The sequence below is a fragment of the Procambarus clarkii genome, chromosome 79 (assembly GCF_040958095.1).
Source record: "Procambarus clarkii isolate CNS0578487 chromosome 79, FALCON_Pclarkii_2.0, whole genome shotgun sequence".
NCBI lineage: Eukaryota > Metazoa > Arthropoda > Malacostraca > Decapoda > Cambaridae > Procambarus > Procambarus clarkii.
Genome location: NC_091228.1, coordinates 6,425,040 through 6,559,199, shown reverse-complemented (window position 1 = coordinate 6,559,199; position 134,160 = coordinate 6,425,040). Strand labels below are relative to the sequence as shown.

The 134,160-nt window shown below is 42.7% G+C and overlaps 3 protein-coding genes and 2 long non-coding RNA genes across 17 annotated transcripts in view; 3 read left to right on the top strand and 2 right to left on the bottom strand.

Annotated features, from left to right (window-relative positions):
* The first annotated feature begins 15,539 nt into the window (after window positions 1-15,539).
* Window positions 15,540-33,294, top strand: LOC123764492 (pancreatic triacylglycerol lipase). Of its 3 annotated transcripts, none has more exons than XM_069314499.1 (11): window positions 15,540-16,263; window positions 26,895-27,136; window positions 28,071-28,354; window positions 28,556-28,769; window positions 29,305-29,463; window positions 30,484-30,612; window positions 30,922-31,052; window positions 31,224-31,356; window positions 31,470-31,596; window positions 31,703-31,906; window positions 32,270-33,294. In XM_069314499.1, exons 2-11 carry the CDS (start codon window positions 26,920-26,922, stop codon window positions 32,484-32,486), a joined length of 1,815 nt encoding a protein of 604 aa, XP_069170600.1. In that variant the 5' UTR covers window positions 15,540-16,263; window positions 26,895-26,919; the 3' UTR covers window positions 32,487-33,294. The 3 variants fall into 3 exon arrangements, with proteins under 3 accessions (XP_069170600.1, XP_069170601.1, XP_069170599.1); XM_069314500.1 differs by having other exon boundaries at window positions 15,541-16,263; window positions 26,895-27,118; window positions 29,305-29,469; XM_069314498.1 differs by having other exon boundaries at window positions 15,541-16,263; window positions 29,305-29,469.
* Window positions 33,295-37,864: 4,570 nt separating this feature from the next.
* On the top strand, window positions 37,865-103,481 carry LOC123764491 (protein argonaute-2). The gene is made up of 16 exons (XM_045752368.2): window positions 37,865-38,022; window positions 39,386-39,578; window positions 44,014-44,146; window positions 44,979-45,122; window positions 46,095-46,287; window positions 50,322-50,461; window positions 51,379-51,603; window positions 54,309-54,494; window positions 57,288-57,463; window positions 68,039-68,229; window positions 74,344-74,510; window positions 79,582-79,766; window positions 83,992-84,192; window positions 89,407-89,524; window positions 95,354-95,526; window positions 96,077-103,481. Exons 1-16 carry the CDS (start codon window positions 37,986-37,988, stop codon window positions 96,222-96,224), a joined length of 2,610 nt encoding a protein of 869 aa, XP_045608324.2. The 5' UTR covers window positions 37,865-37,985; the 3' UTR covers window positions 96,225-103,481.
* Window positions 103,482-108,397: 4,916 nt separating this feature from the next.
* On the top strand, window positions 108,398-112,452 carry LOC138357576 (uncharacterized). The gene is made up of 6 exons (XR_011225066.1): window positions 108,398-109,082; window positions 110,138-110,358; window positions 110,841-110,894; window positions 111,322-111,383; window positions 111,695-111,753; window positions 112,313-112,452. It is a non-coding gene; the product is annotated as an uncharacterized lncRNA (long non-coding RNA).
* Window positions 112,284-126,862, bottom strand: LOC138357574 (uncharacterized). The gene is made up of 5 exons (XR_011225065.1): window positions 126,649-126,862; window positions 122,959-123,121; window positions 121,295-121,458; window positions 119,951-120,050; window positions 112,284-112,378 (listed from the first exon to the last, which is right to left on the bottom strand). It is a non-coding gene; the product is annotated as an uncharacterized lncRNA (long non-coding RNA).
* Window positions 126,863-130,142: 3,280 nt separating this feature from the next.
* The window catches only part of LOC123764490 (probable G-protein coupled receptor CG31760), a 170,056-nt gene continuing 166,038 nt past the window's right edge, over window positions 130,143-134,160 (bottom strand). For 6 of the 11 annotated variants that reach the window (XM_045752363.2, XM_069314509.1, XM_045752362.2 and 3 more), the window contains one exon: window positions 130,143-133,815. In XM_045752363.2, the coding sequence (XP_045608319.2) occupies window positions 133,564-133,815 (252 nt within the window). In that variant the 3' untranslated portion in view covers window positions 130,143-133,563. The remainder of the gene's footprint in view (window positions 133,816-134,160) is intronic. The other 5 variants (XM_069314508.1, XM_069314507.1, XM_069314506.1 and 2 more) reach the window with 1 other exon arrangement.

Sequence of the window (134,160 nt, the reverse complement as noted above, 5' to 3'; positions counted from 1 at the left end):
AGTTGACTTGTCACAGGTTTTCGTACTTGTCAGTTATGTCGGAATATAATTGTGTATAATGCTTCATATTTATTTGGTATCCTCACTTTTAGTGAACAAATAAAACCTAAACCATTATTTAAATAAATTATTTGGATATTTAACATTTATTTAACTTGACAGACTGTAAGCATATGCATTGTTAGGTTTTAAAGAGTGTACTTTTCTTTCCAGAAAGCCTTCTTGTCTGATGCTCTGAAGACAAGAAACGCGTATACAGCTACTTCGTAATGAGCGCCGACTGATAATATTTTTGGCAAGTTGTGGAACCGCTGGAAACAATTCTATTTTGAAGTAGGTCAAGCATTTTAGTTACTTTGTTTATATGTACTTTTACATAGCTAAGATGTTTTGACTAATCTTGGAAGGCTCCACTTCCACAAGTGCGTTATGTTTCTAGCTTCTCCCCAGTAGAGATTAATCTTCCTCACAAGGTTATCATTGGAATCGACCCCTTCCCTTCTGCCGTGCTTCACATCTAGCATGGGGGCACCTCAGCCTTTCTGGCTAGCCTACACCTCCACAGGACTATGGAGGGGGGGGGGCTCTAGCCTCCACCTAACCTCCCACTATGGGGGTGTAGCCTCCACCCCACAGGGCTATGGGGGGTTTAGCCTCCACCTTCACAGGACTATGGGGGCTTTAGCCTCCACCCCATTATGGGGGGCTGTAGCCTCCAACTCCATCCCATTATGGGGGGCTGTAGCCTTCAACTCCACCCCATTATGGGGGGCTCTAGCCTCCACCTTCACAAGACTATGGGGAGGGGTGGCTGTAGCCTCCACCTCTACTGGACTATGGGTGGCTGTAGCCTCCACCCCACTATGGGGGGCTGTAGCCTCCACCTCCACAGGACTATGGGGTGGCTCTAGCCTCCACCCCATTACCATGCTAGTTTTGGGGGGGGGCGGGGAGTGTCTACTGTAGCTTCCACTCCCACCCTTCCCTCCTCCACATCGCCAAGCTAGCCTTAGGTGCTACTCCAATAGCTGAGTGACCTTAAAGTACTTCCTTAAAATACATTACTCTTATAGCCAAGCTATGCGTTTAATCATTATATAATTTAGTCTAATCGTGTTTTAAATTTTCTAGCCTGTCTTACGTTCTTTATATGCATATTTTTGTTGTAATTACTATTATATTAATTATACCTTTTACAGCCTAATTGTTTTAATAATATAATTTTTTACATCCCAGTAGTTTTTTTTATATTTTAACATAATATTTTAATGTTTTATAGCCTAAGTGTTTTAAATATTCTTGTACAGCGTTATATCTTTAATATTCTCTTTTACAGCTTGTCTTATGTTCTTTATATGCATATTTTGTAATAAGTACTACATTATTATTATTATTAATGTATGCTTATAAATGCTTTATTAACTTTCTTTTACAGCATATTCATTTTATCCTACATTAATATCGTGTTTGTCATTTTATCATACAGTCTAATGGTGGTTTCACCAATGTTTTTTTTACAGTCTAATGATGGTTTCACCAATGTTCTTTTACAGTCTAATGATGGTTTCACCAATGTTCTTTTACAGCCTAATGGTGGTTTCACCAATGTTCTTTTACAGCTTAATGGTGGTTTCACCAATGTTTTTTTACAGCCTAATGGTGGTTTCACCAATTTTTTTACAGCTTAATGGTGGTTTCACCAATGTTCTTTTACAGCTTAATGGTTGTTTCACTAATGTTTTTTACAGCCTAATGGTGGTTTCACCAATTTTTTTACAGCTTAATGGTGGTTTCACCAATGTTCTTTTACAGCTTAATGGTTGTTTCACTAATGTTTTTTACAGCCTAATGGTGGTTTCACCAATGTTCTTTTACAGCCTAATGGTGGTTTCACCAATTTTTTTACAGCTTAATGGTGGTTTCACCAATGTTTTTTACAGCTTAATGGTGGTTTCACTAATGTTTTTTACAGCTTAATGGTGGTTTCACCAATTATTTTTACAGCTTAATGGTGGTTTCACCAATTATTTTTACAGCTTAATGGTGGTTTCACCAATTTTTTTATAGGTTAATGGTGTGTTTTACCAATGTTCTTTTACAGCACAATTTTAATATTAATAATAATATATTTTACAGCCCAAAAGTTTTTATATTTTTTTAACATATAATTATGTTAATAATCTTTTATAGCCTACGTGTTTAAATATTATTTTACACCCTAATTATAAAAATATTTTTTTTTTACAGCCCAGTTTTAACAATTTTTTTCAGCCTATTTGCTGTAATATTATTATTTTGTAACCTAACTTTTTAATAATTTTTTTACATCCAAAATTGTAATATTTTTCTTTTACAGCCTAATGATTATATTTTTTTCAGCCTATATATATATATAATATATATTACCATCTTATGTTTTGGCTCTACAGGTAATTATATATTATCGATGAGCAAATTTTTTTTTTAACTACAGTTCATCCTAATGGTCTCTATATTAGTAAGTACTATATACATTGTGCTTTGTACAAATTTGGCAAATAAAAAAAACACATTAAATTTAATGTAATATAAGTTTTGCTTAGGAGTTGTTTGCATATAATGACCTACAACAATTTACATATTTCGAGTTAAGTGTTAGTTAATACATATATATATTTATTCTCCTCAAATTATGTGTAAACTATGGGAAAACGTTTTAAATTAGGTAACACTTGCAAGTTTGGGAAATGTTTTAATAATATTACCACAGTTACAGACATGTCATCAATCAACTCTGTCTCTTGTCATCAATCAATTCAGTCTGTTGTCATCAACAATCAATTCAGTCTGTTGTCAACAATTAGTTCAGTGTGTTGTCATCAACAATCAACTCAGTCTGCCATACAGCCTTGTTTTGAACTGAATTCCTGGACAGGGCGAGACATTTGGGCACATTACTTTGCACCTGATGCCTCTGTTCACCTCACAGTAAATAGGTTGGCAGGAGTAAGTCGACTCTTGTGGGTTGTGTCCCATCTCAGGGAAAACCACTACTGAATCAGATGACTAAATGTAAGTACAGATATTTCAATCTATTCTCATATCACAGTATACAGAGTGGATACGAACTGGACTATGTGGTGGATGGTAACAGCCATGTGGTGGATGGTAACAGGGCCATGTGCTGGATGGTAACGGCCATGTGGTGGATAATAACAGGGCCATGTGGTGGACGGGAACAAGACCATGTAGTGGACGGGAACAGGGCCATGTGGTGGATAGTAACAGGCCCATGTGCTGGATGGTAACGGCCATGTGCTGGATGGTAATAGGGCCATGTGATGGATGGTAACAGGGCCATGTGCTGGATGGTAACAGGGCCATGTGCTGGATGGTAACAGGGCCATGTGCTGGATGGTAACAGGGCCATGTGATGGATGGTAACAGGGCCATGTGCTGGATGGTAACAGGGCCATGTGCTGGATGGTAACAGGGCCATGTGATGGACGGTAACAGGGCCATGTGATTGATGGTAACGGCTATGAGATGGACGGTAACAGGGCCATGTGCTGGATGGTAACAGGGCCATGTGCTGGATGGTAACAGGGCCATGTGCTGGATGGTAACAGGGCCATGTGATGGATGGTAACAGGGCCATGTGCTGGATGGTAACAGGGCCATGTGATGGATGGTAACAGGGCCATGTGCTGGATGGTAACAGGGCCATGTGATGGATGGTAACAGGGCCATGTGCTGGATGGTAACGGCCATGTGCTGGATGGTAACAGGGCCATGAGATGGACGGTAACAGGGCCATGTGATTGATGGTAACGGCTATGAGATGGACGGTAACAGGGCCATGTGATTGATGGTAACAGGGCTATGAGGTGGACGGTAACAGAGCCATGAGATGGACGGTAACAGGGCCATGTGATTGATGGTAACAGGGCTATGAGATGGACGGTAACAGGGCCATGAGATGGACGGTAACAGGGCCATGTGATTGATGGTAACAGGGCTATGAGATGGACGGTAACAGGGCCATGAGATGGACGGTAACAGGGCCATGTGATTGATGGTAACAGGGCTATGAGATGGACGGTAACAGGGCCATGTGATTGATGGTAACAGGGCTATGAGGTGGACGGTAACAGGGCCATGAGATGGACGGTAACAGGGCCATGTGGTGGATGGTAACAGAGCCATGTGCTGGATGGTAACAGAGCCATGTGCTGGATGGTAACAGAGCCATGTGCTGGATGGTAACAGGCCCATGTGCTGGATGGTAACAGGCTCATGTACTGGATGGTAACAGGCTCATATACTGGATGGTAACAGGGCCATGTACTGGATGGTAACAGGGCCATTAGGTGGATGGTAACAGGGCCATGAGGTGGATGGTAACAGGGCCATGAGGTGGATGGTAACAGGCTCATGTACTGGATGGTAACAGGGCCATGAGGTGGATGGTAACAGGCTCATGTACTGGATGGTAACAGGGCCATGTACTGGATGGTAACAGGGCCATGAGGTGGATGGTAACAGGGCCATGAGGTGGATGGTAACAGGGCCATGTGCTGGATGGTAACAGGGCCATGTGCTGGATGGTAACAGGGCCATGTGATGGATGGTAACAGGGCCATGAGGTGGATGGTAACAGGGCCATGTGCTGGATGGTAACAAGGCCATGTGCTGGATGGTAACGGCCATGTGCTGGATGGTAATAGGGCCATGTGATGGATGGTAACAGGGCCATGAGGTGGATGGTAACAGGGCCATGTGCTGGATGGTAACAAGGCCATGTGCTGGATGGTAACGGCCATGTGCTGGATGGTAATAGGGCCATGTGATGGATGGTAACAGGGCCATGAGGTGGATGGTAACAGGGCCATGAGGTGGATGGTAACGGCCATTAGGTCGATGGTAACAGGGCCATGTGCTGGATGGTAACAGGGTCATGTGCTGGATGGTAACAGAGCCATGTGCTGGATGGTAACAGGACCATGAGATGGACGGTAACAGGGCCATGAGGTGGACGGTAACAGGGCCATGTGCTGGATGGTAACAGGGCCATGTGCTGGATGGTAACAAGGTCATGTGCTGGATGGTAATAGGGCCATGTGCTGGATGGTAACAGGGCCATGTGCTGGATGGTAACAAGGCCATGTGCTGGATGGTAATAGGGCCATGTGATGGATGGTAACAGGGCCATGTGATGGATGGTAACAGGGCCATGTGATGGATGGTAACAGGGCCATGTGATGGATGGTAACAGGCCCATGTGATGGATGGTAACAGGGCCATGTGGTGGAGGGTAACAGGGCCATGTGGTGGATGGTTACAGGGCCATGCTGCCCATTCCATTGGAGCAGGGCTATGCAGTAGACAGAATCAAGACCATGCAGTGGAGGGGACCAGGGCTATGGGATGGACAATATCAGGGCCAAGTAGTGGAAACTACTAATTTCCATAGACTTTCCATGTGGCTGTGCTCCGTGACCTCGATGAGCAGGTCATGAAGCAGAGCAGGTGTTTTTAAGTAGAATTTCAGAGTAGAGGAAGAGTAGGGGAAAAAGGTGAGCAAGTAAGCCAAAAGGCGAAAGTGTAGTGCAATGGGATTACAGGTGATGGTTTAGAGTAAGAGATCTAATGGTGAACGTACATGGGAAATGGGTGACAGGTGAAGAAGTAAAGAGATCTAATGGTGAACGTACAGTGCAGGGCTGACCTCTTTGTTAAATAGAGTGTAGTGCATAAAGGCCTTGAAGCATTTCATTATGCTTCAAGGCAATCATGGCAAGACTTCATTGCTGGTGATAATAGAGTCTAGAGATACAGGTCAACGGTTTGCTATGCCTGGAGGTGCGTGCAGAACGAGGGATGTAAAAGTAGAGCAGAATTGCGATATAGAGGTCGACAGGTAAAAACCAAAACTACATCTAGGTGGGCTAGGACAAAATACGATCTAGCACAGCAAAGCTGCTTAAGTGGGCGGAATAAGGTATGTCCACAGCGACCTGAAGTACGTGAAAACATAATTGTTCATGCTTGACAAGAAGAGAGCCTAAGGGTTAATGTGTAAGGACAAATACCAGAATAGTGTCCAATGGGGTGACAGTTAAAAGGTAGCGTGTGGGTGACGAAACAAGCGAGTATTGTACGTCGATGGTTGGTAGGGAATATGGGCAGCATCTGCGTGTAATTGGTATTACGGTTGTGGGACTATGGGCTACAGGGAGCCGAGCGGACAGCACTCTGGACTTGTGATCCTGTGGTCCTGGGTTCGATCCCAGGCGCCGGCGAGAAACAATGGGCAGAGTTTCTTTCACCCTATGCCCCTGTTACCTAGCAGTAAAATAGGTACCTGGGTGTTAGTCAGCTGTCATGGGCTGCTTCCTGGGGGTGGAGGCCTGGTCGAGGACCGGGCCGCGGGGGACACTAAAAAGCCCCGAAATCATCTCAAGATAACCCTTATCATCCCAATCACACCCTGTGTCTACAGACAAAAACACAAGACATGTAATTTCCACTTGGTCAGGACGGTAGAGCGACTGTCTCACTTCATGCAGGTTGGCGTTCAATCCCCAACTGTCCAAGTGGATGGACACCATTGCCCTTCCCCCGTTCCATCCCAAATCCTAATCCCTTCCAAGTGCTAGTCATAATGGCTTAGCACTTTCTCCTAATAGTGTCCTTCCCTGGTGAGACTTTATTCGACGTGACTTTCTCTGACGAGACGTCCAGTGTGACTTTCTGATGAGACTTGTCCGATGTGACTTTCTCTAATGAGACTGTCCGATGTGACTATCTCATGAGACTTGTCCGAATGTGACTCTCTATGACGAGTCTGTCCAATGTAATATTGCTCATCAAACCTAACGATCCTGCTGTACACAATCCTACCCCCACATCATACTATATCCTGTAATAAACATTCATTAAGAGTTCATGAGAAGTAAGCCATGGTGTTCAGTGCAGTCATTTGACGACTGAATAGTCACGGGTTCGATTCCCGAGCAGGACGTGATGTTTGAGCAGATTTACTTTACAAATAATGCCTCGGTTCATCTAGCAACGAATAAGTACATGGAAATTAAGGCAATCAACTCAATCAGCCATATAGCCTTGGATTGAATTCCTGAACAGGACGTGACATTTGGGCACGTTTTCTTGCATCTGATGCTTCTGTACACCTCACGGTAAATAGGTTTGCAGGAAGTAAGTCGACTCGTGTGGGTTGTGTCACGGCAATGGGAACCCACTACTGAATCAGATGTCTAAACGTAAGTACAGATATTTCAATCTATTCTCATATAATATACAGAGCATTTGTATTACATCCTCTGTAAACATGGGAAGGAAATTGATTGGATATGCGTCTCTGTATTTTCCCTTTAAAGACTATACAGGAAGAATTAACTCCTTGTCCAAAGAAATTGAGAAATAAATCAACGATGGATGGTAACAGAGCCATGTGGTGGATGGTAACAGGGCCATGTGGTGGATGGTAACAGGCCCATGTGATGGAAGGTAACAGGGCCATGTGATGGATGGTAACAGAGCCATGTGATGGATGGTAACAGGGCCATGTGGTGGATGGTAACAGGCCCATGTGATGGAAGGTAACAGGGCCATGTGCTGGATGGTAACAGGGCCATGTGCTGGATGGTAACAGGGCCATGTGGTGGATGGTAACAGGCCCATGTGATGGAAGGTAACAGGGCCATGTGCTGGATGGTAACAGGGCCATGTGATGGATGGTAACAGCCCCATGTGATGGATGGTAACGGGATATGAGGTGGATGGTAACAGGGTTATGAAGAGGCTGGTAACAGGGCCATGTGCTGGATGGTAACAGCCCCATGTGATGGATGGTAACGGGCTATGAGGTGGATGGTAACAGGGTTATGAAGAGGCTGGTAACAGGGCCATGTGCTGGATGGTAACAGAGCCATGTGCTGGATGGTAACAGGACCATGAGATGGAAGGTAACAGGGCCATGTGGTGGACGGTAACAGGGCCATGTGGTGGACGGTAACAGGGCTATGAGGTGGATGGTAACGGCCATGTGGTGGATGGTAACAGGGCCATGTGGTGGACGGTAACAGGGCTATGAGGTGGATGGTAACGGCCATGTGGTGGACGGTAACAGGGCCATGTGGTGGACGGTAACAGGGCTATGAGGTGGATGGTAACAGAGCCATGGGATGGACAATATCAGGGCTAAGTGGTGGAAACTGCTAATTTCCATAGACTTTCCACGTGGCTGTGCTCCATGACCTCGATGAGCAGGTCATGAAGAGGAGGTGTTTTTAAGTAGAATTTCAGAGTAGAGGAAGAGTAGGGGAAAAAGGTGAGCAAGTAAGCCAAAAGGCGAAGGTGTAGAGCAAAGGAATAACAGGTGATAGTGTAGAGGAAGAGATCGAAAGGTGAACGTACATAGCAAATGGGTGACAGGTTGTGAAGTAAAGAGATCTAATGGTGAGCGTACAGTGCAGGGCTGACCTCTTTGTTGAATGGAGTGTAGTGCATAAATGCCTTGAAGCATTTCATTATGCTTCAAGGCAATCATGGCAAGACTTCATTGCTGGTGATAATAGAGTCTAGAGATACAGAAGGTCAATGGTTTGCTATGCCTGGAGGTGCGTGTAGAACAAGGAATGTAAAAGTAGTGGGGAATTGCGATGCAGAGGTCGACAGGTAAAGAAACAAACTACATAATGTGGGCTTGGACAATATACGATCTAGCACAGCAAAGCTGCTTAAGTGGGCGGACTAAGGAATGTCCATAGCGACCTGAAAGACGTTGAAACATAATTGTTCATGCTTGACAAGAAGAGAGCCTAAGGGGAGAAGGGAGCCGGTCGGCCGAGCGGACAGCACGCTGGACTTGTGATCCTGTGGTCCTGGGTTCGATCCCAGGCGCCGGCGAAAAACAATGGGCAGAGTTTCTTTCACCCTATCCCCCTGTTACCTAACATTAAAATAGGTACCTGGGTGTTAGTCAGCTGTCACGGGCTGCTTCCTGGGGGTGGAGGCCTGGTCGAGGACCGGGCCGCGGGGACACTAAAAAGCCCCGAAATCATCTCAAGATAACCCTTATCATCCCTATCACACCCTGTGTCTACAGACAAAAACACAAGACATGTAATTTCCACTTGGTCAGGACGGTAGAGCGACTGTCTCGCTTCATGCAGGTTGGCGTTCAATCCCCAACTGTCCAAGTGGATAGACACCATTGCCCCCCACCCCCCTGTTCCATCCCAAATCCTTATCCCTTCCAAGTGCTAGTCGTAATGGCTTAGCACTTTCTCCTAATAGTTTCCTTCTATGGTGAGACTTTATTCCATGTGACTTTCTCTGACAAGACGTCCGGTGTGACTTTCTGATGAGACTTGTCCGATGTGACTTTCTCTAATGAGACTGTCCGGTGTGACTTTCTGATGAGACTTGTCCGAATGCGACTTTCTATGACGAGACTGTCCAATGTAATATTGCTCATCAAACCTAACGATCCTGCTGTACACAATCCTACCCCACATACTATATCCTGTAATAAACATTCATTAAGAGTTCATGAGAAGTAAGACATGGTGAATGCCTTGTTTCTTGAAGAGTAAACACCTGTGAAGATCACTATGCTTATCTAGTGTTCAGTGCAGTCAGTTGACGACTGACTAGTCTCGGGTTCGATTCCCGAGCAGGACGTGATGTTTGAGCAGATTTGCTTTACAAATAATGCCTCGGTTCACCTAGCAGTGAAAAGGTACATGGAAGTTAAAGCAACTGTTGTTTCATCTAAGGAAAGGTCAGTGGTATCACAAGTGATACACAGTTATATCATGAGGAGGATTGTATAGAGGTGATGCAATTCAGGTTAGGAGTTGGTAAGTGGGCGCAACAGGCCCCCGATGGGCGTGGCTCACAGTGGCACAGAAGTATAAGGACGCGTTGTATATTGTGCAGAACATGTGCCCAAAAGATGGGAACTCGACATGGTGGAGCGATGAACAAAAAGTATTAAGTACTGAGCCGAAAGGCAGAGGTGCACAGAGCATGTGTAGAGGTATGGAGCAAGGGGTCTATCCCACACAGTATGTGTGTGGAAGATGCCCTCTATTTTTTTTTTTTAACATTTAACCCACTCCTTGTGGGTGGTCTTACCCTTATCCTTGCCACTCATTGTACGTGGCCTTAAATTTTACCTTGCCACTCCTTGTGGGTGGTCTTACCCTTATCCTTACCACTCCTTGTGGGTGGTCTTACCCTTATCCTTGCCACTCCTTGTGGGTGGTCTTACCCTTATCCTTGCCACTCCTTGTGGGTGGTCTTACCCTTATCCTTGCCACTCATTGTTCGTGGCCTTAACTTTTACCTTGCCACTCCTTGTGGGTGGTCCTCCCTTATCCTTGCCACTCCATGTACGTGGCCTTGAATGTCACCTTGGCACTCCTTGTGGGTGTCATTGGTATATCGCCAGCAGCTTGCTGTTGGCGAGCGATTTCTCGTGGTAACCTAGCTATCACGAGTAATCACAAAGTACCTCTGACAATACTAATGTATTTCTCTTAATGAGAAATGTGTAAGTATCGTCAGGTTCGTGGTTTAGGGTTCCACGCAACAAAGGATTTAAATTCTTATTGAAAAATTCCGCCACAATGGATTTTTTCATGTAGGATTTGCTTTGGACGACACCCCCTGGTCCGGCCCGTAGTCGCAGACCTCACCGTGGTGGGCCGGTGAACATGGAATAGTATAACTTTGTTTTTAATATCACTGGAATTAATCATTCGCAGATTTGTTTTATTGAACTAAATTTTTTTAATATAGAATTACTACACAACACGATTCAATATATTTATATTACAATTTAGAAGGGGTAAACAGCCTAAGCTGCACTATCCTTTTGAGATTTATATTACTATTTCCAGTAAACTTAAACATGAAATTAGTATTTACTGTACTACATAATTATCAGTCTAAATTTTTGAGCCTAGTTTTCCTTGTACATGAACAAGGTGCGAGTACTATTCCATGGCCAACATGCGACTAAGTTGTGTACATTATGGACGTTTATTATTCAGAGAATGACACATAAGTGTCTACAAGCGAAATGCATTTTTACCGTCGATCAAAGCATGTTTTTAGGTTTATTATTGAACTGAAATGGAATCTTATCATTTGTATGTGTCTACAAGTTGTAAAGAATATTGCCGTAAGAAACTTAATGCATTTTTCAGTTCTAAGTTAATTTTTCAGTTAAATGTGCAAAGGAACTTGAACATTTTCAATCTAATAAAACTTCAATTTATGCTGACTGCTCTAGATATCCTGTAACATATGACTTCAAGTTTAACAACTAATTACAGTGTGGATGGACTGTACATTATGTTATCTATTGTTGTATAATTATTTTCATGACAGTTAAAAAACTCTGTTAAGAAAATTATCCATTTGTCGCTCGGCTTTGTTATATAAAATATTTCTTTCCCCCTAATGAACTATTTGCCATAAAACAGTATATTTATTGTCATATTTATTATTTATTTTTGCCATAAAACAGTATACTGTATATTTATTTGCCATAAAACAGGTAGTATATTTTTTAGACTTTTTTATAGTTATCTGCCTACTTGACTTTCTCCTATAATATAATTATAGAAACTTAAAAACTTTCTGAAGTTTTAACTTTATAACTTCAAAATCTAATGCACTTATAATACCTCTTGGGGTTAAAAGCTATTATTTGCTTTATGGTGCATAATTCTTTATTGAACAATAAAATATTCTTCTATTGAGTGATAATTTGTGCATGAATTTTAAGTTAATCTAAACTTATAGCAAGCCTAAACGTTTTCTGTAATAGATTAATGAATTCAGGAATATTTGCTGTAAGATAAATAAAAAGGAACTTATTAATAACTGTAACTCTCTACCTTTACACAGTCATTTTAATAACTTACTCCGAAGAGAACTCCTCAGACTAAGCATCTAGACAAGAAACTACCCTGCAGTCATGGATGGTTCAGTATCCATAGTCACCCAGTCAATCCTCAACGGGGTTCAGTATGCATAATCACCCAGTGGATCGTCAGTTGTGGTTCAGTATACATAGCCACCCTGTGCATCATAGCCGTGGTTTAGTATACATAATCACCCAGGCTATCATGTCAGTTCAGTATTTAATCAAAATGACCTGTATTTTTCTTTTAATATATGTTTCTACCCATGAATTTTTTGTCTACCCTTAGCGCATTTCTAGTCAATAAAGGCATGAGTTGTTTTGTCTGGAGGAAAATGTCGAATAATATCACAGTGAAATAAATGCTAAAAATTTATTTGGGAGAAACTATGCAAAGTTAAAACGATGTTTTTAACATACAAATCGCAAGAATATTTAACTATTATTTCTCGAGAGTTCTGTACTTTTGTTTTTAATAATATCCTTAATTTTATTTTGTACTCAACTTATTGATGTTAAAAATATGACCATTACTCTTGAAGTAAAATCTGATTAAACAGGACATTAACATCTCATATACTCTGAAAAGGAATACAGAGATGCTCCCCGTTCCTCTGTACATGTACACTAAGAGTTTATTTTAGTCTTTGATAACGTTCAGAATTTTAAATATAATTGCTGATTTATCAGTAGTTCTGAATTATTTTTAAGATTAAAATGTACTTGTTGTTTCAGCTTATATTATCTTCCCGTGACCGACAATGCTTAAGCAGAAATTAAAAAAAAAACAAGCTAAATTAAAACTATCGAATCAGTAAATCATATACATGCTTCATGCTAAACAGTACTTAACATAATTTAACTTCCATTATTCTTTATTCCGTACCATTGTACCAGGTGGGGCCTGGGCCGGTCTCGCTCTCGCTCTCTCAGAAAAGTAATATTACGAAAATATGAAAACTGCTATTTCAGACTTCGTCACTGTAGGTGCCGATAGTTCTTCAAGGGGTGGAGGCCGTTTGACCGACTTCCGACCAGCCTGCGACAGTCGCATACCACCCATGTGTCATGTTGAAAAGTTGGGTGAAGGTAGACCCAAGGTAGACATTCTCTTTCATAGCTAAAGAATTGAGGTGGCGACCTAAGTTGATAAGTTTTTTTTATAGCATTGTGTGTCCTATTTAAATTAATATCCTTTTGTGTTGTCGATGAGTCACAATAACGTATCTGAAGATATGATGATCAAACAACACTTCAAAAAATGGAGAAACTACGACGTTTCGGTCGGATTTGGTTCAAGTAGTTTGGTCATACACACACAATGGTCCAGGACGGACCGAAACATCGTTTCTCCATCTTCTAATGAGTGGTTTGGTCATCATATTCTCTCGTGGTCCTGTGTTCATTAGTGCGACTCAATATATGATTGACAGCGTATTTTTTTGTTTAAGTTTTTTGGTATTGGACTTTGGGCCTATTGCATCCGCTTCCTGGATCATCGGCGCTTCTCAGTCAACAAGAACAACTGTTGGAGGTGTTTAAGACGTCCACTTGGGTTTGACACACTAATAAGTCTACCTTAGTCCTGAACAATGTTGATTACTAAAGTACTCTCTTGGTATACATCGAGAAGTAGGACACACTTCAAGATGTGTCAGAAGCTGTTTTTGCCTGTTACGTTTGGCCTAACAGGCAGCTGCTTCATCCGGCATATTTACCTGCCTCATTAGCACTCCGGTTATGGTCGGTGACCCTCACTGTGAGGTGTTAATGGCTCGTGGCTCTTAAAGGGACCGGTGATGAAGCTGGACACTAACGTGCTGAAGGCTCTTTGTACACCCCCTCACACGCACCTCCCCACACACACCTCCCCACACACACCTCCCCACACACACCTCCCCACACACACCTCCCCACACACACCTTCCCACACACCCCGCCTCACACACTCCGCCTCACGGCCCTTGCCTTTCTGGTGAAAGTTCGCAAACGTGTTTTATCATCTCTCCTGCAGATGTGATTACTTCCTCGGCGACTCCGCCCGCGTGGCGCTTCTCTTCCTCCTCACACCTCGCTGTCATGCTCTGTGTCTTGGCTTCTGTGTTCTCTGTGCTACGCCAGATGGCTAACAATTCTGGTAGTGGCTTCTTGTTATTTTAGATTCAGCTACTCTGAACAAAAGTCCCAAGCAGCACGGGCTATGGTGAGCCCGTAGTGGACTTGTAGTGGCTTTCCGGTGCTGCATAGGTTGATTCACGTGTAGTGCTTCATTGTTTGACTCCCACATGTAGTGCTTCATAGGTTGACTCAACAAGAGAGGGAGGGAGTGGCAGACAGAAAAACACACGCATATCTCTGGTACCCAGGTCGACCCGAGCACAGCAGGGTATCCCTCCTAGTAATAAATCTGATAAATTCACTTACTTTTGACTTATCTAAATGTGGTGATGGCCGCTTGACCTGACCTGATGTGACCTTTCCTGACTTGACCAGAGTGTTCCCATCAGAGGAGCCTAGTTTATTGTGCACACCATACTCATCCTGTGAGTTTATTTTTGTAGCGCAAAAGACTTCTACGGACTGCACAAAAGCCCTTCACAGATCGCAAGCTTTATGAAGAGGTCTAGCTGACCTTTGGCTGACCTTTGGCTGCAGGTTGTCCAGGGAGTATTGCAAGGTCTCTACTCATTTTATTTTATTTTATTGTTGCCGCTGGCGGCGGCTAGTTTATTGTGCACCCCATACTCATCCTGTGAGCGGTAGCGTAAAAAATTATTGCAGAAGGTCTATCAAATCTCAATAGAGATTATTACATTAACAATTCACGACTCGCAAACGGGAATTCAGAGGTCGAATCCCAGGTGCGGACAGATATGGTTGGGCGTGTTGCCTATCACCTAATGCATCTGCTTACCTAGCAGTATATAGGTACCCAGAAGTTTGTTGTGGGGTTGCATCCTTGGGAGTTTCAGTAATTCGACCCTGGGGGAGGGTTGAATTACTGACAAACCAAACGTGTATATATACAGTGGCTGCCTGTCCCCCGATAAAGTTAATTATATGTACACCTAATATATCTTTGTAAATACAGCACTGTAAAAGAGCCATTGCACTGCAACTGTTATATATATATAACAATGCAATATTGCATATTGGAGCTCACTCAAATAGAAAATAGATGACATTGAGATTGAATAATAGCAAACTTGGAATGGAAGAAGATCTAAGAGGTTCGTCTGCCGGCCTGGAGGAGACGGTGGTAAATAATTTTATTTTGTACAGCTGGACGGTCAAGGAGCACTATAGCCTGTCAATATGTCCCAGAGGTCCTGTACGCCTCCAGTCGGGTGATGGGGGAGGGTCAAGTGGGAGGCGTTGGGGGTGAGGGAGGGGGTGATGCAGTGAGAGATAGGGGGAGCGTGGTGTAGTGATTGGTAGAGGCGAGTGGTGGAGTGAGAGATAGAGAAGAGTGGTGGAGTGAGAGGTAGGGGAGAGTGGTAGTTCTTGGCATGGTTGAGTCGGTTTGTGAGGGGGCGTGACAGGGGGGAAAGGGGTTGAGGGTGGGGCGGGGGGTGGTGGTGAAGGGAGACTCCCAGGCAGTCGACAGTCAGTATAGCTGCCGTGGTGCTGAGGGCCCGACGAACAACAGCCTCGTTTCCTGGGCCGTGCACAACCGTTCTCATTCAAGAATATATATCATTCTGAGCTTTGAAACCAGTCAACGCTTTGTGTAAACGCTTGACAAAGAGACGTCAATAGTTATATATAAGATGGTTATGTCATGAATGACTTGTTGACTCCGTGTAAAGAGTCCAAGAGTGTGAAGGTCAGTTATCCGGTCATGACCTCGTAGAGTGGCATCCGCCTTGTCTGTTGCTTGTCATTGTAAACACAGCCACGTGGCTTCTCGCTACCTCGTAAGTTCCCTCACCAAGGGCATGCAACATGTCAACGACCCCATTGTTGTTGTCAATACATATCTTGTGAGACGGTAAGTGCATTCCTCGGTATTTACACACTCCAGAAAAAGACGACTGAAGAGGAATATTGCATAAGACTAACGGTATAGCTTTCACTCGAGATTTGTATATAAACAAGAAGTTTGATTATAGTGTTGTTGGAGTGACACTACACCTGTTTGCTATTAGTGCCGCGAGCTCCACTACTGACGACGAGAAACGACTGCCAGTTGTGTGTGTGTGGGGAAAAGCTCGCAGCCTTTGTTACACTGGTAGTTACTGCTTGATTTCGCGTGTGCCATCAGAAACGCCACTTGCACCACTCTCTTGCTCCACACCCAGCCTCCGGCGGCACACCTCACAGTGAGTACTTACGCCTTGTTAGTGTTTAGTTTTTTAAGATCGATGTTGGAGTTTTACCAGACCGCGTCGCATCCTGTGTGTTATTGCCGTCGTAGTGGTGACACCAGCCACTGATGAGGTCATTTCAGAGCCCATTATGCGCCTCGATAACCCTTGCCACCACCGTCCATGGGAAGGATATGGGGGGTGCATAAAAAGGCTAAAGTCCAGTGAGAAGAACGTCCAACGGGTTGTTGATCCTAATTACCTTGCCATACAGAGACCCGTGTAGCTAGCTATATGTGTCTGTATACAGAACCCGAGGACCACACAGCCCCACGTGAAGGGGCTGTGGGGTCAACAATCACAAACCACGTGGGGCCACGTGGTTTGTGATTGTTTTATCTAACCATATGACGTCGTGTCCTGAGAGACCTTCGTAGATCACATCACAACAGGAGGCGGGGGACAGTTATTGCACCCATTTAGGTCTAGCGGCCACACTTGAGTGGGCACACTATCCGAGAGTGGCTCTGGACCTTGATTCATAGTTATGTACGTGAATTCAACGTTGAAAAACGTTAATGACGTAGATTGTTAAATTGGCTTTGCTGTTAGTATTATTCCTATTCTGACCTATATTATTATAGGTCAGGAGCACTGGGGATGATTAGTGACTTTGCAAAAATAAAAATATTTATGAAATCGCTGAAAACTAGTCTCATAAGTATAAATATGGTTATAAATAATGGATTACGGTCAAATCCTCATATACAGAAAGGCGTTTCGACAAATTGTCTAGAGTAGGGTTTAAACCCCTTTGGCGAACCATCTTGGAGACAATGCAAGCTGCGACTTGTTTTATAGATACTAATTCGAGGCAGCCTTGGGTGTGGGAGTTGGGTAAGCAGTGACCATTGTTAGCAACTGTTTCAAGACAGTTATGGTGCATGGTCGTAAATGAGCAGCATAATTCTGCAATTTGTTGTGTTGAAATAGCAATGCTGTGCACTCCGCATAATGAATAAAAATGTTCACAAATATCTGCCAGCTAAAGTTTGACCTATTTCAGATGTTTACATAGGCCTACTAGACAAGTTCCTATAGCTGTTGCTGTAATTATTTAATGTTACTTAAATCAGTCCACTAGATTTAAGATATATGGGCGGCCTCGACCTAGGTAGGGCCTGCACTCGTGGGCGGCCTCGACCCACAGTTGACGACGACAGACCCCCTCCCCTCCCCTCCCCCTTCCCCCCGAGAGTGAAAACTAGTGTGACGTCACTGGCCAGGCAGAAACTTTCTCTGCACTGAAAGGTTAGTGGCTTACACGTATGTTGGGCCTGTGGAGTCTACCGTGGCGAGTGGGTGGAGGTAGTGTCAGTGGAAAGGAAAGATGTCAATGGGTAGAAGAGGTATATTAACGATCAAATAGTGCAAAATATGGTTGTGGGAAGCCGTACACGAGCAGTATTCTGGGAGTCCGCTAGCAGACACACAGGCGAACAGAGACTATTGTGTTGGAAGCTGGGTGATAGGCGGAACAGTTTTCTTTCCGCTGTTTGTTTCTGGTATACCGTTATCGGGGGGGGGGGGACAGGGCGGCTGTCCTGAATTATCCAGGTCCCGCTAGAGTGGTGGGCGAGGCTCTACGAGCGGTCACCCTTCCAGTGTTGGGCTTTAACTCGACTGAGAGACGCCGTCATGCACCTGCGTCACACCTGGTGTGTTGGTATAGCGTGTGTGTGGTGTTGGCTTAACCGGTAGTGTAGGTCCGGCCAGCTGGCGCGGGTGAGTCGCTTCAGACGGGCGGGTTCCACCCACTTTCATAGTGTATGAGAGCGCGCGAAAGCCCCTTTGAGGAGCACGAGGTGGAGGGAGAAGAGAGAGCCCTACGAGCGGTCGAGCGCCACACACTTTATAATGCGACTAAATCAGATAAACACGTTTGCATCCTTACACGCGTTCATATTTGTATGTTCGGGCGTGTACTTGCTTGATACCAGCTTGATGGGGTTCTGGAAGTTCTTCTACTCCCCAAGCCCGGCCCGAGGCCAGGCTCGACTTGTGAGAGTTTGGTCCACCAGGCTGTTGTTTGGAGCGGCCCGCAGGCCCACATATACCTGCTTGATGGGGTTCTGGGAGTTCTTCTACTCCCCAAGCCCGGCCCGCAGGCCCACATACCCACCACAGCCCGGCTGATCCGGAACTTCTCTTAGAAAACAGTCCAGTTTTTTCTTGAAGATGTCCACGGTTGTTCCGGCAATATTTCTAATAGTCGCTGGGAGGACGTTGAACAACCGCGGACCTCTGATGTTTATACAGTGTTCTCTGATTGTGCCTATGGCACCTCTGCTCTTCACTGGTTCAATCTTACATTTTCTTCCATATCGTTCACTCCAGTACGTTGTTATTTTACTGTGTAGATTTGGGACCTGTCCCTCCAGTATTTTCCCACGTGTATATTATTTTATATCTCTCTCGTCTCCTCTCTAGAGAGTACATTTGGAGAGCTTTGAGACGATCCCAATAATTTAGGTGTTTCATATCGTCTATGCGTGCCGTATATGTTCTCTGTATTCCCCCTATTTCAGCAATCTCTCCTGCTCTGAAGGGGGGAAGTGAGTACTGAGCAGTACTCAAGACGGGACAACACAAGTGACTTGAAGAGTACAACCATTGTGATGGGATCCCTGGACTTGAAAGTTCTCGTAATCCATTCTATCATTTTTCTGGCTGACGCAATATTTGCTTGTTTATGCTCCTTAAACGTTAGGTCGTCAGACATTATTTGTGTACTGTTCCTGTGTACACAGAGAAGTGTACACAGGAATGTACACAGAGGTGTACATCGGTCGATTGACAGTTGAGAGGCGGGACCAGAGAGCCGAAGCTCGACTCCCGCAAGCACAACTAGACGAGTACAACTGCCTAGCCTCGCCTTCTGAACGTTTTTAGATAAATGTTATCGTTAATTACCACGTTTTATCATGCGTTGCTTCCGAGGATCAGCGTCCCCGCGGCTCTGTCTCCGACCAGACCACCTTGTTGGTGGTCTGGTCAACTAGGCAACTCATTTGTTCTCGGCCTCGCGTATGAATCACAGTCTGGTTAATCAGATATCCTTTGGAGGTGTTTATTAAGTTCTCTCTTGAACACTGAGAGGTCAGCTAGTTATGCCCCTTGTGTGTATAGGGAGAGTGCTCAACAGTCTAAATTTAAATTTTGCCCAGAGGGGCGAGTTTATTCGGCAGCGTCACTCATCTTGAGTGGACACACCGCCATAGCAGCATGTACAACACTCCCCAATAGGAAGAAAACCCGCTGGGTTGTTCATCCTGTCACTTGTACCCAGACACAGCTGGGACTTGCTTAACTGTCTCAAGTGAACAGCTCCTCAAGCAAGAAGATTAACATCTATCAACCCTTAAAAGCTTACGTTATCTTGCGGGTGCAAAATGGGGAAATCTTTTAAGAAGAGTATCAATATTTGACAAATAGTGTTTTCCTAACTCAAACAATGTCTTAGACCACAATGTTGATAGTTCTCTCTCGGCGCATCTATTGCGCCTCTGCTTTTCAATCAGGCTATGTTGCACTTCCTGCCATGCCTCCTGGGCTCGCTTAGAATTATATCTGTGTACATATTTCAAATATCGCAACATTTCCATTACTGTTCACGTGTGTGGTGGAATATTAAAATACTAAACTGTAAATATTTAGCCGTTTTAGAGGAGGCATTTTATTATGGCCTCGTGTGGAAGTATATCAATGACCAGAGTGAGGAGGTCCCACGTGCCTACACGGGCTATGGCGAGACCAGTTTACGGGCTCACCATAGCCCGTGCTACATGGACATTTTGTTCAGAGTAGCTGAATCTAAAACAACAACAGCCTTCCAGCTGCCCAGGAAGCCAGGCTGTTGTTCTTGCAGCTGCTGCTGCCCAATACAACCCTGTCAACAACATATCACGCATTCTTGCGTTCGTAAATCGTCGCGTCCTTTTTTTTCACCCAAGTATAATTTGTTCGTGTGATCAGATGTTCTAGTGAACAGTCTAGCCTAGGTGCTGGACTGTTGGGAAAGTTTGTTCTGCTGCTAGTGGCGAGGTCACTGACTGTAGTGACTGTGTATAGTGCATGGCTGTTGTACATTCTCCAGTTGTTCGACTTCAAGGTGCCTATGAGGAATACAGTTGACTTCGTGTTCGCACAAGGGAGGGAGACGACTTCGTTGTTTCAAGAGAACAAAAAGTTACCTTGAAACATTTAAATCATTGCAAATCTGACTTCGAGTATATATGTATGTATTTGCATGTATTCAAAATAAAGTTGTGTAATTAGCTTCACAAGATTGTTATTTGCATGAACTATGGGGTTTAGTTCCTGAACCCATTATGTGTCTCTGTAACCCTTTCTCCCCCACCGCCCACGGGATGGGTATGGGGCGCATAATAGAGAAAACTAATGACTGCACCAAGTACATGACAGCACACGTATTCGTGTGCACCAGTGAAGACAAAAGAAAATAAGTTTCATGCATCCAAGATGCTGCGGGTTCCCCTTCTCTTTGACCTCCGTCTCCACCAGTCCCTTAAATCCCGGCCCTTCACTCACCATCCTCAGCTTCACCATCCTCAGCCTCACCATCCTCAGCTTCACCATCTTAGTCCGTCTGCGGCGCAGTCTTCAGGTTCCTGGTGGTGATTATACTCCAAGTGGCAGGTTCTCGTTCTGTGCTCGCCTCGCTGGCTGTAGCGCACCTTCATCGTGTAACAAAGACGTCTTTGCCTACTCAATGAGATTTTATCGGGAAAATCTGGCCAGGCGTTATTCCGGTGATGTGCGACTCTGGCGTCAAGTTTTGACGCCAGTGGCGTCAACACAGGATCGATCAGGCATTTACGTGTCCACTTACGAAGCTTCTAAATCTTTAATCAATCATGGCGATTTAGTTTCCTTTTAGTAAAGTGCTTGAGAATTAATGGGTTGTGCATAACAATAACAATGGGCCGAGAACAACCTCTCAACGGTTCAAATTAAATTATTGGTTAAATACAAAGTCGCTATGATCCAGGAAAGATATACAGGTTTTGCAAGTCGAGATACAAGTGCTTGATGAATCACGATCCAGATGTCTTAGTTGACCTGGTCTTGGACTCCTTGCGCCTCATCCTGTGGGATATAACTTCGCATATTCCAGGGTTGCATTCCTGGGCATGTGTCCTTAACTGTGCTTCATCCAGGGTCCCAGCTCTGTCCTATCTTGGGTAGGTGTGTGGGAAGCCCGCATGCGGGTGTGTGGAAGCCCGCATGCGGGTGTGTGGAAGCCCGCATGCGGGTGTGTGGGAAGCCCGCATGCGGGTGTGTGGGAAGCCCGCATGCGGGTGTGTGGGAAGCCCACATGCGGGTGTGTGGGAGCCCGCATGCGGGTGTGTGTGAGAGCGAGCGTGTCTCTGCAGGTTAGCGGCTTCCAGCTACCTTCACCTTGAAACCAAAATGCCGCCATCGGGACGGGGTGACGAAGCGGATACTGACCACTTTGTTTTTTTCGGTCACTCTAATCTAGAACTAAATATACTTGGCTTGTTGGTCAAGGTCACTGTGCAAAAATCTACTTTCATTTCACATGCCTGTTAAGGGGGGGGGGGGGGGGGGTGTTCGGTTAAGGGATTAAGGGCTATCAAGCCGTTGGGGTTATTAAGGCAGTCCGGTTTCGCGAGCGTTAACAGTATAAAGAAACTGTCTTGTACTAACGTGCCTTAACCTAACCAACCAGAGTACCCACGAACAGAAAACGAACAGCGCTCGGGGATCGTAGTCCTAAGAGCCCGGGTTCGATTCCCGGTCGAAGTGGAAACAAATGGGTAGACGATGAGTCACAATAACGTGGCTGACGTATGTTGACCAGACCACACACTAGAAGTTGAAGGGACGACGACGTTTCGGTCCGTCCTGGACCATTCTCAACTCGATTGGTGGAACCCGTTCTCGCAAATTTAATAAGTCAATATTGACTTATTAAATATGTGCATAGGTGACATACTTAACATAATAGATACCCTTAAAAAGATTCAAAGAAAACACCGACCTTACCTAGTTAGTATGTTAAGATAAGCATCTTATTGCTTCGTAATTACAATTATTACCTAACCTATAATAGGTATAGGTTAAGTAATAACTGTAATTACGAAGCAATAAGATGCTTATCTTAAGATACTAACAAGGTTAGGTAAGGTAGGTGTTTTCTATGAATCTTTTTAGGGGTATCTATTATGTTTAGTATATCACCTATGCACGTAGTTAATAAGTCAATATTGACTTTACGAATTTGCGAGAACGGGTTGGACGACACAATCGACTTGAGAATGGTCCAGGACGGACCGAAACGTCGTCGTCCCTTCAACTTCTAGTGTGTGGTCTGGTCAACAAATGGGTAGAGTTTCTTTCACACCTGATGCCCCCTGTTGACATAGCAGTAAATAGGTACTTGGGAGTTAAACAGCTACCACAGACTGCCTCCTTCCTTGGGATGCGTGTGTTGAAATATATAGCAAATATAATAGAGGAACAAAATAGAGTAGAAAGGCGGAGTCCAAGAGCTAATAGCTCGATGTTGCAGACACAAATAGTAAACATACATACTTGGCCTCCAATATTACAAAGAAATTGAAATAAATAGCATTACCTTTCGCGGGTTGTGGAATCCAGAGGGAGTTCATGTCGTCCCAAGCTGACGAAGGGAGGCACAAGCCTCACCCACACCGCCCTCAAGATGCAGGTGTGGGCCCTCCCAAGATGCAGGTGGGGGCCCTCCAAGATGCAGGTATGGGGCCTCCCAAGATGCAGGTGTGGCACAGGGTTGGTGGCACTAACTATCCTGTTATCTATCCCTGTATCTTAAGAACAAAGTAACTGCAGAAGGCCTATTGGCCCGTACGAGGCAATAACTGGTCCCTTTCCATAGCAAAGAAAATGGGAGACTTAATTTTAATATAAACGTCCAGTTTTCTATTTCCTTATTGTCAGCGCATTTGGTAAACAAAACAAAAATTGCGACGACAGATTGCGCATGAATCGTGGATTGCGATTAGTTTTTTTTCGCCTTTATTGGTTCTGAAACGCATCACTGCTGACTTCACACCTTTCACGTTAATCACTGACGTCATATCTGTCACGTCCTTCACTGCCGACGTCACAACTTATTAAGGGAGATGAGTGACGTCACACACTTCATATACATCACTTGTGAATTCACGTCACTAGTGACGTGATGTATTCCACTTACATAACGACTGTATTTTTTTCCATACATTGTTGGTAACTCCACTTGTGTACATGTACTTGACTTCACTTCATTCACATCATGTTAGTAGTGACTTCACATTCACGTGTGTACGGATCTGTCACACACCTGTCCTCACTCATGTCACTGAAAGATGTAGCACATATATAAGTAAGACTGTTGTAGTAATTAGCTCCCCCTCCAACACTCCTCCCCCCCTCCAACACTCCTCCCCCCCTCCAACACTCCTCCCCCCCTCCAACACTCCTCCCCCATCCAACACTCTCCCCCTCCAACACTCTCCCCCACAACTCTTCCTCCCCTTCCCTACTTGCCCCCCCCCCTCTCCAACACTCCTCCCCCTCCAACACTCCTCCCCCCCCCCAACACTGCCACACACTTCGTTTTCGTAATTGTGATTTGCTTGTTCTCCGCAATATATATACCCAAGACTGGTTGTTGTTGTCCCGGCGACAGTGTAGCAGCGGGCAGCGTCCCAGCCGCTACTGCCTGCGCTCACTAGAGCGCTATGTTGCTATTTGTCCACCTGCCAGTAGCTTCACTTTCCACCACAGAGGGTCAAGGTAACTAGCACCACGCGTAGCATCGCATCTTTTACACTCGAAGAGGGAACATATTGAGAAAAAAATCACGCAAATTTTTTCTCAATGTGTTCTATCTTCGCTTCCTAGTTGACTGAAGCTTCTCCGGGTACACACAGACGCGAGAGAAGTGGAGAGAGACTAACTCAAGCACTACATCGCCAAGACAATAAGTAGCATCGCCCAGACGTGAGGGTGGGAAGGGGGGAGGGGGTTAAGGTGAGCAAGTTTCTTTAATAACGATTCAGAGGTCAACATATCCACGGCTGTAAGCTCCTCCCACATTCCTAGCTGAAGTCAATCTTGCACAAGACAGCTTCGCCTGGTACGATACTGTAAGCCGTAGGCCGTTTTCTAAAGTTGTGACTGTTGTTATAGATTCAGCTACTCGGAACAGATTCCGAGTAGCACGGGCTATGGTGAGCCCGTAACTTACCTGGCACAGGAGCGGGGCAAGTAGCACGGGCTATGGTGAGCCCGTAACTTACCTGGCACAGGAGCGGGGCAAGTAGCACGGGCTATGGTGAGCCCGTAACTTACCTGGCACAGGAGCGGGGCGGGTAGCCCGGGCTATGGTGAGCCCGAAGTGCAAAAAAAGTTGTGACATGTACTACAAGGATATATGAGCACTTCACCAGGTGAAGTGCTCTGAAAATACAATTTACTTTTACAATTATACACTTGAGTCAACTACTACAACGCAATATTCATATTTATTTTGATCTTGTGAAATTTGTAATTGGATATTAAATACAATAAAATGTTTGTTGTCCCGGCAGTACAAAGGTTTCCACAGAGAGGCATTAATCAACTTGGATTCAAATTAATTGAAATGTATCGCTCCTTAGAGTCAAGATAAACAGTGCAGGAACAAACGGCAGCAGAGGCAGACTTGGGAGTTCATCACAACACTCGTGACTGTTGTTGTTGTTGAGCCAATCATCAGCCATACGTGTGGCTGCCTCGCTTTCTCCCCCACTAGTGGTCAGGGAGCTTACTGTTGAAGGCTCTCCCTCCATGGCCACCCTCACTACTAATGAGAATGTTATGCCACCATGTTGAGAGGGAGTCGCCATGCACTGCAGGTTTTGGGGCGCTCCAGAGGCCATGCACGCACTACAGGTCTCGGGGCGCTCCAGAGGCCATGCACGCACTGCAGGTCTCGGGGCGCTCCAGAGGCCATGCACGCACTACAGGTCTCGGGGCGCTCCAGAGGCCATGCACGCACTGCAGGTCTCAGGGCGCTCCAGAGGCCATGCACGCACTGCAGGTCTTGGGGCGCTCCAGAGGCCATGCACGCACTGCAGGTCTTGGGGCGCTCCAGAAGCCATGCACGCACTGCAGGTCTTGGGGCGCTCCAGAGGCCATGCACGCACTGCAGGTCTTGGGGCGCTCCAGAGGCCATGCACGCACTGCAGGTCTCGGGGCGCTCCAGAGGCCATGCACGCACTGCAGGTCTTGGGGCGCTCCAGAGGCCATGCACGCACTGCAGGTCTTGGGGCGCTCCAGAGGCCATGCACGCACTGCAGGTCTTGGGGCGCTCCAGAGGCCATGCACGCACTGCAGGTCTTGGGGCGCTCCAGAGGCCATGCACGCACTGCAGGTCTCGGGGCGCTCCAGAGGCCATGCACGCACTGCAGGTCTTGGGGCGCTCCAGAGGCCACGCACTTCAGGTCTCGGCGAGTCCGTCAGCCTCCTGAATATGCATTTCGTGTACAGGGAAAGGGACTTGAGAAACGCCCTAGAAAGCCTGTTCGTGCTGTGAATGCCAACCACGCTGTTAAACGCATCAATTATGGGAGTTAATACAGTGCTGAACGGCCTGCCATTTGCGCCTGGGACTGAAGTTAAGGAAAAAAACAACACTTTGGGACTGTGACTTCTCTTGGCCTAAAGTGACCACCTTTTACATGACGTCACGAAACTCCTGTGGAGGGGTCGGGTGACGCAGTGTTCGTGTTATAGCGAAGTTAAATGTATATAATGAGTTGTGTAAGTTATTTCTCATTACAAGTGAACATGCAGCTGAAAACACTACAGCATCTCGCTCGTGTTCAACACTTGGACCAATGATAATGTTCAATTGTTTCGAACAGTCATTTGGTACCCCAGTGTTTACGACTGTGAACACCGGGCACTACACACACACGTACACGTGTGTGTGTCACACTCGTACACACACATGTGTGTCACACTCGCTGTTTCTTTCTCACGTTTTCTATAAAGCTGCCGTGGCCAACACCAGATGGCAATTATTAACAATAGCAGAAAATGTCACAATAATGTGGGTGAAAATTCGACATTCAACCCACAGACCTGAAAGTAAAGGAACTGACGACTTGATAATAATAGTCCATGACGGAAAAGATTCCTCGTCAATTCTTTTATTTATTTATTTATTTATTTATTTATTTATTTATATATACACGTATATACATTCATTCCTGTACAGCCACTAGCACGCATATAGCGTTTCGAGCAAGTCCTTAATCCTAATTTTCACACGCACACCCCCCAGAAAGCAGCCCGTAGCAGCTGTCTAACTCCCAGGTACCTATTTACTGCTAGGTGAACAGGGGGGCATTGGTAATTCTTTTAAGATTTATGGGTTGGTGTGTCTTGGTAGCAATTTTACTCTATTAAATTCTTAATTATGTAAATTTAGTTTTTAGTTCTTAACTTAGAATCTTATAAAATAGAGTAATGCCTGTTGAATAGTTTCTGGTCAGAGCTGCGGGTCTTGACGCCAGTTCTTCCTCCTTCAGGACCAGCAGTAGGGACTGGCCAGCCATGATGGGGACCGTGGTGGTGGTCCTGGTGGCCGCTGTGGTCCTGGTGACGGGGCAGGAGCAAGAGAGCTCTCTGGGCTTCTTTGGCAACGTCATGTCCGGCCTGCGCGACCTACCTATTATCGGCAACGTCCTGCGGGCTGCTGTCCATCCCATCTACAGGCCGCTCGTCAGCCAGTTCCAGCCCAGGACCAACAGCAGTCAGTTGTACTCCTCAGGTTCAGTTTATGGTCTCGTACGCTGTGTTCAGACACTGGACTCGCATGCAAGGAACATGTCTTCCAGGTGTTCTTTAACATTATTTACTCTTAACCATCTTTACAGCCTCCTTCCCCACACACCTCTCAGCCCCCCACACACCTCTCAGCCCCCACACACCTCTCAGCCCCCACACACCTCTCAGCCCCCACACACCTCTCAGCCCCACACACCTCTCAGCCCCACACACCTCTCAGCCCCACACACCTCTCAGCCCCACACACCTCTCAGCCCCACACACCTCTCAGCCCCACACACCTCTCAGCCCCACACACCTCTCAGCCCCACACACCTCTCGGCCCCCACACACCTCTCGGCCCCACACACCTCATTCAATGTTAATTATTATAGCAGTGTGGGGGACTGAACTCTCCTCTCTGGACGCTCCTAAACTCCACACTTCCTCTCCTTACATTCATACACAATTTAGGAGAAAGAGAACTGGTTCTTTATTCATAACATGTGGAATTAATTGAACTAGAATTGAAACACTTAAATTAATATTAATTTGTTCTTGATGCATCAATAGCCCAAAGTTTAAAAAAACTGTCATAACTAAAATTAAATAAAATATATAATGTTTAGATAGCCGAGTGTGACTGATAAATATGTAAAATTAAACTGCACTAAATCTAAGGAGCACTAGATGTCTGGAAGACGAACAAGCAGACTACATCTTAAGGTGGGACACTTGATACTCGGTACTCGGGTTCCCTGAAGGGGACCTACCTTGCGGTGATTCCGGGGGTCAAGATCTCCGCGGCCCCGGTCTGTGACCAGGCCTCCTGGTTGATGGGCTGGTCAACCAGACTGTTGGACGAGGCTGCTTGCAGCCTGACGTATGAATCACAGCCTAGTTGATCAGGGAAGCAACATTTATTTTGTCAATTCCAGGAGAGGGCGAGGACGAGTTCAATGAACTCTGCTTCGAGGATCTGGGCTGCCTCTTTACCCACGAGGACTTCTTCCACCCCATCCACCGGCCTCTTAACCTCCCACCGTACACCCGGGAGGAGATCCACGTCGTCTTCACCGTCTACTCCAAGGAGGACAGCCTCGGCACCTCCCTCGAGGCCACCAACCTTACCAAAGTCCACAATACAACCTTTAACCACAAGAGAAAGACTAAGATATTGATTCATGGGTTCTTGGACAACTCTGGCGTAACGTGGATGCTGGTAAGTGAAGTGAATCTTTCTCGAGATCATTTACTTCAATAATACATTTGTTATTAAATTCAGGATAACATTATTTTCCCAAAGAAGCTTGGCTTAAAGCAAAAGTATGTGTTTTAGTGCTTGTCAATGTCTTATGTGATAAATCCCGTTGCAACTTTGCACGCTTAACCCACTGACTTGGGAATATACGTTTGCGTGCAGGACATGGTTCGAGCCCTCCTGCAGTACGAGGACTTCAACGTGGTGACGGTGGACTGGTCGGGCGGGTCTCAATCCCTCTATTCACAGGCCACCGCTAACACTCGAGTGGTCGGCCTCGAGGTCGCTCACTTCATTAACTGGCTCAAGGACAACGTTGGCCTCGATCCAAGTGACGTGCATATTATAGGTCACTCCCTTGGCTCTCACACTGCAGGTAAGTGCGTTATAGCCGTCACTATCTTGATGAACACACACTACAAGTACATTAAACTAGTCACTTTCATACCTTACTGCAGGCAGGTGTATTGTACAGCTGTCATAACCCACTGCAATAGATGAATTACAAACCATTCTACTGTCACACATGTTTAAACATAATTTGTTCTAATTAACATACAACAGATGCATTAAACAGATTATTTTAACGACCAATGATGCAGTTGGGTAAATCATACTGGTCATTACTGCAGACCAACATCATGCCTAGCACAGCTTGGGTATAGGATACAGACTTCTAAATAGACACTACACTAAAGCTCTTCTGGTATACACAGTTTTAAGCTGATTGTTTAAAAATTATTTCTCTTAACAGTCCATTTAAATCTTAAACAAAATGTCTATAATCATTGAAAACCTTTATTTTGTCATAAATTGCGAAACAAAGACTTTGGTTTAGCGAATCAATAGAGTACGTTGTGGAACAGGTTCACGGTGATCTGGATCACCATTGCTTGCACTCAATGCCTCAGGGTACGCCGGGGAGCGGGTGTCTGGACTGGGGAGGATCACCGGATTGGACCCCGCTGAGCCCTTCTTCCAGTACATGCCGGCCAGCGTCCGTCTGGACCCCTCCGACGCCCTCTTCGTCGACGTCATTCACACCGACGCAGACTCCATCTTCTACCTGGGTACTGGTACGCAGTTGGAATAGTTTCTCTCGTCTACATCGGGCTAACTATAAAATAGAGAAGAAAATATGTTAACCAAGCAGTAAATAGGTACCCAGGAGTCGGCTTGTCTTGGGGGGGGAGGGGAAGAGACCGATACAAATACAATACAATACAATACAATTTTATTTAGGTAAGGTACATACATACAAGTCTAAAATGTATATATACACTGGCTTCCTGCCCTCCCCCCTACAATGAATTAATATTATTTATACAAAGTAATCAGGTTTTATTTTTTTAAATACTTTAATTCTCCAAAACTGTGATATTTAGTGCATTTTAGATCTCCCACGACATTGACGGTCCTCCATAGTCTCCCCGGCTTGGTGCTTTCTTTTATTATTTCACAAAAGAAAATGTACAGTTATAGGTGACTGTTTTATCTAAATTTCATGATCTGATCACGTCAGTATTAGAATTTAATTAATATGAAATTTGTTTTTTAATATTTTCACACTACATATTTGTTTACTAGTTTGATAACAATGAATTCGTAAAGTTATTCTAATTGTTAGAATTGTGTATAAAGCAGACAATACGATATGCTCCAGGCAATGTGATCGAACGATTGTGCATAAAACGGGTAATACGATGGAACGAATGCCTATTCCTAAATGCTTATAAGGTTCTATTATGTAACTGCACATTAAAAACAATTCAAATTTTTATTAAGTATACCCTTAAATTTTAGTTTTCTTTTATTTGTTGTGCATTTAGAAAATGTTATTAGGTTAACTAAAGACAATATTATTTATCGTAATGCTACACATGTCCTAGCAACGAGTCCAATCTCTGAATTACAGTTCAACAATCGATAATTGTTGAAATGAGTCACTGACCAGTGTTCGTTTCCACTACCGACCCTTGTACGTGATTCTAAAGAAGCAGCAGCATTTTTAGCATTAATGTACTTGAAAAAAAAGAGATCCTGGGTCATCTACCAGAGCAGGAGTACTAAATGTGTGCGTCTGTCGCCAGGCTACGGGCTGCGGCAGCCGGTGGGTCACTTGGACTTCTATCCAAACGACGGTCGTGGTCAACCAGGCTGTGACTCCCTCAGTAGAGTTCCTCTCTCAGCCCTCACCGACGGCCTCAGCATCGACGAAGGTCGGTACCAAGCTTACATCTACATTACTCTTGTCCATAAAGGTGATTCTTATATTAAGATTAGTATGGTATATTTTAGAGCAGTATGTTGACCAGACCACACACTAGAAGGTGAAGGGACGACGACGTTTCGGTCCGTCCTGGACCATTTTCAAGTCGACTGTAATGAGGGAAGGAGGCGAAGGCAATATATAGGCGAGAGATTAATAAGCAGTTTTCTTCTTAGTGATTCTCGTGCTTTAAATAACCCATCGTTTTATAGAGTTTATTGTCCAGCTTCTCGGTCGTCTCACTGAGCCTCTCCTGTAGGTCTGGACGCGGCACAGAAGGAGCTGATCGCATGTAACCATAATAGAGCGCCAAAGCTCTTCACCGACTCTATCCTCTCGACGTGTCCCTACACGGCCTTCCGCTGCCAGTCTTACCAGCAGTATCTGGACGTGAGCATCATCCATACATTCATGTGTTTAAAACGCACCAGTTTTCTCCTGTTAAGAGTGGAGGGCGTCATGTATTAGTGAACATCCGATAATTAGTTTTGTGTTCCATATAATGTTAGTCCTGTAACTATGTTACATTTAAGATAATAAAGATATTTTTGAGTTCTGTAGGGAAAGTGCACAAGCTGTGGGGACGACGGAAGCGGTTGTGCTCAGCTGGGGCTGCATGCGGACCAGTGGCCAGCCGGGAACCAGAGCCTCGTCACCTTCTACCTCTCTACCGCCGGCCCCCCTAACTACTGCCGTAAGTCGAGTGGTTATACTTATGAAGTTTTGTATTTTGGCAAAGCAGATATCGTCTAGATGTACGGAAATCATATCACTGTTGGAATTTTACCAGTTTGTGTTCCCCTACAGTGTATCATTACCGGTTGGTGTTGGAGTTTGCGGATCCTGATGCGGTGAAGGGAGTTCTTAGGGGGAAGGTCAAAGTGTCTTTCATTACCGACGATGGCAGCATCCAGGATTTTGACCTCTCAGCAAAGTAAGTAGTGTTCCAAAATCTATTCTCCTCTTTTATCTGATCAAACCTTCGATGATAGACTTTCGCTCAAATAAAGCTTATATTATACGAGAAAATTAACTTTCAGTGGACCCGTTAGCTTCACCCGCGGGAAGGCGTACTCGTTCTTCCTGTACCACCACGAGGATTTGAGCAGTGCCAGTGAGGCCCTCGTCCAGTGGACCTACGAAGCAGACATGTTCAATCCTCTGAGCTACTGCGTCCTCTTCTGCGACACCAGTCTGCCCCTGGCCAGGCTGTCCTTCGTCAGCGTCGACCACCAAGCGACCGGGTGAGCCTCCACACACACATACCATTTTGTTAACCCTCCTAGAGATAACATACAGAGATCTTATTACATCCTCGCTAGCTGATATGTATTTAAACATGCATGAATGTAAATGCTATGTGACCAAAGCTGAACAAACGAAACGATATTGACCAGACTAGAAGTTGAAGGGACGACGACGTTTCGGTCCGTCCTGGGCCATTCACTATCGACTTGAGAATGGCCCAGGACGGACCGAAACGTCGTCGTCCCTTCACCTTCTAGTGTGTGGTCTGGTCAACATACTTCAGCCACGTTATTGTGACTCGTCGCCTGCAACGGAACGATAATTCGGTGATTATTTACACTTCTTTATTCCTATGGCAGTGATGTGAGCATCATCCCAAGAGAGGCTGTGATGTGCCACCAGCAAGGTCAGGATGTGGTGAAGATAGAGAGCGAGGCGACGGTGAAGGTGGTGTCCTCGCCCGCCTGCTACAACATCACCAGCAAGGAAGTCACCTCTTTGGACAACAACAGTAGCCCCGCTGAACTACTGAACGCTGGCATTGCCTCCATAACATCCATGTTCCGTATCAGGTAGAGAATACTTTTGTGCATCAACCTGATATTTACACAAGATAATTACAGATTTGGGGCCAGATTCACGAAAGCACTTACGCAAACATTTACGAACCTGTACGTCTTTTCTCAATCTTTGGCGGCTTTGTTTCCAATTATTAAACAGTTAATGAGCTCCGAAGCACCAGGAGGCTGTTTATAACAATAACAACAGTTGAATGGCGAGTTTTCATGCTTGTAAACTGTTTAATAAATGTAACCAAAGCCGTCAAAAATTGTGGAAAGATGTACACGTTCGTAAGTGCTTGGGTAAGTGCTTTCGTGAATCTGGCCCCTGCGCCGTTAAGGGTTGATAGGCGGGGATCCAAGAGGGTAGCTCATTCCTTCAAATACGAATAGGCTAGGTAAAAATGCCTCGATCCACTGTTATATCTTGAAGAAGGAACACTTTCTTCAGTGCTGCGGTCATTCAAGGCACGAGCGGCCACATCCTTTGTAAAACGCTTTCATCAACTTTTGGAAAATAATTATCTTGATTTTTTTTCATGTGAAAGCACTGGTGCTACACAGTGCACGATTACATACCTGAGAGGCTTGTTAACTAGTTCATAGATGTTAATTATTTTTAACATTAAGTTTTCATCCATATCATACTAAAACTGACTTAATTACATGATCTTCCATGACATTTATTATCCTTAATTGCTCTCAACTCTTTAAGACATAACTGTAACATGCTCGAGTCTGAAACTAGACACAAATACAATAAAATTATTACTGATGGTAACAGTCTATTTCATGTGGACTCCATCTCATTTTGGCCTCCGAATGCATGATAGAGCTGATGAGTTGGCCAAAGAATTTGCCTTTAAAAGAGAAGTTGAGTATAATCTTGGATTGTCAATAAGCAGTCTGAGAGCCAAGCCTGAGTACACAAAGAACTTCAACAAAATCTTGTAGATTTTAGGCAAAGTGAAATTGACACCAGTAATTCCAACTATCATCATACTATCATGCAAGAGGAGCCACACATCTATGGTTCTACCAATAAAATCGGTAGACTTCTAGATGTTACTACTGCTCGGTTTAGACTCGGTTACAAGTATCTCTGGAAATTCTCATTATCTGCTGATGTAGACCTGACCAAATGTAAACTGTCAACAAAATTATTCGCACACCCTCCGTCACTATGTGATGGAGTGCGAAAAGATGCGTGAAGTCAGAGACATTTCTATAAAAAAATGTTCCAGGGATTTCTAAATATTTATTTCAAAATGATCTGCTACCAGAAATCTTAGCCAAATATCCCCAATTTGCTAACTGTAGGTAGTAACTAAGTGATTGTAACCTATCCACCGCTGCCCACTGGATGAGGGGCGGTGTAGTTTTTAAAATTGTTAGATTAAGGACCTGCCCGAAACGCTGTACGTGTTGGTGACTTTACATAGCATTGATGTTTTACATTTTTGTATTCTCATAAACCAAATGTACCTTGTATATAAATAAATAAATAAAATAAATAAAGTATGTACTTTTACCTGAATAAACATTATCTTATCTTATGATAACTCAAGATTCCGTTCAACACTAAGATGAGTGAAATCTGGGAGGAGTTTATATATTACCTTGTAAAGATTGTAATGGAGTCCATGTAGGGGGGGGGGGAACAAGGCGAAAACCGCAGACCAGAATTGAACATAAGAAAGCATGAAGAATTACGGCTGGTAACAATGCTGTAGCAAACCATAGCTGGGAAAAGGATCACAATATTGACTTTAAGAAGTGTGAAATAATCTATAGAAGTAATAATATTAGAACTAGAAAGGTAGTGGAAGGGGTTCTAATACTCTGAATACTTTCCCTGGCAACAAAAGCTTCACTTGAGAGGACAGCTTTACTAGGAAAATGATTCTTAGTGAATTAAAACGAATTGGCAGTCTCCGTGGTGTAGTGGTAAGACACTCGCCTGGCGTTCCGCGAGCGCTATGTCATGGGTTCGTATTCTGGCCGGGGAGGATTTACTGGGCGCAATTCCTTAACTGTAGCCTCTGTTTAACGCAACAGTAAAATGTGTACTTGGATGAAAAAACGATTCTTCGCGGCAGGGGATCGTATTCCAGGGACCATAGGATTAAGGACCTGCCCGAAACGCTACGCGTACTAGTGGCTGTACAAGAATGTAACAACTCTTGTATATATCTCAAAAAAAAAAAAAAAAAACTCAATAAATGGATGAATGCAAGCAGTGCCACTGGCCGCGTTGCTTGGGGGTAGTGAGAGGGTTCAGGGGGGTAGAAATAGCCTAAGCTACTCTATCCCTTTGAGATTTATTTATTGCTTATCTCGATAAACATACTTGAACTTGAGAGGGTTACGAGGGACAACATCTAAATGAAGACCTCTATTAATAACAACTCCAGTTCTCGGTAGTTCATTCATTTATTATGCGCCCCATAAACATCCTGTGAGCACGTCAATGCACGTCGTCACATCAACAATGGGCTCGAGACCGACCACAAGTACAGTTTCGAATTTAAGCAACAGACATACGAGGAGAGCTATGTTTATCCTGCACACCGCCCCAGTTTTCTCAGAATAGCCATATTACAGAAAGAACACCACAATTCCATAGAATTGGTACGATTCCTGTACTGTACTTGTTACCGCAAATGCATCAGCAATCGGGAATAGAGGTGACCTGGTCAGGTCAAGAAGGATAAGAGGACTGGACCTAGGATAGTAGCCACGGGAGACATCTCCCGTCTCGCAGGGTGCAGTCGCACCTCCACAGATCTCCAGTATCAGCTCTTGATACTGGTAATGGCTCAAAAGGGCCACCACTTACGGGCTATTCATGCCCATGCCACTACTTGGTGTGACTTAATCTTCATCAATCATCAATCAATCCTGACGCTAGCAGGCACGGCTGCAGGCAATGAACATCCCAGTGATGAACAATCCAGTCGTAAACTATGTGAACAAGAGCTAGGATAAACTCTCCGATATACTGTGTTTGTCCTGTTATCAGTGATATCATACCAAATGACGTGAGGTACTTTGAGCTCTGTAACTGCTTTATACACCCACAAATATTGGAAGACATTCTCGTGTTCTACCCAGAATATGCTAGTTTAGGCTAATATATTACTCATTTTACGTTCTCTCTAGATGCTGCGAGATGACTAGGCATCTAATGAAATGGGGATTAAATTAACTCATATTGCTTGTGTTCTACAATATACACCTACATCTTTATGTAGTTCTACATCTACATTCTGTAGTCTTTCATATAGCATAAGTAATCGTACATTGTTGTGGAGTTTGTTAGCAGGAAAAAAAGTTAAAATTGGTATAAATGTTAATCTTCACATTTAAAATTGGTGCAAATCTTTAATCTTCTTGTTTGAGGAGCTGTTCACTTGAGACAGTTAGGTAAGTCCCAGCTGTGTCTGGGTACAAGTGACAGGATGAACAACCCAGCGGGTTTTCTTCCTATTGGGGAGTGTTGTACATGCTGCTATGGCGGTGTGTCCACTCACAGGATGAGTGGCGCTGCCCAATACTGTCACTATGGCGGTGTGTCCACTCACAAGATGAGTGGCGCTGCCCAATACTGTCACTATGGCGGTGTGTCCACTCACAGGATGAGTGGCGCTGCCCATTACTGTCACTATGGCGGTGTGTCCACTCACAGGATGAGTGGCGCTGCCCAATACTGTCACTATGGCGGTGTGTCCACTCACAGGATGAGTGACGCTGCCCAATACTGTCACTATGGTGGTGTGTCCACTCACAGGATGAGTGACGCTGCCCAATACTGTCACTATGGCGGTGTCCACTCACAGGATGAGTGGCGCTGCCCAATACTGTCACTATGGCGGTGTGTCCACTCACAGGATGAGTGGCGCTGCCCATTACTGTCACTATGGCGGTGTGTCCACTCACAGGATGAGTGGCGCTGCCCAATACTGTCACTATGGCGGTGTGTCCACTCACAGGATGAGTGACGCTGCCCAATACTGTCACTATGGCGGTGTGTCCACTCACAGGATGAGTGGCATTGCCCAATACTGTCACTATGGCGGTGTGTCCACTCACAGGATGAGTGGCGCTGCCCATTACTGTCACTATGGCGGTGTGTCCACTCACAGGATGAGTGGCGCTGCCCAATACTGTCACTATGGCGGTGTGTCCACTCACAGGATGAGTGGCGCTGCCCAATACTGTCACTATGGCGGTGTGTCCACTCAGGATGAGTGACGCTGCCCAATACTGTCACTATGGCGGTGTGTCCACTCACAGGATGAGTGACGCTGCCCAATACTGTCACTATGGCGGTGTGTCCACTCACAAGATGAGTGGCGCTGGCCAATACTGTCACTATGGTGGTGTGTCCACTCACAAGATGAGTGGCGCTGCCCAATACTGTAACTATGGCGGTGTGTCCACTCACAGGATGAGTGACGCTGCCCAATACTGTCACTATGGCGGTGTATCCACTCACAAGATGAGTGGCGCTGGCCAATACTGTCACTATGGTGGTGTGTCCACTCACAAGATGAGTGGCGCTGCCCAATACTGTCACTATGGTGGTGTGTCCACTCACAAGATGAGTGGCGCTGGCCAATACTGTCACTATGGCGGTGTGTCCACTCACAAGATGAGTGGCGCTGGCCAATACTGTCACTATGGCGGTGTGTCCACTCACAGGATGAGTGGCGCTGGCCAATAAACTCGCCCCTCGGGGCAAAAAAAAGAAAAATAGCATTTCCGTGGGCGCAGGGCAGATAGTGCCAGGAACGTACAGAACAGGAACCATACGTGTAGAGGTACTATTGGCTCCCGTGCCTTCTCAATGATTGCGTCATGTGACGTTGTAACCTTACTCTTTATTCTCTAAATATATAAACTTTTTAATCACATCTGCCGTGTTTAAATGCAACATATTTGATTATTTTTGTTTCATTTATACAAAAAAAAGAGACATTAAGCAGAATAAATGCTGCAATGTACGATGATTATCATGCTATTGATACTATTTAGAAATTGTATGGCATTAGATTATTTGCATTAATATTGATATTTCACAGCTTTCACATCCCCTTAAGTGTATAGGCCTACTCCGTGTAAACAATTGCCTTCAGTTGATAATGAGATAATGATTACAATACCCAAATGCCCGAAACGCTATGCCTGTTAGTGTCTATGCAAGAATGTGAAACTACCATTATTATATGCAATCTCACAAACTCCTTGTACATTCGTGTAAATAAAATGATTATTGTTATTATTATAATTATAATAATTAGTATTATTGTTCTTATTACTGTTATTATTGTTCTAGATGTGGCGTGGGTGTGCAACAAGTAGGGCAGTAGTATACGAAGGCTCGAGGGAAGTTGCCAGAGGTGGCGACTCACACAAACTCAGATCACAGGAAGAGGCTACAGGAGCTGGATATATCTTGCTACTAGTGCTCCATCTCATTTTTTTTTTTTTAACTTTTCAAAGTTATTTTATCATGACAGCCGTAATGGTGTGGAAGGATTTGGGCACAGGTATGTAATTACGCGCGAGGAAAGGGATTTTGTTTATTTGGTAATGGATTAGAGATCTTTTTGGGGGACACTTAGGGTTGGGATGATTGGGCTACAAGTAGCGAATTGGGCTACTTTTTTAGAGCTCCGCGCTCCCAATTTTTTAATTTCGCTACTTGCGACTTTTTTGGGCTAATTTAAAAGCAAATTGGGCTATTAATGTTAATTTAAACTCAACGATGATTATTTATGATTTTATGTAATGTGTACAAATTACAGCCTCGTCCAACAGCCTGATTGACTTGACTTAAGTACTTTCGTATATCAATACTTCTGACTATTAGAACTCCTTCTGAAGATGTATTAATATACGAAAGTACTTAAGGAAATTACTGTTTCAATTTTACTCCGTGGTCTGACACTGTCATATATATATATATATATATATATATATATATATATATATATATATATATATATATATATAGTTTATATATATATATTTTATATATACATATATATTTTATATATATATATATATTTTATATATATTTTTATATATATATATATTTTATATATATATATATTTTATATATATATATATTTTATATATATATATTTTATATATATATATATATATTTTATATATATATATATTTTATATATATATATATTTTATATTTTATATATATATATATTTTATATATATATATATATATTTTATATATATATATATATATATATTTTATATATATATATATTTTATATATATTTTATATATATATATATATATTTTATATATATATATATATATATATATTTTATATATATATATATTTTATATATATATATATATTTTATATATATATATATATATTTTATATATATATATATTTTATATATATATATATATTTTATATATATATATTTTATATATATATATATTTTATATATATATATTTTATATATATATATATATATTTTATATATATATATTTTATATATATATATAATATATATATATATATATATTTTATATATATATATATTTTATATATATATATATTATATATATATATATATTTTATATATATAATATATATATATTTTATATATATATATTTTATATATATATATATTTTATATATATATATTTTATATATATATATTTTATATATATATATATTTTATATATATATATTTTATATATATCAAAGTCAAAGATTTCAATATTCCAGCCAATATTCTATTCACCTGTATAATTTACACCTCCACATAATAATTGCACCCCACTGTTGATTGATTGCAAACATACAACTTAATCAGATATGTTCTTACAACCTTCCGTCTAGGAAGCCCACTTCATAATATAATTATTTTTTAGATCCTCACCCTCCTCTTCGGCAACGTGATGAAGAGGGAAAAGAGATCAAAGGCACCATTGGACGCAGGATCGCTCTACAGGCTAATTACTTCGAGGTCACCCCAAGGACACCAAACATTCAGCTGGCTCATTATGATGTTGTTATAAAGGATTATAAGAAAGAAATTGTCCCAATCTCCAAGAAGAAACGCATGTAAGTACGATATTTTTTTCTTACAGCTACACATTTAAAAGGAATTTAAGGGAAAACTGTAAAGGAACATTTGTTATGCTGATGTCACCTCTCTAGTGAGTAAATTATATAATTTAAACTGCAAGGCAAAGTTATGTAATAGTAAATAAAGTTTTGAATGGAATGCCTCTTTCCGGGTGAACCGGGTTGAAATAGCCTAAGCTACTTTATCCCTTTGAGATGTATTTCTTTCTTATCTCAATAAACATACTTGAACCTCATTAGTCCCCAGAAGCTATCTTAATGAGCTTGCTCCCAACTACTAGGTCATATGACTTTCTAGAATACCATCGAGAGGACTAGCAAGGAATGAAAGAATTACAGTACACCTGGAGGGAGCCGATAGGTGACCATAACATGGAAGCATCATGAAATAAATGAAAAAAGTCATTACTAAACTCTTTCTAATTTGTGCCAAAACAGAGAAAGAAAGAAAAAAAAGCAAACTAGATAGATAACACTGGTAGTAAAATGAGCTTTTTACTGTGTTATACTTAGTTTACTAAGTCAGCCTCTCACTGCCACTCCCTCCCCTCAGTGACTCCTCACTTGTCCACATCCTCCTCCCACCATTCTATTTTTGTTTTTATTCACTATATACAGACATTATATATAAGTATCTACATGTTCTGTTCACCATAACTGTTCAACTAAACTGGTATAGTGCCCAAAGAGCATAGTAAGCACAAATTTGAATTTAGTGGCCACCCCTACCCAGCATGACAAATCATGCAGATGTCGCTACCTCCCTCCCCAAAATGGTTTCTCCCCACACTCATTTTGCTGTTATTACACTATATATGCACGTTCTATATAAGTATCTACATTTGTGTTTACCATAATGACCCACTAAGTTGGTATGCTGAGTGGCAATGGCAGCCAGTGGCGGGCACTCCCTCCCTCACCTCACCTGACTCGTCAACATCCACATCCCACCATTCTGTTTTTGGTTTTATTCACTATATATATATATATATATATATATATATATATATATATATATATATATATATATATTATTAAATATGACCGAAAAAGTAAGATTAATAATTCTAACACGAATTTTCTCAATCTTTCGTACATTATGCTTCACTGTTGGAGGTAAATCAAAAATCACTTCTCCAAAATTCATTTTTATTTCTAGTCTGACGCGACACGGGCGCGTTTCGTAAAACTTATTACATTTTCAAAGACTTCACAAATACACAACTGATTAGAACTTGCGTTTCCCTGATTTTATATCTACATTTGAGTGAGGTGGGAAGGGTGATGTGGCATTACATTTGAGTGAGGTGGGAAGGATGATGTGGCATTAACACAAGACAGAACACTAGAGGATATTAATAGGGTATTAAAAGTATCAACACAAGACAGAACAGAAACAATGGGTATTGAATAGAAGTGTTTGTAGAAAGCCTATTGGTCCATATTTCTTGATGCTTCTATATTGGAGCGGAGTCTTGAGGTGGGTAGAATATAGTTGTGCAATAATTGTGCAACTATATTCTACCCACCTCAAGACTCCGCTCCAATATAGAAGCATCAAGAAATATGGACCAATAGGCTTTCTACAAACACTTCTATTCAATACCCATTGTTTCTGTTCTGTCTTGTGTTGATACTTTTAATACCCTATTAATATCCTCTAGTGTTCTGTCTTGTGTTAATGCCACATCATCCTTCCCACCTCACTCAAATGTAATGCCACATCACCCTTCCCACCTCACTCAAATGTAGATATAAAATCAGGGAAACGCAAGTTCTAATCAGTTGTGTATTTGTGAAGTCTTTGAAAATGTAATAAGTTTTACGAAACGCGCCCGTGTCGCGTCAGACTAGAAATAAAAATGAATTTTGGAGAAGTGATTTTTTATTTACCTCCAACAGTGAAGCATAATGTACGAAAGATTGAGAAAATTCGTGTTAGAATTATTAATCTTACTTTTTCGGTCATATTTAATAATATATGTCTACAGGAAAGACTGCTACCAAAATATACTAATATATATATATATATATATATATATATATATATATATATATATATATATATATATATATATATATATATATATATATATATATATATATATATATATATATATATATATATATATATATATATATATATATATATATATATATATATATATATATATATATATATATATATATATATATATATATATATATATATATATATATATATATATATATATATATATATATATATATATATATATATATATATATATATATATATATATATATATATATATATATATATATATATATATATATATATATATATATATATATATATATATATATATATATATATATATATATATATATATATATATATATATATATATATATATATATATATATATATATATATATATATATATATATATATATATATATATATATATATATATATATATATATATATATATATATATATATATATATATATAAGTATGTGCATGTTTTGTTCACCATAACTGTTCATCTAAGCTGGTATAGTTAGTCCAGACAGTAAAAGGTGGTCACACAGAGTCAGCAGACAACACTACCTCCCTCCCCACCAAGATTATTCCGCCCACTACAGCACTAATTATCACAACAATCCTGCTATTATCAGAATCCTGGTCATTTTTATCACAGTCAGGGGGTCTTCTGTAATACTATCATCGCTAAATAATAGCATTTATATATATATTATGGCATTTTTTAGGTGATGCTGTGGTCACAAGCTGAACAGCAGTGCTGTGAGCTCTTGCTGTGTGCACCAGCCTTGGTGGCTCACTCAGTACTGAGGACCTCACACCCGGGAATGTGGTCCACGATATTTAAAAAAAATGGTGTCTGTTTACAAGAGCCCTGATGAAAGTGAGGTGAACCCCGTGTATCTGCGGGCCGTTTAAATCTTGCATAGTACTCCAACACGTCACATGATGTGTTGCACAGTTTAAGGGTTAAATTCAGCAACCTAGGAAATCAGATCGGCCAAAAGAAACTACGAAAGAAAACTTGCCTAAATATAAAGAAAGATCGAAAATCGTTATATGCATATGGTTTTTTTTTTATTGATATATACAAGAGTTCTTATATTCTTGTACACCCACTAGTACGCACAGCGTTTTGGGCACGTCCTTAATCCTATGTTCCCTGGAATACGACCCTCGCAAAGAATCGTTTAACAACCAGGTACCCATTTTACTGTTGAGTTAAACAGAGGCTACAGTTAAGGATTTGTGCCCAGTGCCCTTGTAAGAAGTAAACCAAAACTAAGTGCTTGGTAAGACCCTTAAAAGATGACTTACCAAGTTATAATGGATGATAAATGGGAAGCAAACACTTAGAATGAATAGTTTACACCAGTGTTCACATTAGAAAGATTAGACAACATCCCATTACCCTCACAAATATTTTGAGAATGAAGAGAACAAATTAAGGGATATACCCATAACATGTACTCAACTAGTTGTACTTGCGGGGGTTGAGCTCTGGCTCTTTGGTCTCGCCTCATATGAGACAGTCAGGAAGAGCATTGCCAAACTAAGACTCAAAAGCCCCAGGTGTTGTTGGAATTCAATCCAAAGTATTAATTTAAAGGAACTGGCAGATGCACTATGCCTACCGCTGAAACTCCTTTTCACAAAATCTCCTGACCTAGGGATAGCTCCGCATGATTAGAAATATGCAACTGTTACTATTTATTAAAAAAATAAAAGTAAAATAGAGCTTGGCAGGAAGCTATTGTCTGATCAGTTTGACTTCACACATCTGTAAGGTCATGGAGAGAATCCTTAGGGGAGCTGGTCGGCCGAGCGGACAGCACGCTGGACTTGTGATCCTGTGGTCCCGGGTTCGATCCCGGGCGCCGGCGAGAAACAATGGGCAGAGTTTCTTTCACCCTATGCCCCTGTTACCTAGCAGTAAAATAGGTACCTGGGTGTTAGTCAGCTGTCACGGGCTGCTTCCTGGGGGTGGAGGCCTGGTCGAGGACCGGGCCGCGGGGACACTAAAAAGCCCCGAAATCATCTCAAGATAACCTCAAGATAACTCAAGAAGGGAGGGAATCATTCACCAGCTCGGAACAATCTTGTAAAATCAGTGCCATGCGAGTTTGTTAAAAATAGAACCTGCCTTACAAACCTGCTCACATTTTTAAAAACTGTAACCAGTTATTCAGACAAAAGACTTCCAGGAGATGTAGTTTACATGGACTTTGCTAAAGCTTGTGACAAGGTACCACATGAATGTAAGTACTTATATAACGAGTTCATATTCATTATATAATGTTTTATATATTTGCAATCTTAGTGGGTTTAATTACATTCTCTATTTTAGATCGAGCTGTATAATGTATTTATATATTTTATTGCAGGGCTATATTCATGGAAATGGTCACCACGAATCCTGACATATTCCAGAATCATCCCATTGGATTTGACTCTGAGAAAAATGCCTACAGTGTGAAAGTAATCCCAGTGTTAAGGAAATCTTCAAAGGAGTTTGCTGTATGTAAATTACTTTATTTTATTTTTACACTTTGGTGTTTCAGTTGGTTAACTGAAATTATAACCTTATAATCTTAGGTTGCTGTCTGAAAATATTGACCATCATGAACAACATTCAAGCTTTAACCCTTTAAGGGCAGTTATATATTGATTCCCAGGATAATGCGATTATCATGGGTGGAGTTTAGTTATTGCCCAGTTTTTATACAAATGATGTAAATATAGTTTTGGTCATTCCCTGCCCACCTTTCCTCTCCATCCCCTGCCTACCTTCCAATACCCTTCCTGATTGTTCAATAAATCCCTGAACTATATGTTTAACTGATCTCTAACCCTGTCCATGGACGACAGAAGAAAATGTATATATGCTGGTTAGCATTTTAAATATGTGGCCACGTCTGTGGTAGAAAATAATAATATTATATATCAATCCATTAATGTAACATCACTTGTATGTATGTACCTTACCTGAATAAACATATTTATTTATATTTATAATAATAAAAAAAAAATCCCCTTCCACTGCAACCCCTCCCCCCCCATCCCCTCCCATCTCCCATCCCCTCCCCCATCCCCTCCCACCTTCCTTTCACATTCCCTGCAGTTTGATGATTTCTAAAGTGTCAATTGGATTTGGTATGTTATTTTAGGCTCATGTGCCCAGTATATTTTGCTCTTACACTCAATCATCATTGTGTTCGACACTACAATATCATCCACTTTTATACATGGTCAGAACACAAATTGTAGCTGCTAGGTTGTAATTAAATAAACAAAATTAGAAATGCCAATGAGACTGATGTTTTATAAAGTATATTTTGTTTACTTACAGGTGAATATTAAGTTTGACGGTGAGAGAAACAGACAATTCTTTGTAACTTTAACAAAGGTAAATACGGCATCCTTGCAAGAAATTTTCAAAGCTATCAGGGCCCCAAGAGAACGAAGAGAAAATGTCCCACAATTTATATTTCAGGTATAGTATCATTCTTGGCCAACTCTCATGCATACGCCAAATGTACTTTATTTTATTCTGTATCTCTGATGTAAAGTAATTACTATATATTTTTGTTATTGCTGTATTGATAGACCTTACTCGTACAAAACTTAAAACAGGTATGTTTATCAAAGATTAAGACGAGGGGAGGAATCTGCTAATTTCTTAAGTGTGTATAAAATTACTGTAGCCTACTTGTTACAAGGTAATAGTTGGAGATGAAGTATCTAAAATTGAGAAATATTTTATTTGTTAACACAAAACTAGAATGTTTGTAATGTTTTTAATGTGCAAAGTTAGTCATGGAAAATGAACACAGGATGGACAGATTGAGACATCAGATAAATGAAGTATAAGTGTGTTAGACTAAAATGAACCAAATATATGCTCAAGTGACTCAAAAATCAAGAATTGATGGAAAAGCAAGTTAGGGAAGTTGTTCCTTACAGTGAACACCTGTCCTTTTGGGACAATTTGGAAGGAAATACTGTAGTCACAATCCAAAATTGATACCAAATACATTAGATCATTGTATTTTGATTATATGTTTTGCCTGCAAGGTAAAATATATAGCATTGAAGATATAAAAGGATCATAGTTTGGGTTTTAACACAAATTATAAGTATAGTTCATAAGAAATAAGTTGTATATGATTACATTCAAATATACAGGTACGAGAAGGGCCAAGTACAGCTAGCTGAATCTATATGCCTTTGTAATATATTTTTGAATTAGTATGTTGTTTTAGGTAGATAATTAAATGGATGAATAGTACTGTATTTAGGAAAAAGTTAAGTGATGAAAAAGATGGATTTGACTGTACCTTGCTTCAAACTGTGAGGACAAGATGAAATGACTGCCTCCAAGCTTACCGTTTCAGGTTCATGGCAGTGAATTATGGTATATGAATAATATTAATGTTGTACTGTACTACATGACAATACTTTTCAGATGTTAGAAGTAATGTTTCAACATAATCCAAGCATCCGTTATGAAAGAGTTGGCCGCAATAGCTTTTATTCCATGGACCATGCATTTGGTGCCCCCTATGACATTGGTGGTGGAAAGAATGCTGTGGTGGGATTCTTTGGCTCCCTCAGGCCTGCTCATTGGAAAAATGGATCACTTTTACTCAATGTTGATGGTAAGTATTTCTTAAGTGTTTGTCATCGTTTCATTATACTCCTTCAACCCTTTAACTGCGCAACGCGCCTGCAGGCCCACGTCTGGGGTGCACTACGCGCCTCCGGGTATTTGTATTTTTCACGTTCCATTCAAAACTCCCGCAGCTACATAGGGTTCACATCAACTTCCTCAGGGCTCTTGTAAACAGACGCCATTTAAAAAAAAATCGTGGTCCACGTTTCTGGGTGCGAGAGCCTCAGTAGTGAGTGAGCAACCAAGGCTGGCGCTCGCAGCATGAGCACACAGCACTGCTGTTCAGCATGTGATCACAGCATCGCCTAATAATGTCAAAATATATATATAACTTTATTATTTAGCCATGATAGTATTATAGAAGAGCCTGAGTGTGATAATGACTGGCTATAATGTTCAAATATCAGTGATTCAATGCTGTTCATGATGTTCACAGCGCTAGCCACAGCACCACAGCATTATTTCGTCCATCTAGGAATCTTCAAACGACTTCATAGATTCCTTTTCAAAATATACTTGTGGTCAATTATTCATTTACAGGAATTAGTGACCAGGATTGTGGTTATAATTAGCGTTGTGTGTAGTATTGTGGAAGGAGGAATTTTGGTGAGGGAGAGAGGAAGGGAGAGAATTTTGGTGAGGGAGAGAGGAAGGGAGAGAATTGAGGTAGCCTCACTGTGTGGCAGCCACTCTTGTTTTGCTCATCATACTAGCTTCGTGGTTTGCTATGGGGAACACATATGTACATCGGTATGTACAGTGTGTATGTAAATAATATAATAACAGCAACAGGAGTATGTTGAGAGGAGCTATTTTGGTGAGGGAGGTGATGTCGTAATCGTGACGTCGTCTGATGTCTGCTGTGTGATTTCTCATGCAGTGTATGGTGGCCACAGTACTGTTTGGACACAATACCGGCTTACTTGTATAGTTCTGGTAAATAAAACATGTAGATAGGTATATATAACATGTGTAAATAGTGTAATAAAAATAATAACAGTATGGTGGGAAGAGCAATGTTGGCGAGTAAGATGTTGGAGTGAGGGAGGGCTGGCTAGGTATGGCTGCTCACACTCGCGGTGTTCTGAATGTGTTGATGGTGAATGTTTATAGTGTGTGACAGTGTATAGTGTGTACATATGTTGTAAATATATACATACATGAACATGAAACATTGGTGTGAATAACTACGATGGGAGGAGCAATGTTGGCGAATACAATGTTGGAGTAGTGAGGAAGGGCTGGCTGGGGTGGCTACTCACACTCGCGGTGTTCTGAATGTGTTGATGGTGAATGTATATAGTGTGTGACAGTGTATAGTGTGTAAATAGATTGTATATATACATAAATTAGCATGATACATGGTAAATATGTGCAACATGTGTCCACAAGTGTCATGCACGTAACACAGTGTCTTCAGACAGTACGGAGGTTTTACTGCCATAATATAGTGTCTTCAGACAGTACGGATGTTTTACTGCCATAATATAGTGTACGTGTTCATTATACATAGGATTAGCACGTAAAAACAAATAAAATGTATTTGGAACTGTGCGCAAAAAACGAACATAAATATATTCGCGGCAACTCGTGCGCCCCGCCCCGGGCGCCCTACTGGCCCCGGGAGCATATGTCAGGGCAAACGGGGAATGATGACGTCACGTCCCAACTTACGGACCCCATAGCAACCAAAGTAAGCACAGTTTCGAAAAAAATTTGACATACCCATACTGAGGGAAGGGTTTTTGACACTTGAAAAAAACAAAAGCATATTTTCCAGAGAATTTATTTCCTGCGCACTGGGGGGTGTCATATTTGGAGGCGGTGCAGTTAAGGGGTTAACCTGGAGTATTATTTAGTCAAAGTAGAGATTATTGTGATGATTTGTCTGTATTATTCACTCGTATAATAACCTGTGTGGTGACACTGTAATTTGGTCAGGTCATAGTGGGTTTTAACCCTTAAAGAGCTGTACAGTAAGCTGTTAATAAAACCAGGCAAACCCTAGTTAGCCATCATCTCTTCTGTAAAATACAATAAAAGTTCTTTGCATTGATGCATACATTTATTTAATAATTTTCTGTATATATTGTAATGTTTGTAGGTTTCTGTAATATATCTTTTACTTGTTGGGAGGATATTGAACAGCCGCAGACCTCTGTTGTACACATGTTCTCTGATTATGCCTTCGGCACTTTTACTCTTCACTGGCTTGGTTCTGCATTTCTTTCCATGTTGTTCACTCCAGTATGTTATTTTACTGTGCCAATTTAGGACCTGGCCCTCCACCATTTTCCATGTATATATTATTTGATACTTCTTGTCTCCTTTCTAGAAACTACATTTTGCGAGCTTTGAGACAATCATGTCTATGCGTGCCATATATGTTCTCTATTTCAGTCATCTCTCCTGCTCTGAAGGGAAAAGCACATATTTAGTACTCGAGGCAAGGCATCATAAGTGATTTGAATAATATGAGTATTGGGATGGGATCCTTGGATTTGAAAGTTCTTGTAATAAATCCTATTATTTTCCTAGCTGACGCTACACTTGCTTGGTTATACTCCCTAAACAGTAGGACGCCAGGCATCATTATTTCCAAACATCATTACATTAGGCCATCAGACATCACATTGCTTTCCTACTATGGGCACATTTGATTCTGACTTGTGCCCTGTATTTTGTTTTAGGTCTTCATGGTTACTATACGGGGAACCTGGAATTTATCACTTAAACATCATATTTTCTACTGCCCAATCAAAAACTTTTATTATTATCAGCTTATAGTTTTATAATGTCTTCTATAGAAGTAATTTTCATGCAAATTTTTTTGTCAGCTGCAAAAGACACCAAGCTGGGACTTGTATTTTGTCGATATCTGATGCGAGAACAAGGACTAACCCCATTCTGTAGTTCGTGTTTCCTCACACATCTGAAAAGAATGTACATTGATGTCCATATTTCGCTGTCATAGTAGTCCTTTGTGAGAGTTTAAGATAACAAACACTGCATTTCCCTCATTTATGAGGCCAGTTAAAGAGTGGGGCTTAGTTTTGCATGTTTTGATGCCTGAATGTTGGTAAATATGAATATTATTGTTTCTTATGCAAGTGTTTTAGCGGTGCTGTCTTAACAGCATTGTTAGGCCCTGGGCAAAGCAGTGCACTGGGGTCCCTACCCTATTTGATGGGCCCAGGGCATCTGTTAAAATGCAGAATTACAAAATTGATATGAACTAATTATTTATATAAATATAATTTATTTATTTATTTATTTATTTATATATATACAAGAAGGTACATTGGGTTTATGAGAATACATTGGATAGTACAGTATTTACATTCTTGTAAAGCCACTAGTATGCACAGCATTTCGGGCAGGTCCTTAATCTAGCAGATAATTTTAAGTAGGTAATTTCAATCAGAATTGATAAATGATAAAGATACATAATTTGAAAAGGAGATTTGAATCTTGGGCCTTTCCAGAGAGAGGTCAAGTAATTATCGACTCTTCCACAAGATCTCTTATGAACAGTATGGCAGTATGGGGCTCTAGGAATCATGAGGCCCCTGGGCAGCTGGTCGGTGTGCCCATGCATTAAAATGGCACCGAGTGCTGGGTGTTTTACTTGGTGTTAACATCTATGGCACCTGTAGGGGCACGATTAAATAAAATAAATAAATGTTTATTCAGGTAAAGTACATACATACAAGAGGTTATACAAAAATTGATAGATTTATAGATAGAGCTAGTACATACAATGCCTAAAGCCACTATTACGCAAAGAGTTTCGGGCAGGAAAAACATTAAAGACTAAAACTTAATTGATTGTGCTTGTGTCCTGACTAGTGTCTGACAGTTGGTGGTACTCTCAACTTGTATAACCTGTTCTATGTAAGTTTAACAAGTAACTATAGGACAAGATAGGAATATCTCATTTTGACTACTATATAGCAGATATAATTTTCTCATTTATTTTGTACATTTAAATGTTATTTAAATTATAAATTTTTTTTCCAGTTGTACATACAGCTTTTTATAAGGAACAAAGTGTCTTGGATTTTATGAAGGAAGCCTTGAAGTTTAATGATAAGGACTTCGAGAAACCATTACGACCTGATAAGAAGGATGCACTTCAGAGAGCATTAAGGAAAATGAAAGTAAGTTGCTCAAAAATGTAAATACTATGAATGGAGATAAAAAAAAAAATGCAAGGCCTATAAACTTTGCGTGAAGATCAGCAAGTGTCACACGACACCGTACTGTTCGTCACTTATTACCTGGGAACCAAATGTTTGGTCCTCGTGGGAGGGATTAGGGGAACAAAGGGATTAATTAAGGAATTAGTTGAGTGTCAAAAAATTATCTAGTAGTCATATTGATGTATTGATATTTTTAGTTAGTGTTTTTTTTTAGAAAAGCCATTTTACTATTTTTGAGTATAAATTATTTTCCTTGAATGTGAATGTACAGTAATGTATTCTGAATTGCATTTTTTATCACATGTCTCAAGTTTTTAGGTTTTCTTAAATAGTGTATGGGGATAATAACTGTCTTGTACTGCAGTTGTGTAAGCAAAACATAACTGGTCACAATCGCCTGTAGTAATTTTATCACATTCATTGTCAGTTTAAAGGTCAGTTTAAAGAGACAGTCCTACTGGTGTTGCCAAATAAAACTTATTTTTCTTGTGAATGGGTTAAGCAGTGATTTTTTAATTGTGGTTTAAGTTACTGAGTAATAGTTTCCAAGTTCGAGGCAATAATTCATAGAGATAACTGAAACTAATTAATGTATGTAAAATGTGTGTGTGTGCGTGACCCTGAATATGCATGAAAAGTGTGAAGTGTGTGTGTGTGGTTAGGAACAAATGACTAAATATGTTGGAGGAAGGCGGCTTGATGTAAACATGTACGAGTAAATGTGATGCTGTATATCTGTACTTGACAAGATGAGTGTACGATGCAGTGATGCTGGTTTATCCATACTGCTCTCCCAGCTTATTATGCAAATGTCTCCCTACCCTTCAAAGTTAGGAATCAAGGGATTGATGATGACTAATCCTGAATTATTCCAGGTTCAAGCGACTCACACTCAGATTCCTCGAACATACACAGTCATAGATGTGGGAGAGCTTGGGGCAGCGCGTCAAACTTTTCCACGGGATGTAGGTGAAGGCAGAACTGAACAGTGTACAGTGGAAAAGTATTTATTGGACACTTATGGAAAACCACTGAGGTATCCACATCTCAATTGCTTGAAAGTTGGACCAATACACAGAAATATCTTTATACCAATTGAAGTAAGTTTTTTGTATTATGACTACGGTATTTCAAGACAGTTCCTTTGAGCTGAACCAGGAGCACAGTACTCACTGCTTTTGTCAATTATATGTACATAAATCAGCCAAAGAAAAAACTAACTTGAGTCTGCAAACTCACTCTTGTTAACATACAGTGGCTCTTCCACCCAACTCCCTTTCCTCTTTACCATACTAGAAAAGCCATTTTTTTCTTTTCCTTTTTTAATGCAAATGCATACATATATAATATTTTTTGCACACCATCGAAGTAATATAAATAATGATCAGTGCAGGTATTATGTAGTGGATTAAAGATAAGTGAGAATAAATAAATATATATATATATATAATATTTTCGGTGGCATATATGCCTGGAGACTGTTCAGGCTTGTTTGCATATATATATATATATATATTATATATATATATATATATATATATATATATATATATATATATATATATATATATATATATATATATATATATATATATATATATATATATATATATATATAATATATATATTAGTATATTTTGGTAGCAGTCTTTCCTGTAGACATATATTATTAAATATGACCGAAAAAGTAAGATTAATAATTCTCACACGAATTTTCTCAATCTTTCGTACATTACGCTTCACTGTTGGAGGTAAATCAAAAATCACTTCTCCAAAATTCATTTTTATTTCTAGTCTGACGCGACACGGGCGCGTTTCGTAAAACTTATTACATTTTCAAAGACTTCACAAATACACAACTGATTAGAACTTACAAGTTCTAATCAGTTGTGTATATATATATATATAGGCAAATCGGGCCTTGTATAGTAGGCTGAGAAGTGCGTTCTGGCTACTAGGTACGACATATATATATATATATATATGTCGTACCTAGTAGCCAGAACTCACTTCTCAGCCTACTATGCAAGGCCCGATTTGCCTAATAAGCCAAGTTTTACTGAATTAATAAATTTTCTCTAATTTTTTTCTTATGAAATGATAAAGCTACCCATTTCATTATGTATGAGGTCAATTTTTTTTTATTGGAGTTAAAGTTAACGTAGATATATGACCGAACCTAACCAACCCTACCTAACCTAACCTAACCTATCTTTATAGGTTAGGTTAGGTTAGGTAGCCGAAAACGTTAGGTTAGGTTAGGTTAGGTAGGTTAGGTAGTCGAAAAAACATTAATTCATGAAAACTAGGCTTATTAGGCAAATCAGGCCTTGCATAGTAGGCTGAGAAGTGAGTTCTGGCTACTAGGTACGATATATATATATATATATATATATATATATATATATATATATATATATATATATTATATATATATATATATATATATATATTATATATATATATATATATATATATATATATATATATATATATATATATATATATATATATATATATATATATATATATATATATATATATATATATATATATATATATATATATATATATATATCGTACCTAGTAGCCAGAACGCACTTCTCAGCCTGCTATACAAGGCCCGATTTGCCTAATAAGCCAAGTTTTCATGAAATAATTGTTTTTCGACTACCTAACCTACCTAACCTAACCTAACCTAACTTTTTCGGCTACCTAACCTAACCTAACCTATAAAGATAGGTTAGGTTAGGTAGGGTTGGATAGGTTCGGTCATATATCTACGTTAATTTTAATTCCAATTAAAAAAAATTGACCTCATACATAATGAAATGGGTAGCTTTATCATTTCATAAGAAAAAAATTAGAGAAAATTTATTAATTCAGGAAAACTTGGCTTATTAGGCAAATCGGGCCTTGCATAGTAGGCAGAGAAGTGCGTTCTGGCTACTAGGTACGACATATATATATATATATATATAATGAATAAATTAATATACACAGTAGTGGAATATCCCCAAGTATTAGGATCCTTGTTCGGGCTCTGACACTGTGACTGCCTTTTATTTTGTCTTCAGGCATGTTTTGTTGCATTTATCATATTCCTTCCCTGGCCTTCCTATAGTTCAGTTTTTAACACTTGTCACTATCTTCATGGTCCTCAATTATCATAAGTATGAAATCCTACTGGTTGATTACCTCCAAAATCTGTCTCCTTGAAGCTCCGGTATTGTTGTGTCAGTAGGGCTACTCCTCCTCCTCCTATTTATCCCTGCTTTTCTTACTACCTGATATCATCATAGGAATATTGTATCCTCAATTATGTCACTTTTGGCATTTGTGTACCAAATATTTATAGTACTCCTTTCTACTGGGCTGATTAGTTTCCTCCTTTGGGATAGATTCTCCCTTTGATCTAATCCCATTGCAGAGGGTGGCATTTGGGTGTTGGTCTAGTCATACACATTGCCTCGGTCTCTTACCTTGTCAGTGTGACGAGGCTCACTTTCTTGCTCGGTTAAATGATTTAGATGCCCCTGGTCGCGCTTCTTGTTTCCTCCAACACCATTTCCTCTCCCTCTTTTCCTTTTACCTTCTCTTCTTTATATAATGAGTTTTACTAGTGTAGAAGTGTCCTTTCTCCAATCTTTTTGATAGCATCAAACTCTGATAGTGATAGTTTCTGGTCACACTAAATATGTGCACAATTTACGACAACTGGTACAAATAAACAAGACTTGATGTTTTAAGTTTTGCATGATCTTTAATGGGTTCACTGCCATTTTTCATGTGAGGATTATTTCAGTGTTGCAAGATTGCAAAAGGACAAAAGGTAGCAAAGAAGCTCAGTGACCAAGAGACATCACAGTTTATTCGTAGTACTGCCAAATTGCCTGTGCAGAGGCTTAAGACCGTCAAGGATATTGTTCGCAATCAGAACTTCTCGTCAGACCCCATGATGAGAGCTCTACAGTTTTCCATATCAGATCAGGTAAGTTTGAATTATAAATCTCCTTATCCATATCTACATCATATATTGTATGCCTTGTTTCCTTTGAGAAGACTCTTTGCCAAATAGGTTGACTTTTTTTTAGAATTTTCCTAATGACATATCTACTGCCATTTAACATTTTCACAGCTATACAAATTGATCTAAGAGGGATAAGAGGTAATTTAATCACCTGACTGCACATGTATATACAGTACGGTCTCAGCCATCTTTACACTAAGGCAGTGATTACAGTGAACTGGGTTATAGTATGTGATGTATGTCCAACTCATGGATGGGTAAATGGAAATGGTCCAGTAAAATCAATGTGGATTCGGTGCTGTTGAAAATCAATTGGATTACTTGCACAGCACATTTTGAAAATACTTTGAACATCGAAGGTCCGAGGCGCTCAATATCCTACTGATAATCATCAAGAAATATTGCTGGAATATAGATTGTAATTTTCCGGGTGAAAGTTTAATGCATGAGGTACAGCATCAGATGCATTATATTAACATTCCACTCTTATTCTGGCAAGTAATGGGTTATAATCAATGAGTAGATTTAGATTGAGTAACTTTACTTATAACTTGTTTATACATATCTGTAGCTGGACTGAACAGGTGTGTGTAGCTATAACAAAAATTGTTTTCAATTAGTGGTATGACTAATTGAAAACCATGGGGAGCCGGTCGGCCGAGCAGACAGCACACTGGACTTGTGATCCTGTGGACCCGAGTTCGATCCCAGGCGCCGGCGAGAAACAATGGGCAGAGTTTCTTTCACCCTATGCCCCTGTTACCTAGCAGTAAAATAGGTACCTGGGTGTTAGTCAGCTGTCACAGGCTGCTTCCTGGGGGTGGAGGCCTGGTCGAGGACTGGGCTGCAGGGACACTAAAAAGCCCCAAAATCATCTCAAGATAACCTCAAGATGACTTGTATTGGCAAAACATATACAGTAGCATGAAATTGGATTGATGACTTGTATAGGCTTGTATACCTGTATTAGTTAAGAAGTACCTGTAAAGTACCTATATTGGTTAAAAGAAGTAGTGTGAGGTACTCGAGAAGAGGTTCCAGGAGGTCTTCAAACCAGAACCAGATTGGTATCCAAGTAGAGGATGACAACAGATGACCAGAAGTACAGCCCATCCCTTTGTTTACATGATACTTGCAGTAATGATGTAGACCATTGGACATATATTGATGTAATGGACAATTACAAAAGTAGAATTTGGTTTTATTGAATTTGGGCAAACTGGAATAGGTTTTGTATTGCTAATAAAACCTAACCTAACCATCCTGGGCCTAATGCATGCTATGAGGGGCCTAATATTGAATATATGTGCTATTCTAGACCTAGGAATATATAAGTTTGGTTTTAGCTTTATTTTTCTGGACTTCATAAGGTGAAGAGTACCAAATTCTGCAATCTAAATGTCCATTATGTCAATGTATGTATGTATGAAGGGGCCTCGTAGCCTGGTGGATAGCGCACAGGACTCGTAATTCTGTGGCGCGGGTTCGATTCCCGCACGAGGCAGAAACAAATGGGCAAAGTTTCTTTCACCCTGAATGCCCCTGTTACCTAGCAGTAAAATAGGTACCTGGGTGTTAGTCAGCTGTCACGGGCAGCTTCCTGGGGGTGGAGGCCTGGTCGAGGACCAGGCCGCGGGGACACTAAAAAGCCCCGAAATCATCTCAAGATAACCTCAAGATGGTGGTCCACATAGTTACCAAAAGTACTATCTAAATAGAAGGAAGAGTTGCAGGAACAACACATTTTTTTTTTTTTTTTTTTTGAGATATATACAAGAGTTGTTACATTCTTGTACAGCCACTAGTACGCGTAGCATTTTCGGGCAAGTCCTTAATCCTATGGTCCCTGGAATACGATCCCCTGCCGCGAAGAATCGTGTTTTCATCCAAGTACACATTTTACTGTTGCGTTAAACAGAGGCTACAGTTAAGGATTTGCGCCCAGTAAATCCTCCCCGGCCAGGATACGAACCCATGACATAGCGCTCGCGGAACGCCAGGCGAGTGTCTTACCACTACACCACAGAGACTGTAAATGACAGAATTGAAGTTAGTGTAGAAGAGGTAAGAAGATAACTGGAGGAACTGGAAGTAACAAAATAAGTTGTGCCAAACTAGATATCATTCTGGTTACTGAAGAAAGCTGCAGGGATTTTGTTGTCCATTAACTAAACAGGAAGTCAATGACTTGGGGAAAGGTCCTTCCATTAGTCCTGATGATTTTTCTGGCGGTATTTTTAAATTGATGTGTTGGTGTGCGCAAGTTTTGTGGGTAGGCATTTTAATGGTTTGGCATATCATGGCTTCCTTAGCCAGGCCATTGCTCATGCTGCAATTGAACAACAGACTTGATTCTCAGATACCTCTTTACTGCTAGTTGACCAGAGGCATCAGGAGTAAGGTAAGATACCCAAATGTGTGTCTAGGAATTTTATTGTTTAATAATTTTTTTATGATATGAAGTTTATATTCTGTAAATATATCAAACATCAAGTTTTGTAATACATCATAAAAAAATTAATTCCAGTATTTAAAGTGGTTTTTCAACCACAGTTTGCATAGAGTTGAACATACTTCAAAATATTCTTTAAATTTTGTGGTATGCTGACGTAGGGAACCAGGGATGCTTTTCTCGATTGCAAAATTGCAAAAATAGCTACCAATAGTTGAAGTTTTATTAAATATTTGCTGAAATCTTTTTCACCTAACAATTTTTTACATTTGAAACACCAAAACTTTTAAAATGTCTTTCAGCCAGTAAGTTTGGATGGACGCGTTTTGCCTGCCCCTAAACTACAGATGAATACCGAGCTGATACCTGAAAAGGGTGTCTGGGATGCCCGAAATAGAACATTCTTTTCAAGTGCCAGCTTGGAATGTTGGGCTGTTGTTAACTACAGTGCAAGATATGTTGAAGAGAGATCATTGACGTAAGTTTTTAATGCACTATTTATGCTGATTTTCAAAATTGTATTATTTGAATTACTAGTTATCACCAATAGTGTGGATGTCTTAGATTTATCAAAGGTTCTTTGACTGTGCTTGAAGCTTTGTTTGTTTGTTTGTTTGTGACACAAAAAAGTTAACAATTATGGTAAGCATGTGGCAGCATACATTTACAGATCATGTAATTATAGCATTTTGTATAGTTAAGTAGTTAAGAGGCACTCTATCTGAATGGAGAAATGTCATAAGCAGCGTACATCAAGGATCAGTTTTTGCATTCTTTGCACTGGTATTTATTATCTATGTAAATGATGTACCAGAGGGAATACAGTAGTTACACGAATACGTTTGCAGATGATGCAAAATTGCTGGGGATAGTCGGGCCCAACTTCTTGGACAGTAGACGGTCTCACTTGCAGGTTATCTTGAGGTTATCTTGAGATGATTTCGGGGCTTTTTAGTGTCCCCGCGGCCCGGTCCTTGACCAGGCCTCCACCCCCAGGAAGCAGCCCGTGACAGCTGACTAACACCCAGGTACCTATTTACTGCTAGGTAACAGGGGCATTCAGGGTGAAAGAAACTTTGCCCATTTGTTTCTGCCTCGTGCGGGAATCGAACCCGCGCCACAGAATTACGAGTCCTGCACGCTATCCACCAGGCTACGAGGCGCTATCCACCAGGCTACGAGGCCCCTCTAGGTGGCCCAGGTGGACATTCAATCCCAACCATCCAAGTGATTGCCCACCATTCCTTCCCTCCATCCTCTCCCAAATCCTTATCCTGATCCCTTCTAAGGGCTATATAGTTTTAATGGTTTAGCACTTTCTCCTGATAATTACCTTACCTTGGAAAAGTCAGTTTTGACTGTTTTGAGCTCTAAAATTAACCTAGACAAAATGAGTGAGTGGAGCAACACATGCCAGATGGAATTCAGCATAAATAAATGCTGAATTCGAGGATGGAACTCGAATTCAGAGTTCCATCCTCGTTCCATCCTCCGTTTATTGGATGGAGTTCCATCCAATAAACGAGGGGGATGGAACAAGGCTGTCTTTGTTCCAATAATCCTGGATGACGTGTTTCTCAGTGTGTTTCACCATCATGCTCAGCGCGAGAAACCCGCACATTTCCTCACTTGTGTTTACTAGTTGTGTTTTTACGGGGGTTGAGCTTTGCTCTTTCGGCCCGCCTCTCAACTGTCAATCAACTGTTTACTAACTACTATTTTTTTTTTTTTTTTTTTTTTTTTTTTTTTTTTTTTTTTTTTTTTTTCTTTTTTTCTTTTTTTTCACACCACACACACACACACACACACACACACCCCAGGAAGCAGCCCATGACAGCTGACTAACTCCCAGGTACCTATTTACTGCTAGGTAACAGGGGCATTCAGGGTGAATAAACTTTGCCCATTTGTTTCTGCCTCATGCGGGAATCGAACCCGCGCCACAGAATTACGAATCCTGCGCGCTATCCACCAGGCTACGAGGCCCCCAGACACTTGTGGTGTCCTTCCATTGTGCCATGCAAAAGGCAGATTAAATGTCGGTGTCTATGAGGCTGTGAGCATGTCTGTTCGTCTCTGCCACAAGATAGTTCTGAATTCACTATCAAAATAAGCCAGGAAATAGTCGATTTCAGCCATATCACCTGTATATGGGAATAATGGTGTCACACCAACATCGGTACCATCAAAAGTTGGTACAGTATTTGTGGGACAAATCTCTCACAATCCTCCCACACAAGTACACTCAGGGGTTTGGTTTTGGCGCCAACACCACGGCTAACACTACCACGAGCACCAAAAACACGGCTCCGTCGTCTTGTGCTAGAGCTGCGTATAGGTATGCCAGGAGATGAGGCTGTTCTGCATAGTGTAGGCCTACCCCGAACACCGGATGTCGAGGGAACACTGTCGTCATTGTCCTCTGGTCGCGTGACTTACTGCCGTTTGCCTCGGCGTGTTGCTGGCACAGCAAAACCCCGCCTAGTAACACCCTCACTGCTTGTACTCGGGTCATTAGCACTACCCTGTACTTGTATCGGAGCCTATGTCACTGAAGCCTGAGAATGATTCATCACAAGTACTGTCACTGAATAAACTTGCATCAGAGGATACACATGGTGGTGGTGACTCTAGCGATGTTGACCCAGGGCGACGAGGCCGGTTGGACGAGGCGTGTGTTCTGTACACACTCGCGACATCCTCCACCTCAGTCTCTCCCTTACTCGTGTCAGACCTCTGTGTAAGGTCTTTTTCTGAATCGTAGTCTAAATCATCATCCATGGCACGATCATCATACATTATGTGGCATATTTCCTCCTCAGAATGTCGTTTTCCATGACTGCGACTGACCGTGGAGCGGGAGCTCATAGACGACACTTCAGACATGATTGCTTCCTTGAAACTGAGGCTCCCCACGGCCCTGGGGCATGCTGGGATTTTTTTGTCAAAATAGCGGATGATCACTGTGGCCCTCAGGCATCCATTTTGTACTCGCATCACTGCGTGCCAGTTTTGAATGGTATGCTATACCTATATGATCCTTGAGGCACGTTACACACCACCTGTCGAGTGCCTACAGGTGCATTGCGCAGTGCAATGGTTAAATATATGGATAGAGAAACATTAAAGAAAATGTATGCATTTTGTGAGACCAAAATTGAAATACAGTATGCAGCGGTGGTGTGGTGCCCATATCTCGTCTTGCTTAAATATATTAGAAAGGGTGCAAAGACATTCTACTAAATGGCTCTCAGAAGTTAAGGACATGATCTGTGAGAAGGGACTAGAGGCATTAAATATGCCAAGGCTGGAAGATAGGGAAAAAGAGGCTTTGTGATCACTATTTATAAAATAGTAACAGAAATTGACAAAATAGACGAGGACTTTATGAAACTGCAACTTCAAGAACAATATGTCATAGATATACAAATACAAATATTTATTCAGGTAAAGTACATACATACAAGGTGAGATACAAAATGTTGATGGATTTATAGATAGAGCTAGTACATACAATGCCTAAAGCCACTATTACGCAAAGCGTTTTGGGCAGGAAAAACACTAAAACTAAAACTTAATACATACTAATTGAGATTAAAGTATAAATTGTGTTGAGAAAATAAAAAAATAAAAAAAAAGGAAAGGGGGAACAAGGCAGAAAAAATAGCAAAAATACAATTTGGTCAACAAAAGCATTGTTTAAAATAGTAGACATGGGTTGACAATTTGGGGGTGAGGTAGGTTACATAGAGTTAATTAGGTAGTACTTACTTTTTATCTTAAACTGGTTGGGAGAGGTACAATCTTTAACATGATTGGGAAGGTCATTCCACATTCTGGGTCCCTTGATTTGTAAAGCATTTCTAGTTTGATTAAGCCGTACTCTTGGAATATCAAATAGGTATTTGTTTCTGGTGTGGTGCTCATGGGATCTGTTAAACCTTCTAGGAAGATTTTAAGGTCAGGATTGACATTACAGTTCAGCATTTTATATATGTATAAAATACACATGAAAGGATATGCAGTGACTTAATATCTAACATATTCAGAGATTTGAGTAAGGGTACCAAGTGATGTCTGGGGCCAGAGTTAGATATAGTCCTAATAGCAGCTTTGTGTTAGTAATTAGAGGACTTAATGATTTTGGGTAGTAGAACCCCAAGCACAAATACCATAGTTGACATAAGGATAGACGAGAGAGCAATAGTGTGTCACCAGGGCAGGGCGAGGTACATAATATCTGATCTTAGAAAGAATGCCAACAGTTTTTGAAACTTTTTCTGTGGGGAGCCCCTACGGCTCCCTGGAGCTTATCGGGCTAATGTATGTTATGTTAGACCGGGACATTAGCTAAGGAGTTCAGACCTACCAGGGACCAGCGCCAGAACCTGGCCCCTTCAGAGAGGTTTCAGGGAGCAATGGCCCTGGAAAACCCCATATGGTTGGGGGTTTTCCGTATCTGCCATCGACCGGGGTTAGGCACCCAGAAAGGTAGGCGTAACAAAACAAACCCCACATGGTAAGAAACTACAACAAAAACCGAACAGAGAGGTAGAAAACTCCCTACAATCCCAAGGAAACAAGCAAACAAGCAAACATCACACTTTACTGCCGCGCCGATCGTCCGCGCAGCCCTCCCCACCCCGGGAGGGGGAGGGGGGAGCCCCGGACCTACCGCGCCGGCTGCCAAGCTTCAGTTCGTTCGCTAATGTCAACCGGGATTGACGCTTCTCTGGCCTCAGTTTCCTTGGCGGTGTTTGCCTTGTGTGGCGTTCACTGCCGTGTGTTGTGGTGTGCGGTGGCCAGGAGTACTTCATCAGTGCCGGGGCTGCATGTGCTTAGTGGCTGACTTCCCTAAGCGCCCTGTGAGTACTGCCCTTGCGTAACAGGGTTATCTTCCCTGGGGCGTTCGGGAACCATTCCCGTAGAGGTTCTTGCTGCTCGGCATTTGCCTCGCCCTTGGGGCCAGCTGGGGCTTGGGGCCCTTGTTTGGCCCTGGGTAGGGATTGGTATTGTGCTGGTTCGGGCGTCAAGGTGTTGCGCAGCCTGCCACCTATGCGGCGGCCGGTTTCTGTTGCCTCTGGAGACGGTGTACTTTTGCGGGGTTTTTCTTTTGTTTTTCATTTTCTTGCCTGGTGGGGGTCTGCCTAAGGTGGTTATAGTTCCACTGGTAGTGTTTGGCGGCCCTCTGCTAGGCCCCCGTGCTTGTACACGTCTCAGGGGTTTTCAGTGCTATAATCTACCCTCTTGTTATGTTTGGGTTTCTTAACCGGTTAGCAACACCTTGCCCGGGCTTCCCGTAGTTGTTACCCTACGGGCCCTGGAAACCCCTGTCTGGGCTCGGGGGACCATTGAATGTGTCTTCCGGGTTCCAACCCGTCTTGCACGGGATCGTTGGTTGCTGTTCCCTTGTCTCCGGGTGACAGTCGCCATTTTTACCTCCGTCATGCTGCCTGTTGGGTCACTGACACCTTGACCCGGAGTCTTGCGAGTGATTCTCTGCTTGTTCTCCAGTACTCTCCTGATGTTATTACTGTTCAGAGTACAGGCGGCATCCATGTTGCAAGCTAGGTTAGGTTGCTGCAACATGCTAGGTTGGTTTCCCACTCGAATGCCCCGTGGCCGCCCCGTTTGGTTAGGTGCTGCTCGCCCCTTTCTCTCCATGTTCCCGGCTCCGGACCGTCTGCGGGTTTCGGGGTCGGGGCGGGGTTCAGTTGCGGCAGAGACTCGGGCGGTTTTCGGGGGATGCCCCGTTCGGGTTGGGGACGGAGGTTTGAGCCTGTGCCTCCTGCCAAGGCTTCTGGGTCTTACCAGCGGCCCTTTCTTGTTGCCTTTCCCATGGGCTCTTGCTTTTCTTTACGGGCGGAGGGCTTGGAGGACGGCTCTGCCCCGGGGCCTCTGTTGTTGGTTCCCGGGGCTGTGGGGGTTGCCTGCTAGCAGTTCTGGGGCGGTTTTGCCCCTTCAGGGGTTTTTCTGCTGTTGGGCGTCGTTTTTCGCCCTTCCAGTCTGCTAGCTTCCCACATTTGCTGGCGTGTTTTTGTGTATTAAGCGTCAGTCACAGCCCCTGCTGGCGGCCATTTTCGTCTGCCGGTTTCCCGGCGTGGCCACCAGGGCGGCGTTGCGGTTTGTTTACATGCGTCTGGGTGTGCGAGCGAGCGTCTCTGGTGGGTTTTCAAAAAATTTGCAGGGTTTTTGTTCTCCTGTTGTCGTTTCTTTGTTTTTCTGGTGTTTTCTTGCCGTTGCCTGTTCCTCTGGGAACGTTTGGGTGTTGATTTTGGGTCTGAGCCTCTGGGTTTAGGCTCAGTGCCCCTGGCTGGTATGCTTGCTCCCACACCTTGCCCCTCGGTTTTCGGTCTGTTGGGACCGTTTTCCCAGGGCGTTCTGCTGGGGTCTGTGCTTTGCCTTTTAGTGGTGTTCTCCGCCGGCAAATGTGGTGGTTTGGGCTCCCCCTGGTTCGATTCTGGGTTCCTTTGGGTTCCTTGGTTTCGTTCTGGAGGTTTCTTCCTCTTGGGCCCCCTTTTGTGGGTTCAGGGGACTTTGTTTCCTCGTGTGACCCGGTTCTGCCTTTTGGGGTTCCGGGGTCTTCCTGGCTTGCAGACTGAGCTTTTTGGGTCTTGGCACATGTTGTGGTTGTGCTGGGACTTTGTGGTTTTGCTGTCGAGGTGGGCCTTTAGATGCAGTTTTGTGCCTTCTTTGCCTGGCCGGCGTAGTGCTCTTTGCCACTAGTCGGCGGCTTGTGCTTTTACAATATATGTCCTCACCTAGTTGTGCTTGTGGGGGTTGAGCTCTGGCTCCTTGGTCCTGCCTCTCAACCGTCCGTCAACAGGTGTATCGGTTCCTGTGCCTCTTGGGCTCTGTCATGTCTACATGTGACATTGTATGGGGGTCAGCCTCGTTACTTGTGTGAGGAGTCGCCACATTACTTCTTCGTGCTTTCCCGTTCCCATTCTGACACCAAAAAAAAAAAAAAAAAAAAAAAAAAAAAAAAAAAAAAAAAAAAAAACTGATTCTATCTGTGGCTCTTTTGGGTACTCAGTTTCCACCTGTGTCCCCTAGTGCGTGTGCCCCTTGTGTTACATAGCCTGTCCTTCTCAAACCTGTCGATTCCCTTGGGTATCTTGTATGTGGTGATCAGGTCTCCCCTCACTTCCTCTTCCAGCGAAGTGTGGTTTCATTCCCGTAGTCTCTCCTCATGACTTCGGTAGTGTACTTTTTCTTTCTGAAGGGGTTCTGTTCCCTTCTCTGTTGACTGGGCGCTGGGGGAGCAGCTTGCTCTGTTGCCTCTCGCTTGGTCCCGCTGTTGGTGGGCGCTTTGGGTTGTCTTCCGGCCTCTGCTGGCGTCGGAGGACGGCTTCTCCCCCTTGGGGGGGGTTCAGCGCTGGCGGGGTGGGCTTCTTCCCTGCGCTTCGTCTTTTCCTCTTCGTGGGTGCGTGGGGCGTGGTCGATCCGCCCCATCCTTCTGGGCTTCCCGTCTGCTCTTTGCAGTCATGGGCTTTTCCCGTCTGCTCTTTGCAGTCCTGAGCTTTTCCAGTCTGCAGTTCTTCTGGACTACTTCCGTCTGCGCCCTGGATCCTCTGCCCTGCTCGGAGGACTGTTGTCTCCTGTTCGGATTCTGTTAGGGCCGGGTGCATGGATGGTGGACCTGGACCTCCAGGTCACTTCTTGGCACGTTCCTCTCCAGTTTTTCTGGGGCTAGCACGGTTGGTAATTACCTATGTGTACTTACCTAAGTGTAGTTACAGGATGAGAGCTACTCTCGTGGTGTCCTTTCTTCCCAGCACTTTGTCATATAATGCTTTGATTATAATTGTCATATTGTCATATAATGATTGTCATATGTCATAATGTCTTAATATGATTGTCATACAATGCTTTGGTGGTGGGGCTTCAGGTTTGCTGTTTTTATTGCATTCCCTATTTTGTGAAGGGCACTTTGTATACTCTTTGCATCTTTACCGGATCTTAGTGCCCTGTCTGCGTCTGAGATTCGGTGTCTGGCCTACCTCGACGACTGGCTGGAGTGGGCTCCCAGTCAGTCCGCTTGTCTGCTCGCCAGGGGTTGGTTCTTTCCAGATCGCTGGGTTTGGTTTCCTGGTGATCTGGAGGTTTTACCTTCTGTTTCCGTCCCGGGTTCGGACCTGGGCCTTGTTTCAGGCTCTTGGGCCCCTCATTGTCTTCCCTCCAGAAGTGTTACTGTGGCTGTGGTCCCGCCTTTGGCTGTTCAGGCTCACAGCCCGGTTCAGGTGTTCCTGGCTGTCTGGTTTGCGCTTCGGAGGGTTTGGGTCACTAGGTACTCTACCATTCAGCTCTGTTTGGACTGTTCTCTGGTGGTTCTTGCCGGAACCACAGGGGGTTTGGTTAACCGTGTGGTTCGTGTCCGGGGTGTGTCCTGCGTCCTGGTGGACAGCTGTCTCGGTTCATTCCTCTTCGTGGGTTGGCCAGTCGTCGCCGATTCGTTTTGTTGGCTCTGTTGGGCTTATCGACTCCTGGCCATGGACGTCTTCGGGTCGGCGTGGTCTAGGCGTCGCCCGTTTTGTGGCGCCCTTCCCACCTGCGAGGACTTCCCGGTGGAGGCTTTCGGCAGGCCTGGTCGAGGTGGGGGGTACCTGTACCTCTTCTCCCGGTCCAGCTGTTGCTTCGGGTTCTGGCTCGGTTGCAGCCCATTCCCACGAGAACAGTCCTTATGGTTCCACGGTGGCCGGCCCGGCCTTCTTTTCAGACGCTGCTTGATAGGTGTCCGTACCCGGGGCGTTTTTCCTGAGGCTTCGCCTCTTTCAGCAGGCCGAATCGGTCCTGTCCGTGACTGGTTCGGCCCTCTCTTTGGCTCTTCGCGTCTGGTATTTTGACGCAGGTATCGCCATCTCTATGGTGTTCAGGTGGCTTTGTTGACGGTGTCCCACCTGCGAGCTTCGTCTTGGAGACTGTATGACGTTTATTACGTTTTCTCGCGTTTTGTTTCCCCTCCGGCCTGCTCATGAGTCGCCTGAGCCATCCTGGTCCTTGTTCAGGGTGCCTTCTCTTCCCCTCAGTTTGTGGTAGCCCCTTCGGTTTCAGTTTCCTCCTCTTTGGTACTGGTGGTAGCTTTATTGGTGTGCAGCCTTTCTCTGTCCTGGCGACGGTCGAGACGGCTGCTTTCCGGAGGGGTTCTTGGGGTATTGGTACTTGTTTGGTTTGGCCGGGGGGTGCGTCCTGTGTTGTCCAGTTGTGCTTTTTGCTGTTGCCAGCGTACCGTGCCTGGGGATGCGCTGTGGTTGATCCGGTTCCTTCGTTCCCTGTTTTCAGGGATCGGGTCTCCCAGGTCGTCCGCAGTGTTTTCCTTCTTCCTGCGGTCTGTCTTTGCGCCCGTGCTGTTCAGACGTTTGCAGCAATTGCTGCTGTGTTGGTGACGTCTCGGGCTCATTTCGGGCGCAGGGAATTGTGGGTCGCACAGGTTTTTGGCCGCCCATCCATGTGTGCGTCTGTTCTTGGGCGTTCTTGTTGCCTTGGGTCACAGGTTTGCGACCGGTTGTCTTGGCTTTGCGTTGCAGAGTTTGTGGCGGCCGCCTCCCGGGTTAGCCCTTTCTTTTCCTTCTCTTTGGGTATGAAGCTCCAGGGAGCCGTAGGGGCTCCCCACAGAAAACCAGCGTTGAATGTAATGAAACGCCATTTTCTGGGTGAGCCCCGGAGGCTCCCTGGAAACCCTCCCTCCCACCGGTCGGCGGTTTTTTCGCGTTGGTTGAAGCTTAGCTTCCGAACTGGAGCTTGGCAGCCGGCGCGGTAGGTCCGGGGCTCCCCCCTCCCCCTCCCGGGGTGGGGAGGGCTGCGCGGACGATCGGCGCGGCAGTAAAGTGTGATGTTTGCTTGTTTGCTTGTTTCCTTGGGATTGTAGGGAGTTTTCTACCTCTCTGTTCGGTTTTTGTTGTAGTTTCTTACCATGTGGGGTTTGTTTTGTTACGCCTACCTTTCTGGGTGCCTAACCCCGGTCGATGGCAGATACGGAAAACCCCCAACCATATGGGGTTTTCCAGGGCCATTGCTCCCTGAAACCTCTCTGAAGGGGCCAGGTTCTGGCGCTGGTCCCTGGTAGGTCTGAACTCCTTAGCTAATGTCCCGGTCTAACATAACATACATTAGCCCGATAAGCTCCAGGGAGCCTCCGGGGCTCACCCAGAAAATGGCGTTTCATTACATTCAACGCTGGTTTTTTGCTATATTTAGAATGTGTCCCTGGAAATTCAGCTTGTGGTCAATGAGAATGCTTAGGAATTTGCCATCTACTTTGTTACAAATTTGGGTATTGTTTATCCTGAGATTTATTTGATTTGAGGATTTATTACCAAACAAAATATAGAAAGTTTTGTCAATATTGAGGGTGAGTTTGTTGGCAGTTAGCCAGAGATGGACTTTATTATATAAGCTAAGGAAGGTGTTGAAAAAAATATGAAGTTCTCATTTGGAAACAGTTATAGAAGGTTGGAACAAGTTATGAGAGAAAAAAGTGAATGCCAAAACCATTGTTAATTTCAAAACATCATATTACAAAGGCTATTGGGAAGACAGGATAACATGTGGATAGCTATCACCATGCAACTACACTTTCTTAATTACTTGTACGTACGCACGCTCGCGCTCTCTCTTTCTCTCTTTCTCTCTCCTCATTCTCTTTCTCTCTCTTTCTCTTTCTCTCTTTCTGTTTCTCTCTCTCTCTCTCTCTCTCTCTCTCTCTCTCTCTCTCTCTCTCTCTCTCTCTCTCTCTCTCTCTCTTTCTCTTTCTCTTTCTCTTTCTCTTTCTTTTTCTTTCTTTTTCTCCCTTCACCCAATTTCAAACTTGGTAAAGTGTGCATGTACTTTAAAAACTTAGCCATAAGGGAGAATTTACCCAAGAATTTCCTCGTGTGCTATTCCATCTATATAGCACACTTTATATATATAACATGCCTTTTTCCAGGAATGTAACTGTCACATTTGCTCGCTTCTTCTGTACATTAATGTATTATTCATTTTTAACAACTGGAAATCCCTCCCTTGATTGTCATAATGTAGGAACCATATCTAATTTTCATTTCTTTTACAGTTTATTTCTTAATAGTCTTGTGAAAATGGGACGTGAGCGAGGAATGACTATCTTTGAGCCAGTAGAACAGAAAATGGAGTGCCAAGACATTAATAAAATTGATACAGAGAAAGATTTTTTATACCTCAAGAAAAAACATCCCAAGATACAGATGATATTGGTTGTAATACCAAATTCCAAAGAACTTTACAGTAAGTGTATTTGATCGAAAAGTTGTATAGATTGTAATGGATTAGGGTAGAGGCTGGGAGGGTGAGAGGTGTAATAAGGTATCATTCAGATGCAGTATAGTTACTGTTGGGATTCACTTCAAAACTGATATCTTTTTCTTGGTCTCACCTTGGTGACACCCTTGTCCTTGTCCTTAAAAACTTGGTCTTACCCGTGACACCTCGAAACCTTCATGAATAGTAAACTAATTGGATATATTTTGTCTTAACTTTCAGATCTCAAAAGGCAAAGAAAAAGAGCCCTCAGAAAATATCTTGGCATTAATAATGTACTTAATGGCCTACATATAACTCCAATTATTAGGGTATAATTGTCTTTTTCTGGGGGGAGCCCTATTGGCTCCTCAGAGCTATCCACGCTGAATAGATATGTATAACTTTCTGGCATCAGTCAGTGCATGGAGTTCTTGCCTACCGGGGACCACGAGCCAGAACCTGGCCTCCGCTAGAGAGGCACGAGGAGCAATGGCCGATAGAGACCCCTCTTATTGTTGGGAGCATTCTATGTCTGCCATCGACCGGGATAGGCACCCAGAAAGGTAGGTGCCCCAAAACAAACCCCTATTCTGGTAAACTATTGCGACTGAAGACTGCTCAAGTGGACAGAACTCCCCAAACGAAAACTAGCAAACGAGCATGACATCATCACGTTACCGCGTCACTGTCTGTGCAACCTCCCTCCTCCCCAGGAGGGGGAAGGGGCAGCCCCAGACCCAACCACCGGCAACCCAACCTACAGTTCTTAGGCTGATGGGAGTCTGGTGCAGTTGTGTCTCTGGTTCCAGTGTTTTGTTACAATTCTGAGCCTTGTGGTGTGAGCTGTCCCTTCCGGTGGTGCGTGGGCCAGGAGTGATACTCTACGGTACTCGGGCTGCATGCGCCTAGGGTCTCCTTCCCTAGGTGTCCTGTAAGTAATGTCCTCGGGGCTTGGGGCCACCTTCCACAAGTCACCTCGGGATCTACCTCCGCTGTGCCATTTACTGCTTGGTATTTGGCCACCCTTGGGGTTACCTTGAGGTTACCTTGAGGTGCTTCCGGGGCTTAGCGTCCCTGCGGTCCGGTCGTCGACCAGGCCTCCTGGTTGCCGGACTGATCAACCAGGCTGTTGGACGCGGCTGCTCGCAGCCTGACGTATGAGTCACAGCCTGGTTGATCAGGTATCCTTTGAAGGTGCTTATCCAGTTCTCTCTTGAACACTGTGAGGGGTCGGCCAGTTATGCCCCTTATGTGTAGTGGAAGCGTGTTGAACAGTCTCGGACCTCTGATGTTGATAGAGTTCTCTCTCAGAGTACCAGTTGCACCTCTGTTTTTCAACGGGGGTATTCTGCACATCCTGCCATGTCTTCTGGTCTCATGTGATGTTATTTCTGTGTGCAGGTTTGGGACCAGCCCCTCTAATATTTTCCACGTGTAAATTATTATGTACCTCTCCCGCCTGCGCTCCGGGTCAGCTGGGTTTTTTCTTGCTTTGTTTGTCTCTGGGTAGGGGTAGTTTTCATCACTGGCAGGGGAAGGGTACTGCACAGCTAGTTTTCACCAATAACAGCGGCCGGCTCTGTTCCGCCTGGGTACGTTGTCCTCTTGCGGGGGTTTTCTTTTGTTTTTGTTTTCCGCCTGGTGGGGGGGGGGGGTCTGCCCTTGTGTCCCCCCTTCTCTGTTATTGGGGGTTATTGTATCTGATCATCTACCTTGTTTTTGGTGGTCCACCCCGCCTTGGCCCCCGTGAGTGTACACGTCCCGGGGGTTCAGCAATAGAAGTTTGTTGGTAGATTGCGAGGGCCTTCCCAGAAATGTCGTGCCAGGGCTCGGGGTTCTTTTCATTGGGGTAGGCCTTTGGGGCCAAATTCAGGGCTGGCGCAGCCTTCGGTTCCGGTTGTTGCTGGTCGGCGCGGGGATTGCCCTGTTTACCGCTTGGGTTCTCGCAAGGCGCATCGGCCTTTTCGCAGTTCGTCCCATTGATGTGGCGATGGGGGGGGGCAGCTCTCCCGGTTTGCTCGTGCCTGGCCCCACAATTCGTGGGCTTTACGGGTCATTTTGTGCAGCCTGTGGTAGCATTGGGTGGCTCCTCTTCCCTTGGGGGCGGGGGTTCGGGGCTGACGGGGCTGGCTTTTTCCCCTGTGCTCTGTTTGGTCATCTTGGAGTGGGTTCGCTTGGGCATTTTAATGGGCGCTTGGGCTTGGGCGAAATTTACGACGTCCCTAAGGTGGGTTTCCCGCCTGTTTCCGGTCCTGAAACGGGACTGCACAGCCCTCCGGTTCATTCTTGACTTGTCCCGTCTTGATCCATGGTTTTCTTGCCCCTCCTTCAGGATGACTACTCTGTCTCAGGTCCATCTTCTCTTGGAACCGGGTGCTTGGATGGTGTCCCTGGACCTCAAGGACGCGTATTGGCACGTCTCGGTTCATCTGGGGTTCAGGGACTGGCTCAGTTTTGTTGTGGAGCGTCAAGGTTACCCCTTTCGTTGTCTTCCTTTCGGGTTGAATCTGGCACCTCGTGTTTTCACACACCTTACTCGGGTCGTGGTGGCCCGCCTGCATCTGTTAGGTGTTCGGGTTCTGGCCTGTCTCGACGACTGGCTGGTTTGGACTCCCAGCCAGTCTGTGTGTCTGCTCGCCAGGGATTTGTTTTTTTCCCAGCTCGCCGGGTTCTGGTTCTTGGTGAACTGGAGGAAGTCCCATCTAGTTCCCTCCCCAGGTTCGGTCTTGGCTGGGTCTGCTTTGGGACATTCACACCGCTTCCTTGTCTCTGCCTCCGGCAGCTCTGTTTTGCCTGCGATCCCGCCTTCACCCGTTTCTGAGGGGTTCCCTGGTCACGCGGCGGTTGCTCAAGAGTTTGTGTGGGAGCCTGAACTTTGCCATGATGGTCTACCCGCCAGGTCGGGTGTGGCTTCGTCGGCTGTTCTGGTTCCTTCGGGGACGGCCCTTCCGCCTCTCCCACGATCGTTGGGTTCGGCCTCTGGGGGCTTTGCGTCAGTTGCTGCATCGCCGGCTTCCTCTTTGGGTTTTTCGGGGTTCAGTACCTTGGTGCCTACCCGAGCCCTCGCTCGATGTGTACACGGACGCGTCGTCTCTTGGCTAGGGTTTTGTGACCAGTGCTCACCAGGCCGGCCAGGGGCGGTGGGGTCCGTCCTTCCATCGGGCTCACAGCACGGTCCGGCAGTTTGAGGTGGTGTGGATGTCGCTCCGGAGGGTTCGAGTCGCTTGTGGATCGAAGATCCGGCTCCATTCGGACTGCTCCCCGGTGGTTCATTGTCTGAACCGAGGGGGTTCGATGTGGTCCTTGGCTCTTTGGGGTTGGTCGCTTCGGGTGACTCGTCTGCTGAGTTCTTGGAGTTTAGCTCTCCTAGCATTTCATGTCTGGGGGTTGTCCAACATCCTGGTGAACAGCCTGACTCATTTCCTTCCCCTTTCCACGGAATGGACGGGCGACGCAAACTACTTCAGTTAACTGTGCCAGATGTTCGGGATTCTGGACGTGGATCTCTTCGCGTCGGCATGGTTGAGGCGTCTCCCAGTATACGTGGCACCCTTCCCCGACTGCGAAGCTGTCGGGGTCGCTGCCTTCTGGCAGGACTGGGCGAGGTGGGGTTACCTCTACCTCTTTTCCCAGGTTCAGCTGTTGCTCCAGGTTCTGGCTCGCTTGGAACTTGAGACAACCCAACCCACCAGGGTTGGGTTGTCCTTCTGGTTCTTTGGTGGCTGGCCAAGCCTTGGTTTCAGGCACTGCTTGCTCGGTGTCCGAAGCCGAGGGTCTTCCCGCGGCTCTGCCTCTTTCAGCAGATCGATCCAGCACGATACGAGGCTGGTTCAGTCTTCTCGAATCTTCACGTCTGGTGTTTTTGACTCTGGTTTATCGTCACTTGTATGGTGCGCAGGTGGCTTCGTTGTTGGTCTCCCACCTGCGTGCTTCGTCTCAGCGGCAGTATGAAGTTTCCTGGTGGTCCTTCTGGTTTTTCTTATCACTGCGTAGGTATTCTTCGGTCTCTGATAGGGTTGTTCTGTCCTTTCTCTCTTGGTTGTTTCAGGACTGTCATCTTATGTCTAATTCTGTCGCCTGGTATCGTGCGGCGTTGGTGGAGCCGCTTCAGCTTGCTTTTGGTGTTGATGTTACTTCTGCCCCGTTTCGCAAGCTGTCTTGTGCATTGTTTCACCTAAGGCCTGCTCATGCGCCGCCTGAGCCATCCTGGTCCTTGGACCGCGTGCTCTCGTTTCTCTCTTCTCCTCGGTTTGTTGTGGCCCTTCCGTTCGGGATTGTTTTTCTAAGGTGCTTTTCCTTTTGGCACTGGCCTCTCGGGGTCGGGTTGGGGAGCTTCATGCTCTCCTCCGGAGCATGGGTTTCTGCGCCTTCGGTCTAGGTGGTCGTTTTGTTCGCTTGCAGCTGTCTCAATCTTTTCCGGCGAAGAATGAGACTGCTGCCTTCCGGAGGGGGCCTTTGGTTGTTTGATGCTTGGTTGGTCAGGCTGGGGGTGCATCATGTGTTGTGTCCGGTTGCAGCTCTCCGCCGTTATTTACGCGCCACAGCTTCAGTTGCCAGGGATGCGCTCTAGGTTGACCAGGTTTCCCTTCTTCCCTGTTCCTGGGCTCGGGTCTCTTAGGTTGTCTGCAAGGTTATTAAATCTGGCCAGCCTGCGGTCTATCCCCGGGCCCACGACGTTCGTAAGTTTGCTGGCTTGGCTGCTGCCTTTGGCAACATGTCTTTGGTGGACATTCGGGCCAGGGGTTTTTGGAGGTAGAACAAGGTCCTGGCCACTCGCTACCTGTTGAATGTTCCTGAGCCTAGGCGGGCCTGCATTGCATTGGGTCAGCGGTTGCAGCCAGTTGTCTCGACTTCGTATTGAGGAGTGAAGACGGACTGCCTCCCGGGTAAGTCCCTGTTTTTTCCCTTATCTTTGGGTAGTTAGCTCCGGGGGAGCCAATGGGGCTCCCCCCAGAAAACCAGCATTGATTGTAATGAAACACCATTTTCTGGGGGAGTCTCGGAGGCTCCCCAGTTTCCCTTCCTCCTGTTGGCGTTGTTTTTCATGTATTTTACATCCAGGCAAGAACTGTAGGTTGGGTCACCAGCGGTTGGGTCTGGGGCTGCCCCTTCCCCCTCCTGGGGAGGGGGGGTTGCGCAGACAGCGGTGCGGCAACGTGATGAAATCATGTTCGTTGGCTACTTTTCATTTGGGGAGTTCTATCCACTTGTTCGGTCTTCAGTCGCAATAGTTTTACCAGAATAGGGGTTTGTTTTGCGACGCCTACCTTTCTGGGTGCCTGTCCCGGTCGATGACTGACATAGAATGCTCCCAACAATAAGGGGTGTGTCTATAGGGCTATGCTCCTCATGCCTCTCTAGAGGGGAGGCCAGGTTCTGGCTCGTGGTCCCTGGTCGGCAAGAATTTCATGCCTTGACTGATGCCAGAAAGTTATACATATCCATTCAGCCTGGATAGCTCCGGGGAGCCTCCGGGACTTGCCCAGAAAATGGCGTTTCATTACATTCAACGCTGGTTATTTAGTTCAATCTAAATGCCTTTTGTATATGACTGTTTTTACTTTATTTGGCATTAACCCTTAGATTGTGACTATTTGAGACAACATCCTGGTGCACATATATATTTTCCCTATAATGTTATTAAAATGCATTCCCTGACAATGGGAAAATAAAAAATTGACTTACATTGGCTGTAATAGTCAATTTGAGCAATGAGGTGACTTGAACCAATGATCAGTGTCCTCCCAGCTGCGCACCTTACCACTGTACGACTACATGGTAAAAGTCATGCGATGTGGTATTCCACTGAATCCACAGGAAATGAGGAGGCTTCTACTGAAGCCAGTCCAAGTTTTATATATAACCCCCATGCACTCTGATGTAGGTAAAGTAGTTCATCAACTTGCGCTCCAACTTCAGATACAAATAAATCGAACTAACATGCTGTATCAATTAGAAAATAAATTGGCGCCATGGGTTGTGTTCACGTGTCAGCCGAGTTGTGATGGCTATGTGGACCTAAATCATAAATGTCATTGTTAATGGCTTTGTTATTTTAAAATACAGTATGTAATTTAATTTTCATCATTTTCATCTCAGGTAAGGTGAAAAAGGCTGGTGATCAAATTGTAAAGATTGTTACCCAGTGTGTTAAAGAAGGTAACGTTACGAAGAACCAACCGGCCACTGTTGGAAACATCTTGCTCAAGATCAATGCTAAGATGGGAGGAACGAACAACGTACTTGGGGCAACATCTCATCCTTTTGTAAGTTATTTTAATTACAGTACTATTAATGAAAATTATGAACGGTGTTTATTTATGTATACAGGACATCTTCTCTTGTCTGAATTAATGCATGCTTGTATGCCTTTTATTAGGTAATTATAAATTTTGGTCACTACTGTATATAGAAGAAACTGAATTGATTGTACAAAGACGGTGCCAAAGTACAATTAGGTTAATGCAGCCCTACAAGCAAGCTACACATTCCACCCTTCCTCCACCAAAACGAGCATTATTTCATTGCATTACTAATTTCACGAATTTTTGCATTATATGATTGATGCTTGGATTGGTTTACTTGGTACATGTACTGATATAATAAATACAATACCCAACCTTTGCATTGTGTGAGGCAGATAATGTAATGGTGGTTGAGTGGTACATATTCCTCTACACCACTGCCTCTCCTCACATACACCACTGCCTCTCCCCCACGCACACACTGCTGCCTCTCCCCTCCCCCACACACTGCTGCCTTTCCCCACCCCTACACACACCGCTGCCTCTCCCCTCCCCCACACACACTGCTGCCTCTCCCCTCCCCCACACACACCGCTGCCTCTCCCCTCCCCCACACACACACTGCTGCCTCTCCCCTCCCCCACACACACACCGCTGCCTCTCCCCTCCCCCACGCACACACCGTTGCCTCTTCCCCCACGCACACACCGCTGCCTCTTCCCCCCATGCACACACCTCTGCCTCTCCCCACCACGCACACAGTACTGCCTCTCCCCCCCCCCCCCACGCACACACCACTGCCTTTTCCCCCACACACACACCGCTGCCTCTCCCCTCCCCCACACACACACCGCTGCCTCTCCCCTCCCCCACGCACACACCGTTGCCTCTTCCCCCACGCACACTAGATAGAAAACTATCACCTGAGGACCACATAAAGAATATTGTGCAAGGAGCCTATGCTATGCTTTCTAACTTCAGAATTGCATTTAAATACATGGATGGCGATATACTAAAGAAATTGTTCATGACTTTTGTTAGGCCAAAGCTAGAATATGCAGCTGTTGTGTGGTGCCCATATCTTAAGAAGCACATCAACAAACTGGAAAAGGTGCAAAGACATGCTACTAAGTGGCTCCCAGAACTGAAGGGCAAGAGCTACGAGGAGAGGTTAGAAGCATTAAATATGCCAAAACTAGAAGACAGAAGAAAAAGAGGTGATATGATCACTACATACAAAATAGTAACAGGAATTGACAAAATCGACAGGGAAGACTTCCTGAGACCTGGAACTTCAAGAACAAGAGGTCATAGATTTAAACTAGCTAAACACAGATGCCGAAGAAATATAAGAAAATTCACCTTCGCAAATAGAGTGGTAGACGGTTGGAACAAGTTAGGTGAGAGGGTGGTGGAGGCCAAGACCGTCAGTGGTTTCAAAGCGTTATATGACAAAGAGTGCTGGGAAGACGGGACACCACGAGCGTAGCTCTCATCCTGTAACTACACTTAGGTGATTACACTTAGGTGATTACACACCGCTGCCTCTTCCCCCCATGCACACACCTCTGCCTCTCCCCACCACGCACACAGTACTGCCTCTCCCCCCCCCCACGCACACACCACTGCCTTTTCCCCCACGCACACACCACTGCCTTTTCCCCCACGCACACACCACTGCCTCTTCCCAAATGAACACACCACTTCCTCTTCCCCCATGCATACACACTGCTGCCTTCATCCCCCACCGCTTCCTCTCCCCCCCCCCCACCGCTTCCTCTCCCCCCCCCCCCACCGCTTCCTCCTCCCCCCCCCCCACCGCTTCCTCCTCCCCCCCCCCACCGCTTCCTCTCCCCCCCCCACCGCTTCCTCTCCCCCCCCCCCACCGCTTCCTCTCCCCCCCCACATCGCTGCCTCTCTCTTTCCCCTCCACTAAGACATGCCACTAAGTGACTCCCAGAACTGAAGGGCAAGAGCTACTAGGAGAGGTTGGAAGCATTAAACATGCCAAAACTAGAAGACAGAAGAAAAAGAGGTGATATGATCACTACATACAAAATAGTAACAGGAATTGATAAAATCGACAGGGAAGATTTCCTGAGACCTGGCACTTCAAGAACAAGAGGTCATAGATTTAAACTAGCTAAACACAGATGCCGAAGAAATATAAGAAAATTCACCTTCGCAAATAGAGTGGTAGACGGTTGGAACAAGTTAAGTGAGAAGGTGGTGGAGGCCAAGACCGTCAGTAGTTTCAAAGTGTTATATGACAAAGAGTGCTGGGAAGACGGGACACCACGAGCATAGCTCTCATCCTGTAACTACACTTAGGTAATTACACACACACACACACACACACACACACACACACACACACACACACACACACACACATAACGCCTCATAATGGTCATGAGAGATATTATTGTACAAGCAGATAAAGATAAATCACGACTGTTGATACTTGGGGACTTCAACTTTAGAGCAATAGACTGGGAGGCCTATGAAGCAAGAACGGAGGACTTTTGGACATGCAGATTTGTGAACCTCATTCTGGAGACATTCTTGAATCAACACATAAAGCAAGCCACAAGAATGAGGGAAGGAGATGTACCGTCAGTACTGGATCTAGTATTCACCAGGAAAGAAGAAGAGGTTTTTGACATCCAGTACCTTCCTCCCTTGGGAAAGAGTGATCACGTCTTGTTAGACATTAAATATGCTTTAAGATATCATCTAGAAGAAAATGGGGACATTGAAACAGTTGATAAACTCGATTTAAGGAGAGGCAACTATGGGGAACTTCGAAATTTTTTTAATGAGTGTAATTGGACAGAATTGTTGCTAGGCAGGGAAGTAAATGAAATGTATGCCAAATTTTTAAAACTATACGAGGAAGGCACACAAACATTCATACTAAAACAGAGATGCAGGGCCAGAAAACAGGATTGGTTCGACAGAAATTGTGAGTGGGCAAGAGACCAAAAGACACAAAAATGGAATCAGTATAGGAAGAGGCCAAACCCCCAAACATACCAGCGATACAAAGATGCGAGAAACAACTATACAGCAGTAAGGAGAGAAGCAGAAAGAAATTTTGAAAAAGGGATAGCAGATAAATGTAAAACAGAACCGGGCCTATTCTACAAATTCATAAACAACAAATTGCAGGTAAAGGATAATATCCAGAGGTTGAAAATGGGAAACAGATTCACGGAAAATGAAAAGGAAATGTGTGAAACATTAAATGAAAAGTTCCAAAGTGTGTTTGTACAAAATGAAATCTTCAGAGAACCAGACACAATAAGAATTCCAGAGAACGACATAGAGCAGATAGAGGTGTCTAGAGATGAAGTGGAAAATATGCTAAAGGAGCTCGGGACGAACAAAGCAGCTGGCCCAGATGGCGTTTCACCATGGGTTCTGAGAGAATGTGCATCTGAGCTCAGCATTCCACTTCACCTGGTCTTTCAGGCATCCCTGTGTACAGGAATCGTAGCAGACGTGTGGAAACAGGCTAACATAGTTCCAATCTACAAAAGTGGCAGCAGGGAAGACCCCCTCAATTATAGACCTGTATCATTGACAAGTGTAATAGTGAAAGTATTAGAAAAGCTAATCAAAACTAAATGGGTAGAACACCTGGAGAGAAATGATATAATATCAGACAGACAGTATGGTTTTCGATCTGGAAGATCCTGTGTATCGAATTTACTCAGTTTCTATGATCGAGCCACAGAGATATTACAGGAAAGAGATGGTTGGGTTGACTGCATCTATCTGGACCTAAAAAAGGCTTTCGACAGAGTTCCACACAAGAGGTTGTTCTGGAAACTGGAAAATATTGGAGAGGTGACAGGTAAGCTTCTATCATGGATGAAAAATTTTCTGACTGATAGAAAAATGAGGGCAGTAATCAGAGGCAATGTATCGGAATGGAGAAATGTCACAAGTGGAGTACCACAGGGTTCAGTTCTTGCACCAGTGATGTTTATTGTGTACATAAATGATCTACTAGTTGGTATACAGAATTACATACAGAATGTGGAATAGGAGAACATAGACCCCATACAACCTATATATTATGTGAGAAATCTTTAAAGAATTCTGATAAAGAAAGAGATCTAGGGGTGGTTCTAGATAGAAAACTATCACCTGAGGACCACATAAAGAATATTGTGCAAGGAGCCTATGCGATGCTTTCTAACTTCAGAATTGCATTTAAATACATGGATGGCGATATACTAAAGAAATTGTTCATGACTTTTGTTAGGCCAAAGCTAGAATATGCAGCTGTTGTGTGGTGCCCATATCTTAAGAAGCACATCAACAAACTGGAAAAGTTGCAAAGACATGCTACTAAGTGGCTCCCAGAACTGAAGGGCAAGAGCTACGAGGAGAGGTTAGAAGCACTAAATATGCCAAAACTAGAAGACAGAAGAAAAAGAGGTGATATGATCACTACGTACAAAATAGTAACAGGAATTGATAAAATCGACAGGGAAGACTTCCTGAGACCTGGAACTTCAAGAACAAGAGGTCATAGATTTAAAATAGCTAAACACAGATGCCGAAGAAATATAAGAAAATTCACCTTCGCAAATAGAGTGGTAGACGGTTGGAACAAGTTAAGTGAGAAGGTGGTGGAGGCCAAGACCGTCAGTAGTACAAAGAGTGCTGGGAAGACGGGACACCACGAGCATAGCTCTCATCCTGTAACTACACTTAGGTAATTACACACACACACACACACACACACACACACACACACACACACACACACACACACACACACACACACACACACACCCCCCCCCCCCCCCCCCCGCTATTTTTTGTCATCTGTTTTCTGGGGCTTTCTTGGTGAGGGTGATCATAACAATGCCCTGTTCACTGTGCCTCTTCGAGTGGGCCAGGTTCTAGCTCTGGTCTTCAATAGGTCAATAAGAATCCTAAGAGTGATGGAACTAAGTACTGGGAAACTATATTGGCAACATAACTTCAGAGAGCCAGCAGGGATTGCCCAGAAAAGGACATTTCATTTCATTCAACGCCAGTTTTTGTTTATTAGTAACCTATTTTTCCCCCCCAGGTCTTTAAAACTCCAGTAATGATCATGGGTGCAGATGTCAACCATCCACAAGCATCTGATAAAGTAACTCCTTCATTAGCAGCAGTTGTGGCCTCCATAGATAAATTTGCTTCTAAGTACGCTGTAGAAGTACGGCACCAAAAACATCGTAAAGAGATGATATTGGACCTCAAAGAAATGACAAAGTAAGTGTTTAAAAGTGGTTTTTTTTGTTGAGATTTTTCTTAAATTTTTGTTAAATTAAATTAAATTAAATTAAAATAGAACACATGAAAAATAGTTATCACAAAATCATAAAATACTTTTTCACTGTATGGTGCTTTATCATTTTTACTCAACAAAGGAGTATGTCTTGCTTAACCCTTTAACTGTGCCGCCTCCAAATATGACACCCCCCAGTGTGCAGGAAATAAATTTTCTTGAAAAAATTCTTTTGTTTTTATAAAATGTGTCAAAAACCCTTCCCTCAGTATGGGTATGTCAAAAAAAATTTGAAATTGTACTTACTTTGGCTGCTATGGGGTCTGCAAGTTGGTGCGTGATGCCATCATTTCCCGTTCGCCCGTGACGTACGCTCCCAGGCCCAGTAGGGCCCCCAAGGGGGGGGGGGGGGGTGCGAGTTGCCGCGAATATTTTTGTTCATTTTTTGTGCACAGTTCCAAATACATCTTATTTGTTTTTATGTGCTAATCCTATGTATAATGAATACATACACTATATTATGGCAGTAAAACATCTGTACTGTCCGAGGACACTGTGTTACGTGCATGACACTTGTGTACATATATGTTGCATATATTTACCATGTATCATGCTAATTTATGTATATATACAATCTATTTACAGACTGTACACTGTCACACACGATATATATTCACCATCAACACATTTAGAACATCGCGAGTGTGAGCAGCCACACCCAGACAGGCCCTCCCTCATTCCAACATCTGTACATATATATTTTGACATTTTTAGCTGTGTTCACAAGCTGAACAGTAGTGCTGTTAGCTCATGGTGCTTGCACCAGCCTTGGTTGCTCACTCTGTACTGAGGATCTCACACCCGGGAATGTTACACACGATTGTTTCAAAGATGGCATCTGTAATGACCTCGTGCTCCTTAGTATCACTGGAATCCATAGCCTGGCCAAAAATCAATACTTGTCTAGGGTTAAGTAAAAGGCTAACAAAATTACTCCAGTTTACTGGGGTATATAAACAGGTCACCGTAAAACAATAAGAAACTAAAGTTCTCTACAACTGATACTCTATCACAATAATCCAGCCTTCTCAAAGCTCTTTGAAATCATCAACAGGCATTAAACTGCACACCCTCGGGACTAGCTGTCACCAGGCTTTATCCTGAAGCAGTGGTAAACTAACCCCTAGCATGCTTACATCACCCAAGTACAGGATGGTGGTGTCACACATTAATAATTAGTGGGTGAGGAATCAATATCATATCAAAGCATAATAGCAATCAGTTAAGGTCGTCAGGTACCAACCTCAAATAGTATATATGAAATCACCTACCACCTGGCATAAATGATGTACATCGGTAGTTTGATTCCATACAGGTACAAGAGCATAATTATATACAGTGTATACTAGTAGTCAATAAACACACAAAATGCCAATAAAATCAAGAGCCGGACCTGATTTGTCCGCCCGTCTGAGAAATTAAGGAGATAGTGACGCGCCAAGGGCCGGCAGGCCGAGAGAGACATTTTCCAACTTGGCAAGTCAACCGATGCTCCTCCTCCAAATATCACAAGCTTAAATCCAGACATTTACCAGTCAATAACTTCTAAATCATACAATACCTAATTGCGTATCTTAATGTACAACCTTCCAGGAGAATCATATCAATGTACAAGAAAATATATCATGATATATAAAAAAATCAAAGAATTCATGTCTACAGGACATAGTAATACTGGTTGGAGACAGTACACCGGGGGGGGGGGGGTTAAAGGAGAATTTCAAGATGTTACCGGTCAGCCGTTAATACATAAATATACATGAATAAAAGTAAAGCATCATATATCAACATAACTGCCAAAACTTTGCCTTTGTGGTATACATTTTACAATACCAGAATATCGGTTACTAAGTACAATATGTCAAGAGGTTAATGCACAGAACATCAATGAAAATTATATACAGTGGTACCTCGGAATGCGAGTGTCCCTGTATGCGAGTTTTTCGGAAGACGAGCAGGATTTACTCCAAAAATATGTCTCGGAAGGCGAGGGTTACCTCGGGACGCGAGTTTGTTGATACGTGTACAGGCCGACTGGCACGTGGTGGCATGGCGATCGCGCCTCAGTTTACCAGTGTCTCGTGTCCAGTGACTATCCCACCTGAATTCTTCACAAGGATTTACAGTTTTTTATCGTTTTTTTTGCCATTTGAGCATAAAAGTTGTCATTATATATCTTGCCATGGGTCTCAAGAAAGCCATTGGTAAGGTTCAACCTAAGAAAATAGCTGTGAGTAGAGGCAGTAGAGGATGTCCCTTCTTGATTAAGAAAATGTGTGAAGTATGGGAAGAACTGCAAAGTTTTGTTGAAAAAACTCACCCAGATAAAGCTGTAGCAGGCCGTTGCATTGACCTTTTAAATGATAATGTGATGTCTTACTACAGACAAGTGTTAAAATGTAGGGAAAAACAAGTGTCATTAGACAAATTCTTAGTAAAACAAGCAAGTCCTAGTGGTATGCAGGCAAAATGTGCCAGAGTGTGCATACCAGTGAAGTCCTCACTGCCTGATGTGATAATGGAAGGGGACTCCCCTTCCAAACAGTAACTCCTCTCTTCCTCCCACCTCCTCACCATCTTCCATACGCCTACAGCATTCAACAGCAAGGTAAGTAATAACTTGAACATAGTTTTGTAGGTTTATTTAGATAAATTAGGTATAAAAATTTAGTTTGATGTGGGGTTTTTGGGGTAGTAAGGAACGGATTAATTCATTTCCCTTTATTTCTTATGGGGAAATTAGCTTCGGAATGCGAGTTTTCGGAATACGAGGCGTCTCCAAGAACCAATTAAACTCTTAAACTGAGGTATGCCTGTATCACAGTATACTTGCTAGTCATACATCAGGTATATAAATGTATACATTCTACATTATAATACACATAGCTTGTCCTATACATCAATACATAGCATTCCATACTACAGTATAGACATATAATGATATTTTTCAGATACATCACATTAGGCTTCTGCTATTTACTTAAAATATCTTCACAAATACATGGCATATACATTTGGCAATGATATATAATATGTATAAGGTATATCAAACATATAATGGCAATACATAATATATACTAGAGCATTGTCAGGAATAGATTATATATATATAAAGTAAAATCTGTGATGCTAGGCTAATCGACCTGGATATCACTAAACAGTATGATCGCATCATACACCAGACACAGTATGATCATACTGGTGTATGTGTGGTCATATCAGCATCTGTTTACTACTTGTCGTTTCTGGACTATAGCTGCCCCTGTCCCTCACGGGGCGTGTAAAATCATGCGCTAGACCCTCAATCGTATATGTACGATGTGTGCGATTCCGTGACAAGTGCAAGGAAGCAGCGAACAAGTTTGTTCCAGTCCAAAAGGAAACCAATGAAATGAAGATGAGAAACCCATGGTTTAATCAGAGATGTAGGCTAGTTAAGCAGCAGAGTAAAAGGGCATGGACAAGTTACTCCCTACGTGCATGTATGTTTTGCGAGGTTTAAGGGATATTATATCGCATTTTACGTCCTCTGCTGCTAGTGTGTGGGGTAACTATGCTGAACTATTTCATTACCACACTTACCAGAACTGCTTGGTAGTTCATAATCGTGCAAGTAAATATGCATAGTTATATAAAAAATGTGTACACAGTATATTAACACCAAAAATAGAAGGTTGTATTGGATCTGCATAGTTGCATTGTTTTAAGTAAATAATAGACGCATCTTTGTGACATGAATATATTTCAGTATTCCATTGTTTCACACATTATATTCCGTAAGTTTCTCAAGACACACTATTGAATAACATTACTGCAAAAAAACGGAGAAAAAATCTATCAAATGTTGAAATAATTATATAAAAAATATATTTGCGGCAACTTTCGCCTAAGGCTTGAGGCGACTACCACGGGGCGATTGCTCAATGAGCACACGTGAATTGTGACATCATAGCGAGATTAAAGTCTTTACCACGGCCAGAGTAAGTCGTATACAATTATTTTATTATATTTCCTGTGATCAGGGAATGCATTTTAACAATTTTAGAAGGGAAATTTTTATTTTATTTTATGCGCATTAGGGTAAAATCACTTGAGCAGTCAGAGGGTTATTTGCAAGCATATAAATATTTAAAAAAGTTTTGTTTTCAGGAATCTTCTAAGAACATTTTACCAGACTACACGCTACAAACCAGACAGGATTGTTATGTATCGTGATGGTGTGAGCGAGTCCCAGTTTCCAGAGGTGTTGTCTTATGAACTGCAAGCTATGCGTGATGCATGCACTGAACTGCAAAAAGACTACACTCCAGCCATGACATTTGTTGTTGTCCAAAAGAGACATCATACAAGGTAAGGGGCCGAGACTAATGCTTGTCTCGTACATAAACATGTATCTCAATGTTGTATCTGCACACTTCATGGACATAATGCTGAATATTGCTGTTACATTTGTAAATAAATTGTTTATCTTCCCAAATATTGAAAAAGTGAGAAAAAGTTAATATTCAGTTTACTTTGCAGTTTTGGTTATTGTGGGAGGGTTGAGGGGTAGGGAGCTCTAGTGTTTTTTTAAATTTGGAAGGAATAAACAAGTAATATCATGGAGAAAAATTGCATAATAGTGATTGAATATCTGGCAAACAAACAAACCAAAAAAAAAGTTTAAGAAACAAAGCAGAACTAGTGTTTTGGGAAGAAAGTGTGAAAGCTCATGATAGCAAAAATAAAGATGGTTGCAGGTATTAACCCTTTAAACTGCACAACACGTCATATGATGTGTTGTGCACTTTTAACATACATAAAAGTGCACATGTCATATGATGTTTTGGAGTACTATGCAAAATTTAAACAGCCCGCGGATACACGGGATTCGCATCACCTTCCTCAGGGCTCTTGTAAACAGACGCCATTTACAAAAAAAATTGTGGGCAACATTCCCGGGTGTGAGGGCCTCAGTACTGAGTGAGCCACCAAGGCTGGTGCACACAGCATAAGCTCACAGCACTGCTGTTCAGCTTGTGACCACAGCATTGCCTAATAATGTCAAAAATATATGTAACTGGTATTATTTAGCGATGATAGTATTACAGAAGACCCCTAACTGATAAAAATGACCAGGATTCTGATAACAGCAGGATTGTTGTGATAAATTGGGCTGTGCTGTGGGGGGAGTAATGTTGAGGGTTGGAGGGCTGTAGCGTCGTCTGCCGAATCTGTGTGGCCACATGATGTTATAGGCAGAGGTCATGTGCTCTGGCTCCAGACGTTGTTGCAGCTCTGTGCCTAATGTGTGGTGGCTGTCTTCTTGGGGTGCACGAGCCAGGAGTCTTTCTTCAGTACTCGGACTGTATGCGCCTAAGGTTCCCTTCCCTTGGTTCCCAGTAAGTACTGCCCTTGGGGCTTGGGGCCACCTTCCACAAGTTCCTTGGGTTCTGCCACTGCTTGGCTGTTTACTGCTCGGTTTACGGCCTCCCTTTGTGTGCTTGGGTGTGTTGTCTCCCGTGTTTGCTGTAGGGTAGGAGGCAGTTTGCACTGGTAAGGGGCATAGGGTACTGTGCAGCTTGTTTTCACCATTCATAGCAGCCGGCTCTGTTCTGCCTGGGTACGCTATCCTCTTGCGGGGGTTTTCTTTTTCTTTTTGTTGCCTTGTCCGGTGGGGGTGGGGGTTCTGCCTTGGTTATTCCCCCCTATATACATGTATTGAGTACTGTTGTCTCTTCGGGTGTTACCCCCTGTTAGGTCCCTGTGAGTGTACACATCCTGTGGGTTCAGCTATTATAAAGTTGTTTGGTAGACTTGGGTGCCAGTTAGCAGTACCCTGCCTGGGCTTCCCTGAGCGTGATTTCCGTCTCAGGACCCTGGGAAACCCCATGGAGGCACGCGAGTCCTATGCATGTGACCCGAGTCCACCCCCCGTCCTCGCTTTGTGCGCATTTGAGGGTTGTTCTGTCCCCTAGTCTCAGGGGTGACTCTCACTGTTTTTGTCTCCGTCTCGCTTCCTGTCGGGTCGGTGACACTTTCGACCCGGAGTCCTGGGAGTTTTGTTGCTTGATGGTGACTCAGTTTACCCAATCTACTGATGATGTTATTCGGGTACAGGCAGCGCAGGCATTGCATGTTAGGTTTAGGTTGTTGCAATGCACTAGGCTGATTGCTGCGTTGGATGCCCCAAGGCTGCCCCGTTTTGCTTATAGAGACCTCGACTTGTGGGTGATGGTCGCTTTGGTCTTGGTTCTGTCTGCGCCCCCTCGTCCTTCCCCTGCAGTGGTTTGGTCTGGTCCCCCCCCCCCCCCTCCCCCTGCTTCCGTCCCCAAAACTTCTGAGGGTTTTGGAGTAGGGGCAGGGTCTGGATGGCCTTGAAACTCAGACAGTCTTGGGGATGCTCATTCCGGCATGGCGATGGAGGCATTCGAGTTGGTTCTCCCTGCCGAAGCCTCTGGGTCTAACCAGTGGGCCCCCTTTCCATCTGGCTTCTACAGCTGCGCCGGCCTTTTCTTTAAAGACTGGGTTTTTGGGAGATGACTCGGTCCTGGGTCCGGATGTGAAGGACCCCGGGGCTGGGGAGGGGCTGACTCGGAGCCTTGGGCCCCACTGGACCCCACCTGGGTTTTTCTGCCCTCTTGAGTGGGGCTTACTGTTACAAGGAGTGGGGTTTTCTTTTCCTCCCTCTGCGTACGACATTAATTTGGTGTCTGCCCCTCCCCGGGTTCGGTTCCGTGTTCCCTCGAGTGCTTTGGTCCTGTCTTTCTGGAGGTTTTTAGCTTCCCACATCCAGCCTAATGTGGCCTTTTTGGCTTACCTCCTGCATGACCCGGATTATGCCTCTATTATGGATCCATCTTCATTCAGGTTTGGGTCTTCGTTTCCCTGCTGGATTCGTTATGAGGTTCCAGAGTCGTTCTGGCTGGCGGACTGTCATGTGTTTGCTTTGGAGGTGTGGTATACCTTCTGTCGTTCCCGCATGATGGAGTGGCGTGAGATGTTGACAGTGGTCCAGGTTTTCCTGGGGGGCGAGTTTGAGCACCTCAGTGAGTGCTTGTTTGCCCCTGCCCTTCCTCAGGATGTTGGTGTTGTGCAGCTCCACGTGCAGGTTCCTTCTTTTTCGGCTGCGCAGGTTGCCGAGGACTTGCGCGCTCGTGGTCTCTTGGCTAAGGCTTTGCACTCTTTTCTCTCTTGGAGCTGTCTTCAGACTGGTTTGGGGAGGATGTGGAGGCGCTTGGGGCCGTTCCTGGGTCCGGTTCCTTGGGCTTGGTGGCTCATTCGTCGTCTGCCTTGTTGAAGCTGTTTGTGCCGATCCTGCGGAATGCAGTGTCACTGTTTTATGCTTCCTGGCTCGTGTGTTGGCAGGCGGTGCTTGCTTCCTCCCTGGAATCTGCCTGGGCCCTTCTGCTCCTTGCTGTTTGCGGATTCTGCTGTGACCCAGTATCTGCAAACGGCTTCGGCTAGCTGTCGTCCCACGTCTGATTTGTTGGTTCTCCGGGGGCTCTGGGTGGGGGTGGGGGGGGGGGTCTTCCTGGAGTGGTCATGCCAGGGCTCGGGGTTCTGCTCGTTGGGGTAGGCCACTGGGGCCAGTTTCGGGGCCAGCGCCTCCTTCGGAACCACCTTCGTCTGGTCAGCATGGTATATTTTATTCTAAAAAAAAGCGAGAGTAACCCCAGACCACAAATGTGGTGATCTCACTGATGTCAACAGTTACAGACCTATATCAATTCTGCCAACCTTATCAAAAATATTTGAAAAGCTACTCTACAAGCAGCTTTACTCATATCTAGCCAAACTCAATATACTTAGCTCTTGCCAATATGGTTTCAGACCCAATAAAAGCACTAACGATGCACTGGGTAGTGTAGTACTTATCAGTATGATTAACTTGATACATACAGCTCTTGATAAAAATCCGTTCCCTGTTGGGTTATTTGTGAACCTACGTAAGACTTTTGACACTGTCAACCACCAAAACCTTCTTCTTAAATTACATCATTATGGAGTCAGAGGTCACTCCCTACAATACCTTCAGTCTTACCTTACTGACAGGCTCCAGTATGTTTCTGTGAATAATTCCATTTCTCCTACACTACCCATAAACATTGGTGTTCCACAGGGCAGCATACTTGGCCCTCTCCTCTTTCTCATTTACATTAATGACCTTCCAAATGCCTCTCAATACCTCAAACCATTCTTATTTGCTGATGACACAACTTTCATTTTCTCCAGTCCTGACCCGCTTGCTCTAAATGTCAATGTGTATACTGAACTAAATAAAGTCCATCTTTGGCTAATTGCTAACAAACTCACCCTTAACATTGATCAAACTTTCTATATTTTGTTTGGTAATAAATCCTCAAATGAAATTAATCTAAGAATAAACAATATACAAATCAGTAGTAAAGTGGATGGTAATTTTCTTGGTGTCCTCATCAATAACAAGCTAAATATAAGCTAATATATTCTAAATATAGCAAAAAAAAGTCTAAAACTGTTGGCATTCTTTCTAAGATCAGATATTATGTACCTCGCCCTGCCCTGGTGATGCTCTATTACTCTCTCATCTATCCTTATCTCAGCTATGGTATTTGTGCTTGGGGTTCTACTACCCAAAATCATTTATGTCCTCTAATTACCCAACACGAAGCTTCTATTAGAACAATATCTAACTCTGGCCCCAGACAGCACTCGGTACCCTTACTGAAATCTCGGAATATGTTAGATATTAAGTCACTGCACATCCTCTCATGTGTACTCTATATTTAAAACTCTGAATTGTAATGTCAATCCTGACCTTAAAAGATTCTTAGAAGGTTGTAACAGAACCCATGGGCACCACACCAGAAACAAATACCTATTTGATATTCCAAGAGTATCAATTGACTTGTACGACTTAATCAAACTAGAAATGCTCTACAAATCAAGGGGCCCAGAATGTGGAATGAACTTCCCAATCATGTCAAAGACTGTACCTCTCTCAACCAGTTTTTAAGATGAAAATTAAGTACTACCTAATTAACTCCCTGTAACCTTCCTTACCCCTAAATGTCAACCCATGTCTTACTATTTTTAAACAATGCTGTTTGTTGACCAACATGTTTTTGGCTATTTTCTATCATGTTCCCCCCCTTTTTTTCTTTTTTTCTTTTTTTCTTTCAAAGCAATTTATACTTTAAGCTCAATTACTATTAAGTTTTAGTCTAAGTGGTTTTTTTCCCACCTCACCTTGCCCGAAATGCTATGCGTACTAGTGGCTTTAGGTATTGTATGTACTAGCTCTATCTATAAATTCAACAATATGTTTGTAACTAATCCTCTATGTATGTACTTTTACCTGAATAAACATTTGAATTGATTTTGAGTTGATTTGATTTGAACATATGACGATAACTGGTGTCTAAGGTTAAATGTATCTAACTTTGTTTCCTATACTCCTTTACTCTCCATTATTTCTCTAGGTTTTTTCTTGCCTTGCCCATGAAAGGGGGAAACATGGTAATGGTGATAGAGTAAATTTTAATTGTACTGTATTTAACTTTGTGCTCTGTTCAACCAGTGATGAAATAATATTATTTACAGATTATTCTGCCAAGACCGTGATGGGGTAGGAAAATCCAAAAATATTCCTCCAGGTACTACAGTGGATACAGATATTACTCATCCTTTAGAGAGAGACTTCTACTTATGTTCACATCAGGTAAGCAGATCAATCATCATGGAGGTGTGTGTTACATTAATTACATTGCTGACAAGATAGAATTAATGGAATTTTTGTTCCTAACTTTCAAATTTGGGTTGAGGTTGTGGAGGTTTCTGGGGGCTGGGGAGGAAACCCAGCTGACTTTGACTTTGGGGCCTTGGACCCCGCTTGGGTTTTTATACCCTCTGAGCGGAGTTTGCTGTTGCAGGGGGTGGGGTTTTCCTTCCCCTCCCTTCACGTAAGAGTTAGCTGCATTTGATGTCAGCCCCTTCCCGGGTTCTGTTCCGGGTCGGTCCCGTCCTTCTGGAGGTTTTCAGCTTCCCGCCTCACGAGGTGCGGGAAGCCATTGCGGCTTACCTCCTGCACGACCCGGATTATACCTCTTTAATGGATCCGTCTTCCTTCAGGTTTGGATATTCGTTTCCTTACTGGGTTCGTTATGAGATTCTGGAGTTGTCCCGACTTGCGGACTGCCCTGTTTTCTTGTCGGAGGCTTGGCATGCGTTGTGTTGGTCCCGCACGCTTGAGTGGCGTGAGGCTCTGATGGTAGTCCAGGTTTACCTGGGGGTTGAGGTTTAGCACCTCAATGCATGCTTGTTCGCCTCTGCCCTTCCTTGGGATGTCGGCATCCTGCAGCTTCACGTTCAGGTTCCCACCCTTTCGATTGCTGAGAATGTGCATGCTCATGGCCTGTTGGCTTCGGTCTTGCAGTTTTTTTTTCTCCTAGAGCTGTCCTCGGATTGGCTTGAGGAGGATGTGGAAGCGCTTGGGGGTGTTCCTGGGTCTGGTGCCTTGGTCTCGGCGGTGCGTGTGTCATCTGCCCTGTTGAAGCCTATCCTGTAGGATGCAGTGTCTCTATCTTTTGCTTCTCATCTCATGTGTCGGCAGGAAGAGCTTGTGACCATGGAATCTGCTTGGGCCCTGGCTCCTAGGTTTTCATCGCCTTTTTGTTCTCTGCCGTTTGCAGACTCTGCAGTTGGGCAGTATCTGCAGGCAGCTTCATCCAGTTGTCATCCAATGTCAGACTTGTGGGTTCTCCTGGAGGCCTGTGGGGGGTTCTTCACAGAAGGGTCGTGCCAGGGCTCGAGATTCCTCCCGTCGTGGTAGGCCAGTGGGGCCAGTTTCAGAATCAGTGTGGCCTTTGGAAATGTCTTTCTACGGTCGGCGCGGTGATCACTTTGTACAAAGGTCGGGTTCACGTAAGGGGCCCTTTTGCGGTTCATCCCATTGATGGGGGAGCTTTGCTCTGTTTGCTCACACCCGGTTCCACAATTTGTGGGCCTCTCGGAGCATTTCGAGCGGCCCCCATTGGTGTTGGGTGGCCCCTCCTCCTTCAGGGGGTTCGCAGCTGGAGGGGCAAGCATCTACTCTGGTGCTGTGTCGAGTCATCTAGGAGTGGGTTCGCTTGGGCATGGTCGAAATGACCCCGTCCCTTAGGTGAGTTTCCCGCCCGTTTACGATTCCGAAACGGGGCTGTGTGAACCTCCGGTTCATTCTGGACTTGTCCCATCTGAACCCTTGGGTTTATTGCCCCTCCTTTCGGATGACTACTCTCTCCCAGGTCTCTCTTTTTCTGGAGCCGGGCGCTTGGATGGTGTCCCTGGACCTCCGGGACGGGTATTGGCACATCCCGATTTATCCGGGATTCAGGGAGTGGCTCGGTTTTGTTGTGGGGCGTCAGGCTTACCGCTTTAGTTGCCTTCCCTTCGGCTTGAACCTGACACCTCTAATGTTCACACACCTTACCTGGGTTTGTTGTGGCCCGTCTGTGTCTCTTAGGGGGTTCGGGTTCTGGCCTACCTCGACGACTGGCTGGTGTGGGCTCTCAGCCAGTCCATTTGTCTGCTAGCCAAGGATTTGGTTCTGTCCCAGATTGCCATTTTTGGGTTCCTGGTGAACTGGAGGAAGTCCCATCTGGTCCCCTCCCAGGTTCAGACTTGACTGGGTCTTGTGTGGGACTCTTGGACCGATTCCTAGTCTCCCCCTCCGGAGTCTCTGCTTCGGCTGCAGTCCCACCTTTGACTGTTTCTGGGGGCTCCCGGGTCACCCGGCAGTTGCTCAAGGGTTTGTGCGGGAGCCTGAACTTGGTATACGTGATGGTATACCCGACGGGTGTAGATTGGCTTCGTCGGCTGTTCTGGTTCCTTCGGGGACGTCACTTCTGCCGCTCTCGCGATCGCTGGGATCGGTCTTGAGGGTGGGGGTCATTGTGTCAGTTGCTGCATCATCTGCTTCCTCTTCGGGTTTTTCGGGGTTCAGTGAATTGGTGCCTACCCGAGCCCTTGCTCGATGTGTTCACAGATGCGTCGTCTCTGGGCTGGGGCTTTGTGACCAGTGCTCACCAAGCCAGCGGTGTGGTATTAGCTTCGTAGGGTTGAGGTTGCCCACGGATCGGCGATCTGGCTCCATTCGAACTGCGTCCCGGTGATTCATTGCCTGAACCGAGGGGGTTCGATGTGGTCGTTGGCTCTTTGGGGCTGGTCATTTCGGGTGACTCATCTGCCGAGTTTTCGGGGTTTGGTTCTCCTGGACGTTCACGTTCGGGGGGTGTCCAACGTTCCGGCAGAGTGCCTGTCTAGGTTCATTTCCCTGTTCATGGAATGGACGGTCGATGCCGACTCGTTCAGTTGACTCTTCCAGACATACAGGCTCCTGGAGGTGGACCTCTTCACGTCGGCGTGGTTGAGGCGTCTCCCATTACACGTGGCGCCCTTCCCCGATTGTATGGCTGTCGGGGTTGACGCCTTCAGGCAGGACTGGTCGAGGTGGGGGTTCCTGTACCTCTTTCCCCCAGTTCAGCTGTTGCTCCAGGTCCTAGCAATACAGAGAACATATATATATGGCATACATAGACGCGATAAAGCACCTAAATTATTGGGATTGTCTCAAAGCCCTCCAAATGTACTCACTAGAAAGGAGACGAGAGAGATATAAATTAATATATGCGTGGAAAATACTGGAGGGGGCCAGGTCCCAAATCTGCACAGTAAAATAGCAATGTACTGGAGTGAACAATATGGAAGAAAATGCAGAAAAGAACCAGGGAAGAGCAGGGGTACCATAGGCACAATCAGAGAACACTGTATAAACATCAGAGGCGGTTATTTAACATCCTCCCAGGAAGCATAAGAAATATTGCTGGAACAACCGTGAATGTCTTCAAGAGAAAACTGGATAGTTTTCTTCAAGGAGTGCCGGACCAACTGAGCTGTGGTGGGTATGTAGGCCTGCAGGCCACTCCAAGCAACAGCCTGGTGGACCAAATTCTCACAAGTCAAGCCTGGCCTCGGGCTGGGCTTAGGGAATGGAACTCCTCCCAGAACCCCATAAAGCAGGTATCAAGCTAGCTTGTCTGGAGACTTACCAGGGGAGAATAGCCCTCTTGGCCCCATGGTGGCTGGCCCAGCCTTGGTTTCAGGCGCTGCTTGCTCAGTGTCCGAACCGGGGGGTTTTCCACAGCTCTGCCCCTTTCAGCAGATCGGTCCGGTCCGGTACATGGCTGGTTTGATCTTCTCGAATCTTCACGTCTGTTTTTTCTGACTCGAGTCTATCACCACTTGTATGGTGAGCAGATGGCTTTGTTGTTGGTGTCCCACCAGCGTGCTTCGTCCCTTCCGTTTCTTTTTGTCGTTTCGTAGGTGCATTTCGGGTTCTGATCGGGTTGTCTTGTCCTTTCTTTCATGGTTGTTTCAGGACTGTCATCTTATGCCCAATACTGTCGCCTCATATCGTGTGATGCTGGCGGGGCTACGCAGTATTATACATCGGTATTGATGTTACTTCTGCGCCGTTTCGCAAGCTGTCTCGTGCATTGGTTCACCTCCGGCCTACTCATGCGCCACTTGAGCCGTCCTGGTCCTTGGATTGTGTGCTCTCTTTTCCTCTGTTTGTTGTAGCCCCTTTGGTTCTGGATTGTTCTTCCAAAGCTCTTTTCTTATTGGCATTGGCCTCTGGGGGGAGCTTCATGCACTCCTCTGGCACAGGGGTTTCTGCTCTTTTGGTCCTGGTGATAGGTTTGTTTGGTTACAGCCATCTCTTTTTCTGGCAAAGAATGAGACGGCTACTTTCCGGAGGGGTCCTTGGGTTGTTGATGCTCGGTTGGTTAGCCCGGGGATGCACAATGTGTTTTGTCCGGTTGCGGCTCTCTGCCGTCATTTGTGCACCATGGCCTACGTGACCGGAACGTGCTTTGGGTTGATCCGGTTACCCTTCTTCCCTGTTCCAGGGTTCAGGTCTCCCAGATTGTCCGCAAGGTTATTTGGTCCCCGTGCTTAAGACATTCGTAAGTTTGCTGCGCTTGCTGCCGTCTTTGGTAACACGTCTTGGGCTGACATTCAGGTGCGGAGTTTATGGCAGTCGAACAGGGTCCTGGCTGCGCATTACCTGGTTAATGTTCCTGGAGCCTAGTTGGGACTTTGTTGCTTTGGGTCGGCGGTTGCAGCCAGTTGTCTTCGCGTTGAGGGGTGAGCAACGACCACCTCCCAGGTAAGTTCCTATTGTTTTTGTCTTTTGGTAAGTAGCTCCACGGAGCCGTAGGGGCATCCCCAGAAAACCAGCATTGAATGTAATAAAACGCCATTTTCTGGGTGAGACCCGAAGGCTACTCAGCAATCATCCCTCCCTTCCTCCCGGTCGGCGGTTTTTCACGTTTTTTTATACCCAGCCTCAGAACTGGGGTTTTGGGTAGCTGGTATGAGGGGGTCTGGGGCTCCCCCTTTCCCTTCCTAGGGAGGGGGAACTGCGCAGACAGCAGCGTGGTTGACGCCATGCTCATTTGCTCGTTTTGTTTGGGGGAGTTCTGTCCACTAGTTTGGCTTTTAGTACCAATTTCTTAACCAGAATAGGGGTTTGTTTTGGGATGTTTACCTTTTTGGGTGCATGACCCAGTCAATGGCAGATATAGAATGCATCGAACCACATGGGGGTTTTTATGGGGCATTGCTCCTCATGCCTCTCTGAGGGGGCCATGTTCTGGCTCGTGGTCCCCGGTAGGCCTATGAACTCCATTCACATTGACTGATGCCAAAGTCTAATATAAGCAATATCAGCCTGGATAGCTCCGGAGAGCCTCCGGGTCTCACCCAGAAAATTGCATTTCATTACATTCAGCGCTGGTTTTTTTGCTGTGACTAGTGTGACACGTTCTCCTACTGAGACGAGGGCAATCTATGGGCAACAAATGCCACATTGAGTGTAAGTCAGCCTTGAGCCGAACTGGGGATTTAGGAGATAGAAAGGAGGACCTTTAATCAAACATCAAATGTCACCACATCCATATTGCCCAGGCTCTGTAGCAAGTCTCCAAGACAGCAAGTGATTTGTTATATTTTATTCAATTCTAAAGCTACATCAGTATATTTGTATGAGCTATTTGAATTAAAATTTAGTGCAACTGTGATTGAATGGATCAATTCATGCTTTGACTTCCCCCTTTAAATGAAGTGGAAGGGAACTATCAGGAGAAAGTGCGATGGGACGGGAAAAAGGAATGGTGCCCAACCACTTGGACGGTCAGGGATTGAATGCTGACCTGCATGAAGCTCTACCTTCTAGCCCAGGTGGTTGGGCTGAAAAATTCATTGCAGTGGGAGCTTGGAAAGCATTATGATCTTTACAAGTTTTCATTGTTTTCTAGAATTATTGTGGTTTTACTATATGAGTTCAAATGGTAGAATGACATTGAAACAAAATCACTTATAAAATAATAAAAAAATTGTTAAGTTGTCAAATATTGTTTCTTGGCTCAGCAATGTCCATTTGAATAGTGACATTGTATATTAAGTGTCATGTGTGAATTACTCTTCAGTATTGATTTTTTATTTTCAGGGTATCCAAGGAACAAGCAGACCATCACACTACCATGTATTGTGGGATGACAGTGACTTGTCAATGGATGATATTCAAACCCTTACTTACGCAATGTGCCACTTGTACTCTCGTTGTACTCGTTCAGTGTCCATTCCCACTCCGGCTTCTTATGCACATTTGGTGGCATTCAGGTGAGCTTCATGTCTGCACTATGATTGTTATGTTAATAAGCATTTTTGTTTAGGAAGCTTTGATAGTTGTATTGCAGGTTTATCATAATACACAATCTAAATGTCAACATGGAAGGTTTATATTTTTGGAATTTGTTTTCAGAAAAGGTACAAGTTTGTGTATTAAAATGTAAAAAGAAAAAAATTATAATTTTATTGGAGTAGGAAACAGTGGGTACATCCTTTCATCCGTATCTTGTCTGATAAGTTTACGCGGTCAACTGAGACCACCATGGGTGTGTAGTTTAAAATATTACTGTAGGAAGATAATAATTATTTGGTATTCAAATGCCTTTCGTCACCAGGCAAGAATTGAAATGTGACAATTTTCACCAAGTAGCAAATAAGGTTGATAAATCAACATTCATAGTAATAATGCTGTTCCTTATTTTAATACAATGTTTAACCTATTCACACATTCATTAAGCTTCAAGTGAATTTTTCTATCCCAGCCAGTCTGATAAACAATTTTACCGCTGTACTGAATGCTATTTTTATTTTTTTCACGCAGAGCGAAGGTACACATCCAGGACCTGTGTCCCAGCGAGACGTCATCTCTAGCATCAGGAGAGGAAGAAGGCCCATCTGATGCTGCCATAGCCCAAGCTGCCAAAATGGATTGTGCTAGTGAACTAGCCTCTAAACTCTATTTTGTGTAATTTATCCTTTGAAATTCAAGTGTTCTTCAATATTTAAGTGGACTAAATGTATATATTGTTATGAATTATCTGAAGAATATTCAGATTTTGTTGAAACCTTGCATACATTTTTTTTTAACAGCCAAAGGTATTGCCAAAATAAAAATGAAAATGAATTGTGAAATATGGTCCAGTAAAGTAAGGGGATAATATATACTGTATATATAAATTATTAGTGACTTAGAATAAGCCAATATTGTACCTGGATTATTTGTAATGGTTTCCTAAAGACTACAATTACTTTACGTTGGTGTGTATTATGCATGCTTGTTTAAATATTGTTTTTTTTTAAACATATAAAAGCAGCAGAAGAATTAAGGTAAAGCATTCAACAAAAGTGAGAGTAGACTTGGAATAGGAGTGTTTGGTATAGTGATAAACATGAATAAGTGAAAATATACGAAGAACAGCAGAGGACAAATTTAAGCTTGCGTTCCAGCCCGTTCTCTCGAGTTGTCACAAGTTGCCACAACACAGAAAATCAGGGCTACTAAAATGTGCGAGCTGAAGTGACTTATGCAACCTAACAGATCCATGCATAGAAAATGTGGTGGTTTGCAAGATACTAATTTTCATAGTACTCCTTATTTTGTCCATTTTGGATTCTAGCCTTAAATTAGTGAATTATTTGAAATTTGATGTGTAAAATTTGAAAAAATACAATTTGAGGGTTATGAACAGATACATTGTAGCATAATTTGAGGATTATTTTAAGGTATAATGCAGTTAAATGTGTATGTTCAATATAACAACTATGATATAAGATGATAGAAATGATTACAATGGTGAAGTTGTATGGCTTAGGTAGATATATTGGGGGATTGGGTAGCATTAGATACAGTGTGAGTTTAAAGCACTAGGTAGGAAACTATGAAGATGAAATTGGGTACTTTTTGGTTTTATTTTTGAATAAGGCAAAAGTTGGACAGCTTTTCAATTGGTTAGGGAGTGAGTTCCATAGACTAGGTATCTTTATATGCAGAGTTCGTATTGGCATCCTTGGTGATATTTAGCGCCCTCTGATTATTTTGCGCATTTGATGGTGCTACATAGCCTTCCCGGTTTGGTACCTTCTTTTGATAATTACTTACGTACTTTATTTGCATAGTGTTTGTATATAGATTAAGTTTGACTGGGGATAACAGAGATATATTTATTTCTAAGTGTGGTGATTATGGGTTGTATTACATCTGTCCAGGAAGAGTTTGAGAACAGGGTTTGCATTAAAGAGCAGGGTTTTGTAAATGTAAATGGCACATGAGAATGTGTGGAGTGAGTTTGTTTAACATGTTTAGGGATTTAAACATTGGGGTGAGTGTTTGAAAATAGTTTGTTATTGTTCTGATAACAGATTTTTGCTGTGTGATGATGGGCTTGAGGTAGTTTGCAGTGGTTAAAGCCCATGCCCAGATACCTTATGTAAGATCAGGATATATTAGTGCATACTATAGTGAGAGGAGAGCAGAGTTTGGAACAAATCTGACTTTAGAAAGTATACTAACTAATTTTTTTTAGACTTGGTTATGTGTTGTATGTGGGTGGTGAAGTTAAATCTCTTATCTAAGTATAGTTTAAGTATAGGCCAAGGAACTTTGCATAATTTTTATTGCTGGTGTTAACATTATCTATCTGAAACTGAATTACATTTGTCGATTTGCTTCCAAATAAGATGTAGTAGGTCTTTTCTATGTTTTATGTGAGTTTGTTGATTGACATCCATAAGTGAACTTTTTTTAAATCATTATTTACAACATTATTTAATGTGTGTGGGTTGGGGGTTTCAGTAGATGAGAGTAGTATCGTCAGGAAATAATATAGGTTTAAGAATGTTAGATACATTAGGCAGATCACTGATGTATATAAAAAATAGGAGAGGTCCTAGGATGCTGCCCTTTGGCACTCGTACGGTTAATGATAAGAGTGGGATAGGTTAAATCATTGATTGCTACATATTGGTGTCTGTCAGTAAGATAGGATCAAATATAGTTCAGGGCAAGGCCTCGGATTCCATAGTGGTGGCGTTTAAGTAAGAGGTTATGATTAACAGTTTCAAAGGCCTTTCTGAGCTCCATAGTGTTTCTTCGTCATGGTGATGGGGCTTGCGTACACCTCCCTGGGAATGGTGAGGGTTGCCTTTGCCCCCTTTCCAGCCCCTCTTTGGGAGTTGTGCATGAGATTGAGCACAAATGTAGGGGACCTTGTGAGTAAACGGACCACCCGCTGGAGGAGTCGCCTGTGATGAGGTGCCCTAAGTGGATGGTTGGGTATCCAGGCTGGGGCGAAAGGGAGAATGGAGTCTTTGCACCAGTGTGGGAGAATGGACGAGGCAGTAGGACTTCCCTGTTAAAAAGGGGGGAAGCACCGCTGGGGACGACACACCCTTTCCTGCACTGGCCGACGCTTGACCTCCCTGGCTGCCCTGGTAGGTGGTATTCCTTTGTTTTAGACCTTTTGTTCCATACTTCTTGGGGAGCAGATAGGCGCACGCTCCTCTATTTGCACTCCTCTCTCGTCCTGTCTAAACTCGATTATGGTTGCCCCGCATACTCTTCTGCTTCTCCTTCTACTCTTTTTCTGTCTTGATGCTTTGCACCATACTGGGTTGCACCTCAGCTCTGGTGCCTTTTGTTGAACTCGTAGCCTCAGCTTGTACGCTGACACTGGCTTCCCATCTCTCTAGGACTGCCGTGATCGCTACTGTCTTCTCTGTCTTGCACGGTCCTTACAGCATCCTCACTCTCGCCTCTGTTGTAATTTAACGTTTAAGTCTCCTGTAGTTCCTGTTCCTCTTCACCTGCCTCTTTCAGTCCATTTGTCTCACTTACCAGAATCTCTTTCGGTTCGTATTACCAATGTTTCTCCTCGTATTGTTCTGTCCTTGCCCTCGTGGAGGGTCCCCCTTCCCAAATTTTGTACTTCCCTGACCCGCATCACTAAAGCTTTTACCACTCGTACGGTTATGAAACGCCTTTTTCTTGAGCACTTTTCTTCACACTCCCACTCCGTTTCCATTTTCACCGACAGGTCTTAAGTCTGCTGATGATGTGGGCTACTCTGTTGTTTTTCTTGACCACACTTGTGTGTGTCGCCTTCCTCCGGATGCTAGCATCTTCACAGCAGAACTTTATGCTATTCTCTATGCTCTTTGTCTCCTCCTTTCTCGTTGTCAATCCTCCTTTGTGGTGGTAGTCGAGTCTCGTAGTGCCCTAATGGCTCTGGGGTCCTTTAATCCGGTCTACCTGGTGGTCATCTAGATTCAACATTGGCTGTTTCTTATCTCCAGTAAATTTAAGTCGGTTGAGTTTTGCCAGGTTTCCAGCCACGTTGGCGTCTCTCTAAATGAGCGTGCGGATGCTGCCGCTAAGGATGCTATCCGCACTCGTCCTTTCTCTAGTAAAGGTATTTCTTATTCCGACTTGTACCCAGTTATTCATTCCACCGTCCTTGCCCATTGGCATGCTTGTTGGTCTTCTGTTACTTGTAACAAACTACGTACTCTTAAGAGTCGTGTGTCTCTGTGGCCTTTCTCCTACCATCGTAAATGGCGGTGGGAAACGGCCATGGCTAGGTTGCATACTGGCCATACACGTTTAACTCACGGTCACTTAATGGAGTGCTGCCCTGGTCCTTATTGTCCTAATTGCATTGTTCCTCTTACGGTTGTGCACATTCTTGTTGAATGTCCTGACTTCCAGGACGAGAGTGTGTCTTGCTTTCCGACCGTCCCTCGCGGTTAATTGTCCCTTGATATAATTTTTGGTGAATCTGATAGTTTTGCTATCATTCGCCTTATGCGTTTATGTTCTCGTGTTGGCATGCCTGTGATCTTTGGCCCCCTCTGATTATTCAGCACATTTGGTGGTGCTACATAGCCTTCCCGGTTTGGTGTCTTCTTGTGATAATTACTTAGTTGGTTTTAGGCCCCCAGACTTTTAGAATTGATGGTATATGGAAAGTGAAGCGACCTCTGTTACTCACTCATGGGGTGGGCGACCAGGCCCCAGAGTCGGACTGTGATGGAAGACTGGGGTCTGTAGTCCCCACAGCAACATTTTGCCCAAACCAAGCTACTCCTTTGACCCTCCTGACTACTGCCCTCCCTCCCTCTGTAGAAGGGTCGAGCCCCAAGCCCCCAGTGGTGACCACCTCGTCCCATGAAGCGTCTCCCCTCTCATTGTGGCTGCTGCGCCTTTTACCCCTCCCCACTCTCACTGGGGGTTCTCAACAGCGACCCCCCTTTCCCACAGATGCTCCCACAGGATTCCTTCCCATGCTAATACGTTCCATGCCTTATTTGGTTCTGGTGCATGGACTAAATATTTTGATCTCTATATGCCATCTGGAATGTACACTTGCTGACGAGTTGTCCCTTCATAAACACCTCGTTGATTGGGTGTATGCCTCTGTTACTTTTAACCCCACCCATTTTGGTACTTATGTTGCTGCTCCTCAGGATGCAGGTACCTTCTTAACCGCATTGTCCAGCATTAGGGAGATTCCCGTTAGGATGTCCAAAAATGTCCGGTTAAATGCCAATATTGACACTGTTGTCCTCCCGCACCATGTTGCGACTGGTGTTAAGGACCTGAAAGACTGCCACAAGGATATTAAACATGTCCTTGAAACTGAAGGCCATTCTGTCCTCAAGGTTGATATGCTAACTCGACCCCCTTGTGGTCGTCGTCGTTACGAACCTTACCTCCCGTGGAGGTTAGTTTGTATTATAAATTGTTTGTGGACACACAGGAGAATGCTTTTTTTAAATAAATCTGCAGCAGATAACTGGGTGGCTGCGAATGACTATTATTACTTTGCCAGTAAAAGTAGTAGTACCTTTCAGCTAGAGTGTGTTTAAATAAATATAAATATAAATATGTTTATTCAGGTAAGGTACATACATACAAGTGATGTTACATTAATGGATTGATATATAGATAGAGCTAGTACATACAATGCCTAAAGCCACTATTACGCAATGCGTTTCGGGCAAGAAAAACATTAATATCTAGAACTTAATACTAATTGAGCATAAAGAATAAAAAGTGTTGAAAACAAATACAAATAAAGATAAAAAAAGGGGGAACATGACTGAAAAAGCAGCACAAATACAATAGGTTGACAAACAGTGTTGATTAAAAAAATAATAATAATAATAAAATAAAATAACAGACATGGGTTGACAATAAAGGAGTGAGGTGGGTTACAGGGAATTTATTAGGTAGTGTTTAGTTTTTATCTTAAACTGGTTGAGAGAGGTACAGTCTTTAACATGGTTGGGAAGGTCATTCCACATTCTGGGTCCCTTGATTTGTAGAGCATTTCTAGTTTGATTAAGTCGTACTCTAGGAATATCAAAACTGTATTTATTCCTGGTGTGGTGCTCATGGGTTCTGTTACAACCTTCAATGAAGCTTTTGAGGTCAGGATTGGCATTACAGTTCAGCGTTTTATATATGTATAATACACAAGAGAGAATGTGCAGTGACTTAATATCTAACATATTCAGAGATTTGAGTAAGGGTACCGAGTGATGTCTGGGGCCAGAGTTGGTTATTGTCCTAATAGCAGCTTTGTGTTGGGTAATGAGAGGACGTAAATGATTTTGGGTAGTAGAACCCCAAGCACAAATACCATAGTTGAGGTATGGATAGATGAGGGAGTAATAGAGAGTAACCAGGGCAGGGCGGGGTACATAATATCTGATCTTAGAAAGAATGCCAACAGTTTTTGAAACTTTTTTTTATATATTTAGAATGTGACCCTGGAAATTCAGCTTGTGGTCGATGAGAACGCCAAGGAATTTGCCATCTAATTTGTTACAAATTTGGGTATTGTTTATTTTGAGATTTATCTGATTAGAGGATTTATTGCCAAACAGAATATAAAACGTTTTGTCAATGTTAAGGGTGAGTTTGTTGGCAGTTAGCCAAAGATGGACTTTCTCTAGCTCAGTATTTACTGTGGCATTTAGAGCAAGGGGGTCAGGACTGGAGTAATTGAAGGTTGTGTCGTCAGCAAATAGAATTGGTTTGAGGTGTTGGGAGGCATTTGGAAGGTCATTAATGTAGATGAGAAAGAGGAGAGGGCCAAGTATGCTGCCCTGAGGAACACCAATGTTGATGGGTAGGGTGGGAGAAATTGTATTATTCACAGAAACATACTGGAGCCTGTCAGTAAGATAAGATTTGAGGTATTGCAGGGAGTGTCCTCTGACTCCATAATGATGTAATTTAAGAAGAAGGTTTTGATGGTTGACAGTGTCAAAAGCCTTACGCAGGTCCACAAATAACCCAACAGGAAACTCCTTTTTATCAAGAGCTGCGTGAATTAAGTTAATCATACTAATAAGTGCATCGTTAGTGCTTTTTTTGGGTCTGAAGCCATATTGACAAGAGCTAAGTATATTGTGTTTGGCTAGAAAAGAGTAAAGCTGCTTGTAGATTAGCTTTTCGAATATTTTTGACAAGTTAGGCAGGATTGATATAGGTCTGTAGTTGTTAACATCAGTGAGATCACCACATTTGTAGACAGGGGTTACTCTTGCTTTTTTTTAGAATGTCAGGAAAGGTTTGGAGTTCAAGTGACTTGTTGAAGAGCAATGCAATAGCAGGGGCTAGAGATCTGGAGGCTTTTTTGTAAATTAAAGTTGGTATCTCCTCGAGGGCACTAGACTTGGTTTTAAGGGAAAGGATAGGATTTAGGAATAACATGTAGTGGAATAGGAAAACTATGTGAGGGAGAAATGGACTCGATGAAAAGAACTGCATGGGGAATGTGGTAAATGAAGTCAATGAAGGGTTTGATTGGAAATGTTAAAGAATAGAGTATTAAGGGGCGATGCGAACAGAGTCGAACACCATCTTGACCTGAGGTGGAGTACCAGCTGTCTGACCAGTCCTTGTTTAGTGAGGGTTTGCTCTGACCGTACAATCAGATAAGCCATAGTATAATGTTAACAGGGTTGCAAGAAAGGGTAGAGTACTCATGCAGTGTACCGAGGCGTTTTGAGAGAGTGCAGGTTTCCTAGGAATTTGTGTGGTTGATAGGTGTGGTGGCTGTGTGGCCAGTTGCAGTTTTAGACTAAGCCATAGGGAGACCAGAACGAGCTTGTTGTTTATTATCCAAGTTGTTACCTCCAGAATGACGTTGAGTTATAAGGAGTGAATTTATGCCATGTAATATATTGTTTTATAATTAAAAATGTTTGTCATATGTGTACTGGGTGTTTTTCCTACTCCTTAAAATCGTCTCTGCTTAAGTAAAAGGCTTATTTCCCTAGACAACATAAAAATACATGATGACACCCCCCAAATGTGAAAATAGTCATCAGGCTATTGAGTTGTGAACATCACTTTGGATAGCAGGACCCTTCGGCCTTGTATAATTTTTGCTGGTGGTAAATGTTGTATTCAGGAGTACATGCCTTGTTCTAGATTTTGCCAAAAGTGCTGGAAATTTGGGTGTGTGTATTCCCTATGTGTGGGTGACTGGGTCACTCAGACGGAGTGCTCTTCTTCTCAGGCTCGCTGCCTCAATTGCGGTGACGCCACCCTACGTTCTCCCGCGCGTGTATATGTTCCGAACCTTAATGGAATCTGACCCATATATCAATCAGGTCAACCCATGTGTTGCGTTTCCAAAAGGGTCGCCCATGTTAGAATCGGTGAACGCCCTAGTAATATTGTTGAAAACATCTTAATAACTTATTAAACCAAAGGTCTTTTTATGTCAGAAGAACGGCAGAAACTGGATCTATATATGAAAACTCTTTCAGGACAAAATTTTAAGTAAAACTAAAGATATTTGTAGTTGTATAAAAGTTGCATTTTTCATCGGTCGTAGAGCCGGAAATCCGCAATATTCATCTCAGAACAATGCTTATTTCACGCAGAATCGTTAATAAACGTAAGATTTTTATACGTCTCAAGAAAGATATAAACATAATCTTCATTTTAAATGCCTTACCATGGGCATATTTATATTTAAAGCGAAGATACGTGTATTTTTCTAATCGGCGAGCTCCGATCCCGCACAGATCGAGCAATGGAGTAACTCTCAGAACAATGCTTATTTCACATAAATTCGTTAATAAACGCAAATGTTTTTATATGTGTTGAGCAAGATAGAAATATAAGCTTCATTTTAAATACTTTACCATATATATATATATAAAGTTCTAATGAAGATACATGTGTTTTAATAATCGCCGAGCTCCGACCCCGCACAGACTGATCGACAGAGCAACTCTCAGAACAATGCTTATTTCACGTAAATTCATTAATAAACACATATGTTTTATGTCTCAAGAAAGATAGAAATATAAGCTTCATTTTAAATACTTTAACATAGACATATATAAAGCTCAAGTGAAGATACATACGTTTTTATAGTGGCATTCAGTAGCTTGTCGGTCATGGAATGCAGAAGCCTACGCACTTGCCAATATAGTGTGTAATTAACAAAGATACGCTTATAAAGCCTAAAATATTATATGCCTTCAGAAAGACAGAGATATGCTCGTTATTGTGAGTGCACCAAAGGAAATATATCTTGTTGGAGGACAAAGATATATAAATTCTAAAATAAGTTTCGACTCTCGCTCGGGCGAGAGATAGCGCGACTCTCGCCCCATCTATTGGAGATTCTGTTCACCTAATGACCCAAAGCTACTCAAAGCCTCCTAGCATTACTTAAATAATGAAGAAATATGGTATATTTATTCACTATAATGTTGTTGCTTAATTCAGAACACGAGAAAACATATATTTACTATAAAATAATATACTTCCATTATGAAATAAGTAAATATGTGGCCTCATAGGAAGTCAACGGTCCAGGTGTCAATGTTGTGGAGCGACTTATCCAAGATATATTGTTGTCTGGAAAGTGTTTGTTGGCATATCAACCTTCTGTACACAGTGATCCAGTTGTCGCACTTCTCTCCTTAAATGATCGCAAATTTAGTTTATTATATTAACAAGTAGAATACGTATTTCTAATAATATCTAACATAACTAGCCAGAAAATATTTAAGACTTATTGAAAAATACATGTCTGGAAGTTAAATCGTCTTCATAGAACAATAGTGTTGGTCTATACTAATCGTTATTCGTTAGTATGCGTTCGCTACTTAAAACATTTACTGTACTGATGTAAAATCTCCCATGTCTCTTCGTACATGGAACACCGAACCTTAAACACTCTCTGATATATTGTTTAATTAATAGAGATTCACTAATAAAGCTTATAATTGTATATGTTATCAAAAAGGCATAGATAATTATGCTCAATTAGTATTAAGCTTGTCATTTAAGTTTGTCATGCCCGAAACGCTTTGCGTAATAGTGGCTTTAGGCATTGTATGTACTAGCTATACCTATAAGTTAAACAATCCTTGTAAATATTTATTGTATGTATGTACCTTACCTAAATAAAATTGTATTGTATTGTATTGTATTGTATTGTATAAAGTCGTTCTTACGTTTTAGTCACAGAGATTAGATATTAGTAAAGTAAAGTTCATTTTATTCAGGAAAGTACATAAATAGTCGATTTACAAACATAATATTGGATTTATAGATAGAGCTAGTACATACAATACCTAAAGCCACTAGTACGCATAGCGTTTCGGGCATATTATTGAGAGAGGAAAGATATTTATATTTAAACAATTTTTTTTTTTTACCGACGCTCTCCCTATTGATGAGAACTACAACCTAATGAAGATAAATGTTAATTTTATGTAGATACTGTAATAAACGAAAGTTTTTAATGTCATCAGAGAAGCAGAAATATAGGCAAATTTTAAATCCCTTGTCATAAATATAACTGAAGTGAAAGCAAAGATATATGCATTTTGATAGTTACAAAGACAGCTCTTTAACACGGGTGTTCAAGTTCAAGTATGTTTATTGAGATAAGCAATAAATATATCTCAAAGGGATAGAGTAGCTTAGGCTATTTCTACCCCCCTCTATTTCAAGTCCCTCAAGGGGCGCACAAACGCTGTGAGTACAAATAGACAAATTAAAATACAAGAATCCCATTTAACATTGCAGGTTAATATAGTAAGTACAGCATATAATTGTTACACTCTTGGGGCAAAATTCTTGTAGCTCCTAAGTATACTGTCTATCATACCATTATCACACATCCAAACAATTTGATGTGGTACACTATTTATTTCCTTATTTCTATAGTTTTCAATAAGTTGACATTCTTATACATAATGTTCTAAGGTGTGGGCGTGCGGCATACTACATAATTTACACTCCTTATCTTTTTCACTGACATCAACACCGTATTGCCAGATATATTTGTATCCTAATCTTAATACTTTTTTTTATCTACTGTTGAGAATATGTAAGACAAATGTAAGGTTTTGAGGCTAAGTAACGAAGATAGTTACAAGATACGAGCCAGATGGTGTTGAGATTGCAAAAGGGATTATGAAAAGAACTTAAGCCAAAAGAAATCAATGCATAAATGTTCGCAAATATGAGACTGGGATTTATTTCTTGAAAAGTTAGCAATAAAATACGCTTTCTAGTTCTTTATTTTTAAAATTAAGACCAGGGATTCTGTCTAACGAAGCTGCAAGCTAAAACACCGTTATCCTATAATGTTCATCTGTAGCTTGACCCTAAATACTGTTTATTAAACGAATTTATTGTTAGAGTTCATTATGAATCAACTTTGTTGAATTCAGAGTTCCCAACAAATACCTTCCTGTGATTGGCTGTTGCGGGGAATACCAACACTCTTTTATGAATAAAATTTATACTAAGAAATAGGTCCTTGTGCACAACAACAAGGTTGTTGTGAAAAAGAACAACAATTTTTGTTTTAAACAAGACAGAAATCTCCATCTAACTGAATAATTTACTCGAATAAGAGGGCAGAGCAGCGTATCATTATTTGTGTGAGGCAACCCCCACTGATGACGTCACAAGTTAGGTAGCCAGCCCATGTTTCTGTAACACTCGTTACATCCTGCAGTATTTAATTATCACTATATTAATACTTTTAAATACTTAACATTTTACTTTTTAGGTAGATTAAAGTTGAAGCAGAATGTCATAAGCAAGGATGGTGTGCTGAATAGAGATGATTTATTAAGTGGATGGAGCCTTTAGCTGATCCCTTCCTGTGATTGGCTGTTGTGTGAATGTCAACAAAGAGTTTCTACCAATGATATGCCATTTATTATGCACCCCATACTATCTGTGGGAGGAGCTTGGAAACTTCCTACCCGAGCACAACAACCCGCCTTATGGGTTGCTATTTGGCTATTTATAGTGCGTTGGAAAAAATAGAGATGGCGCTAGTAGTATTTTGTGGGGTAATTTGTTATAGGTGTAATTTGATGTCAACAGATGGCGTAAGCTGTATCTTATGGGCACTGTTGACCAGCCAGTTGATAGTGTTCTCTTCTGCCGACAGATGGCATCAGCTGTATCATTATTACTTCCGAATTCCCTTTAAACACTGATCTACAAATCCCTTGGCTTATGATAAGGTTTTATACCATTTATGATAAGTATTAGATAACTGGAGTTCCGCAATTACTTTTATTTATCAACTGTTGAGGATATCATCATATAACGTCTGGTTAGGACGTACTGCTCTCGATTAATGAAGATTAAGCCACCCAAGAGGTGGCACGGGCATGAATAGCCCGTAAATACTGCTCTCGTAATATTATTCAGGGGGGTGGGGGAACTATCAGGTGAAAGGGGCAAGCCATTACGACTATAGCACTGGGAAGGGATCAGGATTCGGATTTGGGATGGAACGGGGGAAAGGAATGGTGACCAACCTCTTGGGCGGTCGGGGATTGAACGCGGACTTGTTGGAAACGAGACCGTCGCTCTACCGTCCAGCCCAAGTGGTTAAGCGTAATATTATTAAAACAACAATATATGCATATAATAACAGCATTTCACACTAAAAATACTTGGATATATTGAAATTTGGTAGTGAATCCCAATCTAGGAATCTCCTATGACTAAACTGTACTTTTTAATCATTTTTGTGTACTTATTATTAAATAATTAAGTACTTACTATAATAATTAAATAAATTATTTTATTTAATATTTAAATTAAATGATAAAATAATAGGTAATAATAAATCATTGTGTAGGGGGACAGGCAGCCAGTGTATATATACATGTTAGTCCCTTGTCATAAATATAACTGAAGTGAAAGCAAAGATATATGCATTTTGATAGTTACAAAGACAGCTCTTTAACACGGGTGGAACACGAACAAGGGGAACTTAGTACCCAAATGAGCCACAGAGATATTAGAAAGAATTTTTTCAGTGTCAGAGTAGTTAACAAATGGAATGTATTAAGCAGTGATGTGGTGGAGGCTGACTCCATACACAATTTCAAATGTAGATGTGATAGAGCCAAATAGGCTCAGGAACCTGTACACCTGTTGATTGACGGTTGAGAGTCGGGACCAAAGAACCAAAGCTCAACCCCTGCAAGCACAAATTAGGTGAGTACAACTAGGTGAATACAGCTGAGGGGCGGGACCAAACAGCTGAAGCTCAATTCCCTACGCATAACTAGGCGAGTCCATAGGAATTACCGTTTGTCCTGGCGCCATCTATGTTTTGACAGGAGTACTACTAATGTTCCCACGTTATGTGATGATCGCTATACGGGTTTTACGGTCAGTTGCTCTTCTATATATGTTTATGGACAACGTAGGTGATTTGAGGCAATTTGCGGCCAGAGTGAAATAGTATTCACGCGGTGAGTGATGGAGGAGGATATATACTGCTGTGTACTCGACCAGCGGGTGAGAGGTAAGTTATATCGAACAATTATGGGGAATAGATGGGTTATTTTAAGCGTAGAATGTCAGGTAACCGGTAACTACACAGATGGGGTAGTGTTTTTTAAGTCTTTATTTACTAAAGTGGAACATTACATTATGCCTTTAGCTGAACAAATCTACTGGTTTTATGAAAGTATTTTACCTAAATATTTGTATTTGGTTAACTAGTTCAGCCGTTACCAGGGAGGGTGTTCCTTTAATCTAATCTAAAAATTCTAGCCGGACAAAGTGGTTAAATAAAGAAATTGAATAGAACGAAGTGGTTTGCCAGGGTGCTTAATATTTAGTTTAGTTCACTTACTATGCAGGCCATGCTTAAAGAATGCAAGTTTATCATATTGAATTTACCGTAGTTTTACTGCATTTAATATACCGTTTTTACCCTATTTAATTATGTCTGGTAAAGGCCGGTCGTGGAAAGTTCCTAATATAGCAAGTTTTAAAGGAGAAGTTTGAGTTAAGTTAGTGACCAATTAGCGACCAATTAGCTTAGTCTATTGTGAGGAAAGTTACTAGAATCTAACATTGCAAGTGCCATTTCTCTACTCTTTTTGAGAAACATGACTAGATACATGAATCGCATAGTTTTATTACTAAATGTTCATGGATTAGGTATTGCCTATAGTTGAGGAAATGGTGATAAGGCTTGTGATTTTGTGTACCTTGACTTCAGCAGAGATTTTGATAGTGGCGCAAAATTGAGGGGCTCGGATCATTGGGAATGCTGACTGAAGTTGATTAGGTCATGGCTATACCAAAGGAAATTGGTATAAATGGGGTTAAGTTGGGAGAAGTGTGGTAAGTAGTGCCTAAAAGCTCTCCTTGGGCCTCGGTTATTCGCAAGATTATGGTTTAGACTGCAATAGTTGCAGAATTGGCAAATAAAAAATACCGATGCCCTATATAGTTTTGAAATGGTTAATACTACCAGATGCAGTTTAATGCTGACAAATGTAAGGTTTGGGGGCTAGGTAAAGATAAGATAGATGGTGTAGATTGTTAAGAGTATTAAATTTTTTGCAGGTGGTAAATTGTCCCCGAGCTGGCACTGCTCTCCAGCCTGGGATGTTGATTGGTTAGTCTTCAACTGCCTCCCAACATGGTAGTGATGTCCTGAGCTGACATGCAGTGAGGAATGTGGAAAGCTTCCTGAATTGGCACATGGTATGCCTCACTTTCAAACCAGCAGCTGGCACAAATGTTCCAGCTAACATCAGGATAGTGGATGAAGCCCACACTAAAATGTAAGTGGTACAGTAAATGGACACCCCCCCCCCCCCTCCCTTTTGACACTGAACAGTTGGGAGGAAGGAGGGGAAAAAGTGTGGCTTATAGTTCTATTGCTACAGAATCTTTTGCCATAAGCCAGTGGCACTTGCTATTCAGAATCTCCCCCTTACATAGTTAATTAAAAACGAAATGCTGTAGACAAGCTTAAATTTTGAAGGGGGCAACATTTTCGTTGCCATCAAAGCACATCAAAGATGCTCTGAGCCAACTTCCCCTAGTCATTAGTGAATGGTGGCCAGTAACGCTAGTAGGAACTTATAAAATTTGTATAGGATGTTGACTTGAAATGACTATAGCTTTGTTTGTAATTACGATGGGATGACGAGATACTTAGTGTGCCATTTAAAACGGCAACTGTTAAACTGGTGGTACAGGGATGAACAATAACATTGCTATGCAAATAACTTTTTAGTAATATTTACTGTTCACATGACAGGTTGTGGAAGGTCCTGGCAACAAAGAGCTGCAGGAAAATACTTGCAGATCTACAGTAAGTAGTGTTGTGTACATTGGAATTAGAGGGTAGAAGTTAATTGCTAAAAACCTATTAAATATTAGGGTATGGAAGTTTAGGCTTAGGCTAGTGGGTACCATATCTGCAAGTTTAGTCCTTTCAGGAATGTATTGAATAGAATGGTATGTTGAAATTGTGAAAATTGTAATGTGGGGCATTAGATCTTAAACAGCATAGTTGAGGGTGTTTTATTAACTAAACAAGATTTAAATGTCATTAAAATTTTATTAACATTAAATGTTTGTTAAATAAGCTTTAATCTATAAATGTATAACACTGTTAAGGGTAATCATGAGTCAAAGTTAATGGCAGGAAAAGTTTTGTTCTAAGTGATGGTAATTTTCCCTTGAAAGTAAAAAAAATATTCAATGTTTACTTTAGCTTGGTTTTAAATTTATAATAGTTTTCCAGAATGTCGTTTGGACAGTCCAGAAGTCCCTCAGTCAGTTGCTTAAACAGAATCAGGTGAGTTGTAGTAAAGGTTAATCTGAATAGATTTGCATAAAAGTAAAATAGTAATAACTTAAACATTATAGCATTGGCTAAAGATAAATGTAAATGCCATTGAAGTGCAGTTGTGGATAGTTTCTCAAATGACATTTACTGAGACTTGGCAAATTGATGCCATATATATTTATATTGCTAAATTAGATCTTTACTACTACTAGAATATGTAGGAAAGGTAAATTCCTTAAAGAATTTTTTTACATCTGAATTTGTAAAGTACAGCAAGATTGGCTTTAAATCTGAAATTAATTTGTTGAAATATTTTTCAGGTGAAAGTGATTATGCATGGACTGGCTTGGAGTGAGGCTCCTTTACTCTACAAAAGTGGGTGAGTTTGAATTTGATGTTTTAGCTATATCAATGACCTAATCTTAATTCTCTTATCTAGTCCATTTATAGGTGTGTAACCATGTCCTACTGTTACAACCCACAGGGGATGATGCAGCTTGTACTGATCCTACCCCATTTCATAAAAGGGGACCAGGCAGTCCTGCAGACTTCCCTGGCTTGGCTTTTTCAGGGCTTTGCTCTACTACCCATCTATTAGATGGACTAGATTTGCATAGGTTTAGGGACCCTTAACAATGGTTACATTGTTAATTCTCACAGGGCTTGTTTGCTGAATGGGTGGATGCATCTACAACTTTAGTGCCTGGCATGCATTGTACAGTGCTTTCAGTAAAGCATATGTACAATGTGCTGATGGCACTAAAGTGGTGGATGTAATGCACCCATTCAGGGAACAAGCTCTGCACTAAAACCAGAGGAAGGGATAGGCCTTGCTGAGCCTATCTTAAAAGATAGGCTGTTAGGATTTTCTGGGCTTATTATTAGGCATTGGTGATAATAAAAGAAGTGTCCCTGCTTAATGTTTATTTCTTTTACAGGTGATTGTCTGGAGTTGTCTTGGCCTTTTGGATCTTCTGTTCATCTAGGAGCATCTGTCCCACAACCTGAAACAATAATAAATATTAGATGTATTATAAATACTATATGTAAAACTTATTAAATAAAACAATTTTAATGACTACTTTATACCTTATCCTGAAATTATGCTGGAAATTATTGTTTACTACTATTGATGCAATGTTTAAACATCTGAAATTTTTTTATTTTGAAAATAAATACTTGGTAAAATTTACACCTATTTGTAACTTGTTACATAGGTGCATGCAAAATGCATTGAAAAGATGTAAGTGGACTACCTATTCAATTTACATAAACAACAAATATTGCAAATTAGTCTGAAATATTAAAGTGGAAGAAACTTTAGTCAATATTTTAGTTTTCATATTTGAAAGTAAATTTAAAGCTATGCAACACCTAAGCTTTGTACAAAATATAATTAAATTAACTAAAGATCATTGTTAATTACAAAACATTAGAAAAGTGACACTGAAGCATCTATACAACATGGTTTTCAAAGTCTTTGGTAACTTAAATTTAATCAAAGCTCTTAAATCATTTGTCTGCCAAACTTCAGATATTCTGAAATATTTTACCTAGATTAAAACCATCATTGTTTGAAAGGGCAAAATGGATTACTGTCAATTAGTTTGACCTAACATCTGCAAGGTCCTGAAGGAATGGAATTTTTTTTTTTGTAAAACTGTTTGCTAAAAACAAACTCTGCTCATTTTTTTTAGAAATGGTAATTGCAACATTACCAAAGGCCATTGTTTTAATAGCCAAAGAACCAAATGAAAGACCAAGAAGCAACAAACAGGTACATGGTAGAAAGGACAAAAGAATGGTTACGAGGACCCTTTCATTTGTTAAAGAAATGACTGGGGAAAAATGCTGTCATACCACAAGGGGTCTTAACCCTTGTCATATACATCACTGACATTAATCTAAATATTACCAACAACAAAAATTGCTGATAACATGTTATAAAAAAAAATAAAATTGAGGCCTTAATGCAGATCTCTAACTCTACAAATAGTAACAAGACTGGCAATTTCTTAATATAAAACAGAAAAAAATCCAAGACCTTGCACGTGAGCCAGAACAATCCATATCACAACTACCACATTAAAATGAAACAACAATGAAGGTAAGGTAATTACCAAAAGAAGGCACCAAAGTGCGAAATAATCAGAGGGCGCTAAATATCACCAAGAATGCCAATACGAGAACAAAAATGCATAAGGCGAACGATATCAAAAGTATCCGATTCACCTAGAATTCTATCGAGGGACGGTCGGAAAGCAAGACACACGCTCGTCCTGGAAGTCAGGACATTCAACAAGGATATGCACAACTGTAAGAGGGACAACGCAATTCGGACAATAAGGAGCAGGGTGGCGCTCCATTAAGTGACCGTGGGTATGACCAACTCACAGCCGTGCCAAAGCAGTGTCCCACCGCCGGTTACAGTGGTAGGAGGAAGGCCACGGGGACACACTAAGTTTGAGAGTACGCAGCTTGTTACCAACCACAGAGGACCAACAACCCTGCCAACGGGGAAGAATGAATAACAGGATAAAAGTCGGAATAAAGAATACCTTTACGGGAGATGGGACAAGAACGGATAGCTTCCTTAGCGGCAGCATCCGCACGCTCATTGAAACACCAATATGGCTGGGAACCCAGCAAAACTCTACTGATTTAAATTTACTAGAAATAAGAAACAGCCAATGTTGAATCTCAATGACCACCGGATGGACAGGATTAAAGGACCCTAGAGCCATGAGGGCACTACGAGAATCAACTACAACCACAAAGGAGGAATGAGAATGAGAAAGCAAGAGACGAAGAGCATAGAGAATAGCATAAAGTTCTGCCGTAAAGACGCTAGCCTCCGAAGGGAGGCGACACATGTAAGTACGGTCAGGAAAAACAACAGAGTAGCCCACACCATCCGCAGACTTAGACCCATCAGGGAAGATGGAAATAGAGTGGGAGTGCGAAGAAAAGTGCTCAAGGAAGAGGCTTTTCAGAATTGTAGGAGGGGTAAAGGATTTAGTAATACAAGTCAAGGACGTAGAAAACTTGGGAAGGGGGACTCTCCACGGAGGTAATGAAGGAACAATATGAGGAGAAACATTAGAAATATGAACAGAAAGAGAATCCTGTAAGCGAGATAACTGGACAGAAAGTGGGAGACAATGAAGAGGAAGAGGAACAGGAACCACAGGAGGAGGAAAAGTCAATGCACGACAGAGGCGAGAGGAAGGATGTTGGAAGGACCGCGCAAGATAGCGAAGACAGTAGCGATCACGGCAGTCCTGAAGAGAGAGAAAGCCAGTGTCAACATACAAACTAAGGGCGGGAGTCGAACGAAAGCCACCAGAGCCGAGACGCAACCCAGTATGGTGCAAAGCATCAAGATGGCGAAGAGTAGAAGGAGAAGCAGAAGAGTATGCAGGGCAACCATAATTAAGTTTAGACAGGACGAGAGAGGAGTGCAAACAGAGGAGCGTGCGCCTATCCACTCCCCAAGAAGTATGGGACAAAACCTTAAGGAGGTTAAGGGCCTTAGAGCATTCAACTCGGAGGCAAGAGATATGGGCTGACCAAGACAAACGAGTGTCAAAGACTAACCCCAAAAGCTTCGCGGAATCCCTGTACACAATGAGATGACCATAAAGCAACAACAATGAAGTAAAGGTCCTTTCAGTAAGAATCTATCATTCACTGAAAGTTGCTGCAGTTAAAAATAAAAGAAAATACAAGTCCCTAGAAATAAACAAGCAACCTTTTTGACTAAGGAAAAGAAGGTAGTTATTCTACTGTATAAATCTAAGTATTCACTTAGATAACTGTATCCAAGCATAGAGGTTTCCCCCCCCCCTTCCCTTTCAGAAAAACATCTACTTTCGAAAAAGTTTAACATTGGCCAACAAAAATGATTCCAGAACTAAATTGCCTAATACCAGGAACAACTGAGAGCCATGACAAACACTGCAACCCTCTCCTACCCCCAAGTCTTATGCTATTTATGATCCAAGGTAATTTGAGATACTATACTGTACTTCCTACAGACGAGTCTAGTGAGAGGGTGATCTCCTGGCGATTAAATTGAAGCACGATACAGGTGTCAACGAACATCAGTCAGCCCACTTGTTAGCACAGTGGATAACAAATGACATCATAATCTGCAGTGTTGTATGCCTCCCTGTGGCCATTTAAATCAATAAAACACAGGGGTGTGGCAATGTTTACAGCATAAGGCAAGGTATAGAGGAATCCTGGAATGCCATGTAATGTGCAGTCCTTGAATGTGCTTTAGGCAACCAAATTGAATAACAACATTTCTGGTGTTTGGCTATATAATCCGAGTTTCTCATTCGGTATAATGTTTTAAACCTAAATAGGAATTCACTTTAAAGGTCAATTTATTTGGAAAGTGCTAACCAGATTCCAAATTACTGAGCTCTGAAAGTACTACAAGGCAAGTTTAACCGAATGAGTGTTTGCCTATCCATACCCCCATGAGGTATGTGACAACACTGAATAAAGAAAGGGTCTTTGAGCATTCACCGTGCAGGTATTTGACATGACCAATATAGCCAAGTGTTAAAGATCATTCTAAGCAGTTCTGCACAATCCATATACTATCAATTAATATAATTGTACAATGGTGCTTGGTGGATGATATTTCCTATTAAAACTCATTGGACAACTGTTTGTATTAGACATTTTAAACCTACAAATGGTAGCCCTAGATATCGCACTACAGTATTAATTACAAGATGAACAATGTAAAATCAATACCACAACAGCAAAGGATGACGGCTTTTCAACAACCGACAAACACGCAGGTCTAACACCAGCCATCCCGAGAGAGGACGTCCCAAGCATGTACACCCCACAACTTTACATCACCTTTGCTACCTCACGCGAGCACGCAACAGCATGAGGATGCCATACTCCCAAACCAACTCCATGCACTTTGAGGCTTTAACAACTCAACATTTAAAAAGTTGATTTAAAAAATCAAACACCTGAATTTTCCCTAATTAAATTTACTAGGGAAATGCACACCAAGCCATGAAACTTACAATGAAGATGAACAAACTACACACAACTGTCACCAAACTTCCACATACCACCCCCCTCTCACTCCTGCCCTCCCTCCTTAGGTGCTCTGATTGGCTGAGCACCTGAGCCACCACCACTCACCTCTTGTTGTGAGAGCCTAAAGCATGTTTGGTTGCACTTTAAAAGTTCCCGAGTGTACTCGCCTAATTGTGAGTACTGCCTGCCTGGTTCACCATTTTGTTTTTCAATCTACCTCAATTTACCCCTTTACAGTCAAATATTATGCAAAATTCTGTTTAAGACTTGTCCCTTCTTAACTTAAATAACTGCTTTGGCCATCTGCAATCTTTCTAGGTGGGTAAAAATGACTCTTGAGGCCAGAAAGGACTTATCAGACGGCGATCATAACAATACGGCACACACACAAAATCACAACCTGATATACACCAAGCAGAAAATCCACTGGAGCTGTGAAGCGACGTAAACCCTTGCCCAAGGCACTGGCAGCTGCATACTCTACCACAGTATATTACTGACTTTGTAAAAGTCTTACAACCGGATTTCCCCATAAATCACAGCAAGTTTTGAGGCCCCTCCTTGAGTCAACGTCTTACGTAAGACCTACAAGCACTCAGGTGAAGGCTGAAGCAGTTCAACACCATACGCCCCAACTTCAAATACACAGTTGAGAGGCGGGACCAAAACATGATTTTCTGTGTGTGCCTGAAGTTGAGGCATACGGTCTTGCTTCACCCTTCACTTTACCCTTCACCGGCGTACTTCAGGGGTTTTATTTAATACTTGGACTGGCTTCAGTAGGGCCTCCAGACTTTCTGTGGCTTCACAAGTGTCACGTGAATCCCCTGCATAGCAGTGGAACTGCCTTTTCCCTTCACCTTCAATGCCTCTGCACTGGAAGTATACATCTACACCAGCCCAGAAGAGTCATCAGTCCTGCCACCTCTCCATACCCCCCAGGGCCTGGCACGGCTGGTACGACTCAGAGGCAAGCCGGGCGCCACTGCTAACTGGCAGTTTGTCCCCACAAACAAGCAGTTAGCCGCCTTCAACTGACAGTGGTACAGCTCAACACAAAGGCACCGCCAGCCACAACGAGCAGCTTGCTAGTTGACCAGATGTCCACCTCGTGTTGACACTGGATGAGTCATCACCGCCGGACTATATAAAGAGCGCTGCCTCCCTGGAGAGGCAATCTCTCCCTTAGTGCTCTAGGATCACCTTGGTGTCTCTAACCCGTCGTCCACTTCCAGCCAACGTCGTGTGACTGATGCCATGGTGGTATGGTAGCTGTCTTCAGAACACCAGTATATCTTCATACTTTTATTCATTGCTTATAGTTTATTTTTTGCATTTAAGGTCATACTAACTTGTTCACCTTTGCATTACATGATAGTCAAGTATTGTCATGTGTTATTTTTGTTCATTACTATTTCAGTAAATTGTTTAATTATTTATTTGATAATTTTCATTTGTTTCCACCTGCAACTTACACACTGCAAGGCCAAGAGCAGCATTTCTTTCATTTATGTGAGGGAGAGCCATACCATCTTGGTTCAGTATAGCTGTGATACCATAACCCGTCACACAAGATATCCAGTTGTAAGACTTTTACCATCAATGGTGGTAGAGTATGCAACTGGCAATGCCTTTGTTACAGGTTCGCTTCATCTCACAGTCCCAGTGGATTTTCTCACACATTTCAATACATGAAACAACTTTATTTGATACATTCCAAACCAAAGTACTGTACAGTACAGTAATTATCAAACCATCAAATGTGTGGGATAATCATAGTGCGCTAAATATCACTAACGTCGCCAATACAAGAACAAAAACGCATACGGCGAACAATATCAAAGGTATTAAATTTACCAAGAATTTTATCGAGGGACAATTGACAGTGAGGGATGGTCGGGAAGCAAGACACGTAAGTCCTGGAAGTCAGGACATGTAGAGACAACGGTTTGGACAATAAGAAGCAGGGCAGCGCTCCATTAAGTGCCCGTGAGTTAAACGTGTATGACCAATATACAACCTCGCCAGAGCCGTTTCCCACCACCGGTTACGGTGGTAGGAGGAAGGCCACGGGAACACACTACTCTTAAGAGCACGCATTTTGTTACCAGTAACAGAAGACCAACAACCCTGACAACGGGCAAGAATGGGGAAATGAATAACTGGGTAAAAGTCATAATAAGGAATACCTTTACGGGAGATGGGACAGGTGCGGATAGCTTCCTTAGCGGCAGTGTCCGCACGCTCATTTAAGAACACACCAATATGGGTGGGAATCCAGCAAAATTCCACTGTCTTAAATCTACTGGAGATAAGAAACAGCCAATGTTGAATTTCAACTACCAAAGGATGGACTGGATTAAAGGATTCTAGAGCCATGAGGGCACTGCAAGTGTCAACTACAAACACAGAGGAGGATTGACAGCGAGAAAAGAGTTGATGAAGAGCATAGAGAATAGCTTAAAGTTCTGCCATGAAGATGCTAGTCTCCGGAGGCAGGAGACACAAAGGTGCAGTCAGGAAAAACAACAGAGTAGCCTACACCGTCTGCAGACTTAAGACCCATTGGTGAAGACGGAAATAGAGTGGAAGTGTGAAGAAAAGCGTTCAAGGAAAAGGTGATTTAGAACTGTAGGAGGGGTAAAAGTTTTAGTCATGTGGGTCAAGGCTTACAGAATTTAGGAACGGGGACCCCTCCATAGGGGCAAAGACGGAATGACACGAGGGGAAATATTGGTAACACAAACTGAAAGAGCATTTTGTAAGAGAGACAACCGTACAGAAAGAGATAGATGGTGAAGGGGAACAGGAACCACAGGATGGGTAAAGGTCAAGGCATGACATAAGCAAGAGTGAGGGTGCTGTAAGGACCGTGCAAGGTGGAGAAGACAGTAGCGATCATGGCGATCCTGTAGAAACAGGACGCCAGTTTCAACATACAGGCTTAGGGTAGGTGTCGAAGGAAAGGTACCAGAGCTGAGCCGTAACCCAGTATGATGCAGTGTGTCCAGATGGTGAAGGGTAGAAGGAGAAGCAGATGAGTAAACAGGGCCATAATCGAGTTTAGACAGAACGAGAGAGGAATGTAAAGAGAGGAGCAGTGTCGATTAGCTCCCAAGAAGTATGGGACATGACCTAAAGTTAGTTAAGGGCCTTAGAGCATTCAACTCGGACGTAAAAAATATGGGGCGACAAAGACAAACGAGTGTCAAAGATTAGCCCTAAAAGCTTTAGCAGATTCTTTGTACAAAAGGGGATGACCCCTGTTACCTAACAGTAAATAGGTATCTGGGAGTTAGCTGTTACAGGCTGCTTCCTAGGGGGGTGCGTGTGTGGGAGAAAAAAAAATTTAGTAGTTAACCACTGAACTGCTCTGTCTCCAAATAACACCCTGGTGCACAAGAAATAAATTCTTTCCAAAAATTTTTTTTCTCTTCTTATATTGTTAAAATGCAGAGTCTGATCACGGGGAAACTAAACAAAAAATATTGTATGTGACTTACTTTAGCTGCGATGGAGCTGGGAAGTTGAGCAAATTATGGGCGCTGAGCGTTGGAGCGATGGGGGGCCTGTCGGCCCCGCCACCCCGTGCGACGGCAGTTGCTGCGAATAAAATGTTGCGCAATTATTTTGAAGTTTCTCATTCATTTCTTCTTTTTTTTGCTGTAATATTATTTAAAAGTGTGTAATTTGTGGAATTTATATAATTCAAAGTATAGAACATCGCTATGCTCAAAATTATGGGCCTCATATATGCAACATATTCTACAATCAAACAGTGTTTTTGCTGTTATTACACTATATACACACATTGTATATACCCATCTACGTATGTATTCACCATAACGATCCACTATGTTGGTATGGTGAGCCCAAAAAACATGAGTGAGCTGCCACACCCTGCCAGTCCTCCCTCCCTCCTCCAACACATTACTCGCCAACATTCCTCCTCCCAAAATACTGTTATTGTGTTTATTACATTATTTACACACGTTATGTATAAGTATGTACATGTTTTATTCACGTACATACGTACATACTTGCCATCTCCTCACCTCTCTCTCTTGCCTACTTAATGCTCTTGCTTCCCTCATCTCATCACAATCGACTTTATAATGGTCCAGGACGGATCGAAATGTCGTCGTCTATTCAATTTCCAGTGTGTGGTTTGGTCAACAATGAAATCTTCATGCAAGATCTTATAAAGAAAACCCCTAGAACGAATTTTGCAGATACGAAAGAGTTTAAGGTAAGTAGGGGATGGTTTGAGAAATTTTGAAAAAAGACGTGGTATTCATAGTGTTGTGAGGAATGGTGAGGGTGCCAGCTCAGACAAAGTAGGGGCTGAAAGATTTGTTCGTGATTTTAAAGATTTTGTAGATACTGTATTGATGGATATATTCCACAACAAGTGTTTAATTGTGAGGAGACATGGCTATTCTGGAAAAAATTGCCGAAGAGGACATACATTACCTAAGAGGAGACGTCACTGCCCGGACACAAGGTAACTTGGGCTAACTTGTGTCAGGATAGGCTAACTTGTGCTGTGTGGTGATTTGAAAATTAAACCCTTGCTCGTGTATCATTCCGAAAATCCAAGAGTTTTAAAAAATATATAACGTGCAGAAAAACTGTGATGTAGAGTGGTTTGCCCTGCCATCAAAAAATATCTGCAAGAGAAAAGTTTGACACTAAAGGGCCTGCTTCTCGACAATGCTCCTGCTCATCCTCCAGACTTGGAGGATGCATTGTTGGGGCCACTTTTTTTTTTTTAGGGATATTCCTGCATGGACCCTAAGTTTCTGGCTAATGAACCAATGACATGAAGGAGGAGTTTTTCAACCTACCTTGTGTTAGGTGTGCAGGGGTCAATAGGCTGAACATAATGTCAGGAGCAAAGGGGGGCGTTTGCCTCTTCAAACACAATTGTGACCATCTTCATCTCTTCGAACTATCCTAAATGCTCTCTTCACCTGTCTGACCAAATTGGGTGTCCAGACCACCTTTGAATCTGAAATTGTAAAATTAATAGTGATTTCAGAATATTCAGTCCATTTATACTAACAAAATTATATACAGTATACTGTAATTGAAATTTTACAGAATGATAAAGGCAATTTAGTAACTTTGTTAAAATGCACATGGGGGAAATACATGAAAATAGGTTAATATGGTTTGTAAGGTTGATGGGAAATGTTTATTACTTTTATGATTTAAAAGATGTATAGCCCTAATACTCCATCCTGGGTGCATTCCACCAGGTAATGACCACAGCAAAAGTTTTCCACGAGGCTCTATTGTCACACAAACTTTTCACATTTTCAAACTTGATTCATCTTCCCCCCCCCCCCTCGTTCCAGGGGTTTTCTTTAAAAGGTCTTCATGCAAATGCCTTGGTTTCTCACAAATGATGGCCTCTGAAATGCTATCACCTGCTAACTCCTTGTTGTGTATCCAAATTAATAAAAACTTTTTAACATCCTCAAGTGTTTGTGTTCTTTGTTTCGGGATTGTTGATATGCCTTTTGCCACTTTAACGCTCATAATGTCCTTTTTCTTAGCAAGTATAGTGCATATTGTTGACATAGATTTGTTGTACTGCCTAGCTAGTTCAACAATCTGTGCACCGTTTTGACGTTTATGAATGCTCTCTTGTTTTTCCTCTATGGTCATTCTCACATGTGTTTTCTTGGCTTGAACTTTACCACTGGCTTTCTTGGGACTCATGGCAAGATATATAATAACAAATTTTATGTTCAAATAGCCAAAAATCCCAAAACAAATGTAATGCTTTATAAAGAATTCAGGCGCGATAGTTACTAGGCAGGAGACACTGGTAAACTGAGGTGCGATCACCATGCCACCACGCGCTAGGTCAGCCCATACGCATATCAACAAACTCATTTCCCGAGGCAAAGTTTGTAACCCGATTCAAATTTTTCGAAGAAATTAGGCTCGTAACCCGAAAAGTTCATAAATATTCATTCGTAAGCTGAGGTGACACTATATATAAGTAAAAAATTACAATTTTGTAGATACACTGTGCTGTATTGATGGATACATTCCACAACAAGTGTTTAATTGTGAGGAGACATGGCTATTCTGGAAAAAATTGCCGAAGAGGACATACATTACCCAAGAGGAGACGTCACTGCCCGGACACAAGCTAACTTGGGCTAACTTGTGTCAGAATAGGCTAACTCTTGTGCTGTGTGGCGATTTGAAAATTAAACCCTTGCTCGTGTATCATTCCGAAAATCCAAGAGTTTTACAAAATATATAACGTGCAGAAAAACTGTGATGTGGAGTGGTTTGCCCTGCCATCAAAAAATATCTACAAGAGAAAAGTTTGACACTCAAGGTCCTGCTTCTCGACAATGCTCCTGCTCATCCTCCAGACTTGGAGGATGCATTGTTGGGGCCACTTTTTTTTTTTTTAGGGATATTCCTACATGAGCCCTGAGTTACTGGCTAATGTACCAATGACATGAAGGAGGAGTTTTCAACCTACCTTGTGTTAGGTGTGCAGAGGTCAATGGTTGAACATAATGTCAGGAGCAAAGGGGGGCGTTTGCCTCTTCGAACACAATTGCGATCATCTTCATCTCTTCGAACTATCCTAAATGCTCTCTTCACCTGTCTGACCAAATTGGGTGTCCAGACCACCTTTGAATCTGAAATTGTAAAATTAATAGCAATTTCAGAATATTCAGTCCATTTATACTAACAAAATTATACATACAGTACTGTAATTGAAATTTTACAGAATGATAAAGGCAATTTAGCAACTTTGTTAAAATGCACATGGGGGAAATACATGAAAATAGGTTAATATGGTTTGTAAGGTTGATGGGAAATGTTTATTACTTTTATGATTTAAAAGATGTATAGCCCTAATACTCCATCCTGGGTGCATTCCACCAGGTAATGACCACAGCAAAAGTTTGCCACGAGGCTCTATTGTCACACAAACTTTTCACATTTTCAAACTTGATTCATCTTTCCCCCCCCCCCTCGTTCCAGGGGTTTTCTTTAAAAGGTCTTCATGCAAATGCCTTGGTTTCTCACAAATGATGGCCTCTGAAATGCTATCACCTGCTAACTCCTTGTTGTGTATCCAAATTAATAAAAACTTTTTAACATATTCAAGTGTTTGTGTTCTTTGTTTCGGGATTGTTGATATGCCTTTTGCCACTTTAATGCTCATAATGTCCTTTTTCTTAGCAAGTAGAGTGCATATTGTTGACATAGATTTGTTGTACTGCCTAGCTAGTTCAACAATCTGTGCACCGTTTTGACGTTTATGAATGCTCTCTTGTTTTTCCTCTATGGTCATTCTCACATGTGTTTTCTTGGCTTGAACCTTACCACTGGCTTTCTTGGGACTCATGGCAAGATATATAATAACAAATTTTATGTTCAAATAGCCAAAAATCCCAAAACAAATGTAATGCTTTACAAAGAATTCAGGCGCGATACTTACTAGGCAGGAGACACTGGTAAACTGAGGCGCGATCACCATGCCACCACGCGCTAGGTCAGCCCATACGTATATCAACAAACTCCTTTCCCGAGGCAAAGTTTGTAACCCGATTCAAATTTTTCGAAGAAATTAGGCTCGTAACCCGAAAAGTTCATAAATATTCATTCGTAAGCCGAGGTGTCACTATATATAACTAAAAAATTAAACTCAGGATTACTTTCAACCCCCACCCCTTTTGCTCTACTCCATCGCCACCTACCTTTACCCCCCTCTATGATGTACTCTTCCATAGACACCTACTTTTGCCCCCCTCCTCCCCTCTACTCCTCCATCATCACCTACCTTCACACCCCCTCCCTTCTCCTCCTCCATTGTCACCTTCCTTTCACCCTCCTCTATGATGTACTCTTCCATAGACACCTACGTTCACTGCATATAATGCTCCCCTCTACTCCTCCATCGTCACCTACTTTCACCCCCCCCACCGCTCTACTCCTCCAGGGTCGCAGACAATTTCACGAGCGTGAGAACTACGAGTTCTCTAACCACTCTCACACTCCTACTCTCTCACCAGTGAGGGGGAGGGAAGGAGGGAGGAAAGGTGGGGGAGAGAGAATAGGCAGGGGGGAGGAGGGCCTAGATACATTTCTTCCATATAGCTAGGTAGACTGAGGGAGAGCTGCTTGCCAAGAGCCCTATCAGACAAGCTTCCTATTCCTCAACCCTCCCTAATATGCCACATCCTGGTCAGGACAACTTGCTCGATTGTTATTCTTGGTGTGACTCGAGAACTGACCTCGAGGCGGGGCATGGGCATGGATTATCTCCCTGGGGCACGCACCTCCCTGCCCCAGCTCTCTCTCTCTCTCACATAATCTATCAAGGGTCTAACATGAGGTCATTGTGCCTACCAGAAGTGTATATGTCCAAGGCTGGCCACCTGTCTGGACCATTCAAATGTATAAACATGTAATTAGTCTATTAAATTATATATAATGCTACAATTATAAATTAATTTGTTCATGGTCATTCGTTCATCAGTATTTTAATATGAGGTATATATACGCATGTATGTATACGTTGACGTACACATATATGATTATGTGTATGGAATGATTATGATTATGTTATTTATTTATTTATTTATTTATGCATATACAAGAATGTACATAAGAAATGTGAGGATACAAATATGGTAATTACAGTCTTGTAAAGCCACTAGCACGCGCAGCGTTTCGGGCAGGTCCTTAATCTAAGAAAATTTTAAGGAGGTAAATACTTGCAAAATTTATAGACAAAAAAATGATAACAGATTACATGAAATGAAAAAAAAAAAGATGAGAGAAAATTGTAGGTACAGTATATTAAAGCACATAGGTAGCTAAGATTGATTGCAATGACAGCTTGAATGGTAGTTGACAAAAAATTGGTAGGCACAATACAGCAGAAACAATATAAGATTGATTGCAATGACAGCTTGAATGGTAGTTAACAAAAATTGGTAGTCACAATACAGCATATGGCTAGTACATAAAAGAAGACAGCAATGAACACAATGATAAGGTTGTTTGATATTACATAAAAAATAGGAGATTGGGTAACACTAGGTACAGAGCAAATTTAAAGCTCAGTGTAGGAAACTAAGAAGATGAAGTTAGGTACTTTTTGGTTTTGCTTTTAAATAAGGCAAAAGTTTTACAGTTTTTCAATTCACTAGGGAGTGAGTTCCATAGACTAGGTCCCTTGGTCCCATATATGTGTAATCATATATGATTATATCTAATGGAATGCATTAGTAAGTGATGTGGTGGAGGCTGACTCCATACACAGGTTCAAGTGTAGATATGATAGAGCCCAATAGGCTCAGAAACCTGTACACCTGTTGATTGACGGTTGAGAGGTGGAACTAAAGAGCCAGAGCTCAACCCCAGCAAGCACAATTAGGCGAGTATATGAACGAATGCACATGTACACTTTCAAATGAATTAAGATACCTTGAGATACACAATGACTTAGTTTAAATAGTTTAAACACTTTATGGTACCCTGTACTGATTTTGACATGCTGATGTCTGGAAGGGAGAGGGGGTGTGGGGGGTTATTGTCTGGGGTGGAGGACCAGAGGAGGGGGTCAGTGGAAGGATGGTGGCTGGAGGGATGCCATTGTTCTAATGGTTATGAAAACAATTATTGATGGCAGGAATTCAGTGGGTGTGTACTTCACCCACACCATCACCATACTGTGCCCTGCTACAACCCCCCCCCCCACTCCACCCATGCTGTGCGGGGCGTATTACACATTATGGGATAACCGACTGTCTGTCCATTCCTGTCTGCTCGTTATGCTGCCCTTCCTTTTGAAAATTGTCTGCCTTATCGACTTCCTTCAAGACCACACGTTAGCCTCTTATCACGCCCTCTTACCACTCTCAGGGAGCCGGCTCTTCTATACAATAGTTACCACTCAGTCCCCAAGGTGAAAGAGTGTCCGAGCATATGACTTGTTACGTGTACTTATTTGCGATTCGTTTGGGCTGTCACGTGTGGTGATTAGTGTTGGGTAAGGCTAGGCCAGGTCAGGTCAGACTAGGCCAGGTCAGACTAGGCTAGGTCAGACTAGGCTAGGTAAGGCTAGGCCAGGTCAGGTCTGGCTAGGCTAGGCCAGGTCAGGCCAGGCCAGGCTAGGCAGGGTGAGAGAAGTAAAACGGCAGGTACTTACGTTTCCGAGAAAGTAGCGGCGGTAGTATATTGTTGATTTAGATTCGACGACATCCTGAAGCTAGTAGGTGGCGGCCTCATCGCTCTCGAACTTCTTGTTGTTGTAGGGGATACGAGGCACACCCAATATCCCCCTTACATTAATCACATCGCACACTAATATTTTGACTATTTCGGATATATGTATTACATACATATACATACAATTATATGTATAATTGTTCAATATTAAAACCACAATAGAATGCTCTAAGTACTTTCGTATATTAATACATCTTCAGAAGGAATGGTTCGCTCTGAACATGTATTAATATAAGAAAGTACTAAAGGAAATTCCTGTTTCAATTCTTCCTCCGTGGTCTGACACTCTTATTATATATTGTATATACTGAATTATATATACTATGCTTATATAATATATACTGAAATATTGTTACATTTAACGTATGAAACAAAGTATATATCTGTATTTTTAATAAAATATAAAACATTAATATTTATCAACGTATCTCTGTGAATTACATAATTTATCAGTATTATACAGCCTGTGATCTCCACCTGGCTGGCCACTGATACCTAAGTAGCTTCCATGTGTCCGGACACCGGCGATAGGATTGTATTATTTAACTTTAAAGAGAGAGATATTTCTTGAAATGTTGTCACATTAACGTCTACATCTTCCTTCCTTCTGACATATAGATTTTAAGGTTAATTAGCATATATGGAAATAAATTACACAATTTATAGGCTGGTGTGAAGGGCTTCACACTCTTAGAGCAAGCCATCAAGAAACTGTACAGTATCAAATGCATATATCTTCGCTTTCACTTCAGTTATATTTATGACAAGTATTTAAAGTGTAGCTTATATTTCTGCCCTTCTGTTGACATAGAAAACTTTCGTTTATTACATTATCTAGATAAAATTAGCATTGATCTTCAAAAGGTTGTAGTTGTAACTTCCATTATAAACAACATTATTATTGCAAACAGTAGGAGTTTCAAAGTCTCATTTGTATGGATACCTTCTCATATAGGTGTTGTCCAGCATGATGACACAAACAAGGCAGCTAAAACTGAATGTGATAAGCCTGAAGTTGAGTGGGATATGGGCATTCCAATCTCTTCTGTCAAAGCCGCAATATTTTAGGAAATTAGGGAAGACAGAAGAGCAGTCACTGACACACAAAAGCCAGAAAGCAAGAGTATAAAGAGCTATGACATGTTTATGTGCCTCTATAACCTTTTCCACTACCGCCCACAAGATGATATATGGGGTGCATAATTAATGAACTAAACTAAGTAAACATGTTTAGAATCGAGAATTATATGAACGGACAGCATAAAACTTCCACTAGTGTCACAATGACAGTGTGACATTGTAATTGCCAGAATTAGGCTAGGATATCGATATGTATCACAGGTGGCTGCAGGTAATGAATAGCCCCCAATGGTGAATATTCCAATTGTAAACTATGTGAACAAGAGCTGGGACATACTCACCAACACTATATCTGTGATTGCCCTGTTATAAGTGACTTCAGACCAAATGGTATAAGGTACTTTGAACTCTGTAATTACTTCATACGCTTAGGAATATTGGAAGATATTCTTATGCTGTACCCGGATTTTGCTAACGGAGGCTAATAGATCAGCCTTATATTTTATGTTCTCACCTGATTGTTACCTTGAGGTAGGCCCGTAAGTGGTAGTCCTCTTGAACCATTAACAGTATCAATAGATGATACTGGAGATCTGTGGAGGTGCGACTGGACCCTGCGTGACGGGAGATGTATCCCTTGTTTCTTGTGATTGATTGATGAGGATTAAGCCACCCAAAAGGTAGCACGGGCATGAATAGCCCGTAAGTGGTGTTCTTGTTAGTCACAGTTGATTTTTTTTTTATTGAGGCTGGTATTTTATCCCCTGATTCCATGTATAACTAACCATCCTGTGAGATGGGAATATTTAATGAACTTATAGCTAGTTACCTTCTCCTTTCTTTCTTTTCTCATATGCCTTCTAGATTTATCTATTCTCTCTCAAGCATTAGCGCATCCCCTCTACCTTCCCTCAATTTCCCTTCGTCTGTCTGTGTGGTTGCCCAGTCCGGCACCACCATTTGGTCACCACTTGGTCCGGGAGACATCTCCCGTCACGCAGGGTGCAGTTGCGCCTCCACAGATCTCCAGTATCAGCTCTTGATACTGGTAATGGCTCGAAAGGGCCACCACTTACGGGCTATCCATGCCCGTGCCACCTCTTGGGTGGCTTAATCTTCATCAATCAATCTTGTGTGGTTGCTACAATATGTACGGGTGATCGAGGGTGCATGAGGTCCCGTTTCTCTAATGTTACCAGCCTCTGTTGTATCTTTCCCCACAAACAGTGTTCGAATACTTCAACACTTTCGTACTAATTTGTGTATTTGTAATGTCAAGTCTTCGTGAACACTGTGTGCTCTTTCCATTGTGGCTTAAGTCATTTGTGTCATAACGTGGACAATGCCTTAAAATAAACACTACATGCATGACATTTTAATGACATTTGGAATGCACGAAGAAATGTACAATGCACATTTGTATTTTCAAATATATTTACAGAGAATAATGTATATCACAAACTATTTGTTGCCTCAACATCTTTAATTTTCTTCCAAATGTATTACATAGCTAACAAGCTGTGCTTTAAGTAGCCCTATTATCGCTAAAAACGCTGCACAAATTTAGTGGCTTTATAAAACACATTTGCTACTATAGCATATAGGAAAATATATAACATTTATGTTACAATTTCCACCTAGGTCATTCATACGTATGGTTTCTCTGTAAGGAGTAATGTGGCTCTATGTTAGCACTCTCACTGGCTCTGGCTCTATAGAGTTGGCACTCTCTGCCACATGGACTGTGGTTAGATTCATGGACAGGACGAGAAGTGGCAAAAGGCAGTGGCCATTTTACACCTGATAGGGTGGTATACAGTCACCTAACAGTAAATACGTTATCTTGAGATGATTTCGGGGCTTTAGTGTCCCGCGGCCCGGTCCTCGACCAGGCCTCCACCCCCAGGAAGCAGCCCGTGACAGCTGACTAACACCCAGGTACCTATTTCACTGCTAGGTAACAGGGGCATAGAGTGAAAGAAACTCTGCCCATAGTTTCTCGCCAGCGCCCGGGATTGAACCCGGGACCACAGGATCACAAGTCCAGCGTGCTGTCCGCTCGGCTCCCTACCTGGGAGCAAGTAAACTGTTGTCGATGGCCTCTTGGGCTTGGTGCCCTCTTTTGATAATTACTTAATTACTTGGGGTCAGGGTATCGATAACTAATTCATTAACTGCGACTATGGGACATCAACTTGAGATTCTTAAATCTTATTTTCAGGTATCAATGATCAATAATTAGTGAATGATCATAAGAATGATCAATAAATCATTCGTGTCAGTAATAATAAGTTAAAACATCTATATCAGTCTGATGGCAGGAAAAGAAAACCAAACATGGTGATCTTTTATTTGTTACTTTAAATCTAAACATATGGAATCCATTCAACAGGAATTGTTACGTCCTTAAAGTTAGAAGGTTGAACCAGGCGATATACATTGTACAAGACTCACTACCCATGCAGCGTAACAACAGGCTCAGATATGACTATACTTCTTAATATTTATGCTCTCATTTTTGTTAGGATAAAACAAACGACAAATTTGACATTGAACACTGATGGTATAGACATTTTGACAATGACCCAAAGTTACCATATTACTTCGACAGTAGTATGGTAATCCTCTCGAGTTTCTCCTGAAAAAGATCTGTTTTCTATGACAGGATCTTCTTCAGAGAAAATGAACTGACTTCGACCAAAGAAAATATACACTTATCTACTCAATTGTTACACAGGAAACATTTTGGGGCTCAGGTTATCTGTAGAAAATTGTTCATTTCCCATGGTCAGTCAGTTCAAGTATTATATATAGCAAGTCATCAGTTTCACGGCTTTCATGTTTTAGGATGGTAAACCAGCCATCCTTAAATCTCTCCTACTAAGAATCCAAAATACAACAAAATACTAATTGGAATAACAAAAGTTCCATGCCAATTTGCATGGCCAAGTACAAACACAAAATAATTATATAAAATAAAAAATTCATGAACTTTAAATGCGGCGTCAGCTACAAATGTGTCCAGTTAAAAAATATTAGTTTTTTCTGTCTTTGGTCCCGACGAACCCTTGTCTAGTTCAGAGACCTTCCAACACAGTCTCATTGATCCCTCACTTTGTTAAAGTAGGCCGTTTCTCGAGAGACCTATATAGCAATTCCTCCTTAAGTCTATAACCTCGCAAGTCAGTATTTGCCGAGTGATTAAAACAGTTCCTTCACTCATTAGTGTGAGTACGTACGGCACATTATACATCACGTTGGATGCACTGTGGAGACTGAGGGAGCTCTGCGTCCCTCCAGGAGGGGCTCTTGCGTCCCTGCAGGGGGGGTTCTTGCGTCCCTCCAAGGGGGGGTTCTTGCGTCCCTCCAGGGGGGGTTCTTGCGTCCCTCCAGGGGGGTTCTTGCGTCCCTCCAGGGGGGTTCTTGCGTCCCTCCAGGGGGGGTTCTTGCGTCCCTCCATGGGGGGAAGGCTCTTGCGCCCCTCCATGGGGAAGCCTCTTGTGTCCCTCCATGGGGGGCTCTTCCGTCCCTCCAGGGGGAGCTCTTCCGTCCCTCCAGGGGGAAGGCTCTTGCGTCCCTCCATGGGGGGCTCTTCCGTCCCTCCAGGGGGAGCTCTTCCGTCCCTCCAGGGGGAGCTCTTGCGCCCCTCCATGGGGAAGCCTCTTGCGTCCCTCCATGGGGGGCTCTTCCGTCCCTCCAGGGGGAGCTCTTCCGTCCCTCCAGGGGAAGGCTCTTGCGTCCCTCCAGGGGGAGCTCTTCCGTCCCCCCAGGGGCGGCTCTTGTGTCCGTCTACTGCTGGCATGTAAGGAATGTCTGACTGGAATGTTTGCTCGCTTGTCCTCCATCGCCTATTTTAATATTTTGTCTTTTACTGCATAACTTATTATGCAATGAGCAATATAACTGGAATCTGTTTCCCTTATTGGGAATAAAGTTGACTTTGCAGAAATGAATGGGATTTGGGGAATCGTCATTAGGTTACAGATTATCATCTGTGACTTAATGACACTTCATTAGGATTTTCTACTTAATGCTCAGGTTAGTAACATCTCCTTGACCTCATTTGGCAGCAGAATAAGTAATGTCACAATGCAACATCAATTTCTGTAGTTTACTGATACCAAAACCTTAATATCGGTGGACTTCCTCGACAGGATATCGCATCAAGGTTTTACACAAAAAAGTTTAACCTAATGACCAAACCAGACACCACAAGATGAGGAGAAAATCCTCCTGTGGTTTGGTCATTATACATCTTCAGCCACATTATTGTGACTCATCGTCTGCAAAAAGTTTAACCTGTAATTCAGAGTAATCAATCAGGGTTCTGCTCATGTAGGTGAAGAAGCATAGTTGCAAACCGGTCCGTCAAAACTCAAGTCGACGGACCATCAAAAGTGTGTCTACCAAAACGGGATAGTTTGTGTGAGGGTGTGAGGTAATCTGGCCCGGCTGAGGCACTCCACTCTCCATGTGACCCACAACATAACACACTCAATGGTTCTTGACCAAACCACATAATAGAAAGTGAAGGGACGACGACGTTTCCGTCCGTCCTGGACCATTCTCAAGTCATTGTCACAATCGACTTGAGAATGGTCCAGGACGGACCGATACGTCGTCGTCCCTTCACTTTCTAGTGTGTGGTTTGGTCAACATATTTCAGCCACGTTATTATGACTCCTCGTCTGCACTCTCAGTGGTTCTCTTGTTAGTCTACAGACTTTAGCCTCGAATAATTACAAGTTTGTGGTTCGGTGATGGACCGAAATTAAGCATGCACAGTTACCTTCGTGTTATGTGTAAGACTTGAGAGTGCAGCGCCTTGGCCTCTACCAAAATGGGACTTTAAATGGGGTGAGTAAAAGTTGAAATTAATTAAGGGACTCTTTCTAATTAGGGACTACCTTAACTTGACTTTTATAGACTGACTCCTTTCATAACATTCCCTGCACCATTGAAGAACTCTTATCACTGAATTCGGACTGCTTATTATCTTTAATACTGATCTGAACGATAAACTGTTTTGTTACAGTAAACTAATATTATTCCTACACCCGCGGGGAAACACATCTTTGCTAGAGTTACTACGATAATTCAATACGTACAGTGTTTAGCTCTGATGTTTCAATGCTCTTATATGCTATTAACAGACACTGCAATTATTTAATATATTAAAGTATATAACTCAGTTTCAGGATTTAAGTGTTTAATAACTAATATGATAAAATGCAGCACTGTATTAAAACTGGTAGACATTTACAAAAACACAACTAATTACTGCATTGTTTGGTTTTAACCTGCATTCTTTACAGAGTTCGTACTGAACTACGAAAAGGCAGTGAAGCGTTTTATCAGGTGTGTAATTCAATTAACTTTACTAATGACAGGTGTGCTTTGTGTGCTGGTCCCGGAACCATACCAAGTATGGTTGTAAACAACACACACACACACTGCCACCCCACACAACACACACTGCTTCATAGGTTATGAAATTAAATGTGACTTTCAAACAATATTTGCTTGGATTTTTTTTATCTAACTTGGTATCAATATATGCATTATATTAACTTTGCTAAAACAGTGAATATTATGTCTTTTTACAAAATTATCCGTCCTACTACACGCCTACATTCCCCTCCCCCTTCCCCCCCGTTTTTAGTAATGATTTATCTTTTTAATTTTGATAGAGGAGGTATATTAGCTTAGGTATAGACACGGCTCACAACCATACTTCTTCACTCTGAGCAACTAGTCAGACCCTCTCTGAGGCCAGCTCTGCTGCGGGAGACAGTCTGGCGGAGGAGTTCTCGTTGCTGCCCTCCGACGCCCTGGATGCCTGTAGGGGTGGAGGGTTGGTCTTGGCCCCTGGAGACTGAGCCGTGTTGATCACAGAGTTCTTGTCGCTGAAGTAGCCGCCGGGCTTGGGCTTGAGGTGGCGGTTGTTCATCTCCATGTGGACGATCTTCATGAACTCCATCTGAGCCGCCAGCTTTTGGATCTCCTCCTGGTGTCCGGGAAAGATTGCTACCCATTAGTACATTCCCATAGAGAGACGTTTTGTTTTTCTTTCAGGAAAGTGAAGGGAGTATAATGGGATAAGGTACTTACGTGCTGTGAAAATATATATAGTGATAATTCCAGTTAATATGGAAGGGAGATTATAATGTATTGTGCAGTTGGCTAGCCTAAAGGAACATCAGGTGCAAGACACATACCATATCCCTTCTAAATTGTGAGGAGTCTCCTTAATTCCTCCTGGAAATGGAAAAGAGAATTTGGCCACGGAATTAGGATGAGGGAGCAAGCACGAGACAGACAGACAGACACACAGACTAACAGAGAGACAGGG

What these genes read in the sequence shown, in the direction of transcription:
- LOC123764492 (XM_069314498.1), top strand. Translation starts at nt 26,920, where the DNA reads ATGATGGGGACCGTGGTGGTGGTCCTGGTGGCCGCTGTGGTCCTGGTG. An exon ending in CATCTTCTACCTGGGTACTG is followed by an intron (nt 29,470 to 30,483) that starts GTACGCAGTTGG and finishes GTCTGTCGCCAG; the next exon opens with GCTACGGGCTGCGGCAGCCG. An exon ending in CGGCCTCAGCATCGACGAAG is followed by an intron (nt 30,613 to 30,921) that starts GTCGGTACCAAG and finishes CCTCTCCTGTAG; the next exon opens with GTCTGGACGCGGCACAGAAG.
- LOC123764491 (XM_045752368.2), top strand. Translation starts at nt 37,986, where the DNA reads ATGACAGCCGTAATGGTGTGGAAGGATTTGGGCACAG. An exon ending in AGTTTTCCATATCAGATCAG is followed by an intron (nt 54,495 to 57,287) that starts GTAAGTTTGAAT and finishes AATGTCTTTCAG; the next exon opens with CCAGTAAGTTTGGATGGACG. An exon ending in TCTACTTATGTTCACATCAG is followed by an intron (nt 89,525 to 95,353) that starts GTAAGCAGATCA and finishes TTTTATTTTCAG; the next exon opens with GGTATCCAAGGAACAAGCAG.